The following is a 144,179-nucleotide window of genomic DNA, read 5'->3' as shown; positions in this document are numbered from 1 at the left end:
ACGATGATGATCGTTCAAGCCACTCCCATGTGATCACATGGCTAGCAAGCCACTCCTACCCAGTCACATGACCATTAAGCCACACCCACAAAATAAGCCACACACCCCAGTGTGGCAGTAAAAATTTTGGCTGCCCATTACTGGCTCCAACCATATAAATACGAACCACTTGCCAAGTGTCTGATTTTTTATTATGTGACCACAGGGATCCGGCCACCGTCTTGGGTCAGTTGCCCAGTGTTTGACTTTAAGGGGATAGTACAACAGTCGTAGGTATGAAACACTGTCGTTGTTCCCTTATTCTCAATGCTGTTGTAACTTTGGTGAATAAATGAACCGTTGTAAGTCAGGCACAACCTGGAATAAGGATTTGTTGGTAATGACCTTTAAAGCCCTTCATGGCATTGGACCAGAATACCTCCGGAACCGCCATCTACCGCAAGAATCCCAGCGGCCGATAAGGTCCCACAGAGTTGGCCTTCTCCGGGTCCCATCGACCAAACAATGTCATTTGACGGGCCCTATGGGAAGAGCCTTCTCTGTGGGGGCCCCGGCCCTCTGGAATCAACTCCCCCGAGATTAGAATAGCCCCCACACTCCTTGTCTTTCTCAAGTTACTCAAGACCCACCTATATCGCCAGGCATGGGGGAACTAAGACATCTCCCCCAGGCTTTCTTACATTTTATGTTTGGTATGTATGTGCTGTATGGTTTTTAATTGTTGGGGGGGGGGGTTTATGTAATTTTATTATTAGATTTGTTTCATTATTATACTTTTTTTATTACTGTTGTGAGCCGCCCTGAGTCTTTGGAGAGGGGCGGCATACAAATCTAATAAATTATTATTAGTAGTAGTCGTATTGTTCCTGTCGGGGAATTTGCTTTGTTTTTTTTTACTTCCAGAATGAACCGCCATCTCTGGACCATCCTCCATTGACTTGAATGAAGTGGACGAGCTGTGAGTTGATGCTCTAAAGCAGTGAGGGCGAACCTATGGCACGGGTGCCACAGATAGCACATGGAGCCATATCTGTTGGCACACGAGCCGTTGCCCTAGTTCAGGTCCAACGTGCATGTTTAAGTTTAAGTTTAAGTTTAAGTTTTATTGGATTTATATGCCGCCCCTCTCTGAAAACTCGGGGCGGCTAACAACAATCATGAAAATATACAATAAAATCCAATACTAAAAGCAAATTAAAACCCCTTAATATATAAAAACCAAACATACATACAAACATACCATGTATACAGTTGTAACGGCCTAGGGGGAGAAAAAAGTCTTAATTCCCCCATGCCTGGCGGCAGAGGTGGGTTTTAAGTAGCTTACGAAAGGCAAGGAGGGTGGGGGCAATTCTAATCTCTGGGGGGAGTTGGTTCCAGAGGGCCGGGGCCGCCACAGAGAAGGCTCTTCTCCTGGGTCCCGCCAAGCGGCATTGTTTAGTTGATGGGACCCGGAGAAGGCCAACTCTGTGGGACCTAACTGGTTCCGGAGGTAATCTGGTCCGGTGCCATGAAGGGCTTTATAGGTCATAACCAACACTTTGAATTGTGACCGGAAACTGATCGGCAACCAATGCAGACTGCGGAGTGTTGGTGTGACATGGGCATATTTAGGGAAGCCCATGATTACTCTCGCAGCTGCATTCTGCACGATCTGAAGTTTCTGAACACTTTTCAAAGGTAGCCCCATGTAGAGAGCGTTACAGTAGTCGAGCCTTGAGGTGATGAGGGCATGAGTGACTGTGAGCAGTGACTCCCGGTCCAGATAGGGTCGCATGTGTGTGCTGGCCTGCTGATTTTGGCTGTGATGGGCGTATTTTACCCTCCTCTGGTCCAAGGAAGCCTTTGGCGCCTGGGGAGGGTGAAACACAAGTCTACAGGGCCCACCAGAAGGTGGGAAACAGGCTGTTTCTGACCTCCAAAGGGCATTGAATTATGGGTGTGGACACTTGCGCATCATTTTCGGCACCCGAGAGGAAAAAATGTTCGCCATCCCTGCTCTAAAGTCACCCAGATATACGCGTTAAGCCTCGGTTAATAGGCTGAGAGCAACCCAGAAATCCTCACCGAAGGCGAGATTAAGGACACCTCCGTAGGGTTCCAGGAACCGCAGCTGGTTTTGTCACTATAACAACACACTAATGTGCCTTTTTTTCTCTCCCCCAGATTGTGAGCGTGTGGGAAATAGATATAGGTCAATGAGCACAATTTCATACGCTCGGTTGGGAAGCAACTTGAGCTGAAAGCCGTAGAATCAGCGAAAGCCTGACGTCTTCGGTGCTACCAGTGTGCCCATTGGGGCTGTGCGCCCGGTGGGGTGAGATTTCACTTCTGCACATGCAGAAGGTTCTGGGTTCAAATCCCAGTAAGGGTATGGCTAGCTGAAGATGCTTGTGTGACTGAGATTTAACTGGTTTTTGCTGATATTTTTGTTTCTGCGCATGCATAAAAATACAGTGGTACCTCTACCTAAGAAGGCTTCTACTTACAAGCTTTTCTAGATAAAAACTAGGTGTTCCAAGATATTTTTGCCTTTTCTCAAGAACCATTTTCCACTTACAAACCCGAGGCTCCAAAACTATAACCGGAAAAGGCAGGGAGAAGCCTCCGTGGGGCCTCTCTTGGAATCTCCTGGGAGGAAACAGGACCAGAAAAGATGGGGAGAAGACTCTGTGGGGCCTCTCTAGGAATCTCCTGGGAGGAAACAGAGCTGGAAAAGATGGGGAGAAGCCTCCGTGGGGCCTCTCTAGGAATCTCCTGGGAAGAAACAGGGCTGGAAAAGGCAGGGAGAAGCCTCCGTGGGGCCTCTCTAGGAATCTCCTGGGAAGAAACAGGGCTGGAAAAGGCAGGGAGAAGCCTCCGTGGGGCCTCTCTCGCAATCTCCTGGGAGGAAACAGGACCGGAAAAATGGGGAGAAGACTCTGTGGGGCCTCTCTAGGAATCTCCTGGGAGGAAACAGAGCCGGAAAAGATGGGGAGAAGCCTCCGTGGGGCCTCTCTAGGAATCTCCTGGGAAGAAACAGGGCTGGAAAAGGCAGGGAGAAGCCTCCGTGGGGCCTCTCTAGGAATCTCCTGGGAGGAAACAGGGCCGGAAAAGTTGGTGAGAAGCCTCCGTGGGGCCTCTCTCGCAATCTCCTGGGAGGAAATAGGACCGGAAAAGATGGGGAGAAGCCTCCGTGGGGCCTCTCTCAGAATCTCCTGGGAGGAAACAGGGCCAGAAAAAGGTGGGGAGAAGCCTCCGTGGGGCCTCTCTCAGAATCTCCTGGGAGGAAACAGGGCCAGAAAAAGGTGGGGAGAAGCCTCTGTGGGGCCTGTCTAGGAATCTCCTCAAAGGAAACAGGGCCGGAAAAGGCAGGGAGAAGCCTCTGTGGGGGCCTCTCTAGTAATCTCTTGGGAGGAAACAGGGCCTCCACCCTACATGTGGTTTCCCCAATCACACACATTATTTGCTTTTACATTGATTCCTATGGGAAAAATTGCTTCTTCTTACGAACTTTTCTACTTAAGAACCTGGTCAGGGAGCGAATTAAGTTCGTAAGTAGAGGCACCACTGGACCTCCCCTTTCTTAGCAGACTCTCCAGGATTCTGATGGTCGCACACTTCCTCATCCCTGGACGCATAATGAGTTATTCATCTGAATGAAGCCAAAATGGGTTAGGAAGAACATTGGAGCCATGCTCTGGACTGACACGCATGGAAGTCTTCTTCCTGTTTCCCCAGGACGCCCTCTCCCACCACCCCCAGTACACAATGTACTAGGCAGTAGGGAAGAAATTGAGCCGTCGAATCTCTTGGCTCATTTTGAAAGGTCATTGCATCTAGAAAAAGAAAAAGGATGCAATCTAAGATCATGTAACTGTGGAGATAGAAACATAGAAGAAGATTGACGGCAGAAAAAGACCTCCTGGTCCATCTAGTCTGCCCTTATACTCTTTCCTGTATTTTATCTTAGGATGGATCTATGTTTATCCCAGGCATGTTTAAATTCAGTGACTGTGGCTTGACCAACCACGTCTGCTGGAGGTTTGTTCCAAGCATTTACTACTCTTTCAGTCAAATAACATTTTCTCACGTTACTTCTAATCTTTTCCCCAACTTTCCCCCAGGAAGGTTTTTGGTGCCTGGGGAGGGTGAAACACGAGTCTACTGGGCCCACCCTAAATTGGGAAACAGGTTGTTTTTGGCCTCCAAAGAAGCTCCAGGGGGCGGGGGAAGCTGTTTTCACCCTCCCTGGGCCTGGGATTATGAGTGTGGGCACTCACATATGCGCGATAGCTGGTGTGAATGTGCTTTCGGCACCCGAGGAAAAAAAGGTTAGCCATCACCGGTGTAGGGTCTTCCTCCTGGAGCAGGGAGGTTGAACTACAAGATCTCAAAGACCCCTTCCAATTTTGTTATTCTGTGAATCAGGCAATCATCATGAAGTCGCTGTCCAGCTTCTTTAAAGTTTTCAGAACCCACAACTTCTGTAGTAGATTACGATAGAAGTTTTTCAGGAATTTTGTGTTGACATTTAACATGAGAAAGTATTATTTTACTGAAAGAGTAGTAGATCCTTGGAACAAACTTCCAGCAGACGTGGTTGGTAAATCCATGGTAACCGAATTTAAACATGCCTGGGATAAACATATATCCATTGTAAGATAAAATACAGGAAATAGTAAAAGGGCAGACTAGATGGACCAGGAGGTCTTTTTCTGCCGTCAGTCTTCTATGTTTCTATGTTTCTTAAATGACATCTAAGTACCTAAATGCATACATAAGGGAGCCCCTCCCTTATGAACCAGGTAGCAACGCCTATAAAATCATGCAGGGGATAGAAAAGGTGGATAGAGAAAAATTCTTTTCTCCATCACACAATACTAGGACGAGGGGGCCCTCCCCAAAGCTCATAGGTAAGAAAGTGAGGACAAATAAAGGGAGATATCTCTTCACCCAGAGGGTCCTTGGGTGAATAAAAGTATTATTTTACTGAAAGAGTAGTAGATCCTTGGAACAAACTTCCAGCAGACGTGGTTGGTAAATCCATAGTAACCGAATTTAAACATGCCTGGGATAAACATATATCCATTGTAAGATAAAATACAGGAAATAGTAAAAGGGCAGACTAGATGGACCAGGAGGTCTTTTTCTGCCGTCAGTCTTCTATGTTTCTATGTTTCTTAAATGACATCTAAGTACCTAAATGCATACATAAGGGAGCCCCTCCCTTATGAACCAGGTAGCAACGCCTATAAAATCCTGCATGGGATAGAAAAGGTGGATAGAGAAAAATCCTTTGTTCTATCACACAATACTAGGACGAGGGGGCCCTCCCTAAAGCTCATAGGTAAGAAAGTGAGGACAAATCAAGGGAAATATTTCTTCACCCAGAGAGTCCTTGGTTTATGGAATTCACTTCCAGAAGAGCTCGTGACAGCTGTCAGCCTGGATAACTTCAAGGCAGGATTAGACAGATTCATGGATGCCAAGTGTATCGGTTGGTTGAGGCAGGCAGGAGTCCCTTGAGTACCATTTGTTGGGGGTCAAGGGAAAGGGAGGGTCTTGCCTTCTCTTTCTGCTCAAGATCCCCATGGACTCAATGGGCTTTGCCCTGATTCAGCAGGGCTCTTCTGAGGTTCTTATGTTATTATACTGGTCATTTCTGGCCCTACTTTCTGTTCGCCCATAGAATATTTATTGGTCATTTTCCCTCTCGGTTCCCAAAGATGGTTGAGATTTCCCATAAGTTGTCTTTCCTTTAGACTTGACGTTCTTCAGACTGGAGTCATCACTTGACCACCCAACCAAAAATTGGGTTGAAATATCCAAGGTGGAACACAGTTCCATGGTTTGACATCCAATACTCTTAAGTGCCAATGAAAGGATAGAGGAGATCACACAATTCCCGTCCGTTCCCAGTCGAAGCGAATAGCATTAACATTTCACAAGAAGGCAACCCAGGTCTGCTATATAATTGTTTTACAAGTCTCACCAGCAATCATCTTACACATTCGGGATACAAAGGCAAGGAAATAGAAAATAAAAAAAGAACAATGATGGTACAAAACAATACAATCAGAAAAGGAGATGTTTCCGTTTTCTCCCTTATTTACTAGTCTTTACAGCAATGTTTTCAAAAGAAAAAAAAGAAAATAAAAGAAAAAAGAAAGAAGAGAGGGAGGGAGGAAAGGAAGGAAGGAAGGAAGGAAAGAAAGGAAGGAAAGAAGGAAGGAAGAAACAAAGGAAGAAAGGAAGAAAGAGAAAGGAAGGAAGGAAGGAAAGAAAGAAATAAGGAAGGAAGGAAGGAAGGAAAGAAGTTTGAAAGGAAGGAAGGAAGGAAGGAGGGAGGGAGGGAGGAAGGAAAGAAAGAAAGAAAGAAAGAAAGAAAGAAAGAAAGAAAAAAACAAGCAAAGAAAGATCTTATGATCCAAAACCCAGCTGTTCCTTTAAGGCAAATTATATTCCTTCGTATTCCATGAAAAACTGAAATAAAAGATTTTCTCTTCCTTCGATGCTTGTTTAATGCCAAATATTTCAGCTTCTCTCTGACCTTTAGTGACGTCAGCAACATGCGTGAATTTGCAGGGGCTGCAAACAAACACATTCAACTACTCATCCCAAATCCCCTCCGACCTTCCACCCACACGCTGATGTTTAGAAATCCCATTGTGTGCAACACTTCTTACTCCTAGGAAAACATACACACAATTGCAATTGGAGACTGCATCGCTCCGCACAGCTCTTTGTCACAAAGTTCCATTGGGCATACGGAAATTATTTTTAAGCACAATGGTAAACACAAAAAAAACACAAAAAAACCCACCCACAATCTGGCACATACCTAACTGAAGAACCAAACCTTCTGGAAACAGAGCTATGAGTAAATAAGTCTGCTTATGTGGGATAAAGGAACTTTTAAGCCCCACAAATGCATGACTTGTTCCAATCAAGGCCCACATCTGGTTTTGAATAGTAGATCCACGCTTGCCCTCTACTATTAGCTGGTGCCTGGCCAAAGAGGCTGGCCCGATTTAAGTAGGATTTCATTTCAGTGAATCAAATACCACCCGTCTCATAATTCACCCTGTATTTCATGTTCTTTCTTCTACTCTGTTAACCATCTCGACCCTGTAGTAACTTTAGAGAGCTGCAATTAGGCGTGGGGAAGGTCTCGGGTTGCAGCCCTTTCGCTATTATTATTATTTGGAGGCAGGGGGGAAACAGCGATTTTGTGCTTTTTAAAAAATAAACCACCTAGAAGTGAACCCTCCAGTGGTGTGGAGAAGATTGCAAAACTCACCCAACCCAGCAAAGATGACTTTTGGAAAAAAAAGCATGCGATTCACAGGCTGCGGAAACTCATTCTACACGTTGTAAGCCCTTTCGTTAGTCAGTTTAGGGAAGACAGCTGTCAAGAATGAATTGGTGGCTCAACCTTGGAGACTTGCTAGACCTGCCGAGGTTCACAAAAGATCTAAAGCTCTCGAGAACCCTTCAATGGGCCCTACAGCCAATCCCGTGGCTTAATTTCCTATAGAGCCACATAGGTACCTATATAATATCCGTTAAAATGAGAAAGACGGCGATTTTAAAAGAAGAACTTAGGGAAAGAGAGAGAAGAAGAAAAAAACACACACACGAGAAGAAGCTGGCTTGGTGGATGGAATGAAAAAAAAAATTGAGGTCCATTTCTGGAGTTAGGAAGCCTTAAATGAAGCATCTTCATCCTGGCACTTGCCTCCAATTATCTCCCAGTTTTGTTTTCACAGGTAACTTGTGCTTTCCTGCCTCCTTAGGTGGCAACATCTATTCAGGTGGTTGCAGGAGGCATGGTACGTCCCTCTTCCGGGTTTTATTCTGCCTGAGCGTCATAATTCGCCCCGCCAGCTTTCTTCAATTCCCCCTTGATGTAATCTTCATCCAGTTCCTTGTGGTCGCTGATCACGAACTCTTTGGCGAAATTCTGCAGGAGACCAAAGGGAGAAAAAAAAGTCACATTTGTTCAGAGAAGGGTGGGACCAGAATAGATAAATGTCCTCATCGCCAGGAAGTGGGGCTGGATAAGACTTTTATTAATTGTTGTGGTTAGCTCTGGCCCAGCTCCTGCCCCAAGGACTGTGGATGTGGGGGAGACATCCACATGCTGTAGGGCTGTTTTGCCCCCGGTGGAATCTGCTGATGAAGGCTCCTCTGACCAAGAAGACATGAGTGACAGGGAGGAGGAGAGTGGGGCAGACAGCTCAGAAGGAGATCAATTATCTAGCTCCTCCTTGGATTCAGAACAAGAGTTAATGATACAGCCACGCATGCGGAGAGCGATGCATAGGCAACAACAACTGAGAGATTATTATCAAAGAAAACGAGGCCACCTGTGGTTGGGTGGGGCTGTGGTCATTAGTGAGGCTGCTATAAATAGCAGCCTGTGGGTTTGGCCATTGTGGAGGATTATCTGATCCTTGTGTTTAGTGACTGCTTTACTGACTTTGACTTTTTGTGTGCTGATTTTTCCCCGCTTTCAACCTAAACCAGAGCAAAGTGTGTTTCACTTTGTGAAAGAGGAAGGACTGTGAATTGCCTCACAGCTGCAAGCTAAGTATCACAGAACTGATAAGGGACTTTGTACAAATTACCAGTTTGGTTGGAGACGAGTGCTCTTGGCTATACCAAAAGAGGGCTTGGTTTAAGTGAATTGTCATTATAAAGAACATTGTTTTGAATTTTCAAACGTGTGTGTGTGTCTGAAATTTGTACCTGTGAATTTTTGGGAGGATTCTACCAGAGAGCCCGACAGAACAATTAATTTATTATTTATTAATGCAATTCATATACTGCCCAACTCCCAGAGGATTTTGGGCGGCTTACAAGAAGAATATCATCTAAAAAACAATGTAAAAGATAATTGAAAATGCCTTAAGAAAAACATGCACAATTTTTGTGGGTGGATCTGGGAGGTGTATTATTAACTCAATAGCCCCCAGGCCTGCTGGCAGAGCCAGGTCTTTAAGGCTTTCTGGGAGGCTAATAGGGTGGGGGCAGTACAGATCTCAGGAGGTAGTTGGTTCCAGGGAACCGGTGCTGCCACAGAGAAGGCCCTGTCCCACTGCACTGCCTAGCCGATGGAACCTATTTGATAATGCATATATTAACATCAGCAAGGTTGGTGTTTGCACAAACCTGGATAAAGGAAAATATACCAAATGAAGAAATAGCGATCAGGAAAATGCTAGATTGTGCTGAATTAAGTAAATTAAACATATGAATTACAGAATAAGCAAAATAAAAACTGTTACACAATTTGGGGAAAACTATATAGTTGGATGGAAAAGAAAGAAAGAATCTAATTAACATTTAAGAAAAAGAAAGAATCGTTGAGAACAGAAATGTAACATATTAAGCTGATCGACTTTGTGCTTGTTTAATGTGTGTAAGTACATTTGTATGTTTACTTTTTGTTTTGTTTTTCATAATTAAAATAAAATTAAGGTGTTTTTTTTTTAAAAAAACCCAGTGATCGGTCATTGTTGGAAGACCACCCTCTAATTCAACACAGGTAGAAGGTCCTGAGTTTGGGAAAGTCTCACTCACTTTTTCCAGCCAGGAAAAGGAGGGGGTGTGGTTGGTGCAATAACTCGCACATTTTGAGCACTTCTTAAGCTGATGAGGCTCTTGGAAGTACACGAGACAACGTCCTTTCTGTCGGTTTCCTGCTGAAACCGTTTTCTGGACCTTCTTAAAATTCCACTCCCCAAGACAAACGAGGCCTTTCCAGTCTTCCCCCACTCAATTTTGCCATCCCACTTTGACCTTGGCGATGGCCTGGAGATGAATGACCACTTCTGTGTTCCTTCTAGAGCGCATGAGCCCCACAAACAAATAGTAACATAGAAACATAGAAGATTGACGGCAGAAAAAGACCTCCTGGTCCATCTAGTCTGCCCTTATACTATTTCCTGTATTTTATCTTAGGATGGATCTATGTTTATCCCAGGCATGTTTAAAGTCAGTGATTGTGGATTGACCAACCACGTCTGCTGGAAATTTGTTCCAAACATCAGTAAAATAATATTTTCTCATGTTGCCTTTGATCTTTCCCCCAACTGACCTCAGATTGTGCCCCCTTGTTCTTGTGTTCACTTTCCTATTAAAAACACTTCCCTCCTGAACCTTATTGAACCCTTTCACATATTTAAAGGTTTCGATCATGTCCCCCCCAAATACATCCATTTGTTTGGGGCCAGGAAGCAGGAGGATGGGCCTTGACAACCTGAATAGCAATAGCACTATAGCAATAGCATTTAGAATTATATACCGATTCACGGTGCTTTCCAGCCTTCTCTAAGCGGTTCACAGAGTCAGCCTATCACCCCCAACAATCTGGGTCCTCATTTGACCCACCTTGGAAGGATGGAAGGCTGAGTCGACCTTGAGCCGGCGGTGAGATGTGAACTATAGCTAGCAGTCAGCAGAAGCAGGTTGTAGTACTGCACTCTAACCACTGCGCCACCGAGGTTCATAAATGGCTCCACACAACGCAAAAGGCGGAGTCTTCATAACAGACCAAGAAGAACCACAACAAACATCTCAGAAAACATTTGATTCAATCTCTTGGGCGGAACAAAGAAACTGAAGATTATTTGTAGTTTAGTAGCTATGCGTCCTTCAGAACTTCTTTCAACCTTATGGTCACAGAAACATCACAACATCCAAATTAGCCATTTTAATGTCCTGGAGGGTTTTTTTCTTTAGATGTTGTTCTGTCGGGCTCTCTGGTAGACTCCTCCCAAAAATTCACAGGTACAAATTTCAGACACACACATGTTTGAAAATTCAAAACAATGTTCTTTATAATGAAAAATCTCTTAAACGAAGCCCTCTTTTGGGATAGCCAAGAGCACTCGTCTCCAAACAAACTGGTAATTTGTACAAGTCACTTATCAGTTCTGTGATACTTAGCTAGCAGCTGTGAGGCAATTCACAGTCCTTCTTCTTTCACAAAGTGAAACATACTTTGCTCTGGTTTAGTTTCCAAGCAGGGAAAAGTCAGCACACAAAAGGTCAAAGTCAGTAAAGCAGTCACGAAACACAACGATCAGATAATCCTCCACAATGGCCAAACCCACAGGCTGCTATTTATAGCAGCCTCACTAATGACCACAGCCCCACCCAACCACAGGTGGCCTCATTTTCTTTGATGATAATCTCTCAGTTGTTGTTGCCTATGCATCGCTCTCCGCATGCGTGGCTGTATCATTAACTCTTGTTCTGAATCCAAGGAGGAGCTAGAGAATTGATCTCCTTCTGAGCTGTCTGCCACACTCTCCTCCTCCCTGTCACTCATGTCTTCTTGGTCAGAGGAGCCTTCATCAGCAGATTCCACCAGGGGCAAAACAGGCCTGCAGCATGTGGATGTCTCCACCACATCCACAGTCCTTGGGGCAGGAGCTGGGCCAGAGCTAACCACAACAGATGTTGGCTTCCTCATTTCAACGGAAGGACAAGAACTCAAAGCAGTTCAGAACCACCGGTGCAGAACCAATGTATTCAGTCAAATTTATTTGATTGCAAAGCTACGACGCCTTGTAACAGGTTACGCACAACAGCTGGGCTAATGGAAGTTGAAGTCTAACACTTCTAGAAGATGATGACCTCTTCACCTCGGATGGAAGTCCAAGGAAGTCGGGAAACTTGGCATCTACCCAGTCTTCCCAACTAGTGGACCCATGATATGTAATTGAGGGTGCTTGAACCAAGTGCCTTGATCCGCATGAAAAGGGGGATCTTAGAAATCGAATCTCAAGGTGTAACCAAGGATGTCTCCTATTAGCACTTTCTCTATTTGTAGCTCAGTGTTGAAATTTATTTATTTATTCATTCATTCATTCATTCATTAATTCATTCATTCTATTTTTATGCCGCCCTTCTCCTTAGACTCAGAGCGGCTTACAACATGTTAGCAATAGAACTTTTTTTAACAGAGCCAGCCTATTGCCCCCACAATCCGGGTCCTCATTTCACCCACCTCGGAAGGATGGAAGGCTGAGTCCACCTAGAGCCGGTGATGAGATTTGAACCCCTGACCTGCAGATCTACAAGTCAGCTTCAGTGGCCTGCAGTACAGCACTCTACCTGCTGTGCCACCAAGGCTTCAACTCCCAGAAATGAGAAGTCCTTGGTGTTCTCTGAGCTTGCAAACGTTTCATCACCCAACTAGGTAACATCATCAATGCTAGAAAGGAGTGGTGTTTGCTATAAACTGAGAGCCAAGCCCACTTCCTTCTAACACTGATGGTGTTACCAAGTTGGGTCATGAAACATTTGCAAGAAAAACACCAAACTCAGGAAGCAGCAAGGACTCCACACAGTCCTCCTCCTTCTCTTTCCTCTTCTTACTCCCCCCACTCCTCCTCCTTGTAAATTCCACTGCCTTCTAGCACTGATGACCACCTAGTTGGATGATGGAATATCTGTAAGAAAACCACCAAACTCAGTGAGCACCAAGGACTCCACTGTCGTTTTCCTCCTCCTCCCTTTCCTCTTCCTTCTTTCCCTCTATCTTCTCCTCCTTGCAAATTCCTCTCTCTTCTAGCACTGGTGATGTTACCCAGCTGGGTAATGGGATGTCTCCAAGAAAGCCACCAAACTCAGAGAGTACCCACCATGACCCTTCATTTCTCCTCTCTTCTTCTGTACAGCCTCACACAAAAAAAATTACCTTCTTGACGGGAGAAGAAATATGGACACCTCAACTTACCTGTACAACTTCTTTCACCAGGGTCTTATCGGTCCCTGTTTTAGCTCTCTGGAGGCCGCTGACGTTCTCCCCGATCCAGGTGATCAGCGCAAACTTGACCCGCTTGCTCATGGTGTCTCCAGTGGTGAACCGGATGAAGCCAAACAACCGGATGTCATCTTGAGAGATAAAATATAAATAAAGGCATGAAACTGGATGAGCGAAGCAAAACTTCGACGTCTCCAAATTGGTCACCCGCTTGGCCAATAAATAACCTCGTTTCGCATTGTTATTCTTAGGAGCTGAGTTGACGCAGTGGTTAGAGTGCAGCACTGCAGGCTGCTTCAACGGACTGCTAGCTGCAGTTCGGCAGTTCAAATCTCACCACCGGCTCAAGGTTGACTCAGCCTTCCATCCTTCCGAGGTGGGTCAAATGAGGACCCAGATTGTTGGGGGCAATATACTGATTCTGTAAACTGCTTAGAGAGGGCTGTAAAAGCATGATGAAGCGGTATATAAGTCTAAATGCTATTGCTATTCCTTCCTTCCTCCCTCCCTCCCCTCTCCCTCCCTCCCTCCTTCCTTCCTTCTTTGGTGGATAAAATGAGGACCCAGATTGTTGGGGGCAATATACTGATTCTGTAAACCACTTAGAGAGGGCTGTAAAAGCACTGTGAAGCGGTATATAAGTCTAAATGCTCTTGCTATTCCTTCCTTCCTTCCTTCCTCCCTCCCTCCCTCCCTCTCTCCCTCCCTCCCCTCTCCCTCCCTCCTTCCTTCCTTCCTTCCTTCTTTGGTGGATAAAATGAGGACCCCGATTGTTGGGGGCAATATGCTGATTCTGTAAACCGCTTAGAGAGGGCTGTAAAAGCACTATGAAGCGGTATATAAGTCTAAATACTATTGCTATTCCTCCCTCCCTCCCCCTCCCTCCTTCCTTCCTTCCTTCCTTCCTCCTTCCCTCCCTCCCTCCCTCTCTCCCTCCATCCCCTCTCCTTCCTTCCTTCCTTCCTTCCTTCTTTGGTAGATAAAAAGAGGACCCAGATTGTTGGGGGCAATATGCTGATTCTGTAAACCGCTTAGAGAGGGCTGCAAAGCACTATACGAAGCAGTATATAAGTCTAAAGTGCTCCTCCTACTTTAATCCCATTGTGTACAAAAACACATTTTCACAGGTAAGATTCATGACGTATCTATGAGTTTTCTGGTGGCTGAGGGTTATTATCCCATCTGCCACTCTGTTACTTATTAGATCAGTGTTTCCCAATCTTGGCAACTTGAAGATAGTTGGACTTCAACTCCCAGAATTCCCCAGCCAGCGAATGCTGGCTGGGGAATTCTGGGAGTTGAAGTCCAAATATCTTCAAGTTGCTAAGGTTGGGAAACACTGTATTAGATGACAATATTTGTAGCTCAGAGTTGAATTGGGGGGTTCTTGACGCTCTCTGAGCTTGTTGGTTTTGGCTGTTGATGCTACTTATTTTTTAAAGGCCTGTAAACACCTGGAGCTTTGCACACCGTTAAGTCAGCATGCAGGTAAAACAGAGGAGCAGAGTTTTCATTATATGGTTGTGGACAACATTTTTACTTCTTTTTGCCCCTTCCTCTGGAGACCTCTGGCTCAAAGTCTAAAGCAGGATTTCTCAACCTTGCTAACCTTGTTAAGATGTATGGACTCCAACTCCCGAATCCCCCAGCCAGCATTCTGGAAGTTCAAGTCCAACCATCTTAACATGGCCAAGGTTGAGAAACTCTGCGGCATCCTCAAACCCAAAAGAACTTATGCCGACAGCTGAAAAAGGAAGTACAGTGATACCTCGTCTTACAAACCCCTCGTCATACAAACTTTTCGAGATACAAACCCAGGGTTTAAGATTTTTTTTGCCTCTTCTTCCAAATTATTTTCACTTTACAAACCCAAGCCGCCGCCTTCGGACTTCTGTTCCCAGTGAAGCGCCCGTTTTTGCGCTGCTGGGATTCCCCTGAGGCTCCCCTCCATGGGAAACACCACCTCTGGACTTCCGTGTTTTTGCGATGCTGCAGGGGAATCCCAGCAGCGCAAAAATGGGCGCTTCACTGGCAACGGAAGTCCGGAGGTGGGGTTTCCCAGCGAGGGGAGCCTCAGCGAAATCGCAGCATCACAAAACCACAGAAGACCGGAGGTGGGGTTTCGAGGACTTCCGTGTTTTTGCGATGGTGCAATTTCTCAGGGGAATCCCAGCAGTGTAAAACCGGACGCTTCGTCTGGCAAAAGGGGTGAGTTTTGGGCTTGCACGCATTAATCGCTTTTCCATTGATTCCTATGGGAAACATTGTTTCGTCTTACAAACTTTTCACCTTACAAACCTCATCCCGGAACCAATTAAGTTCGTAAGACGAGGTATCACTGTACACAGAAGAAGAGAGGCATCAGGCACAATTGGCGTGCATGTACATATGTTTGTGTTCGGGGAAACAGCTAGGATCGCCAGAGAGAGGCTAATAATAATAATAATAATAATAAGGAACTTTCCTTTGCGCAAAATTAAATCAGAATTCCATACAAACCGGAAATTGGAAGCAGCAGGGGAAGAAAAAGCTAATGAAGTGGCATCTGTCCAGCAGGCCAAAGAAATTGATTTATTTTTTTTAAATTTTTCATTGCAAAGGCAAAAAAAAAAAAAGCAAAGGGGAAGAAAAATGATTTGCAGACAGGCAGGAACGGCTTGTCAACGAGAACCTCAACCACAATCATTACCATAAGGAGGGCTCCTCTTCCCCCCTCCGCCCCCCACCACCCATACTTTGCCTCGTTTCCCAGGCTGGCCCTTTAAAAAGTAAAACATGAAAGAGGAAAACACGTGGTGGCAGGAACAGAAGATGAAAAGCAAGACATGAACCCCTTTCCTGCTGTTTCCTGCTGCAAGCTTTCTTCTGTGAGCTGAAAGCAAAAGAAAGCAGGGCGGGAGAAAAGAAAGGGAGGCAGTAGAGGCTTTGAAATATACAGTGATGCCTTGTCTTACAAACTTAATTGGTTCCGGGATGAGGTTTTTAAGGTGAAAAGTTTGTAAGATGAAACAATGTTTTCCATAGGAATCAATGGAAAAGCGATTAATGCGTGCAAGCCCAAAATTCAACCCTTTTGCCAGCCGAAGCGCCCGTTTTTGCACTGCTGGGATCCCCTGAGGCTCCCCTCCATGGGAAACCCCACCTCTGGACTTCTGTGTTTTTGTGATGCTGCATGGGAATCCCAGCAGGGGAATCCCAGCATCACAAAAACGAGCACTTCGCTGGCAACGGAAGTCCAGAGGTGGGGTTTCCCATGGAGCGGAGCCTCAGTGGAATCCCAGCAGTGCAAAAATGGATGCTTCGCTGGCAACGGAAGTCCAGAAGTGGGGCATCCCAGTGGCGGCGGTGGGTTTGTAAGGTGAAAATAGTTTGTAAGAAGAGGCAAAAAAATCTTAAACCCCGGGTTTGTATCTTGAAAAGTTTGTATGATGAGGCGTTTGTAAGACGAGGTGTCACTGTGTATGTATGTATGTATGTATGTATGTATGTATGCATGCATGCATGCATGCATACATACATACATACATATATATATATATATTGTTTAGAAAAACAACAACCACCCATTCATAACATAAACATGAGCCAGCAACATGCAGAGGCAGCTAAAAAAGCCAACACAATCTTAAGCTGCATCAACAGAGGGATACACTCCAAGACTTTAAGTGCCAAAGCCCACTGCAACAATATAGCCAAGAAGGCTTCAAGAGTTGTAAACCTAATCCTACGTGGCTTCTGCTCTGGCAATCTCACACTACTTACCAGAGCTTACAAAACTTTCGCCAGACCCATCCGTGAATACAGCTCATCCGTTTGGAACCCATATCGCATCTGAGACATTAACACCGTTGAAAATGTCCAAAGATACTTCACCAGAAGAGCCCTTCACTCCTCCACTCGAAACAGAATTCCCTACGAGACTAGACTTTCAATCCTGGGCCTAGAAAGCTTAGAACTAAGACGCCTTAAACAAGATCTAAGTATTGCCCACAAGATCATATGCTGCAACGCCCTGCCTGTCGGTGTCTATTTCAGCTTCAACCACAACAACACAAGAGCACACAACAGATTTAAACTTAATATTAACCGCTCCAAACTTGACTGTAAAAAATACGACTTCAGTAACTGAGTTGTCGAAGCATGGAACTCATTACCGGACTCCATAGTATCATCCCGAAACCCCAACACTTTACCCCTAGATTATCCACGGTTGACCTATCCAGATTCCTAAGAGGTCAGTAAGGGGCGAGTACAAGTGCACTAGAGTGCCTTCCGTCCCCTGTCCTATTGCTCTCCTATATCTCCTATACCCTTTTTCTATTCCTATAATTTCTCTTCTATTCTTTCTTAGATATATTTTACTATGAGTATATCCTCTATAACCTTCATCATGTATTTTACTATGTGCATATATATATAGCCACTAAAACCTTCATTAAGTATTGGACAAAATAAATAAATAAATAAACTAGGGAGGTACTAATAGCACTCTATAATGCCCTGGTTAGATCACACCTAAAGTACTACATTCAATTTTGGTCACCACAGTATAAAAAAGACATTGAAACTCTAGAGAAAGTGCAGAAGAGGGCAACCAGAATGATTAAGGGACTGGAAACCAAGACATACCAGGAAAGGTTGTAGGAACTGGGCATGGATAGCCTAGATCTGGGGGGACATGATAACAGTCTTCAGATACTTGAGGGGCTACTGCAATGAGGAGGGGGTCACACTATTTTCCAGGGCAGCAGAGGGCCAGACTAGGAGCAATGGATGGAAGCTGACCCAGGAGAGATTCAACCTGGAAATAAGGAAGAACTTTCTGACGGTGAGAGCGATCAACCAGTGGAACGTCCTGCCTGCGGAGGTGGTGAACACCCTAACAATTGACACTTTCAAAAGGAGATTGGACTGCCATCCTGCCTGGATAACCCTCTGTCTGAAGCAGTGTAGGTAGGCAAAGTTGGCTCTTCTAGGACTTGTGGACTTCAACTCCCAGAATTCCTGAGTGAATCATGCGAGCTCAGGAATTCTGGGAGTTGAAGTCCACAGGTCGTAGAAGAGCCAACTTTGCCAACCCCTGCCCTACACTGCGTCAGTTTGTGCCGGGTGAAGACTTGGTTTCTCTTGATCTGCCTTCCGTGCGCAAGAATGTTTGAACATTGGTAGGCAGCCTGCCATTGGCCCTTTAGCTGTGTGTCTGTTCAGACATGCCGGGTCTTGAGAGACAGAGAGAGAATTTTGCCAGCTTAAAGTGACATTTCTGAAACACACCTTCTTCTAGTCCAATAACACAATACAGTGGTACCTCTACTTAAGAACGCCTCTACTTAAGAAACTTTTCTAGATAAGAACTGGGTGTTCAAGATTTTTTTTGCCTCTTCCTAAGAACCATTTTCTACTTAAGAACCCGAGCCCGGGAAAATGTTCCCAGGAAATTGAGAGCTGCACGAAGGCCCGCCAGTTTCCTGCCATTCACCCTTTAATCCTGGCAATCTTGGGCTTTTCTGGGCTGCCAGAGGAGCCTTTCAGTGGCGCTTAAGGAGGCTTTGGCAGTCCACAGCAACGAAGCATTTTCCTTTCTCTGGGCGCTTGGAGAGGGAATAAAAATCCCAGCGGTTAGGTCCCACAGAGTTGGCCTTCTGCGGGTCCCGTCGATGAAACAATGTTGTCTGGCGGGACCCATGGGAAGAAGCCTTTTCTGTGGTGGCCCCGACCCTCTTGAATCAACTCCCCCTGAGATTAGGATTGCCCCCCACCCTCCTCGCCTTTCCCAAACTCCTTAAAATCCACCTCTGCCGTCAGGCATGGGAAATTGATTCCCCCGGGAGGTTCCTGTTTCATGTATAGTTTTTGTCTGGGATGTATGACTGTTTTTATATTAAGGGTTTTAAAATCGCTTTTTAACTATTGGATTTGTACTGTGGTTTTTGTAATAAATAGATAGATAGATAGATAGATAGAGAGAGAGAGAGGAGAGAGAGAGCGAGAGAGAGAGAGGAGAGAGAGAGAGAGAGAGAGAGAGAGACAGACAGACAGGACAGACAAACAAACAAACAAACAAACAAATAAATAAATAAATCTCTGCCAGCACCCAGAGAAAAGAAATGCTCCCTTTGCTCTGGGCAGCCACTGTCCTCCTCCCTCTTCTTCCTCCTCCTCCTCCAGCTCAAATTCTGAGCTTTTCTTTCTTTCCTAATGAGTTTGCACGTATTATTTGCTTTTACATTGATTCCTATTGGCAAAATTGCTTCTACTTACAAACTTTTCTACTTAAGAACCTGGTCACGGAACGAATTAAGTTCGTAAGTAGAGGGACCCACTGTACTAGATTTTGCCTTTTCTTTCACGTCGCTTGCAAGAGATGGCCGGTGTTGGGGAAATGGATTAATTAAAACACGTTTCAAAGGTCGCCATTGACGGATCGTGACAGAGAAAGAATTCCTGGACAGCTTGCTAGAATTTGGGCTCCGGTTGAAAGGACTAAGAGCACCCCTGAATCATTTCTTTGAAGGGAGGACTCACCCAACAAAAGGCCTGCGAGACGGATGACATCATTACAGTTCAGGGCTTTTCAAAGGGGTTTTTTTGGAGGAAGGGGGTGTTGGGTGAGGTGTTGGAAAAAGCACATTTTGAGCCGCTGGGCCTTTCCTCCTTCCCCCTTGGCAACACCAGGAATGTGGGGTGTCAGGAAGAGGGAGGGAGAGAGCTCACCTGTGCACTGTCGTATAAATTCTTCGTAATCCACCCCGTTGTGTCCAGGGATGATCGTGGAGCCTTCGTACTTGAATGTCACCCTTTGGGAAAGGGAGAAGGAAGAGGAGAAGGAGAAGAAAGGAGGAGGAAGAGAAGGAGGAAGAACATGGAGGAGGAGGAAGAAGAAGAGGAAAAGGAAGAGGAGGAGGAGAAGAGGAGGAAGAGGAAGAGAAGGAGACAAGGAGGAGGAGGAAGAGGAAGGAGGAGAGGAGGAGGAGAAAGAAGAAGAGGGAAAGGAAGAGGAAGAGAAGGTGACAAGGAGACAAGGAGGAGGAGGAGGAAGAGGAGGAGAAGGAGGAAGAGGAAGAACGAGAGGAGGTGAAGGATGAGGAAGAGGAGGAGAAGGATACAAGGAGGAGGAGGAGAAAGAAGAAGAGGGAAAGGAAGAGGAAGAGAAGGAGACAAGGAGGAGGAAGAGGAGGAGGAGGAAGAAGAGGAGGAAGAGGAAGAACGAGAGGAGGTGGAGGAGGAGGAAGAAGAAGAGGGAAAGGAAGAGGAGGAGGAGAAGAGGAGGAAGAGGAAGAACAGGAGGAGGAGGAGGAGGAAGAAGAACGAGAGGAGGAGGAGGAGGAGGAGGAGAAAGAGGAAGAGGAGGAGATAATAATTATCATTCAGATGGCTCTAAGGTTTCAGAAGCCCATCCCCTTCCCAGCCAGACTCTCCGGGGGTTTTACAGTGTGAGAGGGCCCCCTCCCCACCTGCCCCAGAAGCTTAGAAGGAGGAGCCTGGAGGCTCCCAAACGGAGATGATGTCATAACCAAATAATCTAATGATAAGGTGAAGGTCTTTCCTCCTTGCAAGTCGAATGGTTTGGCCTTCAAGCAAGAGAGGAGAGCCAGCTGCCAAGCTTAGCTAACATAGAAGAAAACTTAACCCCGCCCCCTTGCTGCCACCTCCACACCCCGCCGCTGAGAACCTCACAATGGGTTCCAAGGCCCATCATCCCCCTTTTGTGTTCGCTTGGGAAGAGAGGTGTGGCTTCCAATGGGTTCCAAGGCCCATCATCCCCCCCTTTGTGCTAGCTTGTCTAGACAGGTTTTATGAGTTCCCATGCCCATCATCCTCCCCCCTTTGTGCTAACTTGAGAAGACAAGCCTCATGGGTTCCAATGCCCATCATCCCCTCTTTATGCTAGCTTGTCTAGACAAGTTTTATGGGTTCCCATGCCCATCATCCTCCCCCCTTTGTGCTAACTTGGGAAGACAAGCATCCTGGGTTCCAACGCCCATCATCCCCTCTTTATGCTAGCTTGTCTGAGGCCAGTTTTATGGGTTCCCATGCCCATCATCCTCCCCCCTTTGGGAAGACAAGCATCCTGCGTTCCAATGCCCATCATCCCCTCTTCACACTAGCTTGTGGAGCCAGGTTTTATGGGTCCCTACACCCCTGATCCTCCCTCCTTTCTGCTAACTTGGGAAGACCAGCCTCACGGGTTCCAGTGCCCATCCTCCTCCCCTTTTCATCCTTTTGGGGAGGATGGGTGGTCTGCCTTCCAAGGTGAGCAGGAAGCCAACCTGGGAAGGCAGACCCCCCCCCCCACCCTCCCCAAAATGCCAAGCCAATTCCCTTGAAAGACCCCCGAATGAGTAGCTCTTCTTCCATCCTTTTCGCTCCCTGCCCGGGGAAGCCGCGACCCTTTCTCGGCTGGGGTCGGGGGGCGGGTGTCTCCTTAACTTACCAGTTGACCCCCGTGCTGTCATCCCTCACCAGGTTGTAGGCCCTCCGGCAGGCTTCTTTGTCGATCTTGGTGGCCATCGCCGCTCTTTTTTTCTTTTTAACGAGGCGCTGCGAGAATCCCAGGCGAGGCGGCCGACAATTCGAGAGCGCAGCGAAAGGGACGTCGGGCTCTTAGGAGAGCAGGCTCGGGAAGCATCCGACGAGCGGAGGCTGAAGCTGGCGGGGCTGCGGAGGAGGAAGAGGAGGAGAAGGCGGCCGCCGAGCCCTTCTGCTGCTTGCTGCAGTCGGTCCCGCAGCCTCGCCGGGGAAGGGATCGGTCCTGAGCGGATCCGCCTTAACCCTTCCTCTGCCGGCTGCCTTGCCCTGCAAGCGGCTTTATTGGTCCTTGAGCCGAGGAGGAGGAGGAGGAAGAGCAGGGCTTGCTGGGCCGTCTCCTCCCCTCCCTGCGTCCTCCGACGTCCCCTCTTTTCCCAGCCCAGACAGGGGTCTTTCCTACCCGCCCACTCGCCAGTCTTCCTCTCCTCTGCAAACAAGGAACGAGGATTAGGCGGTCAAGCAAGGATGCAATTCCCTTCTTGCCCTAAGATTTGTGTAGCTCGGGTGTGGGTGTATGCGCGCGTTCGAGTGCCTTCCGTCCCCTGTCCTATAGTCTCTCCTATATCTCCTCTACTCTATCCTCTTAAACCTTTCTTGTGTATTATTGTGTATTGGAGAAAATAAATAAAAATAAAATAAATGTGGAGGAATGTTTCTGTTAAAAGGGGGGCGGGAGGAAAGGATGCCTGCCTGCCCTTTGGATGCGGCGCAAGCGTTACTATAGCAACCGCCCCTTTGCCAGCGGAGCCGAAAAGAAGAGAGGGGGGGGGGTTTAAGGTGGGAAGAGGAGGGGGGAGCTTAGCAAACGCCGGCGGGGATCTGCCGCGCTTGAAACTCTGGGCGGCCACGAGGTGGCAGCAGAGAGACCCGGAAATGTGTAGAGAACAGAGGGGGGTGGGGGTTTGCAGCGGAAACTCCGCTTCGTTAACAAACTCGATTGACTTTGAACCGAAGCCTGAAATCTTGTTTTTTTAAATAAAAAAATAATTAATTATTAAGCGGTAAGATTTAACTCCTTTAACAATTACTGTTAAATCATTTGCCTGGACCCGGATTTTTCCCCCCTGCTGTGGAGAGGAGGTCATAGGTCACCAGGATATATTCTAAATCCTTCTATAAAAGCATTAAAACATGAAAAAAAATATTAACACGCCTAATTCGACCACATACGAAGCGAGATTTGTACCTCTGCTGTTTCTGTGCTCATGGCATCAGTCTAGCTTTCATGGCTGTCACCGTACTTATCATCTCTATTATATGGAAATGTCCATTCCTGCAAACAGGGTTTTTCCTAGTGTCTATGGGATTTATTTATTTTGTCCAATACACAATAATACACAATGAAGGTAACAGAGGACACCTTCGAGGAAATAGAATTAGAGAAAGAATAGAAGAGAGAATATAGGATAAAATAAATCAATGAGAGAAAAGAAGAAAGATATAGGGATAGAAGAGAAGATATATGGGATACAGGAGAGACTATAGGACAGGGGTCAGAAGGCACTCTAGTGCATTTATGCATGCCCCTTACTGACCTCTTAGGAATCGGGAGAGGTCAACCGTGGACAGTCTAAGGATAAAATGTTGGGGGTTTGGGGATGACACTACGGAGTCCGGTAATGAGTTCCACGCTTCAACAACTCTATTACTAAAGTCGTATTTTTTACAGTCAAGTTTGGAGCGGTTAATATTGAGCTTGAATCTGTTATGTGCTCTTGTGTTGTTTTGGTTGAAGCTGAAGTAGTCGTTGACAGGCAGGACATTGCAGTCTATGATCTTGCAGGCAATACTTAGTTCATGTTTAAGGCGGCATAGTTCTAAGATTCTCAGTTCTCCAGGACAGGGATGTCCCAAAGGGTGTTTTTTCCCCCCAAGAAGTAACTGGACTTTGTTTTTCTTGGAAGGTGTTTGAAGTTGAAGAAGCTTCTTTGATGAGAAGCGAAACATCTTCCAAGAAAAACCAGAAAAATCCAGTTGCCTCTTGAAAAAGCACCTTTGGGACAACCATGATTCGGAGGATTGAAAAATCTCTATAGACTCTTTTTATCAGTAGATAATAATATGTATAACACAGAGAGAAGAAGTTTCTTGAATGAGAAGCTGAATGAGAAACCAGAAAGTCTAGTTGCCTCTTGAAAAAGCACCTGGGGGTTTTGACAAAAGAGTTTGATGAAAGATTAAATGAAGGAGTGTGATACACCTTAGTATGCGGTGGGAATCCATAGTCTTTGAAAAGTTTTCCTTATACGGTATATTTCCAAGCGATTGCTTAGACAACACTGAAAATTGTTTATTTCTACCCGGACTATCATTAAGTGTTGAACATTATGATTCTTGATAAATTTATCTTTTTTTTTAATGTACACTGAGAGCATCTGCACCAAGACAAATTCCTTTTTTATTTTTTATTATGTACACTGGGAGCTTATGCACCAAAGACAAATTCATTGTTTGCCCAATTACACTTGGCCAATAAAATTCAATTCAATTTGACTCTACTCTATTCTATTCTACTCTATGTAACTTTGTTGCTTGTATTCTTACAATTTATATTGACTGGTTCCTAATATGATTTGATTGCTTATTTGTACCGGGACTATCATTAAGTATTGTACCTTATGATTCTTGATGAACTTATATTTTCTTTTATGTACACTGAGTCTACGCACCAAGACAAATACATCATGTGTCCAATCACACTTGGCCAATAAAATTCTGTTCTGTTCTGTTCTGTTCTATTCCTATTCCAGTCCAGTCCAGTCCAGTCTACTCTAAATGGGAACAGAGAATAAATAAATCCGATTCCAAAATCACCAAATCTTGGAAATCCTGTGAGATTGGAAGTCTTATGAGAAGTTAGTCTTTCAGTGAAAGAAGAAACACAATTCATACAGATTTTTTCTTTCTTTTTTCTTCCCAAACACTCTTGTCTAAAAAAACTAGGGCAGACTTCAGTTATCGCTTGAATTAGACATCCCCCCTAGGGCAGTTATCCTTTGAATGTGGAAATTGAATTTTATTTCTTTCAGATCTATTTCAGGTGCACTGATCTCCCTCTGCTGGCCTGGGAAAAATATGTTTTTTTGTGTGTGTGTGTTAAAAGTAACAAAAGCAAATGGAGGCTGCAAGACAGAAACCCTCAAACTGCCCCGAGGCTGCTGTTTAATAAATTTAAGAGTCAAGGTTGATTACTTGGGTTATGGCAAAGATCAGGAAACAGATTCCGACTCTGTCTGGAATTTGGAAACTACGGCATCCTTAAACTCTGCAGAAATTTTTTAGGGCTGAAGGATTCAGAAAGTGGTAGGCCTAAAGTCCAGGAAAACCTTTTTTAAAAAGTAAAAACAAGTGATACAACCATGCATTTTTCCCCAGCAACAAAATAGAAGTCACAGGATCCCCCCATCCTTTAAAAAAAATACCCTAATCTTGTAGTCCACAACCTTGGTATAACCTTGGCTGTCCTAATCAAGGAATGCTGGGTCTAATCTACAACGTCCTTCCTGTTGATGACTACTTCAGCTTCAACCACAACAACACACGAGCACACAACAGATACAAACTTAAAGTAAACTGCTCCAAATTCGACTGCGGGAAATACAACTTTAGTAACTGAGTAGTTAATGCATGGAACTCACTGCCTGACTCTGTAGTGTCATCACCAAACCCCCAAAACTTTACCCTTATAGACTGTCCACTGTTGACCTCACCCGATTCCTAAGAGATCAGTAAGGGGCATGCATAAGTCTCCAGCGTGCCTTTTATCCCCTGTCCTAAGGTTTCTCTCTTATTGGTATCAATATCATGTATATAAACAGCTTTATATAGGAGCCACCTTCTGCCGCATGAATCCCAGTGACCGATTAGGTCCCACAGAGTTGGCCTTCTCCGGGTCCCGTCGGCGAAACAATGTTGGCTGGTGGGACCCAGGGGAAGAGCCTTCTCTGTGGTGGCCCTGACCTTCTGGAATCAACTCCCCCCAGAGATCAGGACTGCCCCCCACACGCCTTGCCTTTCGCAAACTCTTAAAAACCCACCTCTGCTGTCAGGCATGGGGAAATCGATTCCCCCTGGCCGTTCTGTTTTATGTATGGTTTGTTTGGGGTGTATGACCGTTTATAATCATAGGATTTGGACTGTGCTTTGCTGTTGTGAGCCGCTCCGAGTCTTCGGAGAGGGGTGGCAGACAAATCTAATTAATAATAATAATAATAATAATAATAATAATAATAATCACAACAACAACAACAATAATAATTTATTTATTTATTTGATTTGTGTGCCGCCCCTCTTTGAAGACTCGGAGAGGCTCACAACAACAACAGTAACAACAACAACTACAACTACAACAACAACAATAATAATAAATCTATATATACTACCAATACATATTTGACTAACTAACTAACTAACTAAATAAATAAAATAAAATAAAATAATTTATGTCAAATCACTCCATCCATTTAACTATCCTGAGTTTTGAACTGGGCCGGTCAGAACTTTAAAAAAAACCCTAAAACTGTTATTTTGTTTAACTTATAATCGAGGCCGAGCCATAAAAAAACACATCGATGTTGCAAGTCTTCTGTTTTTTACGGAACGTGCAATTTAGTTGCAACCGAGGGATAACATCCGAAGAGGGTGGGAAAACTTCCCCAGACCCCGAAGTATTTTTCCAGTCTCCCCCCCGCCCCCCGCCGCCTTCCTCTTTGCCAGGGCAGCAAGCAGAGGCGGTGCTTGGAAGAGGAGGGGGGCTCTTCCCCTTTCCCAGCCGCCTGCAAGGAATGCTAATAGCGGGGAGGGGGCGCGCAGGAAGCCCCTGCCACTCAAAACCCTTGCAAAAAACCCCCCACAAACCAGATCTTGTCTTTTGCAGCGCAGTGGAGCCCGGACAAGTCCCACCTCTCTCCCTCCCTCGCTATAGCCCAGCCAGGCCCCTTTTGGGCTCCCATTGGTCGTCTCCGCTGCCACTCCGGCCCGCCAGTTCCTGGTCCAGAGCCTCGGCTGCCGGAGGACCGGAGGGGAACCGAGGTAGCCCGCGGGGAGAGTGGTAAGAGCAGCGGCGGTAGCAGCAAGCAGCATCTCTTGGCCCGTGGCGAAGCCCAAGGATGCTGGGCGCTGAGGCATGATGGGAAACTCCCGCGGTCCCCGTTTTTGCCGGCTCTTCTTCGCTGCAGGGTTTTCCCGGCTTTGCCCCAGCTGGGGCTTTTTCGAGGGGAGGGGGCGGCACCCAGGCAGCAGGGGCTGAGGTCCAGAGACACCCCCCCCACACACACACCTTTGGACCAAACGATAACAACTAACAACAGAGTTGGAGGTCTTCTAGTCCAGTGTTTCCCAACCTTGGCAACTTGAAGACATCTGGACTTCAACTCCCAGAAGTCCCCAGCCAGCATTTGCTAGCTCAGGAATTCTGGGAGTTGAAGTCCAGATATCTTCCAAGTTGCCAAGGTTGGGAAACACTGTTCTAGTCCAACCCCCTGCTTAGGCAGGAGACCAAACACCAGGGGTGGGCAAAGTTAGCTCTTCTATGACTTGTGGACTTCAACTCCCAGAATTCCTGAGCCAATCATGCTAGCTCAGGAATTCTGGGAGTTGAAGTCCACAAGTCGTAGAAGAGCCAACTTTGCCTACACTACTTCAGACAGATGGTTATCCAACATCTGCTTAAAAACTTCCAGGGTTGGAGCATTCACAACTTCTGGAGGCAAGATATGGCTTGCTTGCTGCGGTCTGCAAACCCATGGTTTATGGATTTGCATGGTGAGGGGTGTTTCATGTTGCAGGTGGAGGCACCAGGGCTAGAAAGTGGGCGATTGGGAGTTCTAGCCCTTGCCTTAGGCACCAAGCCTTCTGGACCAGAGGGGTCTCCAACCTTGGCAACCTTTAAGACTTGTGGACTTCAATGCCCAGAGTTCCTCAGCCAGATCTGGGAGTTGAAGTCCACGTGTCTTAAAAGACCCCTGTTCTAGGTGATCTCGGGCCAGTCACTCTGTCGTAGCCCAAGGAAGGCGGCAATGGCATACCAGGCAGAAACCTAGCCAAGAAAACCACAGAGGGTGGGCCTAGAGCAGGGGTAGGCAAAGATGGCTCCTCTATGACTTGTGGACTTCAACTCCCAGAATTCCTGAGCCAGTCATGCTCGCTCAGGAATTCTGGGAGTTGAAGTCCGCATGTCATAGAAGAGCCAACTTTGCCAACCCCTGGTCTAGAGTCAGCACTGTCTCAAAGACACACGCAACAAACATGTACACACACCATAGTACAATAGCTTGTTTAGCAAAGCATGCTTAAATCATGTGCTGCTAGCAAGTCACCGTTCCTCATCATTTCTTGACTTTTCCTCCAGCGATCCAAGAAACTTTCAAATGAAAAAAAAATGCTTTTTTTGCATTCCCCCTCCCTTCCCTTTGCCTACCAGCAACCAAATTTCTTGCGCTTTGGGTTTGGATTTAACATAAAGGAAAGAATAAAACCCCTGGTTGTGTAGATATTCTCCCCCTGCTCAAAACAAGGCTTTCAGGGTGATTCTGCGTGGATTGTTTTATTTATTTATTTATTTTGTCCAATACACAATGAGGGTTTTAGTGGGTATATATCTATATACACATAGTAAAATACATGATGAAGGTTATAGAGGATGTACTCATAGTAAAATATATCTAAGAAAGAATAGAAAAGAAGATAAAGTAATAGAACATATAAATGAAAGAATAGAAGAAGAGATATAGGCATAGAAGAAAGGTATAGGAGATATAGGAGAGCAATAGGACAGGGGATGGAAGGCACTCTAGTGCACTTGTACTCGCCCCTTACTGACCTCTTAGGAATCTGGAGAGGTCAACCATGGATAATCTAAGGGTAAAGTGTTGGGGATGACACTATGGAGTCCGATAATGAGTTCCACGCTTCGACAACTCGGTTACTGAAGTCATATTTTTTACAGTCAAGTTTGGAGCGGTTAATATTAAGTTTAAATCTGTTGTGTGCTCTTGTGTTGTTGTGGTTGAAGCTGAAGTAGTCGCCGACAGGCAGGACGTTGCAGCATATGATCTTGTGGGCAATACTTAGATCTTGCTTAAGGCGTCTTAAGGATCTCCTCAGAAGCAAAACCACAAGAAACTCCACTGGCTGATGCCCGCAGGCCAATGTCTAAAACTTGCTTGTTTCTTTTAGCCGAGCATTTGGGGGTCTCTGCAAGAACTGAGGCTGTTTTCCATTCTCTGGTTTTGTTTTTTCCAACCCTCCCCAGAATCGCAAGATGGACAGCCCCAGGCAACTCAGATTTTCTCGCCCACCCAAGATCAGCCAATCTTCAAAGGTCTGGTTACTTTTATTTCCTTTCCACCTTTTCTTTGGGGGGGGGGGGTTGGTTTGTCCCAATCTCAGCGTGTTTCGAGAGCATCCAGGCTGGGGAAGGTCGTGGCATTTAAGGGTTTTTATTCCCTTAAATCAGCCTTTCTCTCCCCTTCCTGGTCCTTGCTTTGGCCTGGGTGGTAATGTATTCCTCGAGTTCTTATGGCTAGTATATTTTATTTATTCTATTTTTTAATGCCGCCCTTCTCCCTAGATTCAGAGCAATTTACAACATGTTAGCGATAGCACTTTTTAACAGAGCCAACATATTGCCCCCACAATCCAGGTCCTCATTTTACCCACCTTGGAAGGATGTAAGGCTGAGTCAATCTTTGTATTTATTTATGTTTATTTATTTGTCAAACAAGTTTTTTTGTTTGTTTGTTTGTTTGTTTATTTATTTATTTATTTAGTTAGTTAGTTAGTTAGTTAGTTAGTTAGTTAGTTAGCTAGCTAGCTAGCTAGTTAGTTAGTTAGTTAGTTAGTATGCCGCCCCTCTCCGCAGACTCAGGGCGGCTCACAGCAACAGAAAACAATATATAGTACAAATTCAATAATTAGAAAGCTAAAAACCCATAGTTTAAAAAACATGCACACAACATGCCATACATAAACAGTGTAGGCCTGGGGATGTTATCTCAGTTCCCCCATGCCTGATGGCAGAGGTGGGTTTTAAGGAGTTTACGAAAGGCCAGGAGGGTGGGGGCAGTTCTAATCTCAGGGAGGAGCTGGTTCCAGAGGGTCGGGGCCACCACAGAGAAGGCTCTTCCCCTGCGCCCCGCCAAACGACATTGCTTAGTCGACGGGACCTGGAGAAGGCCAACTCTGTGGGACCTAATTGGTCGCTGGGATTTGTGCGGCAGAAGGCAGAGATATTCTTATATTATTATAGTATTAACATAATTAGAATGTAGTAATAGAAAGGAGAACAAGACGTTAGGACAGGAACGGTAGGCACAAAGGTGCACTTATGCACGCCCCTTATAGACCTCTTAGAAAAGGGGAGAGGTCGATTGTAGATAATGTAAGGTTGAAGATTTGGGGGTTGAGCCAGTGATGAGATTTGAACCGCTGACCAGTCAGCTTTCGTGGCCTGCAGAACTGCACTCTATCGACTGTGCCACCTCAGCTCATATATCATTGTGTAAGTTTTTTTAAATGTAAAAATAATATTTTAAGAAGTGAAAAAGTGTGGGTGTGTGTATGTAAAGAGTTGGAAGTCCCCCCCCCGTACACCTGTATTATCCCCCCCTTTTTCCTTCCTTAGGTTCCCTTTATTATTATTTTCCTTTTATTTTATATTCTGATAAACCAATATACCATTTTTAATGCGAACAGCATTCCTCTATTTTTAACGCTCCTGAACAAGGTTGACCACAAAAGGTCACCAAAATTTGCAATATTTGTGGCCCCAAAACCTCGGAGAGGGGCGGCATACAAATCTAATAAATTATTATTCATTATTATTATTATTATTATTATTACTATTACTATTACTATTATTATTATTATTATTATTATTATTGAGAAAGCTGGATTTGCTTGGTGACCCGTGAGTCACCTAATGCAGTGTTTCCCAACCTTGGCAACTTGAAGATATTTGGACTTCAACTCCCAGAATTCCCCAGCCAGCATTTGCTGGATGGGGAATTCTGGGAGTTGAAGTCCAGATATCTTCAGGTTGCCAAGGTTGGGAAACACTGACCTAATGAATGCAATGATTCACTTAATGACCATGACAAAAAAGAACCTGAAATCAGGTAAGATTCACTTAACCACTGGAAGTGGCCATAAGTCAAGGACTAACCCATACGCTGCAAAAAACCCGAACGGTCAGCCTCTTTTGGAATCAAACATTTACAAGGAGATCATTGTTTCTGTGATAAAACATTGGTTGGCCCTTTCTAGATTTTATTTTTATTTTATTTTATTTATTGGATTTGTATGCCGCCCCTCTCCGCAGACTCAGGGCGGCTAACAACAATGATAAAAACAACATGTAACAATCCAATTAATAAAACAACTAAAAACCCTTATTATAAAACCAAACATACACACAAACATACCATGCATAACTTGTAATGGCCTAGGGGGAAGGAATATCTCAACTCCCCCATGCCTGGCGGCATAAGTGAGTCTTGAGTAGTTTACGAAAGACAGGGAGGGTGGGGGCGGTTCTAATCTCCGGGGGGAGTTGGTTCCAGAGGGCCGGGGCCGCTACAGAGAAGGCTGTTCCCCTGGGGCCCGCCAAACGACATTGTTTAGTTGATGGGACCCGGAGAAGGCCAACTCGGTGGGACCTTATCGGTTGCTGGGATTCGTGCGGTAGCAGGCGGTTCCGGAGGTACTTGAAGTGCAGCAAGATCTAGAAATGATACCCTGTTCTTTATTCAAGCCAGATCCTTGAGCATCTTGCTTTCTTTTTTCCAAGTGGTTGTCTCACACTTCTGTCTTTGAATATCTGGATATTAGAATATCAGAGTTGAAAGGGACTTTGAAGGTCTTCCACTTCAACCCTCTGCTCAAGCAGGAGACCTCTGCCATTCCAGACAAGTGGTTGCCCAATCTCTTCTTTAAAACCTCCAGTGTTGGAGCACCCACAACTTGTGGTGGCAAGTCGTTCCACTGGTTAATCGTTCTCAGTGTCAGGAAATCCCTCCATTCTAGGTTATGATTATTATTTATTAGATTTGTATGCCGCCCCTCTCCGTAGACTTGGGGCGGCTCACAACACAATAAAACAGTTAATGACAAATCTAATAATTTACAATTTAAAATATTTTTAAAAACCCATTATTAATCAGACATACCTACAAACATACCATACATAAATTATATAGGCCCGGGGGAGATATCTCAGTTCCCCCATGCCTGACGACAAAGGTGGATTTTGAGGAGTTTACGAAAGGCAAGGAGGGTAGGGGCAGTTCTAATCTCTGGGGGGAGCTGGTTCCAGAGAGTCGGGGCCGCCACAGAGAAGGCTCTTCCCCTGGGGCCCGCCAACCGACATTGTTTAGTTGACAGGACCCGGAGAAGGTTGGATCTCTCCTTGATTAGTTTCCAGCCGTTGCTCCTTGTCCTGCCTTCAGGGGCTTTTGGAAATTAGGTTGACCCTTTTTGACCCACGACACAAACTTATGAGCTGCAGTGTGACCCACGCTTAATTTGCAGGACGTATTTCCTGATCCAATTTACCCCCCTCCTTTCAGGTGTACAAATGTGTCGACCACCCCAGCCTCGTCCTTCAGAGCCTGAACGAGCAGAGACGTCGCAACCTCTTCTGCGACGTGGTTTTAGTGGTGCAGGAGCAGAAAGTCCCCGCTCACCGGAACGTCCTCGCCGTCTGCAGTGACTATTTCCACACCATGTTCACCATCGGCATGCGAGAAGCTTACCAGAAAGAAGTGGAGCTCTTCGGCGCAACCTGCCTTGGCCTCAAGGCCATCCTGGACTTCCTCTACGGCTGCGACTTGTTCCTCAATAGCGGAAATATCGATTCTATCTTGGAAACGGCTCACCTGCTGCAAATCTGGAAGGTGGTGGATTTCTGTTGTGAATACTTGGAAAACGAGGTGGATGAAGAGAATTACTTGTACCTCCAGGAACTGGCTTCCATCTTCAGCCTCAAGCGCCTGGACGCCTTCATCGACGCATTCGTCATGAAGAACTTCGGCACCCTCTCGCTCACGCCAGACTTCCTACAAAACCTTCCTGTCGAGAAACTCTGCTATTACCTGGGCAGTACGGGCGTGCAAGAGGAGTGTGAACAAGACTTGCTGCAGGCGGCTCTGCGGTGGTTGATGCAGCACCCCGAGCAGGAAACAGAGGCCTACCGAGTCTTGGAGAACATCCATTTTCCTCTGATCTCCAAGAGCGACCTCTTGCACCGGGTCAAGCCGGCCGTCTGCTCCCTCCTTCCCAAAGAAACCCGCTGCGAAGACTTCATCGAAGAGGCGGTCAACTACCACAATCAGGTGGCCGCACAGCCTGTCCTGCAGAACAGCAGGACGGCTCTCCGGACTCAGGAAGAGAAGCTTCTCTTTGTCGGTGGAGAGGTGTCCGAGCATTGCTTGGAGCTGAGTGATGATACCTGCTTCCTGGACCCCAAAATGGGACAGTGGGTGAAGGAGACGCCGCTGCCTGCCAGGCGGAGCCACCACTGCGTTGCGGTTCTTGGAGGGTTTATCTTCCTCGCCGGTGGCAGCTTTTCCCGTGACAACGGTGGGGATGCGGCTTCGAATCTTCTCTATAGGTATGACCCTCGCTGTAAACAGTGGATAAAGGTGAGACTCAAGCTCTGGTAGATTTTGTTTTTTCTTTTCGTGTGTTTGTTTGGAGATACAGAAAGTCCTCGACTTACCACGATTGAACCCAGAATTTCCATGTCTAAGAAAATAAGTTTTGGCCCAGTAATGACCTTCTTACTATTGTTGTTAAGTAAATCGCTCCAGTTAATTCTGCTTTGTCAGAGGGTCGCCAAAGGGGGTCCGTGAACCCAGGAACGTTGTGACCATCATGAGTCGGTTGCCAAGTGTTTGAATTCTGATCATGTGACCGTGGGGACGCTGCAACGGTCTTGTGAAAAACAGTCATGTCACTTTTTCCAATGCTGTTGGAAATTTTAATGGTCACTAAACGAATGGTGGTAAGTCAAAGACTATCTGTAAAGGGCATAAGATTTCTGCCATCGCAAATAAAAAATACCAGTGTCCTCTTTTTAACCGGGCTACAATTCTTGGAAGTCTGGGAAAACCTAAGTCGAGGAGAGACTTTAAGGCTTCCAAAGTAGTGATAAATGCCAATACGGTTTCTGTGGATCTGGGGAAATGGTCTTTCCTTTAAAAAACAAAAATAAAGCAAAAATATCTGGTTGCAGCAACCTATCAGGGCCCAAGCAAATAATGTACGTATGTACGTACATACATACATACATGCATATGTGACCCAAGCAAAATGTCTCATAGCTTGCACTTGCTTTTTCCCAGTCTTACACCCGTTTTTAAGTTGTGACAAATATACCCTTTTTAATTGTTGGTTTCTCTGACGGATGACCCTTGGCATATTTTGGTTTTTTTTCCCCCTTTTCTCTCCCGTTCTCAGCTCGCCTCGATGAGGCAACAGCGAGTGGACTTTTATCTCGGGGCCATCAGAGGGACGCTGGTGGCCGTGGGTGGCAGGAATGAAAATGGAGCACTGTCTTCGGTTGAGACCTACAGCCCCGAGAAGGACACCTGGTCCTACGTTGCCGGCTTGCCCAGGTGAAACGGAGCAGATGATGACAAATCTTTCTTTTTTCTTCCTTCCTTCCTTTCCTGCTGTATTTTTTTTCTCATCTTTTTTCTATTTTTTTTCCTTTCCTTTTTCCTGTATTTTTTCTCTTTTCTTTTTTCCTTCGATTCCCCTCGGCTGCTCCGTTTTATGTATGGTTTGTTTGGGTTGTATGAGCGTTTTTAAATCAAGGGTTTTTAACTGTTTTGCTTTTTTAATCATTGGATTTGTATTTTGTATTCCTGTTGTGAGCCGCTCCGAGTCTTCTGAGAGGGGCGGCATATAAATCTAATAAATAATATAATAATAACAATAATAACAATAATAGTTCTGTCGGGCTCTCCGGTAGACTTCTCCCAAAAATTCACAAGTACAAATTTCAGACACACACACGTTTGAAAATTCAAAACAATGTTCTTTATAATGAAAATTCACTTAAACCAAGCCCTCTTTTGGGATAGCAAAGAGCACTTGTCTCCAAACAAACTGGTAATTTGTACAAGTCCCTTATCAGTCCTGTGATACTTAGCTTGCAGCTGTGAGGCAATTCACAGTCCTTCTTCTTTCACAAAGTGAAACACACTTTGCCCTGGTTTAGTTTCAAAGCGGGGAAAATCAGCACACAAAGGTCAAAGTCAGTAAAGCAGTCAGGAAACCCAATGATCAGATAATCCTCCACAATGGCCAAACCCACAGGCTGCTATTTATATTAGCCTCACTAATGACCACAGCCCCACCCAACCACAGGTGGCCTCATTTTCTTTGATAATAATCTCAGTTGTTGTTGCCTATGCATCGCTCTCCGCATGCGTGGCTGTATCATTAACTCTTGTTCTGAATCCAAGGAGGAGCTAGATAATTGATCTCCTTCTGAGCTGTCTGCCACACTCTCCTCCTCCCTGTCACTCATGTCTTCTTGGTCAGAGGAGCCTTCATCAGCAGATTCCACCAGGGGCAAAACAGGCCTGCAGCATGTGGATGTCTCCCCCACATCCACAGTCCTTGGGGCAGGAGCTGGGCCAGAGCTAACCACAACAACAAATAATAATAATAATAATAATAATAATAATAATAATAATAATAAAAAATCTCAAACAGGTTCTTGAAAGCATCTTCTCCTCCTGCTAGGAAGGGCCGTTTAATCAGTTTTGTTTCATTTTTCCTTCTGCCGCAGGTTCACGTACGGCCACGCGGGCGCCGTTCACGAGGAGCTCGTCTACATTTCGGGAGGCCACGATTACCAGATCGGTCCCTATCGCAAAAACCTGCTGTGCTATGATTATCGGACAGACACCTGGGAGGAGAGGAGGCCCATGATCACTGCCCGTGGTTGGCACAGCATGTCCACTTTGCAGGACGACATTTATTCGATCGGAGGCAGTGACGACCACCTGGAGACCATGACGCGCTTTGACATCCTGGAGGTGGAATCCTACAGCCCCAAATGCAATCAGTGGACCAGAGTGGCGCCTTTGCTCCAGGCCAACAGCGAGTCCGGCGTGGCCACCTGGGACGGCAAAATCTACATCCTGGGTGGCTACAGTTGGGAGAACACGGTCTTCTCCAGGGCCCTTCAGGTCTACGACAAAACGACAAAGCAGTGGCAAAAAGGGAGCGACCTTCCCAAAGCCATCGCCGGCGTATCGGCTTGCGTCTGCGTTTTGAGGCCCAGGTCGCACGACAAAAAGAAAAAGGCCAAGCCCCAACACCACGAGGATCGAGGGAGATGAGGGATGGCGCTTGGATCGACGCCTGTCCTTATCCCGATACAGGCAGCCCTCAAACGTACACAACCACAATTGGAACCGGAACATCCATCGCTAAACGAGGCAGTTGTTAAGTGGAGTCGCACCTGATCTCATATCCTTCCTTTCTGTGGTGGCGGAGCACCACGGTCATTAAATGAATCACATGGTGGTTAAGTAAATCCAGCTTCCTCTATTGACTTTCGTCAGAAGGTTGTAAATGGTGATCATGTGACCCTCGGATGCTGCAACCTTCCTAAATACATATCCCACCCACCTCCAAGTGCCTGAATTTTGATCGTGAGGATGCTGTTAACAGTCGCAAGTATGAGAACTGGTGATGATATTTCTTTCAGCACCATCTGAATGTTGGAATGGTTATTAAATGTACTGTCACAAGCCAAAGATCACCTGCAGAGAGATCTGCTTTTGGAAACTTCAGAACAATTCCTTCTTCACTTGGGCTAGAGAATTTCGTTCATTGTCCATCTTTGCTTCTCGGAGTGATGAGCAAACGTTACTCATTTCTGGAGCAACCTCAGCATTAGGGCACAACGTCTCAAATGAAGAGCGTCTACAAATGGGGAGATGAATGTCAGGGAAAAGCAGATAGATTGCTTTTTCTTAGAAGATAGAACCATGTCAATAAAAGCCTGTACGTCAAAGCTCACTTCCTGCATTAAAATCCTACTTTGAGAAAATTGTTCCAATGGGAGAAGTGAGAATGAGATCGCAATAACCCTTAAACTTATATACCGCTTCTTAGTGCTTTTACAGCCCTCTCTAAGCAGTTTACAGAGTCAGCATATTGCCAACAATCTGGGTCCTCATTTTACCCACCTTGGAAGGGTGGAAGGCTGAGTTAGCCATGAGCCTGGTAGGATTTGAACTGCCAAATTGCAGGCAGAAGTAGCCTGCAGTACTGCCTTCTAACCGCTGTGCCACCATGGCTTCCTTCCTTCCTTTACAACAATAACGCTTATATTATTATTATTATTATTTATTAGATTTGTATGCCGCCCCTCTCCGAAGACTCAGGATGGCTCATAACAATAATAGAAACAATATAACAGTGAAACAAATCTAATATTAAAAAATAAAACATATCTGAAACCCCAGCAATTAAAACCATACAATACATACATACCAAACATAAAATATAGAAGCCTGGGGGAGGATGTCTCAATTCCCCCATGCCTGGCGATATACCGCTTCAGTGCTTTTACAGCCCTCTCTAAGCGATTTACAGAGTCAGCATATTGCTCCCCGACAATCTGGGTCCTCATTTTACCCACCTAGGAAGGATGGAAGCCTGAGTCAACCTCGAGCCTGGTGAGATTCGAACTGCCAAACTGCAGTCAGCTGCAGTTACATTCAAATCTAATAAATAATAATAAAAGTAATAACTGTCCTTTCCTGCTGAATTGAAATTTCCGAAACTGTTTTGGAGTACTTAGAAACATAGAAACATAGAAGTCTGACGGCAGAAAAAGACCTCATGGTCCATCTAGTCTGCCCTTATACTATTTCCTGTATTTTATCTTAGGATGGATATATGTTTATCCCAGGCATGTTTAAATTCAGTTACTGTGGATTTATCTACCACGTCTGCTGGAAGTTTGTTCCAAGGATCTACTACTCTTTCAGTAAAATAATATTTTCTCATGTTGCTTTTGATCTTTCCCCCAACTAACTTCAGATTGTGTCCCCTTGTTCTTGTGTTCACTTTCCTATTAAAAACACTTCCCTCCTGAACCTTATTTGACCCTTTAACATATTTAAATGTTTCGATCATGTCCCCCCTTTTCCTTCTGTCCTCCAGACTATACAGATTGAGTTCATTTAGTCTTTCCTGATACGTTTTATGCTTAAGACCTTCCACCATTCTTGTAGCCCGTCTTTGGACCCGTTCAATTTTGTCAATATCTTTTTGTAGGTGAGGTCTCCAGAACTGAACACAGTATTCCAAATGTGGTCTCACCAGCGCTCTATACTTCATTTAAATATCCTGCTTTCAGCACCTAAGAGATTCTGGAAGCATCTGCTTTATTTCCCCCCCCTACCTGTAATGACATGCATGTTGTGCTTTGGCTTGAAGATCATATCAACACTTGGATGCAGTTTAAATGATTGGGTGTAAGATTGTCTCTCTGTTCCACATTTCTCATGAATTTGGGGAAGCTTTTATTAGTAGAAGACTCTGTTTTGCTAATACAGTGTTCCCTCAATTTTCGTGGGGGATGCGTTCCAAGACTGCCCGCGAAAATCGAGGGAGCACTGTACTTAGCTGAGCACTTGAAGGGTTAAATGCTGAATGAAGGACAGTGAAACTTGAGTCTCAGTCTTGCCTTAGACACAAAGCCAGTTGGGCGACTTTGGCCAGTCCTTCTCTCAGCCTAAGGGAGATAAAGGCCACTTATGAAAATATTGCCTAAAAATCTGCAGGAACCTGTTAATGTAATCTCTAGAAATAAAAACAACAACAATGGGGAAACAGCAATCTTTGGGAACTAATTTGTACAGAAATATTATTCTTTCCTGTAAACGGAGCTGATCATTTTTACAAAGTTTGCTCAATAAATATTAGCTTGGAACGATGCAATCTCCTTCCCTCCAGATCTTTTGATGTGTTTAATCCAGAATTTGGATTTCAAACAATAAACTGTTTCCAAAGGAGAGTTGGCTTTGTTTCAGACCGATCCGCCAGAGATGCTGCTTTCCATCAATGAAAAGGAGGGAGTGAAGAATTTTGTAAAGTGTAATTTTGTGAAAGAGTAATATTGTGCAGGCTTCATAGGAAGTGTCCAGATGGATCACATCCAAGGTACCTGTTTTCTTCAGCTGTCTAAAATGGGATTGCAGAAAAACTGAGCAGAGATAAAATATTGCAGCAAAGTAATGCCATGTTGTAGGAACTTTAAATAATTCCAAATCATTAAATCATTCCTTGCTAGCACTTATGGTGTTACCTAGTTGGTTCATCAAACGTCTGCAAGAAAACAACCAATGGTTGCACCAACGATCAACCCTAAAAGTTAGTTTTAGCAAAAAATAAAAATCTAAAAAGGTAGCCAGCCTCTCGATTCAGGCGGTATATTCTGACAACACCCTTTCGCCTGGTTGTTAAAATTCCTCCATCCAACACGTGCTCTGGGGAAAAGCCTGCGCCTGCGCAATACCCATCAATCTCCCTTCGCGCACGCGCGAGGAGCCACACCCCTCTCGCCACTCCGGGGCGAGCACAAAAACACATTCAAATAAGCGCTCATGCGCAGATAGCTGTCTCCTATCGCGATGGCCTAAAATGCGCGTGCGCCCGTCGTCCCTCCCTCACGCGTGGATGGGGTGCCCGTTCCCCCCACAACCACTTTGAGGAGAATGTGTGCCAATACGCTCCCTCGCGTTCATTCATACGTTCATTTCTGTAACGAATAAGGTCAGGCCAACCCCGGGCCATCGTGATATAAGAACACCCGCCACCACAATGCCCAAACCGAGGCCCCTCACCGATCAATGACTGATGCTAGGCAACGCCTCCCGGGGGGTGGGGGTTTAGGGTGGTGATGAACCGCGCTTGCGCAAGACGCCTCACTCTCCCTCCCCCTCGCACCGGCCCGCCCCGACGCTTCGCCGCGCGCCTGCGCAGCCTCCCTTCCCGGCCTCATCTGTTGGAAGGCTCATGCGCAGAGCGGCGAAGGGGGAGGAGTGGTTTACCCCCGAGCCGGCGAGTCCGCCTGTGGGGGAAGAGACGAGCGCGTGCCGCGAGCGCGCGGGCCGCTAGTGCGCAGGCGCCGCACCCGCCCCTCCCCTCCCCTTGCCCGCCCGCCGTGTGTGGTGGCGGCCGTGCAGCGAGCGAACGAGCGAGAAGATGGCGGCGGCGGCGCCTGCCGCGTGAGACGCTGAGGGAGACGGCTGAGCCCCGCCGCCGCAGCCGCCTTCTCCCTCAGCGAGGGGGCCGGGCCGCCATGGCGGTCCACGGCGCTCAGGTAAAACGGCCGCCGGGGCGGGAACACGCGCTGCTGGGCCGCGCCTGCAGTTCTAGCGGAGCCTTTCGACGCTCTCGCGCGGGGAAGGGAGGGAGCCGGCCGAGGCTGGTGGGCTTTCCCCGCGGAGCCCTTCCATGGGGCGGCCGTTGGCTGCAAGGCCCGCTCGGCGGCCGCATGGCGGTCACGGGGGAGGCGGAGGCGGCGGCTTGCCTCTCTGTCAAGGCGGAGGCCCAAGCCGGCCTCGTGGAGAGGCTTCCCTACAGGCTCCAAGTCGGGCGGCCTGGCTTCCTCTCCCCGCCGTCTTCGCCCGGGGCAGGGCCAGGGGCGTCTTCCCCCTTCCAGGACTTGGGAGCGGGTTGGGGTTTGAGGACGCGGCCTTCTTGCTGGATTTTTTTTTTTGGGTGGGGGGGGGGGGAGGGATTTCCCTTTCCAGGGCATGGGTGGGCTGCCCTTTGTCTTTAGTGGGGAGTGGGAAATAGGGCTTATTTCCCAGCTGGAGGGGAAAAGGAGGCCTGGCTTTCCTTGTGGCTTGGGTGCCTTGCTTCGGCTGGGCTTGTGTGTTGAGTTGAAAGTCCAGTTAAGGGGGAGCATTGGATTGGAGTTGGGGGCAGATAGAATGTGTGTGTATACACACATTAATTCAGTAAACACCTATACTCTCACACATGCATATAGCATAGCATTTAGATTTATATACCACTTTTTACATGGCTTTGCCAGATATGCCCATGTCACATCAACACTCCGCAGTCTGCATTGGTTGCCGATCAGTTTCCAGTCACAATTCAAAGTGTTGGTGATGACCTATAAAGCCCTTCATGGCATCGGACCAAAATACCCCCGGGACCGCCTTCTGCCCCACGAATCCCAGCAGCCGATTAGGTCCCACAGAGTTGGCCTTCTCCGGGTCCTGTCGACAAAACAATGCTGTCTGGCGGGATCCAGGGGAAGAGCCTTCTCTGTGGTGGCCCCGACCCCGGAGATTAGGACTGCCCCCACCCTCCTTGCCTTTTGCAAACTTTTAAAACCCACCTTTGCTGCCAGGCAAGGGGACATTGATTCCACTCTGCTGCTCTCTTTTATGTATGGTTTGTTTGGGCTGTATGACTGTTTTTAAATCAAGGGGTTTTAACTCTTTTGCTTTTTAATAATTGGATTTGGATTTTTTTCAAGTCTTCGGAGAGGGGCGGCATACAAATCTAATAAATTATTATTATTAAATTATTCTTAATTATTATTTTACAGTAATTTACAGCCCTCTAAGTGGTTTACAGAGAGTCAGCATACGTAGATGTATGAATATGTACATGTCTGGGTGTACACACATTATCCAATACTCACCTATACATATGTGTATTTTATGTACATATACACACAACCACAGTAATTCAGCATTTGCTTATATGCACACATACAGGCATGTTATGTATACACACGACCACACTCAACTCTAATCCAGTACTTGCCTATATGTATGCATACATGCATGTGTGTTGTGTATGTATATCTGCCGCATGAGTCCCAGCGACAGGACCGATTAGGTGACACAGAGTTGGCCTTCTCCAGGTCCTGTCAACTAATGTCACCTGGCGGGGCCTAGGGGAAGAGCCTTCTCTGTGGGGGCCCCAACTCTCTGGAACTAGCTCCGCCCATAGTTTGGCACCCCCCCCCCACCCTCCTTGCCTTCTGCAAGAGTTTGAAGACCCATTTGTGGCGAGAGGCCTGGGTATACTAGACATCAGCCCCAGCCAATGAATGGATTGTATCTGTGAGAATGAGAGTGACTGGTTTTTAATATTTGGGGGTTTTAGATAGTTTTAAGAAATTGGATTTAGGATCTTTTGTATTGTTCTTTTATATGCTGTAAGCCGCCCCACGTCCCCCAAGAGGGGCGGCATATCAATCACTCAATCGAATACTGTAAATAAATACACACAATTACACTAACCCAATACTTGCCTATCTGCACAGGTATAACATGTGTGCTATGTTATGCATACATAGAATTCTTAAGTGTCCAATACTTTCCTTTGTATGTATGCCTACATATGTTTTATATGTATACACAATCATACTCAAGTCTTAATTCAGTACTCACCTATATGCATGCATGCATATATATACATATAGGAAAAAGATGATGAATAGTTTTGGTTTTGGGAGGAGATCTGGTAATGAATTTAAGTGTTTTTATAGCAAAGGATTAAGGGCAAAGAGGAGAATAATAACTGGGGTTTGAATAGAGGTAAGACAGAGTTTTGGCATCTTCCCTTTTTATTGAGCAGAACTTTCTAGCATTTGCTGATGGCAGGACTGGGGGTGGGGAAAGGTTTCCTTCTTTTGTTGGCTCTTAGATGCCTGGTTTCTATGCTCACAGTTGTAGGTTTTCAAACATGCTTTTAGGAATGCAGCTGGAAAAGTTACTGGAATGCTGTATTTCAAAGTGGTGGTATGCTGTTTAGGTGGCTTTTTTACCTGCAGGATGAGATGTAAAACATACTCCCAAAAACAACTGGGTTACATTCCTGTTTATAATAGTCAGGAAATACGGGGAGGGGGGTACTCTAGGAGGTTTGTATCACACCTCCAGTTATGAAGTCTGTCTACTCAGTCTAGCAAATAGAGCTTCTGTCTTTATTTGTATATATACACAATTAAAAGCAATACTTTATAGAATATTAAATGGCAATTTCAGTTTGGACTAAAACTTTCAGGAGCCTTCCTTGTTATTTTTTTTGGTTTTTAATATAAAGCGCTACATCAGTGCATTTAAAAACCAAAAATGAGTGCAGATGTTTTGAAGTGGTATTCTCATGGTTTCTGCTTCATTTATTGTTTAGCATTTCAACATAAGTTGCATACTTTCTCTTTGGGTTTTGTTCCTTCAGTAGCTAACCTGTTTTTGCATAGGAAGCTAAAGTTGAATGACTTCTTGAACAGCAATGAGTCTGGTTCTGGGAGACACGCAATTACACATAGCTCTTGCAAATCTATGTAGATATTGCATTTTCTTGGTGTCATTTGCTGAATTAATCAGTTGATGCCTATATTTGTATACACAAATCTCACATAACCTGTAGTTAAATTTCCTTTTTAGTGTTGTAATTGAAATAGCAATAACTGCCAGCCACATAAGCCCCAACTTCATATATTGCCTCTATGTGGCCAGGAATCTGAATTGTGCTTTATATCTCTACCATGTGTTGTTCTGCATTGTAAATGAGGCAATGATAACTTTTGACATCCCATTTGTAGGAACATTCTTAAGTCAAAAGGAAGACAGTACTATACCATTGGATCCCTATTCAGTTAAATAAGTTTCAGTAATGATTATAAGTTTCATCATGAAGCAGGATACATTTAACTTCTCCAGTGGAAGATATCTGAATTGTAGGCTTTTAAAATCAAAGGAATCTTAAAAGTGGTTTTGCAATACCAACCCAATTTTGTGCAATGGTTGAAATGTTAGATTTCAATAGGAGAAGGCAAAGTTCACTACAGTATATAGCTTTGGACAACACAGTCTAATCCATTTCATAGGGATACAGTTGTAGGCATTGTTAGTGGTTTTTAAATTCTAGTCCTAGTATATTGAAATAGTAGGAATAACCAATGAAAAATAGTGATTCTGTTTTGCTTTTTGAAAGGTTAGAGGCATTGCTGTGCTACTAAAAAATGAAAAAAAAAGTTTAGTTTATACGCATATATGAATAGTTGCAATAGTCTCTAGGATAAGGATGCAAGGATAGTACCTGCTTTAGTATAAGAAAATATAAGACCAAGATAGTTTCAATTGTTAATTGTGCATTAATAATTTTTTTACAGGTAATATAATGTCTTGCAAGAAAACAACCAACTCAGAAAGCACCAAGAAGCCCTCCCCTCCCCAAATTTGTAGGAAGGCTATTTAGTATCTGAAGCCTTAGGACTAGTGTTCTATTCCTTAAAATTATCTTGTAAATTGCTTCAAAAAAAGATACATTAATTATATTGGACTTTAAAAAAAAATAGAGGTGGAAATTATATTGATTTTTAAAAAGCCCCAAAGCATCATAGCACCTAAAAGAATCTGTTTCTAATCTGCTTCCCCTGCATTTCATTTAAGGTACAGCATAATGGATAACCTTTCATCAGTAGCATAGGGAGGCTATACCTATTTTCCAGGAAAGTGTAATCTTTTCAATTCTCCAAAACTTTTTAAACTTTTGGTTGGTCTTGTTAGTAATAGTGCGGGTGGTGTTTTGAAATTGAAAATTAGCAGTTCATCGGTGATTATTTACTGTATTTTATTATTAAAATTAGTTTTTAATAGGCACTACATTATTTGTAATAAAGCTTATGATGCTTTTCCTGTCCTGGTTCTTTTGGACTACAAGCATATTTTCAAATGTTGTTGGAATATGATCCTATATTCATGTCATTTGTTGTTTCTTCTGAAATGAGTAATATCTGATGGATTACCTGTTTGCTAATTTGAAAGCTTTGCTTTTGATGCAGATATCTGCCTTAAAATTGTTCTATACTCATGGCATGAGTATTTGTGCATATGCACCAAAGATTGTATGTATGCATTTTATTCAAATGAGAAAAATTAAGTATGCTAAAATTAGCTTGAATTCTTACACCATTTTAACTAAATTATATCTGTAGGGTTCTCTCATCTTGCTATTATAAATCTTTAATAGTCCGGATTTTAAAATTTCTGCACATTAAGATGTGCCTGAACTTGCAGCTTTTGGCAGTTACCTTGTACTACATGTTAACCTTCATATTCCACCTTGATAATAATGAAATAGCATATCAAGTTTTTTAAGGAAAAAGAATTATAAAACAAGATTGGGAGCCAGTTTGATATAGTGTTTAAGGTACCAGAAAACAATACTGGAAGCTGTGAGATCCAGTCCTGCTACAGGCGTAAATCCAACTGGGACAGACACTCTCAAACTTAGGAAGTACCATATTTTTTGAACTATAAGACGCACCAAGGTTTCAAAGAGGTAAAAAAAACCACAACTTATTGCCCTTCTTCAGCTCCCAGGAGCACTTTTGCATGGACGGGGTTTCAGGAGGCAAAAAAACCACTAACATTTCTAACCCCCTTTTAGGTGGGTGGGTGGGTGGGTGGGTGGAAGTGTGTCTTATATGCTACAAAATACGGTAGACAATGAGAAATGACTTCTGAAAGCCTATAGTATCTCTAAAAGTCAAGACTTAGTTGAAAACACACAAACAACCAGTAATGATAAGCCAATTATTTTAATGGACGCAAAGTACTAAACTGCTTTTTAATGAAAATCTCTGCTATCTGCAGTCCTAAAGATTATTTTTTTGCAAGCTGTATAAACAGAATGTCTAGAATATAATTTGCTTGGAATTTAGATTACTTTCTTGAAATTGGAATTGTGGTGACTTAAATGTTTTTGCAATATATGTATGTATGTATGTATGTATGTCGATAGCAATCTACAGAGCAACGTTTTGATTTAGAATGCAACTGTAGAAAAGGTTGTTTCTCATGCAATGTTTAGCCAAATTCTTTCAGCCCCAGGCTTTGTTCTATGACAGTCTCGTACATACAAAAAATTGACTGAGCGCTCACAAAATGCTGCAGCTTTGCAAGATTTGAAATGTGATTTGGGATAGAATTAGTGTATATGTATATATATGTATGCATGGTCTTAGGTGACCCCTGTAAAACTGTCATTTGACCCCCAAAGGGGTCCTGACCCCCATGTTGAGAACTACTGTTGGCAGTGTTGTCAACCTCAATGCTAAGCTGTGCTGCACAGTAGGCTTATCATGATGCAGAAACCAATATACAGTGGTACCTTTACTTAAGAACTTTTCTAGATAAGAACCGGGTGTCCAAGATTTTTTTGCCTCTTCTTAAGAACCATTTTCTACTTAAGAAACCGAGCCTGGAAAAATTTCCCAGGAAATTTGAGAGCGGCACAAAGGCCCGGCCAGTTTCCTGCCATTCCCTCTTTAATCCCGGCCATCTCAGGCATTTCTAGGCTGCCAGAGGAGCCTTTCAGTGGCGCTTAAGGAGGCTTTGGCAGCCCAGAGCGAACGGAGCGTTTTCCTTTCTCTGGGCACTTGGAGAGGGAATAAACCACTTCGTTGTGGTGACTCCCTCACACCGCCTCCCATACACATGGCACGAGGTTGCCTCCCAGAGCGTCTGGGTGCGGAAAGGCAAAAGGGGGCACTTCACCCTGGCCAGATCAACTTGGCTTCAGCCAAACCAAGGAGTCACCACACTGGAGGAAAGGTGCCGGCTACAAAGCGAGCGAGAGGAGAGGGAAGCCCTTCAGCATGGGAAGGAAGAGGAAGCAGGTAGCAGCAGCAGCCACCACCTTTCGGTCAAAGGAGTGGGAGGTTCCCCCCTCTCACCTACCTGGGTTTCTCTCTCTGGCACAGTGTATGGGAGGCTGCCTCTTGCCGGGTTTAAGGGAGCCTCAGAGTCCCTCTTTTTTTTAAAAAAAAAGCCTTAAAGTTTGGAATTTTTTTGACTCCCCATACCTCACTTTCATCCTTCGGCAGCGACTGTCCTCCTCCTCCTCTTCCTCCTTCTTCTCCCATCCGAATTCCGAGCTTTTATTTCTTTCCTAATGGGTTTGCACGCATTATTTGCTTTTACATTGATTCCTATGGGAAAAATTGCTTCTACTTAAGAACATTTCTACTTAAGAACTTGGTCACGGAACGAATAAGTTCTTAAGTAGAGGTACCACTGTATAGGTAGTCCTTGACTAACAACAGTTCATTTAGTGACAGTTCAAAGTTGTAACAGCACTGAAAAATTGGCTTATGACCACCCTTCACACTTATGACCATTGTAGCATCCTCACATTTATGACGGTCACAATGTCTCAGAGTCCTGTGATCCCCTTTTACGATCTTCTGACAAGTAAAGTCAATGGGAAAACCAGATTCACTTAACAACAACTGCACTGATTTCAGAACTGCAGTGATTCACTTAACAAATGGGGCAAGAAAGGTCATAGAATGGGGCAAAACTCATTTAACAAATTTCTCACTTAGCAACATAAATTGTAGGCTCAATTGTCATAATCTGAGGACTACCTGTAGTTTATCAATGTATGATGCACGTCTCAAATTACCATGGCTTGTTTAACAAACCATGACATTCTGTCTTAGCATATAAAAATATATTTTAATGGTAGCTATAAATAACTTCTCAAAAGAATTTTCTAAATCAGCCTTCCTTTAAAAATAAAAAGTCATATTGGCTTGTTATGATTCCTCCAGATAAGTTTGACGATTTTCCCTGGTTCAGCCTTAGTTTAGAACTAACACTATAAAATAGGCATTTATGCAACATGCTTTCTGCAAAATCATCTGTTGCGAGCTTCTGTAGCTAATCCATACAATTAAGTTTCAGTTTACTGTAATATTACTTTTTGCTTATTGTTGTCAGGGTTTTGTTAGATTGTTGTGTTTAGAACTTTCTGGCTCTGAGCCACTGGATTATAATCATTTGTCACTTTAATGCTGTTTCAGCAAAGTAGATGGTCAGTTTGAAAGACCTGGATTGCTAGACATGCAGTTTTTCTCCCCTCTCCAGTTGAAATAGTTGATATATGGCTGTATATAATGCTTTATATATGACCATTTAGCTTAGCATTCAGCATTTAAATAGCAGCGGTATTTCACCCCATGAGAAGTTTTCTCAGTTTTCAAACACTTCTGTAATTAGAACCAGAATGTTTTCATTTCCCTTTGCATAATTTGTATTCCTCAAAAGAAAAACTTTCTGTAATTTTGTGGCAGTTGTGGAACTGGTTAGCTGTGCAGGAGCCTAAAACAAAAATGCTTTCAACATTGTTTAAATCATAAATGCAACAGTTAATGCATCCTTTGACAAGTACCATTGTTCTTGGTTTCAGCAGCATGTGGCGATGGGAATTTGTTCTAAATATTTAATGTACAACTAGCAGTAAAAGTGCTTTCCTCTGACAGTGTCATCCCCCCCCCCCCCATTCTCCATTATAGATGGGTGGACTAATGTAATTAAAGTCATTGTATTCCTTTCTCTGAAGCAGTTTATTTAGGACTTGAAAAGAGATGTTCTCATTCTGCCTCCTACTTAATGAATTGTGAAGTGTGTTTGTTTGTCCAAGGTGAAGGCAGAGAGGTTGTTAAATGCACATCAGGTACTCCTATTTCATTGGTGAGTTGATAAGAGGCTTTAATCGTTTGCTATCTGATTAAGTTCAAGGTGGCCTGGACTGATCAAGGGGGAAAAAATGATTGGAGAAACTGAATAAGATGTCTGACAGAATCCAAACCCGGTGTCTCCCATCATAAAGTGGGACCATTGCGTTAAAACAAAGGTTTCAATGAATGCGAGAGTTTCACAATATTTGAATCTTGGCTTTTGCCTTATTGTAGTCTGATACATCATACCCAATTTTAAATGGGCTATTTTGGCTGGAGATTATTTTAGTTAAGAAGTATTTTGGTTTTTTGTATTTTATTATTCGCCAGAAAAACACTAAAACCTGCAGTTCTGTCCTCAGGCAATTGTCAGATAAAATAGGCCACAAATATTTAGACTTCTTGTTTAACAGCTGACACCAACCTTCCCATCATTCTTGCCACTTCTCCAGCAGGATTTGCAGGTTTTGGAAGACACATTAGCGCAATCTTATAGATATTATCTGCCTGGAGTACAGTTTCATTCAAGAACTAAATTCCTCCCACTCCTTGTCTTTGTCTTTCCATCCTCTGATCATCCTGTTTGGATTGTCTTGCTGGAACAAAAGGCTTTTTAAAGAAAAATTTAAAAAGTTCTTTTTCTATGGATGGGCTCAACTAGGGAGTCAAGCAGCTTCCTAGATAGGAGAATAGCAATGGATTTCCTTTGGATTACAAAACCTTTTGTAATTGAAAGATATGAATTACAAGTAGTTGCAAAAGTGAGTGAGTTATAGTTCCCCAAAGCCAGAACAAAACTTTAGTATATTTTCATGTAGAAATAACAAATGATTGCTGCATATCCAGGTGACTTACTAGGGGAAATAGCAAAGGAAATAAATTAGTTTTTTTTAAAAAAAGTAAGCTAACATTGGTGTAAGTAGCTGAACATATACACAGTCTGGAATAAAGGAATGGTAAATTGGACTGAATTGTTCAGAAAAGTTGTCTATTGTAGTAGCGTATTGAAAGGAAAACTCATGCTGTAAACTTCAGATAACATCTAAGCACCAGAGAAAAAGGATTCTTTTTCAGTCCTGGAATTACTATGCAGTGAATAGTAGAGCTGGCTTGTGGGCTGGTGCAGTCAATTTGTCATGTCAGGATTTTACTACATTCTGCTGCGCATGTAAAATAGACGAATGGAGAAGAAGGCATGGGATGTTAACACAATAGTCTGTAGCTGTGTAAGGCAACGTTTTAGGATATCTGACATCATTGCAGGTAGTCCTTGCTTAACAACCACTTAGCGATTGTTCAAAGTTATGTCAGTATTGGATAGAAATGACTTATGATTAGTTCTTGCATGACTGTTGCAGTCAAATAATCACAATTCGAATGTTTGGCAATAATACTAATAATAATACTAATAATAATAATAGAGGGGCTCCGACCCTCTGGAACCAGCTCCCCCCTGAGATTAGGATTGCCCCCACCCTCCTTGCCTTTCATAAACTCCTTAAAACCCACCTCTGCCGTCAGGCATGGGGGAACTGAAACATCTCCCCCTTGCCCATGTTGTTTTGGTGTTTGATTGATTGTGTGCTTGTATTTTTTATATATATTGGGATTGTTTTATGAATTTCTTAACCTAAACTTGTAATTGGATTGGTGGGTATTGGATTTGTCACTATGTACTGTTTTTGCCATTGTTGTGAGCCGCCCCGAGTCTGCGGAGAGGGGCGGCATATAAATCCAATAAATCTAATATTATAATAATAATAATAATAATAATAATTATTATTATTATTATTATTATTATTATTATTATTATTATTATTATTTAGATTTGTATGTCTCCCCTCTCCAAGGACTCGGAACGGCTCATAACAAGCAATACATATACAAATTCAATATTAAAAAACAATTTTAAAAAATCCTTATTAAAAACAATCATACAGTCCAGACAAACTATACATAAATCGGAACAGGTATGTCAATTTCCCCAGGCCTGGCGACATAGAAGGGTTTGCACAGTTTACAACAGTTGCAGTATCCTGCAGTTCTGTGATCACTATTTCCCTGTCAGTTTCTGACGAGCAGAGCCAGTAGGGAAGCTAATAGGAGGTTGAAAATCATGGTTAGCTGATGGTCATTTGCTTAATAACCACGGCAGGGAAGGTAGTAAGATCAGTCCAGTCACATGATACCTCACTTAATGGTCATGCTGCTTAAGGACAAATTTCTCTGATCCCTATTGTGGTGGAGAGCTATTTCTCCATGCTTTCCTTATTGTGGGTTTTGTGTGCTGTCTTTGTGACTGAATAACAAGGAGTCCATTCTCAAGCAGCTCAGCAAAAGATAAAACGATGTGAACTGTTGGAAAGATGGTTTTCATGCTTTGTCTCGTTGTGGAGGAGTAATTGTGCAAGGACAAATGTTACACCATAAATATAAGCTGCGATGGGGCAGGATAATCATTTTATATTTTGAGTCACCACTTCAGCCAAGTGGTAAATTAAACATTTAAGCCTTTTAAGAGGAATGTGTATATATAGGACTAAGTTGTTAAAACAGCATTTTAAATGATGGTTGTGTTGCATCACTTCATCTAACACAGACATCTCAGGTTACAGTTCAGCAAGTTGTGCTAGTTGCTGTAATTTGAAATGTTGCCAGAGTATAGTATCAGTTGAAATTAGTTTGATTAGCGTTGTTGAAGATTCACTGAAATATGAGAATGACGTACAGCATGCTTAAGTTGTCAGATTGCTTTGAGTTGTTGCATAGCTGATACCTACCAGCTGCTTAGATAGTCCTTAATGGATTAACAAATGCTTTAAGTAGATTTTCAAACCAACTTTACTTTGGCAGAGGTAATCCTCGATTTATGGCCCCAATTAGGACCAGAATTTCAGTCGCTAAATTAGGCAGTGTTTAAACTTGACACATCATGTGGCTGCTTTACATAGTGACAACAGTCCCTGTGGCTGTCATTAAGCAAATTTTACCAGTCGTTAGCTGAGGACCCACCCCAAGCCAAACTATTCCAGGCTGGGTCCCTCCCAGCCCCAGCCTCGATTACATAAGGGGTTGTCTCTCCCTCCTCCCACTGCCTATGGCCCCCGCCGTTTGGCTCCCTTGTACACTGCCTTGCAGGGCACCAAGTAGCCCCAGAAACTTGTGGCTCTGGGGTTGTTTGGTGTGCCCCAGGAAGTAACCCCAGCCCAGATCCCCACTGCCCTGTGCTCCACTGCCCCAACTAACTGTAGTAGAGTGAGTTTTTAGACTGTAGATACAGCCTGGTTTTCCAGAATCTAATATATTAAGATTGTAACTTGACTACCTGTTTCAACTTTGGACAAAGAACTGGGTGCTTATCAGCTTCTCAGGATCTTCTTAAATTTCTGGTAAAGGGACTTGCTGAAGATAGTAACTTTATTTTTAACAAAATGCAAGGTTTTATGATACCCGTGCTGAAGAGCGACAGTCTGTCAAGAGTCTATTGAAATTCATAAATTACTTACTTTGTGTTTTATTTTTCAGTATATCTTTGGGGAATTCAGCCCTGATGAATTTAAACAGTTTTTTGTGACTCCCCGTTGCTCCGTTGAGGTAAGAACAAATTAAAAGAAAAAGTTTTTTAAAAAGGTTTATTCCTTATAAAGGAGCAATAAATCCTAAGCACTGCCATTGTAGCCTGCTTCAATTTAAGTTTTATGTTTGTTTTGTCTATTAAAACTAATTTTCATCTGATAAAATGTGTAAATTTCTTTTAACAGTCTCAGGAACAAAGGCCATTGTATGTACAGTGATCCCCCGCTCGTTGCGAGGGTTCCGTTCCAGGAGCCCCCGCAACGAGCGGGTTTTCGCGAAGTAGCGATGCGGAAGTAAAAACACCATCTGCGCATGTGCAGATGGTGTTTTTACTCCCACAGCGCTAGCGAGGAGCCGAAGATTGGGGGCGGCGCGGCTGTTTGCCGCCGGCATGGGGGGCTTCCTAGCAGCCCCCCAAACCCGGGTTGGGGGTCCGGGGGGCGCTGTCTCTCGGCGCTTTCGAGCTGAGTCCGGGAGCGAACTCGCTCCCCGACTCAGCTCGAAAGCGCCGAGAGACAGTGTGGACAGGCCCGTTCCTTGGCGCTGTCTCTCGGCGCTTTTGTGCTGAGTCCGGGAGCGAACTCGCTCCCCGACTCAGCTCGAAAGCGCCGAGAGACAGCGTGGACAGGCCCGTTCCTTGGCGCTGTCTCTCGGCGCTTTCGTGCTGAGTCCGGGAGCGAACTCGCTCCCCGACTCAGCTCGAAAGCGCCGAGAGACAGCGTGGACAGGCCCGTTCCTTGGCGCTGTCTCTCGGCGCTTTCGTGCTGAGTCCGGGAGCGAACTCGCTCCCCGACTCAGCTCGAAAGCGCCGAGAGACAGCGTGGACAGGCCCGTTCCTTGGCGCTGTCTCTCGGCGCTTTCGTGCTGAGTCCGGGAGCGAACTCGCTCCCCGACTCAGCTCGAAAGCGCCGAGAGACAGCGTGGACAGGCCCGTTCCTTGGCGCTGTCTCTCGGCGCTCTCGTGCTGAGTCCGGGAGCGAACTCGCTCCCCGACTCAGCTCGAAAGCGCCGAGAGACAGCGTGGACAGGCCCGTGCGGCGAGAATGAACGGCGTGGGCGGGCGAAGGGCGGGCGGCAGCGAGGAGTTTGCGTGGGCGGTGGGGAAACTCCTCGCTGACGCCAGCAAGAGGGGGAAGACCCAGGAAAGCCACCCAGCAGCTGATCTCCTGGTTGCCATCTACGCATGCGTGCCCATAGAAAAAACGCACGCATGCGTAGATGGTATTTTGACTTCCGGGTTGAAAAATCGCGAAGTACCCTGTTCGCAATGGTTGGGGACGCAATAAACGGGGGATCACTGTATTTCAGATAATTCAGAAAAAAACCCCTATGTTTTCCTATTGTATAAAAGGAATACATAACAGTCAAGAGGAAAGAGATGAGGATAGAATGTAACATGGTTGTCTGCTATCATAACCTGTTTTAGATTTGAAATGCTTTGTATCATTTAACAAACCAATAACTTGCTAGTGTTGAAATAATTCCTCCCCAATTCTTCATTTATTTCTACGCAGCTGCCTCCCTACAATGACACCATTTCATGTGGTCTTAAGTCCACAGGAGAGCTCCATGATGGTAAGAAGCCATTCCTCCTTCACCATTGTTTTCCCAAACCTTTTGAAGTCCAGTGTATTGCAGGTTCGTTACTTGAGTTCAGCTTTGGGGATTTGGATTACTATGCAGCTTAAGCTTACTAACCCAATTACCAGAAATATTCCTATTTCATAGCATGTTTAAATAATAGTTTATCCTACCTTCTCGCTGATCCTTTGAATATTTTTATTTTAAATCAACTAGGTATCTTGAGCCCCTTTTGGTGCCTGTGAAAATTGTTCCTTATATGGAACCACAAAATCTTAAAAATTACTGGATTCTTGGCTGTGAAATTATTCTTTGAAATTGGGGACAATGGAAGTGGCTTTTATGTAATTGTTGTTTGCTGTCGAGAGGGAGGGAAGCAATGTTATTTGAAATTAGATTAGATTTATTGGATTTATATGCCGCCCCTCTCCGCAAACTCGGGGCGGCTCACAACAAGGTAAAAACAATACATAATAACAAATCCAATACCCACCAATCCTATTACAATTTAAGCTAAAAAAATTCATTAAAAAACAACCCCAGAATATTAAAAAACAAGCACACAATCAATCTAACACCAAAACAACATGGGCAAGGGGGAGATGTTTCAGTTCCCCCATGCCTGACAGCAGAGGTGGGTTTTAAGGAGTTTGTGAAAGGCAAGGAGGGTGGGGGCAATCCTAATCTCAGGGGGGAGCTGGTTCCAGAGGGCCGGGGCCGCCACAGAGAAGGCTCTTCCCCTGGGTCCCGCCAGACGGCATTGTTTAGTTGACGGGACCCGGAGAAGGCCAACTCTGTGGGACCGAACTGGTCGCTGGGATTCGTGCGGCAGAAGGCGGTCCCGGAGATATTCTGGTCCGGTGCCATGAAGGGCTTTATAGGTCATAACCAACACTTTGAATTGTGACCGGAAACTGATCGGCAACCAATGCAGACTGCAGAGTGTTGGAGTGATATGGGCATACTTAGAGAAGCCCATGATTGCTCTCGCAGCTGCATTCTGCACGATCTGAAGTTTCCGAACACTTTTCAAAGGTAGCCCCGTGTAGAGAGCGTTACAGTAGTCGAGCCTCGAGGTGATGAGGGCATGAGTGACTGTGAGCAATGACTCCCGGTCCAAATAGGGCCGCAACTCGCGCACCAGGCGAACCTGGGCAAACCCCCCCCCCAAAATATTTGAAATAAAAAAATATTTTAACCTGTTTTATCATAGGAAGCGTTTTAATCATAACGTTAGGTTGCGTTATTTGATATATTAGAAATAATATATTTTGCTCATAGAGAATTTCTCACTGGGCAGAATTCACGGCACAACAGCGTAGAGCAGTCCTGTGCAGTTACTCCACATGCACTTTCCTGCCCCCTGCCCCCCCCCCTGTAATTAACACTAGATTATACTTACTTTTTTCTGAGATTTTCTAAAGATCTAATTTGAACTAATGATTTGCATTCGCCCAGCTTTTTTGCATACACGAAATCTAAGCTTTTCTTCTGCCTCATTCATTTTTCCACGCTTTCCTTAATAGCTGTGTGTTGTAACACTTTTTCCTCTCTCCTAGGAGAGGAATATCAGAGAATCGAATTCGGTGTTAACGAAGTGATTGAGGCAGGTTCATCTGTGCTGAACAACAGCGACTACAGTATTTCAAGTACCCTGAATCCTCAGGCACCGGAATTTATTCTCGGTTGTGCACCGACCCCCAAGACACCCAGCGATGTCCTTGGCGAAACCAACCACAACTCCATTGACTGCCAGTTCAGTGACGCTTCCCTTGCTTTGGATAATGGTTCTAACGCCGAAAACGACAGTTTCTCCGGGGGCCTTGGACAGCGGGAACGCAAAAAGAAAAAGAAAAGGCCCCCCGGATACTACAGTTACTTAGAAGATGTGAGCGACGGTGTGCCTGCTGAGGCTTTGATCAACGGACATGCCGGTTCGCCCAGACTTAACAGCATCAGCATAGACGATGTAGATTTTGCAGGTGATGTGCCAAGGACTTGTAACAGCCCTGACAATTCTGTGGACTTCAATAGTGAAGCTGTATCAGAGGATTTGGTTTCTAGCGCTCTAGATACTACCAGGACTGCAGGGCAGCCAGAAGTGTGCAGTGTTACTAATTTGGAACAGTCTTGTGTCTCCTCCGATCACGAGAGAGACAGCCCGTTAAGGACAGCTGTCGTGCAGCCTTGTGCTGAAACTACTGAGAACCTTGGCGTTACCAATGGGCAAACACTTGAATGCTCTAGCGAGGGCACAACTGCCAACGGGATGGACTTGCAGACTGCGGAAAACACTGACTCAGACCAATCTAAGCTGGAGGAGGCTTCCCCCCCCTCGACCGAGGCGGTCACCCCTGTTCCAGGAGCAATGGTGGTCAGCCAGCCTGCAAAATCATGGGCAAGTCTGTTTCACAACTCCAAGCCCTCTGTTTCCACGCCTATGGCTTATGTGGAGACTAAGTATGTCCCTCCTGCCGTATCTCCCGTGGTCCCTGAGAAACAGGTTGACGTCAAAGAGGGCCCTGTTCCAGTTTCTGAAGATCCCGTAGCCATAAAGATTGCAGGTATCACTCGCTCAGGGTTGAGCCAAAGATAAGTGAGGCTAAAATAGGAGGAGAGTTGTGTGGTGAGAGGACGTGGTATTGGATTGAACAAGAAAATATTTAAAAAGAAAAGACGGGCTACAAGAATGGTGGAAGGTCTTAAGCATAAAACGTATCAGGAAAGACTTCATGAACTCTATCTGTAGAGTCTGGAGGACAGAAGGGAAAGGGGGGACATGATCGAAACATTTAAATATGTTAAAGGGTTAAATAAGGTTCAGGAGGGAAGTGTTTTTAATAGGAAAGTGAACACAAGAACAAGGGGACACAATCTGAGGTTAGTTGGGGGAAAGATCAAAAGCAACGTGAGAAAATATTATTTTACTGAAAGAGGAGTAGATCCTTGTTAAATCCACAGTCACTGAATTGAAACCTGCCTGGGATAAACATAGATCCATTGTAAGATAAAATACAGGAAATAGTATAAGGGCAGACTAGATGGACCACGAGGTCTTTTTCTGCCGTCCGTCTTCTATGTTTCTATGTTTCTAAAAAAGAAAAGGATGCTCCTCCCCTAACTAGACTTTATGTTTTTGTCCTGGAAGACATTTTGCTTCTCATCCGCGAAGCTTCTTCAATTCTGACCGAATGGTGGGGAGTGTAAGAACCGAACTGAAGAACAATCCCCATAATCCCTAGCAGGGTGCAGTCTAGGCTACGGAATGGAGCTAGCAGAATGCTTACTGGCTGGAGGCCCTTCCTGTTGTCAGCGCGGAGTTTTTGTTCAGCAGATATATTCTTTATTGTGTCCCGAGAGAGAAATATCAGCCTTTACCTAGAATCGAACTCATAGCCTCCTGATTGCAAGGTGAGAGCTCCACCTCTAGACCACTGCACCACTCCTAAGAAGCTTCATGAATGAGAAACAAAGTTCCCTTTTGTAAAAACAAAAGCAACTTCGGGTCCTGATATCAGACCTGTAAAATCCCCATCCTTTCCTGCCACTCTCCTGATTGAAATGTAGCCCTTCTCTGTTCTGAAGGGAATGAACTCTGCTGGGAAAATTGGCTGAATGGAATTTGCCTTGTGCCTCTCTAATCCCCTTAAGAAAACCAATTGGACCATTTGGTAACGGACAACCATGATACTCTTGAGTTGGAAGACCAGTCTAAGTTCCATTTGCATAAAACATGCTATAAAATCGTTACTTGAGTTCAGCTTTGGGGATTTGGATTACTATGCAGCTTAAGCTTACTAACCCAATTACCAGAAATATTCCTATTTCATAGCATGTTTAAATAATAGTTTATCCTATCTTCTCACTGATCCTTTGAATATTTTTATTTTAAATCAACTAGGTATCTTGAGCCCCTTTTGGTGTCTGTGAAAATTGTTCCTTATGTGGAACTTCCCAAATCTTAAAATTACTGGATTCTTGGCTGGGATTTGCATAAAACATGCTATAAAATCTTGCCTGACCCAATTGGCACATTTTGAATGAGTGGTAGTAGATCCTACTGGTCTTAACTTCCTCTTCCCTTCAGTCAAAACGAGTAAACCAATCAGAAGGCATTGGCTTGGCTTTCCCAAATCTGACATTTATTTACTTATTAAAATTATATACCGCTCATCTCACCTAGAGGTGGCATCTTCCAGATGGGATAGAATTGCAGCTCAGAATTCCCAGCCAAGCAGTCTATGGACAGGATCCAACGTTGTTGGGGCCATAGTTCCCTCTAAGCTGAGCAGTGAGCAATCGCTCACTTAAAAATCATCATCAACTCAGAGTTTTCCAAACCTGCCCAGAAGCCGAGAGGGAAAGAGTGAGAGGGAAGGAGAGAGAGAGGAAGAGAGGAAGAGAGAGAAACAGATAGAAAAAAGAGAGGAAGGAAAAGAGACAGAAAAAGAATGGGAGTAAGGAAGAAAGAAAGAAAATCAAAATCTAGTTTGAAACTAGCTCAACTATTTAAGTGGCATTTTGATATTGATAGAGTTGCCCTATTATGAGCTCACTGTTATAGACACACAGTACAGTATTTTATTTTGAAATTCTCTGAGGCAAAACAGGGTGGGTTGTTTGCTTGTTTGCTTGTTTGTTTGTTTATTTATTTATTTATTTAATATTTCTGTGCCGCCCAGTCCCAAAGGGACTGCCGCTCAGACACTATACTTTTCCGCCCACCCCCCAAAAAAATTAGAGGGAACACTGGTTGGGGCATCAAGAAGACCCAGGCCCCGTGGGAGGGGGAAAGGGAAAAGGAGGAGGCCCACCCGCTCCCAAGGCTAGCCAGGCCACATCCTGGTGGGCCTCGAGCTTCCCAAGGACTCAGCCACACTCGGAAGCTCCCCAGCGCCTTTGCTTAAGACATGCTTGGTCATATGAGGACTCCAATGGGGCGGTTGGGATTGTGGTTGTTGAGCAAGGCAGTCCTGTGGGAGTCTTGCTTAACAACCATGATTTACAACCAACATTCCAGGCAGAATTGTGGCTGTTAGCCAAGGGGCTACCTGTAGCCTTTGGTTGTAAGTCAAGGGCTACCTGTAGCTAATTCTTCATAAAATAAGATTGATAACTAAAGTACAATAAAATAATCATATCATCCCGGACAATCTTCTTGAATAAGTTAACCGTGCCTGGTGCAGAAAATGATAGAATCTTAACCACAAACTATGGATTTGCCAGTGTTAAATGCATTGCCTAAAATGTATTTGTCCTGAGCTTGGTATAATAATAATTAATAATTTATTGGATTTGTATGCCACCCCTCTCCGTAGACACGGGGCAGCTAACAACAATGATAAAAACAACATGGGACAATCCAATAATATAACAACTAAAAACCCTTATTTATAAAACCAAACATACACACAAACATACCATGCATAACTTGTAATGGCCTAGGGGGAAGGAATATCAATTCCCCCATGCCTGGCAGTATAAATGAGTCTTGAGTAGTATTCCCATTCCATACTGGGAAAAATAAATTTTTCTTCCATGCTTCAGATCCATAAAATTAATAGTACTTAATCACATTTTGTTCTTTGGCTGATTTTCTTCATTTTGAGTAGATCATCCAAGAGTAAATGCATACAACACTGGTGATGGCACAGTTGTCTGCAACTTTATTTTGTTTTAAATTTAACTGCCCCTTTAAAATTTGACCAACTTTCATTGTATATTCTTTATATAGCAATACCTACCAGCGGTATTGTACTAATTGGATAAACCGCCAAAAATATAGAATCCAGCATTTTAAAAATAGTATTGTTTTGTTAGGTTTGTGTCCTGCTATTCAGTCTCCAAGGATTATGTTTATAATGAAAATTACTTGTACGTTTTATTAAATATGATTTTGTTAGATATGTATTATTGGTTAGAGAGGTTTTGGGGTCAGTCAGGATCTGATTCTTCAAACTTTAAGGAAGCCTGCTTAGCCTTGCTTAATTTCTAGTGCTCTTCAATCAAGCATTTGAGAACAAGGCTGAATATTGGATCAGATCAATACAATTGCAATATAATCTGGTCTTGAACTCTCCTTGAATTTGCATAATGGTCATTATTCTGTTAGCTGGGAAGTAATATTTTTATACTCCTGAACATGTATGTAATTAGAAATGATAATATCTAATCTTTTTCTCCCAAGGACCTTTAGACCAGTTCTAATGGAAATACTTACGGTAAATGTTAAATGATAAACAGTTATGCTGGTGTTCTGATGAGCAACTGCTGATGAAATTTTACATTATCTGTGTGATACTGTTTCCCTTACTTGTAACTCCATACCAGTGAATTTTGTGACGAAGCAGTGCCACGGTAGGCAAGAAACACTGTGATAAATTGCTTTCTTTGACCACAAGGGGATGCTGAAATTCTGTTTTTCATTTCTTTCACTTGATTTGTGATAGCTTCGAGCTGCGTTTAGTAGGCAGGCTTTCGTTGACACCTTTGAATTTGTTTTTCATCTGACAGAATTATTGGAAAATGTAAAGCTAATACATAAACCAGTATCCTTGCAACCACGAGGGCTGATCAATAAAGGAAACTGGTGTTATATCAATGCTGTATCCTTACCTTGAAAATACATCAATCACGTTTGTTAATATCTTGTGTTTCTGAAGTACTAAGGATGAATGGATTTTATTACAAGTAGGCATTAGCCAGGAGCTATTATAATAGCTATTCAGAGGCTTCCTTGCTCTGTAAAAAGTAATGTCTATTTTATTCCAAAGGCTGCCCGGTGTTTGCGTAAAATGCATCCATAGCTATGTGTTTTTATGATTCCTTAATGCAAATTCTCTAGACACTGCAGGCTTTGGTAGCTTGTCCTCCTATGTATCATCTGATGAAGTCCATTCCGATGTTTTCTAAAACACAGAGGCCATGTACTTCTACGCCAATGATCGACAGCTTGTACGTATATCCCATCAGTTGGTGCTGGAGGTTATAAATTGATCATCTCCTCTTTTTTAAAAAATTAGAACATTTTAAAGTTAGAAATAGATAATGGTTACCACAATCATTATGATGTCCCCATGCAACTGTAAAAGGCTTGTCTTCGTTCTTTTTTCCTTTTTGTGATTTGGCAATATCCTAATTTTGGTGTGAGAAGAAAGAAGCAGTATGTTCCATAATAATTTTGCCCAGCTACGATGGGGAAATATAAAATACTGCCCCTATTCTGGCAAAGAAAACACAGGCTTTTAATTTTTTTTGCCTGGGGAAGAGGTATGTAAATTCATATAGAATGGCATTCGGAGTTGAGATTTTAATGAAGCAGACAGATTCTGAGTGTTATAAGAATATTTTATCCTTTTTCACACATCATTTGGATTATTGCACAGGTATCTATGTAGATAAGGTCAGACATTGTTTCTGAGATCAGTTTTCTTTTCTGTTTAGTGTCCGCCTGATGAACGAGTTTACAAACATGCCAGTCCCTCCGAAGGCAAAACAGGGTAGGTAATAAAATGCGAGCTTCTATCTAATTTATTACAAAAGTGGAGGAACCTTTGGAGAATGTAACCTTTGATCTGATCTAAACCCCAAAAACATGTCTTAGATTAGAGCAGCACAAATCCAGTGTTGCTTATGAAGAAAGTATGATGATTATCTGCTGCTTTTGTATTTTTAATATTTTTGTATGCACTGCAAAACTGGGTGAAGGACAACCTGTTGAACATTCTGTGTTCTATTACGTTTTTACATAAGTTATTCTGCTGGATTGATAATCATCTACTTTTCTGCTAAAAAAGGCAGCTGTCAATGAAAAGATGGATGAAACAGTGATTGCAGCAAACAAAAACAATATTTTAAATATTGGTATTTGTAGTTCCATACAGATCTCCTGTCGTATCTTCTACCCAACTCTTTGGGGTAGGAATTACCCACATTAAAGTCTCATATAATGCCACTATAATATGGTGGCAGTAATGAACTTCCTTGTTTTTCATAGATCCATAATTGTTCTCTTTTGATGTTATGACTTTAATTAACACACCACAGTAATTGTTTAGTAAATCTTTTAAGAACAATGGATTGACTGGAGATGTAGCAATGTGTCATCTTATACTCAAACAGCTGACAGTTAAAAACTCCCCTAATTTTTGGTTGCAGCTTTAAGTGATAAAATTGCACGAGATATCAGACCTGGAGCTGCCTTTGAACCCACGTACATTTATAGATTGTTGACTGTTATCAAGTCCAGTCTGTCAGAAAAGGTGAGGATTCCCCACGTAAGTAATGCTGCAGAAGCAGAATTTAAATTGTGTTTTAATGTGTCTTGTTTTATTATCCACCTGTGTCTAGAATATCCAGGTAGTATGAGACTGAAATAAACAGTTGCAGGAATAATGTTTTAGTTGTTGATAGGATTCAGAGCACATCAACCATCATCAGTATTGTGTCAAAGACAAGGTACTACTTTGTCTGCCAATTTTAGGAAATAGTGATTTAATTTCAGCATTTCAGACTTCATGAATCTAGAAGGAAGAGGGTTGATTAACATAAGTTGCAAGACTGATTGTTTTATTAATGTTTTACATTAATCAATGACTGACAATGTTTCATCTTTTAACAATTCTGTAATCCCTTGCGGGGTGGAGTCTGCGCAACTGAATGGAGCTAGCAGTGTTTAATGGCCAGATGCCCTTCCTGTCTTCGCACAACAAAGCTTTGTATAGCAGATATAGTCTCCGTGTGCCCAGAGAGAGAAATCTCTGTCTCTACCTAGGATCAAACTCACAGCCTCCTGATTGTGAGGCGAGAGCTCCACCTCTAGGCCACCACACCACTCTGCTCTGCACATGTTTCTTGCCCACAGTTTCTAGATATTTGGGAAAAAAATAGTTCACTTCTTTTATTTTAAACTTGTTTGTATTTATTGTTACAGTTTATCATTTTTTCTATGACTGTAAATAAAATGTAAAACTGTCAATGTCAGGGGGAAAAAAACTGTTTTAGAATTAAACTGCAAGAGAGAGAGAGTCCCTAGACCAGTGATGGCGAACCTATGGCATATTTGCCATAAGTGGCACACAAAGCCATATCCAAGGGCACATGAGGGGTTGCCCTATGCCAGTCATGCATGTGGGTGCTGGCCAGCTGATTTTCGGCCTTCTTTTCTGTTGTTGCCGCTCTCCCCAGGCTTCAGCAAAACTTCCTGGAGCCCAGGGACTGCAAAAAACGGCCCAACTGGACGTTCACTTGTGTGCATCCCCCCCAGCCTCCTTTTTGCTGTCAGGTCTTCAGGAACTTCTTCGGTTTTGGACAGTTGCAGCCCGGCCTCACACCTCGATCCATTTCTGGAGATCTCACCTACAAAAAGATACTGATAGAAACATAGAAGACTGACGACAGAAAAAGACCTCATGGTCCATCTAGTCTGCCCTTATACTATTTCCTGTATTTTATCTTAGGATGGATCTATGTTTATTCCAGGCATGTTTAAATTCAGTGACTGTGGATTGACCAACCACGTCTGCTGGAAGTTTGTTCCAAGGATCTACTACTCTTTCAGTCAAATAATATTTTCTCACGTTGCTTTTGATCTTTCCCCCAACTAACTTCAGATTGTGCCCCCTTGTTCTTGTGTTCACTTTCCTATTAAAAACACTTCCCTCCTGAACCTTATTTAACCCTTTAACATATTTAATGATAAAATTGAAGGGGTCCAAAGACGGGCTACAAAAATGGTGGAAGGTCTTAAGCATAAAACGTATCAGGAAAGACTTCATTAACTCAATCAGTATAGCCTAGTGGACAGAAGGAAAAGGGGGGACATGATCGAAACATATAAATATGTGAAAGGGTTAAATAAGGTTCAGGAGGGAAGTGTTTTTAATATGAAAGTGAACACAAGAACAAGGGGGACACAATCTGAGGTTGGAAAGATTAGAAGTAATGTGAGAAAATATTATTTGACTGAAAGAGTAGTAGATCCTTGGAACAAACTTCCAGCAGACATGGTTGGCCAATCCACAGTGATTGAATTTAAACGTGCCTGGGATAAACATAGATCCATCCTAAGATAAAATACAGGAAATAGTATAAGGGCAGACTAGATGGACCAGGAGGTCTTTTTCTGCCGTCAATCTCCTATGTCTCTATGTTTCTTCTGCAGCCGGCAAGGCTTTTCAGAAAGGCCTCTGCAACTGCTAACAGAGCTCTGGATTGATCCTGCGCTCTCTCATCAGCTAGAGAAGCCTTCAGGAAAGACTTTGAGGAAATAGGAAAGGTCCTGCAATTGATAATTGAACTCCAGATGGATCCAGAGCTCTGTTATAGGCCAAAGAGACCTTGCAGGCTGCAGAAGAAAAGGACCGAGGTGTGGGAAGGCCTGGTTGCAACTAGCTGAAGGTAAGTAGTAGGGCAGCTCCACAGCTTCAGTGAAGCCTGTGCGCATACACTGTGGGGGGGAGCAGTGTGGGTACTGTGTGCACGTGTGTGAGGGAAGGCATTGCACTATGGGTGTGGGTACACACATACGCACCCTTTTGGCAGCCCGAGCCAAAAAAAGTTCGCCATCACTGCCCTAGACTGATAAAAGATTCTATCCTGGAGTTCCTTTGAAACGCACACGTGGAAGGGAAAAAGTGGGTTCTGTATTGCAATGTTTATTACAGCCAGGAGATCTGAAGAGGGTTCTCTATAAGTTACCTATCCAAATCTTTATTTAGCAATTGGTACACGCAAACGATAGCTCCAAATGCTACAATTGGAGCTGGGTAGTTCTTGGCTTACAACCATAATTGAACCCAACAGTTCTGTTGCCAAGTGAGACATTTGTTAAATGAATTTTGTTGCATGCTTTTACTAAGCGAATCACTGAAGTTAACAACCTGGTTGTTAAGTGAATCTGGCTTCCTCGTTGACTTTGCTTGTCAGAAGGTCGCAAAAGGGGATTACGTGACCCTCGGACACTGCAGCCGTCATAAGTCGGAACCAGTTGCCAAGCAGCTGAATTTTGGTCATGTGACCATGGGGATGCTAAAGTGAATCAGTCACTTTTTTCAGTGCTGTTGTAACTTTTGAACAATCTTTTTAAAAATCTTGTGAGTTAAGGGATAACCTATAATTTTTCTTTGATGGAGGCCTTATATTAAAAGTTCTCAATGATGGAATAGATCCTACTTTTGCTCAGTTTATTACTGTTAATATAGATATCTCAAAAGAATTTTAACTGAGTGTCCAAGGAGGAAGTAGCATTATGGCTTCCATGTTTCCTTCTCCTTGGCTTAAACCCCCATGTGCATCAGTGGAGGGACAGGTTAGGGTTGTCTTAGCAATGTATTCTGGAATTGAAGTAGAAAAAACCCCAATCCATTTTAAAATAGAATTTGGGGGTACTGGAAAGTGGGTGTATGGCCTTGCCTTCATTGGTTAGATCCTGAGCAAATCTAGGCAGCTCTTGGTATTGAACAATAAGTGATTGTGAGTAACCTAACCCAGAAATCATTCCTGCAGGGTAGACAAGAAGATGCCGAAGAATACCTAGGATTTATTCTCAATGGCCTACATGAGGAAATGCTGATTCTGAAAAAATTGCTATCTCCGCATAGTGAAAGTACGTTTTCAAATAGCCGCTCGACATGTATTGAGTCTTCCTTACATATAATTCTTTTATATCTGCTGCATAAACGCTGTGTTATCATGATGAGTCGCCACTATTTTTCTCCCACTGTGTGAATCATGGTTAATGATTTTCCCCTTTAACTCTAGTATGAAGTAATTGCCCAAAACAGGAATTCAGATAAAATGTTGGATCTGCACTGCCAATCAGTCAAGGCGGGTTCCTTTCTTCCTCAATCTCTTTGTAAAATCATTTTCAGTAATCCCTCAAAGTTTCACCCTCTTAGTTTGAAATTATAAGGGTCGGTAGTGAAAGAAACTTGTCTTTTAAAATAGATTTAAATGATAAATTTGGCCAGAAGTGTAACCCTACTCAAGGGCAGAGATCTGCAGCCTTCAGTCACCCTTAGCCCTTTTGGAACATCTATCCACTTCTCAAAATATAGCTCAGTCTCTGCTAAGAATAATCTTTTCTTTTCTCTGTGGCTTTGGGGTGAAGGTTGGAGATGTGTGGTTGTGTATTTGTCTCTGTCGCTACCCATAGCTTCAATGTCACTTGTATGACACCCTATCATTTTGTCCCATCATTTGAAATGCAGCCCTGGAATAAAACCATTTGTTTAGAGAAAGCCACGCTTGGTTTTGCCCAGAAAGTTTCTCTGGTGTCCCCCTGCAGCCCATTTCAAAACAGAATGATCCGCCCCCTTCATTATGCAGTGAGCCTGGGCAGGGGTGACCTTGTCCCTCTTTGTTCTCTGTGATAAACAGTGTCCAATGGCCCTGAGACCCAACTTGTGAACGAAGAGGATGAACAGGAAGAGCAAGGTGAAGGCAGCGAGGATGAGTGGGAACAGGTCGGCCCACGTAACAAGTCTTCTGTCACTCGACAGGCAGATTTCGTCCAGACACCAATCACAGACATATTTGGTGGGCATATAAGGTACGTAGTGTTCCAATCGTGTCTTAAGCATAAAACGTATCAGGAAAGACTACATGAACTCAATCTGTAGAGTCTGGAGGACAGAAGGAAAAGGGGAGACACGATCGAAACATTTAAATATGTTAAAGGGTTAAATAAGGTCCAGGAGGGAAGTGTTTTTAATAGGAAAGTGAACACAAGAACAAGGGGACACAATCTGAAGTTAGTTGGGGGAAAGATCAGAAGCAACGTGAGAAAATATTATTTCACTGAAAGTGTAGTAGATCCTTGGAACAAACTTCCAGAAGACGTGGTTGGTAAATCCACAGTAACTGAATTTAAACATGCCTGGGATAAACAGATCCATTGCAAGATAAAATACAGGAAATAGTATAAGGGCAGACTAGATGGACCATGAGGTCTTTTTCTGCCGTCAGTCTTCTATGTTTCTATTATTATCCTCACTGGATAGAGTTCTGTATTGCTTCCGATATATTGGGGTGTGATGTATGTTGACATTTCTGAATTCAATACTAAGAGCAGCAGTTTGGGACAGTTAAATGATTGAAAAGGGACGGGGGAAATCTCAAGCAATCAGCAGGAGTGTAGGAAAGGCCTTCAACAAGAAACCCAGAGCTGTATAGGAGGGGGGAGCATTTTAGATGGGGGAGCATTCCAGAATGGGGGTGCCACTGCAGAGGAGGCCCATCAATTAGAAGTATATAAAAATGAAAAATCAACTTGAAAGATGAATGAATGAAACAGAGCATAGTTCCTTCCCGTTGCCATTTACGATAAATGACATTTGGAAAATGAGATTTGTGTACTTTCAAAGGGCCCTTTGTACATTTAAACTGACAGTAGTTCTTACGGGTAGGCATTTAAGATGAAACAGGGATTCCTATTTTCTTTCTTTTTTTAAAAAAAAGAATGTCTTGTCAAATGAGAGAGCCACAAGGTTTTAATCCCACATGTGTTGTCTGCTTCTGCCGCACCCATCCTACTCACTCTACAAAGTAGGTCACCACAGAAATAGGATCTCTCATAAGGATATTGGGAAGCGTTATTTCATGAGGCTAGCAGCGGAGATATAGAAATTTAGAAATTGCTGCACAGAAACAAATGAATTAGCATCTTTTTCTTCCTGCATAATTTTTGGCCTCTCTCTATATTTTTTTCCTCCTGAAATTTGTGGGAAAAACTATTTTTCCAATTGGAAATTGTACTCTTAAATGCCGGTTCAGATATGTGCAATTTTGTAATACTGAAAAGCATTTTAGGCTAGAATACATTTCGAATAACAAATCTATAACAGAATTAAAGTCATATTGAGCTTATATAAGAACACACTCACAAAAGAGAGATGGAACATAAGGCTATCTTTACTGATTGCTTAAAATCAAAATTAAGTTTCCAGATTGACACCTCAAAGGAGGAAACTCCAGAATGTGTCAAGGCCTTTTGCCATCAGCCATACTTTAGACCAGTGTTTCCCAACCTTGGCCACTTGAAGATATTTTGGACTTCAACTCCCAGAATTCCCCAGCCAGCAAATGCTGGCTGGGGAATTCTGGGAGTTGAAGTCCAGATATCTTCAAGTGGCCAAGGTTGGGAAACACTGCTTTAGACAATAGTACAGTATGGAGCAGAGCTAGCTTGGTGGGATCTTAGGGGCCGGTAGAAACTTGTGGGATTCAAAGTTGATTTCATAGACCTTTGAGGCTCAAACTCTTTTCATGCAGAGAAGGGGACGACCTTTTAAGTTGAAAGTAGAAGCAATATTAGAGTAAACATAAATTTGCCAATATTTTTTTTTAAGACATGGAACTAGGTTGGTAGGGTTGACTTTCTTTTTTTTAAGGTTTAGCTCCAGGTTGGTCCACTATCTAAACCAAAAAACAGGAATTCCAGTTTTATGGAATGGGGGCTGGGCTTTGTTTGTAATATATCTTTAAAAAAAAAAATTACACATTGAAGTGATTTTCACCTGTGTTACTCATCACAGGCACTGTAGGTTTTTACTACCCCTTCTATGTGCTTTGTGAAAACATGTCTTGAAATACTAATTTAAAATGAGCCCTCGTAAGGGTGAACACAGTCCTAATTTGAAACAGCAACAGCTTCCCTGCTATTCAAGTCTGATGAACCCTATTCCGCCTGAATGAATAACTGGACAGTTCATACAGTGTCACAAAGAGGACACTAATTTGACTGAATAGAGGGAGCAAGTTGCCTCTTAAAAACAGTAGCTGTGCTATTATGAGGGTTTAACATGGACCAAGAAAGAGTTGCTTTTCACCAGGAAATAAAGATGCCACTGTGCGAAAAGGTGGCCCTATAGGAGTATTAAAGGGACGGTTTTAATGAATTGGATTGCCTTGGTTTTATGCAGAAATGCCACGTTTGGTATGTAATGCATGAACCTAAGCACGTTCAGCATGAGGATACTGAAATCTTTGAATCAGAAATAGTTAGGTTTGAAGATTAGAGATCTGTGAATGTCGCTAATTTCTTTTGCACTTCTAGAGAAAGGAAGAGGCAGCACAGCAGCGGTCTTCAATAATCAGCAAGTGACGAACTTCCCATTTTTAAAAATCCCATTTCTTGTAACAGTCTCATTAAATCTGACTTCATCTTTCCATAAAACCAGTTGTCCTTGTATAACTCGAAGACGCTGTATTTTTTAGAAAAAGATGAGTAAATTTAGCGTAGATGACCAGGCTGAACCTGAGGGAGGGCTCAAACACGTCATCAGTCCTGAATTCCTGCGCACCCACAAGAGCTCTAAGTTCAGCCCACCTTGAATTCCTTGCTAATTTCCCTTGACTGTTAGTAGTTCAGATTCTTGTGGGGAGCATAAGCTTGCCATAAATCTTTATGCCCATTTGAATTGCCTGGATCCCCTGATTTCCCCAGTGCTTTTGACGTGGTTGCCAGTCTTTCCAGGGTTCAGCAATGAGGTAGCTTTTCACAAACTCTTCTTCACTCTCCCTCATTTCTTTAGGTCTGTGGTTTACCAGCAGAGTTCGAAAGAATCTGCAACTCTGCAGCCATTTTTCACTCTGCAATTGGATATCCAGTCCGATAGGATACGTACCGTTCAGGATGCCCTAGAGAGCTTGGTGGCAAGAGAGTCTGTCCAGGGCTACACCACCAAAACCAAGCAAGAGGTAGGTGCTTTCTGGAGAGTGAAATATGTGCTTAAGATGCTTGGTGTATTGTACACAGAGAGTCCTCGACTTACGACCACAATCGAACCCGAAATTTCTTTCAGCTAAGTGAGTTTTAAATGACCTTTCCTGCCAGAGTCATTAAGCGAATCACTGCAGTTGTTAGCAACACGGTTGTTAAGTGAATCTGGTTTCCCCCCCCAGGCTTTGTTTGTCAAACGATCACATGACCACGAGGCTGCTGCAGTAGTTGTACGAATGAAAAATGATCATAAGTTCCATGTGTGTCTGAAACCTCTTGCAACCACCAGCCAATTGAGTGTCCTGCCTCTTTCTTGTACAGTGATACCTCATCTTACAAACTTAATTGGTTCTGGGATGAGGTTCTTAAGGTGAAAAGTTTGTAAGACGAAACAATGTTTTCCATAGGAATCAATGGAAAAGCGATTAATGCGTGCAAGCCCAAAATTCACCCCTTTTGCCAGCCAAAGCACCCATTTTTGCACTGCTGGGATTCCCCTGTGGCTCCCCTCCATGGGAAACCCCACCTTCGGACTTCTGTGTTTTTGCGATGCTTCAGGGGAATCCCAGCAGGGGAATCCCAGCATCACAAAAATGGGCGCTTTGCTGGCAATGGAAGTCCAGAGGTGGGGTTTCCCAGCAAAGGGAGCATCAGTGAAATTGCAGCATCGCAAAAACACCAAAGTCCTCGAAACCCCACCCCTGGACCTCTTTGTTTTTGCGATGCTGCGATTTCACTGAGGCTCCCCTCTCTGGGAAACCCCACCTCCAAACTTCCGTTGCCAGCGAAGTGCCCGTTTAAACGGGTGCTTTGCTGGCAACGGAGGTCCGGAGGCGGGGCATCCCAGCGGCGCTGGTGGGTTTGTAAGGTGAAAATAGTTTGTAAGAAGAGGCAAAAAAATCTTAAACCCCGGGTTTCTATCTCGAAAAGTTTGTATGACGAGGCGTTTGTAAGACGAGGTATCACTGTATTGGTTAGTAGTCAAATCAATGCACAGTTAATAGAACAGTTGTAGGCCTGGTGATATTTTTCCAGGTTAGCATCTTAATCATTAAAAGGACAAAAAGGCTTAATGCAAGAAGCCCCCAAAATCTCTGCAAACATTGATGCATCATCACAGGCTAGGAAAGAGTTGGCACTTCCACCCTGTTTAAGCATTCAAGAGTTGGGAGGGAGGCCGCCTGCCTGGAAAAACCAAGAGTGAGAATGTGTTGCCTTGCAAAACGATGTGTGGGCCTGCACAGCCTGTCTGGATTTGATGTCTGACACTGATGGGAGGAGGGGTGGGGTGGGAGAAGATCTCCCTGGCTGCCTGAGAGGCTTCCTTGTACGGGGGAAAAATCCTCCCTCTCCTTTGGATTCACCACCTACGTTTTGCTTGGCCTGGCCCTCGCTTTTGGTGTTTGCAACGTACGTGGTTTTAGTCTCCTCGTTTATTTGTAAATTCAAACGTTCCAATTATGGTTTCTAGAAAAGAGGATGTTCGCTTTAAGGTGCCGAGTCTAGTCTGATTTATGTGTTAGTGTCCTGTCTGAGAAGAGCAGGCAAATCTCACAGTCATTAAAAAAAAAAACCTATTAAAATGGCCATGAATGTTATGCCCTTTAAGTTTTGCACTTTGTAGCATTTTTTTAATGTTTGTTTGTTTGATTGATTTCTATAGCTACCTGTTTCCGTAAACAACTCTGGGCAGTTCAAAACATACACTACTATTTAAATTAACTTTTTAAAACAATAACAGTGTACATGTACTGATTAAGCTTGTATTTTCTTGGCTGTAAGATGGAAGCAATCTCTTTAAGCTTGACTCAGTGATTAATTTTTAGCCAGAGCCAGGAAGAAAGAGTGACTATATGAAAATTAGGCTAATTGCAAGTTTTAAGTACTGTTTCTGGGTAATCTAGAAAACAAACTCGCTTTGTCCTGATTTGGCAATTTCCCAGCTGACCTCAGAGTCTGAACTGAACTGAGTTCCAGCATATCTATACCCTTCTTTTGTTCCCTTTTTGGCAAGTCTTGGATGAAATTTTAAGGGAGTTATCCATAATTTTCTTTGGCTGTTTTTTACACCAATGTCCTACAGCACCAAGATGACTCTAGTTAAGGAACCTGAAACATTTGAAAAGGGGACATACTTTTTTGCTTCGTTATTAAATGAAGAAGCTTCAAATTTATTTGCGCTTTTTGGAGGAAAGTGACATTTTGCTTCTCTCCCTTTCTCCTTTTGGAAGGTTCCTTTATTTATTATTGTTATATGAAAATGACAAACCGATCTTGCTCCCCTGTTTATTTCGCCATATCTGCATTCCATTCCAATCTTCAAGGATCGTATACAGCAACATGAGGATCAATAAGGCTACAAATGAAAAAAATGTATAATCCATCAGTGTAACAACTGTAACATTTCGAAGTTTGGATTGATTTTTACAATTGTATTACTGGAAATGGGAGATTTTACCTTTAAAGCCCTACATGGATTAGGGCCAGACTATCTTTGAGACTGCCTTCTACCACATAGCTCTCAGCGACAGGGAAGGGCCCAGAGTTGGTCTTCTCTGGGTCCCATCAGCTAAACAGTATCAGCTAGTGGGTCCGCTGGGAGGTGGGGGCTTCTTTGTGGCTGCCCCAGCTCTCTGGAACCAGTTATCTCCTGAGGTCTGGACTACTCCCACCCTATTGGCCTTCCGAAAAGTGCTAAAGGCCTAGCTTTTCCAACAGGCTTGAAGGCATTGATCCTATGGTGGTAAACAGTAGAGATCCAACCACGAACAGTAAGCAGGGGTTTAATTGTTGTATTGTAAATTGTTTTAAAATTGTTTTAGAGGTTTTAGTACTATTATTGCTGTTTTATATTTTCGCTGGGAGCCGCTTAGAGTCCTTAGGGAGTTGGGCGGCATAGAAATTGAAGAAATAAATAAAATATAAATAAATTCAATTAAAATTCTGCTTTTTCTCTGCCAGGTAGAGATTAGTCGAAGAGTAACTTTGGAAGAGCTGCCTCCTGTCCTGGTTTTGCACCTCAAGCGATTTGTCTATGAAAAAACAGGCGGGTGCCAGAAGCTCATTAAAAACATTGAATACCCCGTTGACCTGGAAATAAGTAAAGGTGAATTTCGTGACCAGAGCAGATGTTTCACTTACTGCTGTGGTCTAGCTTTTTAACAGTCATCCTTCTCTATCTCTAAATGCTTCTCGTAAAATATTTTCTTTGCAGACGTTCCACCGTTATCATGCCTCAGACATTCTTCCTTGGCAGGACAAAAGTCTTGCAACATTTTAATTGTACCAATTTGACAAGCGTAATTTTTAGTATTTCCCCTCCCAATAGTTTGACTTATAAATCGGCTTTAAACTTTACTCACCTTCTAGATTATTAGCATTTGTGTGGGTGTGAGAAAGGGTTCCTAGCTGAAGGTGAGCGAACATGCTCTCCATGTGCTTCCCAAGTCACTTTTCTACGCATGGGCAAATTATATGTGCCCGAAACAAAAGCATACCATTTCTGACCCGAGACATCCATCCTGCGTGCCAAATTGTTTTGCGTTGAAATAAATCCTTTTTATGTTTTGCTTGTCCAAATTTTAGCTGGAATCAGCCCTTCTGGAGTTTAATTTTATGAGGTAGGGGTTCCAACTTTGGCATCTTTACAACTTGTGGATTTCAACTCTCATGCTGTCTGGGGAATTCTGGGAGCTGAAGTCCACAAGGCGTAAAGTTGCCAAGGTTAGTGACCCTTGTCATAAGGCAAATGTCCCTCCTGTCAAGTCCAAAACAGCTAAAATGAAACTCCCTGGAAGAATCCTTGCATTTCTTGGGCCATTGCAGCTGAATAGAGGCACGTTATAACGCCAGCAGACTCTGTCAGCTGTCTCCTTGAGACTTGATTGGGTTCACTCCCATTCCTTGCTTGATTGCATGTGAAAAAGAACAGCCAGAAGTTTTATTGAGTCTTCCAGAGGTGCTAATTCACCACACGGTCTGTCTCCTGTTTCAGAGCTGCTGTCGCCAGGAGTAAAAAGTAAGATTTTTAAAGGCCAAAGAACCTACCGGCTCTTTGCAGGTATGTAGTCTTACCTCTTAAGATCAAGAATTTTTTGGGGAAAAAACATTTTGGCTTCTTTCCCTCCTTAAATTTAAAGTAGTTGATAATAGTACAAGCAAACGCTCAGAATTGTGAAGTTACAAGACCGGAAACAGATCCTATTCTGTAAATTGAATAAATGAATTAAATTGTTCTAAGCTTCTCTTTTGTGAGAGCAAAAATGTAATGTTACCATTTGGAGCTTTGAACTTCTGTTGAGGGAGGCATAGCTATGCATTGCGAGAGATAGTTGCTTTGGAGGAGGATATTTTTTAAATTTGTAATCATTTTAGTTGCACAAATTGGGAGATTGCATAGCTGCTAAGAAAAATAGCTATCGTATCTCTCAAACACTCCAAGGGGTAGAGAGATAAGACCCACCCGCCTCTAAGTCTGTAAAGTTACGTAATGTTAAAGAAATCACCATGGTTTTCAGCAATCCTGTAGCAAACACAACGGCTTCTGGGAGATACAAACATATTGAGGCAAGGGCGGAAATGGACTAACTTTTTAATTTAATTTCTTGGCAGTTGTCTACCATCATGGAAACAGCGCAACTGGTGGACACTATACTACAGATGTCTTTCAGATTGGTCTTAATGGCTGGCTGCGCATAGATGACCAAGCTGTCAAAGTAATTACTCAACACCAGGTGGTAAAACCGTCAGCCGAGCGCACAGCCTACCTCCTGTACTATCGCCGAGTTGACCTGCTTTGAAACCTCCAATCTTCTGCTGTGTTTGCCCGATTATCCGCTTTCTAGAACGCCAACTCTCTCCTCCTCCCTCCCTCCCTCCCCCTTTCTTTTTTCAGTGCTCTTCAGAGGCCCCCTTTCTCTCCTCCCCTCTCTTCTCCTCTCCCCCCCTTTTGCAACTGTTGAATAGAGGAAAGGGGAAAAGTTCCTTTCTGAAGGTGTGCAAACACAACCTATAGTTGGTGTTGCTTATTGACTTGGCAGAATGAAGTCTTTGGGCTTAAACGACTCACAATTTGTGAATCACATGGAGGTGGTGGGGTTTTCTTTGTTTCTTTTCCTTCCTTTTCGTTTTTTTTTCTTTTTTGGCGCTAACGCTAAGTCCTAAGAGATTAAAATGGGATTTGCAATGGATTCCCACTTTCTAAATGCATAATAGGAACAGCCTTGCACCAGCAACAAAACTTGTAGATTTCTGTGAAAATGTTTTATCTTTACTTAAAAAAACAACTTTAAAAAAAAAAAGAGAGACCTGCCCTTCTACAAACCTCTCCCATTAGTTTTTTTGATAAATGATAAAAATGAGCCAGTGTCTATCAAGGAAAAAAAAAGTTTCTCCTTAAAAAAAAAAGAAATACTCTTAAAAAATTTACAATATACAGAGTTGCTGGTTTCTGATATGGGAAAAAAAATACTCATTTTAATAATTGTGCGATGGAAAACTGCTTAAGTACACATTGCAGATCAAAATACTTGGAGTTAAAAAATGTTAGTCTATATAGATGGGTGATTGTAACTTTATTGCTATTAAGAGATTTCAAAACTGCATTTATGCTTCTGTGTACATGGGATTTTAAAACAAAAAAAATGGGCAAAATAATGAAGGTTGATATTTTCTTTTAGTCTGCTTTGTTTAATTTTGCTGTCTGCTCTCCTATAATGTTGAGTTCCTAAGTGTACACAGTGTAGTGATATCTAGGAGTATAAAGTTGTCGCCCATCAATAAAAAAAAAGTCACAAAGTTGGTTTAAAGCATTTAAGACTGTTCTTTGGGGAAGGGGATTCAGCTAAAAACAGTAGAAGGGGAGGAGGAAGCTGAGTTGAAGACTTGATAGTTTGTAAGCTAAATAGACACAAAAGAAATGCAGTTCTCCTTCATTTGAGGCAAATCTATTGAGATAAGCAATTGGGGCATACCGGCTGCCCCGAAGGGTATGATAAAAATAAGAAGATGGAATTGAAGAGCCACCTATTGTTTGTGTTTGTTGAGGTGGCTTTCATAATTGAAAGGGATGTTCACGAGCAAGCTAGATAGGACCTGCCTTGTAGATGTCACAAATGCCTATATGTGGAAATAAGCCAGACACACCTTGGACTTCATCCATTTGGGTGAAGATGTCAAGGTACTGTACTGGGTTCTTAATAATAAATGCAATGGATCGTATTCTACTTTGAGATTGCATGATCAGTGCAAGTGGTTATAGTAGGTATGCTGGGGGAAAATATTGTACATAATCAAAGATATAAACTGGTTCAGTGATACCTCCTCTTACAAACCCCTCGTCATACAAACTTTTTGAGATACAAATCCAGGGTTTAAGATTTGTTTGCCTCTTCTTCCAAACTATTTTCACTTTACAAACCCAAGCCGCCGCCACTGGGATGCCCCGCCTCTGGACTTTGGTTGCCAGCGAAGCGCCCATTTTTGCGCTGCTGGGATTCCCCTGACGCTCCCCTCCATGGGAAACCCCACCTCCGGACTTCCGTGTTTTTGCGATGCTGCAGGGGAATCCCAGCAGCGCAAAAACGGGCGCTTTGCTCAACAGAAGTCTGGAGGTGGGGTTTCCCAGCGAGGGGAGCCTCAGCGAAATCGCAGCATCACAAAAACATGGAAGTCCGGAGGTGGGGTTTCGAGGACTTCCGTGTTTTTGCGATGCAGCAATTTCGCTGAGGCTCCCCTCGCTGGGAAACCCTACCTCCCCTGCAGCATCACAAAAACACGGAAGTCCAGAGGTTGGGCTTCCCATGGAGGGAAGCCTCCGGGGAATCCCAGTAGCGCGGAAACGGGCGCTTCGGCTGGCAAAAGGGGTGAGTTTTGGGCTTGCACGCATTAATCGCTTTTCCATTGATTCCTATGGGACACATTGTTTCATCTTACAAACCTTTCATCTGACAAACCTCATCCCGGAACCAATTAAGTTCGTAAGACGAGGTATCACTGTATTTCCTTTTACAAAGTTGACACGTTCTAAAGGTTTCCTCTCCTTCCCATCTTCACTCCCCGCAAATAGTCTGAATCGGTTTACTTAAATTCGAGACTGTCCAGGTCAAGGCTTGGGGACAGCAAACTGAACCCCAGAGGATAAATGAGAAGGAGCAACAATCCCAGATTATTTACAAATGCAGTACGGCTGGAACCAAAGGCACCGTGTAGTAAGAATAGGAAGAAGCAGGGAAGGGTTGAATGAACTTCCAAGGAAAACATCTTTTAGAGCAGAGTTATTTATTTATTTATTTATTTATTTATTTATTTATTTATTTATTTATTTATTTATTTATAATTAGATTTGTATGCCGCTCCTCTATGTAGACTCGGGGCGGCTCACAACACAATAAAAACAGTTCCTGACAAATCTAATAATTTACAATTTAAAATTTAAAATAGTTAAAAAAAACCATTTTTAAGCAGACATACCTACAAACATACCATACATAAATTATATAGGCCCGGGGGAGATATCTCAGTTCCCCCATGCCTGATGACAAAGGTGGGTTTTAAGGAGTTTGCGAAAGGCAAGGAGGGTAGGGGCAGTTCTAATCCCTGGGGGGAGCTGGTTCCGGAGAGTCGGGGCCGCCATAGAGAAGGTTCTTCCCCTGGGGCCCGCCAACCGACATTGTTTAGTTGACGGGACCCGGAGAAGGCCGACTGTGGGACCTAATCGGTCGCTGGGATTCGTGCAGCAGAAGGTGGTCTCGGAGATATTCTGGTCCGATGCCATGAAGGGCTTTATAGGTCATAACCAACACTTACCCAAATCTCGCTATTCTGGCTGGGGAATTCTAGAAATTGAAGTCTACAGGTCTTTCAAGTGGCCAAGGTTGGACACCCCTGTTCTAAGAACACGAGGCTTTTGCCAAAGAGACTGTCTATCTAGTCCACACCGGTGCATTTTTAACAGTATCAAATAGAACTCCTAGCCTGGGTTTATCGTTTGGGGGAGAACCTCCAGGAGATGATTTGTCAAAAGCCAAGTTTAGATTTAGATTTAATTGGATTTATTTGCCTTTCCATTCCACGTCCTGCTTTTACTGAGGATTATTTGAGTGAGTAACTGGAAGACTTAGCAGGCCCATTGGATTTTGAAAGAGGCATGAGGGTTTCAGGTTTTTTCTTGCACAATTAAATTGGTTCTTTTTGGAAACCCAGCTGCCAGATCATCTGTGAGTATGCAGCGTGTCCTCTGGACTGCATAGGAGCTCCCTGCTGGGAGAAACTGCAAAGTGGGAGGGAGGATTTTGGAGGATCCAGCCATGATGCGTTGTGAGTCAATATTTCCCTTCAAAGCTGTGAAGGGATGGGAAGGCGTTGTGAGGAATATAGAGAGATTGGGCAGGCTGTTCTTGCGGAAGGCAGCACCAATGCTCAAGTCCAATATCATGTTCTAGTCTCCTATGTTCACCCCAGAACTTCACCTCCAGAGGTTTTGTCTCTGCTATTGCTCCTGATTGTTAGGTCCATATGTAATAAAGCTTCCCATGTCCACAATGTAACCATGGATGAGAACGCTGCCTGGCCTGTACTATTGAATCGTGATTGGGTATCAGCGAGAGGGTCTCCCTCTCTGAAAAGTGTCTTTTGACTTTCAAGTTCAGTTTCACCAAATGTAAAACCCCTTTGGCGGGCCATAAAGGGCAGAAGATATGCCTATTCCGGAGACAGAGGTTGGCACATAACTATTTGTCCTGACTTCAGCTAATTGAAAGGTTGGAGTTTCAATGGGCCTCACGTCAGGGAAGCTTCCCATTCTCCATGGCCTGTGTTGAAAGATATTGTACAGTCGCTGGACAGATACTGCAGCTGGAGAGCTGGCCGCACGATGCCTTGGCAGTGGGGCCTGTTGCTTTAAGACTTTAATGGCTTGTGAGTAGTTTAGAATAAATTTTAGTGCCCTTTTAAAACGTTTGGTCATAACAGTTGCAATAAACAAAAATCACAGAGCCATAAAAAAGTAATATAAACCAGACTTCTCCCCCCTGAAAAAGCTTGGACAAATAAGAATTTTTGCCTGGTGCTGAAAATGCAGACGAAAAGCATATGTGAGAAAGGAGAAGCTTCCTTGATTAAAAGGCCCATTGCAGTTGGTGGCTATCCAAGGAGATCTTCCATAACTGGTCTTAACTACTTGTCAAGTTCATTAGGAGGAGGAGAAGTCATTCCATCTTGAACCTATGTCCAGAAAGAAGCTTTGGGACAATGACACTATTAAGTATTGTATATTGTATTAATGAGAGGAGTTGTGTGCACCAGTCAACTTCCGTTGGCATGGAGAATGCTTGGCTTAGTTTACCAAGCATCTCACCACCTCACCTGGCCCTTCCCATGGGTTACATTGGGAACATCAGAAGATACATCCATACACCAATAAATCTTGTAGAGAAAGCCTCCTTTTACTATTAAACGTGTTTTGAGTGGGCTGTAGAGCTGGAGTAACTAAAATTTGTCTGTTTAGGTTGGGGGACATCTTGCAAAGGTGCCACATTATTCTGGCAATTGGCTTTCTACAATCTTTCGGCAAAATATAGCATCCCTACAGAATTTTCCGTGTACTGAGTATGTGTTCAAGAATATCCAAATTCCCAGTTTTAACCCAGGATCTGGTGAGATAGGCGCCCTTTTGTCGGAACCCATGCTTAAAAACATCAGGATGAAGGATCTGCAAAAGAACAGGTGCCAGATTTTTGAAGATCTGATCTTGCCAGATGAAGGCATATTTGTGTGAAAACAGAACAATTTGGAGTCCTGCCACTGGCGGTTCAGTGTCTTAAAACTGGGTTCCCAAATGATGTGGCAATGCTGGAGGCCTTCCTTGTGCCTAAGTGTCGTGCCACATTTCGTAGACCAACTCTACCAAAGTTTGGAATCCTGTGTGATAACCATAAATCCAAGGTAAAGCATGGCTTGGTATGTTCTAAAACCAGCCAATTATGGCATATTTCAGAAACCATTCCATGATTGATGTGATGAATGTGCCCTCTTCCCTTGGGAGTTGGCTAGAAAGACTTGGACAGGGAAAATAAAAGATAAATGCTGTTTCTTACCACTTGGAAAGACTTCCAGGGGGAAAAAAACCCCACCCCAACCCTATCTGGAATGATACGTTCCAAAGAAAGAAGGAAAAATGAAGCAAAGCATAACCCAGAAAACCACTGGTTACATGTCTCCAGTTTCAAGTCACCCTAAGCACCGCGGCAGATAATCCCACAACATGGTTTTAAATTGATTTTATTGTTTTAAAACAAACCTCAGGGTATTCGTTCATGTCCGTGTGGACATCAGGGGAAGATGAGAATTATATTAAGCTGCAGCCATGGTTTCATTTTGTAGGAAGGAATCACAAGTTTGTTTTTAGACTCTTCAAATGAATCTTAGCAAGGAGGGGTTTTTTCTTCCACCCGAGGCAGTTCTTTTTATGGTGTGTCCACCATAGCTCCTTCACTTTAGCTCAGATCCCATCAAAGCAAATTTCCCCCCCATTGGTTGTGCTCTTGCTAAAATTGTTTCTTAAAATATAGAGATAGCGGCAAAACCCAGGTTAATCATTGTCCTGATTTTTTTTGTTTCTTTTTCTTTTTAAATTCTCCAGAGAAACATGCACGCTAGGAAACAAAGTGTTTCGTTTTGCAATATCTGCTAATAGAAAAGTATGTTCTCAATTACCCCTTTGTAAGTTTATTTGCTATCTTTGTTTTTAATAAGCATCCCTGAAGCAGGCTGCAAAAAAAAATAAAATCTTTATTCAGAGATTCTTTTATGATGTGTTAGACTGGAAGGAAGTTGCAAAAGAAGGCAGACTTACGCATTTACAAATGAAACATCCTGGACAATATTTTTTTTCCTCTGCATTGATGCTTGCTAAACTTAGTCCTTTTTGAATGTACCACGGCCTATAACAGGAGACACTGCTAGTAAGGGAGACAGATATATTTATATATATATTTAAAGGGCATAAGGGACTGTTCTAATTTATTCCTGATTTGTTTGAAACTATCAGAACTGGAGGGATTGGTGGGGGAGCGGGATGGAGAGGAATATGTTTTTAAAAGAATCATGCAATGGTGCCAGTAATAATGCCAACTAAAAGATTGAGAATTGGCCAATGCTGTTGAGCAATTCACTACACTGTTATCACCTAACCACAACGTTGGTTTTTGCACACAGGGCTTTGTGGTTCTGCATTCTTTGTCATGGAACAAACTGTTGTCCAAAAAGTACATCGGTAATTGTCTGTCTGTGGATAACTTGATATTACAAATATTCTCGAACGAAGCCTCATTTGAAAATCTCTAGCTTAATTCATCCTTACGTACAAGCATTTGACTATAGAAACACAGGGTTCAAAATTCCATCATTCAACTTCAATTTAAGTTTTATTCTCATCTTCATTTTAAAAATGCAGGTAAAGTGTTCTTTCAGGGGCAACCATCTTCAAACTTGGCATCTTTGTAAAGCAATCTACAAACTTAAGAGTTTTAAAGTTTATGAAGCACCATTGTAGTTAAACTCCATGGCTTGGGGTTATATCTCTGGCTACTTAGAAACATGAGAGATTTATGGAACCTTCAAAACAAACATGTCCAAATGTCATAAAAAAACCATTTGGCATAGAAAATTGACTCGAAGGCTCTGCTTGTAGGTATCTCCTAAAACCTGACTCCTTAGTGAGAAGATTCTGGATTAAATAAAATATTGGTCAGTCCCTACAAACACGTGCCCCTGTAATCCACCCACAAACTAGCAATTAGCCCTACTTTGGACAGCACAAGCAGTTTGAAGGTCAGGAAGCTTTCCAAGCTAATTCTGAAATGCTAAGAACTGAACCCAGAACCTTCAGATGCCAAGAACCAGAGAAAGAGGTCCAACGGTTGACCTATTCAATTTTGTATAACTGGCACTGACTATCAGCAATTGATGTAACTCTCAAGCAGTATGTTTTCTGGTCTATCTGTAGAGGCCAAAAGTACATAAAAATGACCTTATCCAAGCAAAGCTGCTCACTTTGAAGAAGCTGGATCGTTTCCTCAAAATACTCAAATCAAGGTCGCCATCCAATTGAAGGAATCTTAATCACTCACATGTCCTTAGGGCTAGTAAGCTAGTATTTATGTATTTTATTTTGTTTATTAGATTTGTATGCCGCCCCTCTCCGAAGACTCGGCGGCTAACAACAATGAAAAAGACAATGTGAACAAATCTAATACTAAAAATAATCTAAAAACCCCAATTTAAAGAACCACTCATACATACAAGCATACCATGTATAAATTCTATAAGCCTAGGGGGAAAGGAAAATTTCAGTTCCCCCATGCCTGATGACAGAGGTGGGTTTTAAGGAGCTTACAAAAGGCAAGGAGGGTGGGGGCAACTCTGATATCTGGGGGGAGTTGGTTCCAGAGGGTCGGGGCCACCACAGAGAAGGCTCTTCTCCTGGGTCCCGCCAAACGACATTGTTTAGTTGACGGGACCCGGAGAAGGCCAACTGTGGGACCTAACCGGTCGCTGGGATTCGTGCGGCAGAAGGCTGTCCCGGAGATATTCTGGTCCGATGCCATGAAGGGCTGTATAGGTCATAACCAACACTTTGAATTGTGACCGGAAATTGATCGACAACCAATGCAGACTGCGGAGTGTTGGTGTAACATGGGCATATTTAGGGAAGCCCATGATTGCTCTCCCAGCTGCATTCTGCACGATCTGAAGTTTCCAAACACTTTTCAAAGGTCGCCCCATGTAGAGAGCGTTACAGTAGTCGAGCCTCAAGGTGATGAGGGTGCCATCTACAACATTGGGTCTTCAAACTTGGCAACTTTTAAGACTTGTGGACTTCAACTCCCAGAATTCTCCAGCCAGCATAGCTGTTCAACCAAACTTAAAATTTTTCCATTTATTTCATGTGGTTTTTGACGTGAGAACTAAAAAATGGAATGCTGGACACAGAATGGGGAAGAACGTAAGTTTTTAAGGACGGCTGCATCTGCTGACTTGGATGACATCTGCAAGAGTTTGAGGAGTTTGGTTTAGAGTAGTTCAAAAGAGCTGGCTTTACTCCTACCACTTCTGAGCCTTGGACCAGAACTTTTAAAAAGGCAAAGTTGATCCAGAGTCATCTTCCCAATTCAGGAAGATAAATACGGGAACTGTTTCATCATTGCCTCTTCTGGGTGACTGAAGAACTTCTCATAATATCCTTCCTTGCATCTTCAGCTCCCATGTAATGGACTTCAGTTGAATTGAACTCTTTCCATTTTCCTCCACAATTATATTTCTCAGGATGCATCCGGAGACAGAAGGAAAAGGATTTCACCTTGGGTGGAAGAAAGTTTTTCTCTCCTATCCTTAAATCTGGATTTATGGGGGTGGGGAGGGCAGAGGGGAACTTAATGTGTAGTGGACGGTGAGAAGAACCTCGAGGGACAGGAGGAAGAGCCACAGCCCAGGCAACAGTTGGATAAAATAAATCTGAGTCCAAAGCATCTCAGATGCCACCCTTGTTGCTATACCTCCATCACAAAAACAATTTTAATATTCATGACTTTGGTGCTCAAGTCTGGTCTACCTCAAAGGGCTGGCTTGTCCAGGCTTGTCAATTACAAGACATTTGCTGTCTTAGCTTTGATTATTTTATTTTTTTGGGGGGGATAAAAATAAAAGTTGATGGTGGCAGACATAACTAACTTAAGAAATAAAAAATGGATTTGTCCCATTTGCTTGGACTCTCTGTCTCTCTGTCTCTGTCTCTCTGTCTCATGCTGTCTGTCTATCCTCTCTGTCTCTGTCTCTGTCTCACTCTCTCTGTGTCTATCTCTCTATCTCTCTCTCTCCTCTCTCTGTCTCTGTCTCTCTGTCTCTGTCTCACTCTCTGTCTGTTTGTCTCTCTGTGTCTTATCTCCTCTCTGTGTGTCTTTCTCTGTGTCTATCTCTCCTCTCTTTCTCTCTTTGTCTCTGTCTCTCTCTTTCTTTCTCTCTCTCTCTTTCTCTGTCTCTTTGTGTGTCTATCTCTCCTCTCTCTTTTTTTTTGCTCTCTCTCTGTCTCTCTCTCTCTGTCTCTCTGTCTCTCTCTCTCTCTCTCTCTCTCTCTCTCTCACACACACTTTCTTTTTCTCTTTTGTCTTCTTTTCCCTGGCAGACTTTGGGGAGGCGGAGGGAGCGGAAGGGTTAAAGAAACTCCCGAGGCCCGCTCGGCATCCTCGACCCCTTTGGCTGCCTGGAGGGAGCTGGTGGGGCAAAAAAGGGGGTGGGAAGAAGCCGAGAGAGGCTCATATAAAGGCGGAAGCGCCGGCGGTCTCCTGCAGTCTTCGGCCAGGGAGGCTTCTCGCCCGCCGCCCACCTCCGCTCCCCGGCTGACCCGCGAGACGGACGCGCGTTGCTTTCGCTCCGAGCCGGATTCCTAGGACCAAAGCCCGTTTCCCCTTCCTTTGCAGAGGTGAGCGCACACCGTTCGGTTCCTCTGGCCGGTTGTAGTTGAGGGGAGCTGCCTATTACGAGCAAGATTTGCGTTTTCCTATGCGTAAACATGCAAAAGATAGACCTTGCTGTTTGAAGCTTTCTTTCTTTCTTTCTCTCTCTTTCTTTCTTTCCTTTCTTTTTCACTCTCTCCTTCCTTCCTTCCTTCCTTCTTTCCTTTCCTTTCTTTTTCCTTTCTTTTTTCCTTTCTTTTTTCCTTTCTTTTTTCCTTTCTTTTTTCCTTTCTTCCTTCCATCCATCCATCCATCCATCCATCCATCCATCCATCCATCCATCCATCTATCTATCTATCTATCTATCTATCTATCTATCTATCTATCATTTTCCTTCCCTCCCTCCCTCTCTTCCTTCCTTTCTCTCTCTCTCTCTTTCTCTCCTTCCTTCTTTCTCTCTCTCTCTCTCTTTCTTTCTTTATATCTCCCTTTCTCTCCATCTCTTTCCCTCTCTCCCTCTCCTCTCATTTTCCTTATTTACTTGCTTCTTTTCTTTCCTTCCTTCCTTCCCTCCCTCATATCCTGCCTCCCTTCCTCCCTTCCCCTTTTATTTCTCGTAAGAGGGAAAGCAGACAAGGGAAGGTTTGGGGAGAGAAGCCACCTTACCAAATTCCACATTTTGGAATCCTACCAGAGATTCAGGAATGTCCATCCTTTAAAGGAGGATGCACAACTTCCCTATCCATGGGGGTAACCCTAGAGCTGAACTGCAGCTTGCTTAGTGGGGTCAAGTACAAAGCCATCCACACAACTTTCAGTCTCTTTCAGCTTTGCTTAAAGTTTTTTCATTTGGCTTGGCGGGTTTAAAGCCGATGTGTTTGCTTACTTTTCTATTAGCAAGGGCACACCCAGAAAATAGGTGAATTCAGTCAAAGGTAGAAGCATCTTTTGTGGACCTATCTTGAGCCAGTTGAAAGAGTGTGGTGGTTTTATTCACAAGCATCAAGGTAGAACAGAACAAGGACCAGATCTTTACCTGCTTTGAATGGACCCATTTTTACTCAGTGGGCTGTAGAGCATAATATAGAATTGCCGGTCTTTATGATGATTTTAATTTCTCCAATCTCCTCCTTTAATTAGGGAAAACACTGCTTGCTTTATCTCTTCATTGCATTGGCCCAATCCTAGACTAATGTACTTATTATAGAAAGCCTATTCCATTCAACGGGATTCAAATATGCTCAGTGATTGCAATTTACATCAAATAGTGATTGAAGGACTCTATGACAAGTCCTTGTTTTCTCTCTGAGCTTGATTGCTCTCTTGCTGGTGTTCCATTACCCAAACTAGGTAATAATAATAATAATTAGTAATAATAATAATTTATTAGATTTGTATGCTGCTCCTCTCCGAAGACTCAACAATGAGCCACAAATATTTTCCTTTATAAGTATTTTATGGTTGGATAGGACCTGGAGCAAAGGAAAAGTTGAAGAAGATTGCCCAAGAATTTAAATATTTGAATGGAAAACCGAAGCTAAACCCCCAAGTCGATTGCTCTGATAGTTTGGATGAGTAAGAACCCAATTCCCTTTGTAAAACCTTCTTCTCTCCCTGATGATCTAAGCAGTTCAACCAGTCGGTCATTAAAGAAATGCACATTTTGGATCTATGTTGTTTGCTTTGTGTACCAATTTCAAAACTTGAGAGCAATTTATCCAGCAATTTAGTCCAACATTAGAAAAAGGAGTCAATATTGAAGGCAAATCGTCATTGGTGTTCCATATTTATAAATCGGTACAGACTGACAATCCCTTTACATAAAAGTTTAGAATTTCCAAAATTAATATTTCTCTATCTCTGTCACACACACAAATGCAAAATTTTAAGGACAACGTAGACCCGAAATGCACATCGCTGTAATAATAACCCAAAATGCACATCGCTGTAATAACGATGGATGCTTAGATGAAAACAATGGGTCCCGTCAACTAAACAATGTCGGTTGGCGGGCCCCAGGGGAAGAGCCTTCTCTGTGGCGGCCCCCGGCCCTCTGGAACCAACTCCCCCCAGAGATTAGAACTGCCCCTACTCTCCTTGCCTTTCGTAAGCTCCTTAAAACCCACCTTTGTCGTCAGGCATGGGGGAACTGAGACATCTCCCCCGGGCATATACAATTTATGAATGGTATGTTTGTATGTATGTTTGCTTAGTAAATGGGGTTTTAAAATATTTTAAACTACAATTTAGATTTGTTATGAATTGTTTTATTCTGTTGTGAGCCGCCCCGAGTCTGCGGAGAGGGGCGGCATACAAATCTAAATAATAAATAAATAAATAAAAAAAAGGATAGTCTTACAAATGAAACCAGGTTCTTGCCCATCCAACCTCACTGCCATCTATAGTAACTGTGGGGAAATCTCCTTTTGGCTTTGCCAACTCAGTGGGAATCCTTTGGAAGGTCAACTTCAGGACGCCCTGGAGCACTTTCTCTTCCTCTGCTTGTGAGTCACAAGTAAGGAGCTCCTTGTATGTTCCTTAGCATGTTCTGTCTCTTCTGCCTGTCCAAACCAAGATTGATGGTCACATCTGCTAATAAATCTCTCTAAAATATTTTTTTATCCCTCCCATCCAACCCTCAAATGTTGTTTGAGGCTTGCTACCTATTTACTGGGAGAAACAGAGAAGGCCAAACGTTTCCAAGCAAGCTGTCCTTGGATTTCCAAACGGAAAACAGGTCCAACACTGATAGACCACCGCAAGGATTTCACCTTTGTCCTGACCTTCTTGATTAGCTTTCCACTTGAGTTCCATGTCTGTCTCGGGGGAGGGGGGGCATTTCCCCCCCATGGATTCATGGATTGCTGATCAGTCCCAGATGTTAAGGGAGCATCTGTAAGCGTTAGCTGGGTGGATTTGTAAGGAGGCAAACGCGCTTTTCTGCTTTAAAACAAATACAAAGTTTGTGCAGCTGGACGAGATGGCAGCATGTTCCTTCAGAAGGAACTTAATGTCCATCTTTCCGAATTCCAATTCAAACAAGCTTTCATTGGAGTTTATTATTTTATTTTAAAGAGATCTTTAAATCTGCAAACAAGCTGTGGAAAGTCAAGAGGTCTTTCTGGCCGTGTTTTCCAGTACTGTTGAACATGAGATGGTCACTTTGTCTTTGGTTATAGTCACTGTCCATTTGACCTCTTTTTTTCTGGTTCTAATCCACACAGAGGGAATTATTCTGAAAATTCTTCCTTGCAGAAGAAAATGGGGAATTAAATCTGGAAGGGGGCACAATTACCAGCAAGACCCTCACTATAATAAAACAGGGATTTTGGCAGAAGTCCCAACAATTCCATTCATCAATATTGTCATTGTCTGGGACTCAGATTTGGGTGCACCAAACCATTTAAATCAGTGGTTCTCAACCTGGGGGTCAGGCCGAATGGCCGTTTCACAGGGGTCACCTAAGACCCTGGGAAAAGACAAATTTTCCCTGGTGTTAGGAACTTAAGCTTCTATTCTGGCGCCTTGGGACATATTTTCACAATCCGACCAATCAGGCGTTTACAGTGTGGGTGTCCCTCTGACCTTCCTGCCAATCACCTTTAAGCTCTGTTGGGAGAATTGGTGCTAGACTTATGGTTGGAGGTCACCACAACATGAGGAACTGTATTAAAGGGTCGTGGCATTAGAAAGGTTGAGAACCCATTGATCTAAATTGTCCCACACGGGAGTAGAATTTCATCTAAGGGAATAAAACTGACAGCTCTTTGCATCTGAAGGACTGCCAACAGACTGGGGTAGATTGACTTGAGGTTGATGGGTCAATATGTAGTCTGATTTGGTACAATCAAATCTCCTGAATTTTTGGACAGTCATGAACTGTCTTGGCAAGGAAGAAAGAAGCACAGCCAAGCTGGGGACGTCATTCTCCTGATGACTGAATATTGATCTAACTAGGTCTGTAAGGCTAGAGACAACCCTGTCTATGATGCAGGGCACGGTGCAGCAAATAGGGGCTCCGTTTTGGATAGGTTGGGCATATGACCTCAGATTGGGCTACATATTTGGCAAAGCAGAAACCCAGCTGGGGCTCGGCGACCTAGAAACTCTGGTTCCTCTACAACAGACATTCCTGCAAATCTGAGAGCCAAGAGCACTCAGTGCTTGCTCTCTTTTATCATGAGATACAAGGCGGTGCTCCAAATCCCAGCTTGAAGCTAGTTAGTGGTGTTATCTTCAGCCGCCGAGAGAGAGAGCAAGTGATTTCTTCCATGCCAGGTTGAAATAAGTTGGCAGGCTGATATGTCTACATGCTTCTCAAGGCCCCACTCCTGAAGCTGAGTGGCAGGAGATTTAGCTTCAATAAATCAAAGTCTTTCTTGACAGTCAGAACTGTTCAGCCATAGAATTTTCTAACTGCAAGTCATTACTGTGGCTAGCTTAGACCTTTTCAGTTCTTTAAACCCTAGGGTAGTTATTTCTTTGGAAGTGCCACGGTTTATAAGACTATTCCATCCCAGCGACCGATTAGGTCCCACAGAGTTGGCCTTCTCCGGGTCCCGTCAACTAAACAATGTTGGTTGGCAGGCCCCAGGGGAAGAGCCTTCTCTGTGGTGACCCCGACTCTCTGGAACCAGCTCCCCCCAGAGATTAGAACTGCCCCTACCCTCCTTGCCTTTTGTAAACTCCTTAAAACCCACCTTTGTCGCCAGGCATGGGGGACCTGAGATATCTCCCCCGGGCCTATATAATTTATGTATGGTATGCTTGTATGTATGTCTGCTTAAAAATGGGGTTTTTTAACTATTCTAAATTTTAAATTGTAAATTATTAGTTTTGTCAGGAACTGTTTTTACTGTGTTGTGAGCCGCCTCGAGTCTACGGAGAGAGGCGGCATACAAATCAAATCAAATCAAATCAAATCAAATCAAATCAAATCAAATAAATAAACAAACAAACAAACAAACAAACAAACAAACAAACAAACAAACAAACAAACAAATAAATAAATAAATAAATCATTTCCAATCCAGCAACTGGAGATTAGGATGAATATAAGTGTTGGCCAATCTGTTAAGAGGTAGGGCAGTGTATCCCAATCTTGGCAACTTGAAGATGTCTGGACATCAACTCTGGTGGCTGCAGAGTTCCAGGAGTTGAAGTCCACATTTCTTCAAGTTTTTGAGGTTCTTCAACTTATAACTTTGGTGGTTGGAGAATTCTGGGAGTTAAAGTCCACATATCTCCAAGTTGCCAAGGTTGAGAAACACTGACCTGGGAGATTGAGCATAGCATAAGAAAGGAGTGGAGCTACAGGTCAACAGGGAAGGAATTTGACTGGATCGAGGGCAAAACTGAATCCCATACTTTGGTTTTAACAATGAAAAAGTCCACAAAGTGACCTCAGTTTGCTCCTCTGATCCTTTGGACTCTTGGCTATGCCAAGGAATGTGGGCCTGGCTGATGAAGCATCCTTTGCTTGGCAAGTAATCTCATCCTTTCATTTAAATCATCTTGTGGCCAAAACATCTGGTTCTGACCACTGTCAGTGACAGGTCCTGGATGAGAACGAAGCTTGCAGTCGACCTGGCTGACCTCAGTATTTACAACTCCTCTTCCACTGATTTTTATTAGTTGAACCCAAATGGCTCCCTTGCTCAACACGGCATTTGGTGCATTGTGTAAATTACGCACTCTCGGGGAAACGGCTACTCACTGAGTGCTCATTTGTGGAGAGCAGGTTGTCTTCTGGAGCTTTCCTGCTTTTATAGGTAATGGTGTCCCTTTCCATTTCAAGGTTGCTTGACATTGGTCCACCTGGTCCATATTCGACACAAAAAACATGTAACCCTTCCCTGGTACAAAGCTGAAGGGATTGGATACTGTAACCTAGAGGTTAATTCTCTGCCTTACAAGGCAAAGGTTGCAAGTTCAAGTCCCAGTGAGGGTATGGCTAGCTGATGAGGCCAGCACAAGGCCGAAATAGATCTATCTTAGTCTCCCTTAATTTTCAAATTCAGCAAAAACATGTGACATATACATACATATAGTATGTTGGTTATGACCTATAAAGCCCTTCATGGCATCGGACTAGAATATCTCCGGGACCGCCTTCTGCCGCACGAATCCCAGCGACCGGTTAGGTCCCACAGAGTTGGCCTTCTCCGGGTCCCGTCAACTAAACAATGTCATTTGGCGGGACCCAGGAGAAGAGCCTTCTCTGTGGCAGCCCCGACCCTCTGGACCAGCTCCCCTCAGATATCAGAGTTGCCCCCACCCTCCTTGCCTTTCACAAGCTCCTTAAAACCCACCTCTGTCGTCAGGCATGGGGGAATTGAATTTTTTTCCCTTCCCCCTAGGCTTATAGAATTTATACATGGTATGCTTGTATGTATGATTGGTCTCTTAAATTGGGGTTTTTTAGATTGCTTTTTAATATTATATTTTTTACATTGTTTTCTTTATTGTTGTTAGCCGCCCCGAGTCTTCGGAGAGGGGCGGCATACAAATCTAATAAATAAATACATACATACATACATACATACATACATACATACATACATACATATATATACACATACATACCGTATATACACATATACCATATATAATGTATGTATGTATATGTGTGTGTGTGTGTTTGTATATGGATGTATAGTGTATGTATATGATTTTAAACACTTCATAAATAAATGTGTGTGTGGGTACGTGTGTGGGTATATGTGTGTGTTTGTGTGTGTATAAGAGTATATAGAGAGAGTGTGTACACACACACACACACACACACATATATATTGTGTGTGTGTATTTATAGTGTGTGTGTGTATAGACATATGTTGTGTATGTGTATGTAAACGCTGTAAAAGCAGGACTCTTGTGAGCAGGTTAGGCCACAAGGCAGCCTTGTGGCTGGCTGGCAAAAGAGCATCTATTTATAAGCCCCCCTAACTCTGAAAGTCAGAATTGTTCCCCAAAGTGGGTCAGACTGTCTACCAACTGAGCGGCTTGAGGTTAGCCACAGCAAATTTGCCTCTTGCTGGGCGGGAGCTCAGTGGGTGGGAAGGGTTGAAGAGATTAAGAGGAGGAGAGTTTACAAGAACAAAAGAGAAAGAAAGAAAGAAAGAAAGAAAGGAAGGAAGGAAGGAAGGAAGGAAGGGAAGGAAGGGAAGGAAGGAAGGAAGAGAAAGAAAGAAAGAAAGAGAAGGAAGGAAGGAAAGGAAAGGAAGGAAGGAAGGAAAGGAAGGAAGGAAGAGAGAGAAAGAAAGAAAGAAAGAAAGATAAGGAAGGAAGAGAAAGAAAGAAAGAAAGAGAGAAGGAAGGAAGGAAGGAAGGAAAGGAAAGGAAAGGAAGGAAGAGAAAGGAAGAAAGAAAGAAAGAGAAGGAAGGAAAGGAAGGAAGGAAGAGAAAGAAAGAAAGAGAAGGGAGGAAGGAACGGAAAGGAAGGAAGAAAAAGAAAGAAAGAAAGAAAGAAAGAAGAGAAAGGGAGGGAGGGAGAAAAAGAACTAATTTCCTTTTAAAAATGAGGTTAAGACAGTAGCTGCCCCCAGGATTCATCATTTGAAAACCCAGGCTGGACAGATCAAATGTCAGCTGCCTAGATTTATCTGTAGTTTTTGGATTTTGGAGACAATCAGTGGGAATCATGCTGAAAGTCGCCATAGAGCCTGGAGAAGCCAGGAGGCCCTTGAAGGGAATGTGTTTTAAAGAGGTTTACTCAATGGGGCTTGGAGGGGGGGGACACGGGAGGAGGAATATTCCACTTTCTTTTTTTTTCCCTTTAAAAGAAAAACGTCCTGCTGTTTTAAATACGCCGCTTAGTACGAAATGTTTCTTGCTAATGTTTGCTTTGAATGTACAAAAATGCCAGCCTTGATCATAGACAGTCAGCCAGCTGGGAATGGCTCAGATTTAAAACAAACCTATCTTAGAAACATAGAAACATAGAAGTCTGACGGCAGAAAAAGACCTCCTGGTCCATCTAGTCTGCCCTTATACTATTTCCTGTATTTTATCTTACAATGGATATATGTTTATCCCAGGCATGTTTAAATTCAGTTACTGTGGATTTACCAACTACGTCTGCTGGAAGTTTGTTCCAAGCATCTACTACTCTTTCAGTATAATAATATTTTCTCGTGTTGCCTTTGATCTTTCCCCCAACTAACTTCAGATTGTGTCCTCTTGTTCTTGTGTTCACTTTCCTATTAAAAACACTTCCCTCCTGAACCTTATTTAACCCTTTAACATATTTATATGTTTTGATCATGTCCCTCCCTTTTCCTTCTGACCTCCAGACTATACCGATTGAGTTCATGAAGTCTTTCCTGATACATTTTATGCTTAAGACCTTCCACCATTCTTGTAGCCCGTCTTTGGACCCGTTCAATTTTGTCAATATCTTTTTGTAGGTGAGGTCTCCAGAACTGAACACAGTACTCCAAATGTGGTCTCACCAGCGCTCTATATAAGGGGATCACAATCTCCCTCTTCCTGCTTGTTATACCTCTAGCTATGCAGCCAAGCATCCTACTTGCTTTCCCTACTGCCCGACCACACTGCTCCCCCATTTTGAGACTGTCAGAAATCACTACCCCTAAATCCTTCTCTTCTGAAGTTTTTGCTAACACAGAACTGCCAATGCAATACTCAGATTGAGGATTCCTTTTCCCCAAGTGCATTATTTTACATTTGGAAACATTAAACTGCAGTTTCCATTGCTTTGACCATTTATCTAGTAAAGATAAATCATTTACCAAGATTTATGAGTTTTATCCAAAATCTAAGTGAAGCTTTCTTATAAGCATGGTTTGGGAAGTGCCATCTTTCCTATAGGAGAGGTGTCTAACCTTGGTCATGGTTGTCTGGAGAATTTTGGGAATTGAAGTCCACAAGTCTTAAAGTGGCCAAGGTTGGACACCCTTCCTATAAAGTATAACTGGTTGGGGAATTCTGGGACTCGAGGTCCACACATTTTAAAGTTGCCAAGGTTGGGATTCATGGCTCCAGTCTAAAGAAAGTTCCTTCCACAAGATCATTCATTGGTTGGCCTTCTCTGTTAAGCTTGGTTTCTATCATCATTGGTAGATGTTTCTCCTGGCTTGGAACACAACACAGTGACTAACACCATGCTGCAAATCTACTCACCTCACTCAACTTGATGGAAAATGCAATTTATTTTCCCCTCTTCCCAAGAACACTCCATGAACTGCACATAAAGGCGAGATGGGACTTCATCTTTGATGTTAATTGGAAAGTCGCCACTGAGAGGAGAATATAAATGTCTGCGCTTCCAGACCACACTCTCCTGGCATCCTCCTTCATCTTTCTTGACTGATCATATCTTGAATTACTGTAGAAAATATTCCTTTACCCCCATGTTCCAAGTGACTAACCATGCTTTCATTAAAAGTGGGTGGGATTATTCCCAAGACATCTTTTCCAAGTAGGACGTGAAAACGCTGCAGAGGCCTTGATGGCGGGTGGGTGGGTGGATGGATGGGGGAATGATAGGAGACAAGAAGAAGAAAAGAAACTAAAATGAGAGCCATGTCTGTGTGAATGGAGCCCTGCCCCTTTGTGTCACCTGTAGCTGCTGTAGAGTGATGAAGATCAAGATACCAAGAGAAGAGAATTGCTGATAGCTAGGGTTGAATTTTGGAGTCCTTAGTGTTTGATTCTTGAAGAGCAATGTGTCTGAAAACCCAAACCCAACCAGAAATCTAGACCATATCTCAATAGAGTAGAGAAGAGTAGAGTAGAAGAATAGAATAGAATAGAATATTGGAATGAAGAATAGAGTAGATCAGAGTAGAGTAGAATATTGGAATGAAGAATAGAATAGAATAGAATATTGGAATGAAGAATAGAGTAGATCAGAGTAGAGTAGAGTAGAGTAGAATAGAATAGAAAAATAGAATAGAATAGAATATTGGAATGAAGAATAGAATAGAATAGAATATTGGAATGAAGAATAGAATAGAATAGAACAGAATAGAATATTGGAATGAAGAATAGAATAGAATATTGGAATGAAGAATAGGATAGGATAGAATAGAATAGAATAGAATTCTTTATTGGCCAAGTGTGATTGGACACACAAGGAATTTGTCCTTGATGTATATACTCTCAGTATACATAAAATAAAAGATATGTTTGTCAAGAATCATAAGGTACAACACCTAATGATAATCCGTACAAATAAGCAATCCAATCATAATAGGAACTAGTCAATATAAATTGTAAGGATACAAGCAACAAAGTTATAGTCTTAAGTGGGAGGAGATGGGTGATGAGAGGGATTAGATGATTAATAGTAGCACAGACTTAGTAAATAGTTTGACAGTGTTGAGGGAATTATTTGTTTAGCAGAGTGATGGCGTTCGGGGGAAAACTATTCTTGTGTCTAGTTGTTGTGGTGTGCAGTGCTCTGTAGTGACGTTTTGAGAGAAGAAATAGTCTGTATCCAGGATGTGATGGATCTGTAGATATTTTCACAACCCTTTTTTTGACTCGTGCAGTATATGATTAGCTCAAAAATGTTATCCCTGAAATGTCTAATGTCTGGAACACTCTTCAAAAGAGGAAGAAAAGCTTTGGAGAAATCAGAGATAGTTTTGGATTCTGAATGACTTGGGACTGAAAATTGTAGAGCCCTCATCATGAATGGAGTTAGGATGAATGCTTTGAAGATGTTTGACTAGAACTTCTTTGCTACCTCCACTGATCTCCTCTCCTCCCATCCTTCCTTTCTTTTCCTTTCTTTTCTTTTCTTTTTTCCCTCTCTCCTCTCCCTTCCCTCTCTCCCTTCCTTTTTCCTCTCCCCTCCTTTCTTTTCTTCAGCAATGGAGCCTATAAATAAACTTGTGCAGAGAGCTTTGATGCACCCTCTTTGGATGGCACTCTCACCAGTTTTGAAAATTTCTGCTGACAATCTTGCTTATGCAGCCAGAGATCCCCAGAAACTGGCAAAACCTCTGTTCTCCTTTGCTGCCAAGAAGACACAGCTCATAGCTGACCTCTATTAACTTCTATTTGGGAAGGTCCAACATGTCATTAATTAGATTCTAGGGACACCGTGGTATTTAGCAAGCTTGTTCTCCAGTGGGTGGCTGCTTGCAAACCAGCGAGTTTACGATTGGTCAAGATCTTAAACTGAGTATCCACCTAACTTGTCATCTTCCTTTTGGGCTGGACCAACATTTTTCTTCATTACCTCAAATCGCTTATCAGAAAGTCCTTTTTACCCAATGTAGGTAAATCCCTTTTGTATCAATTTAAATGTCCCAGTTGAAATTGGATTGGTTCAAAGCTAACCAAAGAAACACAACTTTTTATCCAGTTTGGGGTATAGTTTAGGAAGCTCTGTATTAGACAATTCAGTCCTTTCTTCCTCGCTCACCTGTGCAATATATTATGAAGGTAAATGTTTCATTTTTGTTCAAGAAGGAATCACATACCTATTTCTTGTCTTACTGGCCCAGAGACATAGAGCTACAGGTTCATGTTCCTGAAATACAGTATTCTAAGACAGGGTTCTTCAAACTTGGCAACTTTAAGACTTGTGGACTTCAACTTCCAGAATTCCTCCACAAGCCATGGCTAGCTGAGGGATGCTGGGAGTTGAAGTCCACAAGTCTTAAAATTAGACCCCCAGTTCCAAACCTTTTGTTTGAATTGAGTAGAGAACGGGATACAACATGAAGGAGAACCATTCATAGGTTGAAAAGTTTGCTCATTGTAGGACTCATAATAACCACAACCCCTTTTTTGTATTCTAGGTCTATAGAAAACTGCAGTTCTCTTGGGAGAGGATTGTTTACCCACCTCTCATTTTGCCAAGCAGAAAATGGCTAAGAATCCTATCACTCCTTGGCTCATCACACCACCCCTCCTCCTCTTCTTGACTCATGGCATCCATTCGTTCTTCTTGCCCAATGCCACCCATTTGGAGAACATCCTGAATCGATACCAAGATGGGCAACCGCACTCAAGGGCCAAGAGATCCATTTCCCAAAATGACCAAGACGAAATCCTGATGCTTCATAATAAATTGAGAGGGGAAGTCTACCCTTCAGCATCCAACATGGAATACATGGTGAGTTCGAAAGGCTGAATGTGCATCAACCCATAGCCGATCCGTGATATACTGACTCTGTCCAGCACTTTGGTAAAATTGGATGGAACAAGAAAGAGAAATGCAGATGATGTTGGGGTTAGGATGTATTGGGGATGAGAGCACCAAGCTTTAATTGGATTTTTTTTCTTTCGAATCATTCTATTTGGCTTCAATATCTCTGTTTTTTTTTAAATTTTATTGTAAAGTGATAGAACACCTCAACAACTAACAATAAAATAAATTAGGTGGAAAATAGAAAGATATCACATAGAGAGCAAATAGAGATAGATAGATAGATAGATAGATAGTAGGATAGATAGATAGGTAGATAGAAAGAAAGATAGATAGTAAGATAGATAGATAGATAGATAGATAGATAGATAGAAAGAAAGATAGATAGTAGGATAGATAGATAGTAGGATGGATAGATAGATAGATAGATAGATAGAAAGATAGATAGTAGGATAGATAGATAGATAGTAGGATAGATAGATAGATGGATAGATAGATAGATAGATAGATAGTAGGATAGATAGATAGATAGTACGATAGATAGATAGATAGATAGATAGATAGTAGGATAGATAGATAGATAGATAGATAGATAGTAGGATAGATAGATAAATAGTAGGATAGATAGATAGATAGATAGATAGATAGATAGATAGTAGGATAGAATAAATAAATGGATAAGATAGTGTGGTAGAGAGAGAGTAAACAGAGAAGTAGATAGATGATAGATAAATAAATAGATTGTGTGTATGAGAGAAAGGGGGAGAGAGAGAAAGGAAGTTAGAGAGGTAGAAAGAGACGAAGGTAGACAGATGATAGATGATAGATATATAGGTGATAGATACTGTAGATGGATGGATGGATGACAGACAGGCAGGCAGAGATAATAGACAGGCATACAGACAAATGCATACATGATTGGAAACTTTCTCATGAGTAGCTCTTTTGGGATCCCCATGGAGCCTTCTGTGTCCTTCTGTCTGTGAGCAGAGGAGAATTCTCAAGCAGAGATGCTTGTGACTCATGCCATGCCATTCCATCTATCAACGTAGCCTAGAGTTTAACCTTGTCCCACTCTCCTTTGAGGACACTTACTCATCCCAAATTCCAGAGCAAGAAATCTTCCCTCTAAGCCTTTCCTAAAATCAACCCAGACTGTAGTTTCTTGAGTCACTTCAGTGAGAAAGGAGCCATCTGTCGGAAGGGTCAGTCCAAAAGCAGCTCTTTCTAGGCTTGAATGCTCAACGAAAAGATCCTAGGAACCCTAATATCTACATTTTGTTCTGGGAATTGAAGTCCGTCCATCTTAAAAGTTGCTGAAGTTGAGCAACATGGTTTCTGCAGTATATGTTTATATTTTTCATTTCTTCATCCTTGTCCTAGGGAACCAACCCTGTGAAATAAATAAAAAATAAATAAAAATAAATGAAGCTGAACCCTCTTTCTCATGCTATTCTTGTGAGAATTGGGAATGGGAAAATGGCAAACGTATGGAGAATATTTTGCTATAAAAAGAGCTTATTTCTTTACAAATAGCAAGTTAAAAATGGAGAGAGGAGGGGGAGGGAGAGAGAGAGGGAAAGGGAGAAAGAGAATATCACAGACTTTGAGCTAGGAAAATATTCCCAGTCGTTTGCTATTTATCATTCTAGGTTTGTCAGCAAGAGAAAAATACAGGAACCCTTTCTCAGAAGTTTGTCTGTGTGTTGTTCCTGGCAACTTTTCTTAAAAAAAAAAAGAAAAACAAAGATTTTCACATGTTTATGTGACCATGCAAAGGCTTTTGACAGAACATTCTTCTGACGTAGGCCCACTTCTCCAGGCGCCAATAAATATGAATTAAAGATGATTTCATGCAAAGCCAAATGTCCATTAAATGTGAAATTGCAACCAAACACTGCGTATGTGTGTGTGTGTATATAAGGAAAGAACAGAATGTTTTCTCCGCCTGCACAAGATACCAGATCCATTCTATATATAAAGGAGGGATCCCGCAGAGCTAAGATTGATTATACCCGCCTGCCTTGATATATGGCTTGCTATGAGTCAAACTATTGGATCCAATTATTCGAGTCATTTGAAGTTGCAAGCAAGGAACTTTATAGCTATCTGAGGGCTGAACCAAAGAAGAGAAATTGATATTCTGTCTTTGGGGCAGTGTTCCCTCTAATTTTTTGGGTGGGTGGGTGGAAAAGTATAGTGTCTGAGCGGCAGTCCCTTCGGGACTGGGCGGCACAGAAATAATAAACAAACAAACAAAAAACCCACCCTGTTTTGCCTCAGAGAATTTCAAAATAAAATACTGTACTGTGTGTCTATAACAGTGAGCTCATAATAGGGCAACTCTATCAATATCAAAATGCCACTTAAATAGTTGAGCTAGTTTCAAACTAGATTTTGATTTTCTTTCTCTCTTCCTTACTCCCATTCTTTTTCTTTCTCTTTTCCTTCCTCTCTTTTTTCTACCTGTTTCTCTCTCTTCCTCTCTTCCTCTCTCTCTCCTTCCCTCTCACTCTTTCCCTCTCGGCTTCTGGGCAGGTTTGGAAAACTCTGAGTTGATGATGATTTTTAAGTGAGCGATTGCTCACTGCTCAGCTTAGAGGGAACTATGCTTTGGGGTATAGAATCTTAAATGAATTTAGGCCAGTATTTTCAACCTTCAAACTTGAAGTTGCATGGACTTAAGCATTCAAACTTGAAGTTGCATGGATTTAAGCATTACAAACTTGAAGTTGCATGGATTTAAGCATTCAAACTTGAAGTTGCATGGACTTAAGCATTCCTCACGTAGGATATGTGGACTCTTAAGTCCCAGAATTCCTCGTGCAGCATACTAGGACTTAAATATCCAGAACTTCCATTCAGCAGGCTGGCTGGGGAATTCTGGGAGCTAAAGTCCACATATGCTAGATGAGGAATTCTAGGATTTGAAGTCCACCCACCTTTCAATAATAATAATTAATAATAATAATAATTTATTCGACTTGCATGCCGCCCCTCTCCAAAGACTCAAGTTGCTAAGGTTGGGAATAATGGCCTAAATTCATTCAAGATCCTACAAGCACTTTCAGTTTCCCAAGGTTAAGTAACGTTCATCTAAGCCAGTGTTTCCCAACCATGGCCACTTGAAAATATTCGCTGGCTGGGGATTTCTAGGAGTTGAAGTCCAGATATCTTCAAGTGGCCAAGGTTGGGAAACACTGATCTAAGCTAACATGAACCTGTTGAGTTATTTTAACCAACATTGAATAGTTATTTTGGGCAGTAGTCTTATGTTGATTGGGGAAAGAAAGAAGCAAGGAGATGACCATACGGATCAATGAAAAGTCAAGATGGTGACCACAGCTTCTCATTTGGAGTGTTTAGTTGCATCACCTCAAATATTAAAGAGGTGGGGCTTTAAATGCAGGGTTGTGATTTCTGTGACCACTCCACTCCATCCAGTTCCTCTTTTAAGAATCCCTTTTATGACAGTTCCTTTAATAAATGACAATCTACATCTGGGTTCAAATCAGCACTGGGCTTAGAAGCTGTCACTGTAGTAGCAAAAGTACTTTCAGAAGTTGATCCAGAGATAGTGGATTTTTATTTTTAACAGAAGGAACAAGTTTACTTGTCAGAAAAATGCCAGAAAAAAAGAATGACCTCGCTCCGAATTGCCTTTACAATACGATACTTAACAGTAGTGCAAAGCCAATTCAGAGCGATGCCATTCAATGTCTTAACATTGGGTTGACGGTTCTTAACTGTTGGGGATGCCTTGATTATTTTCAACCTCGGCAACTTCAAAATAAGGGGACTTCAACTCCCACAATTCCTTGGTGAACTATGATTATTGTCCAGGAAGACGCAACTTCTCCACTGGACTTTCTGAGACTATGAAAAGACGTGAGCAAAAATGTACGTTCTTGTGTTTTGAAAGTCTGCTTAGTGCCTCCATCTCCTGGGACAAGAGTTTACAACCTCCCCCCCATTTCTCACAACCCTTGTGTAGGCCAGCAGCACCCATTTCTCTCCTGGGCAGTGCTTGTTCCATCTTTTGTAAGACCAGGAACAATCCCACTGCTTTCAGGAAAGTTGACTTGAGCGTGGAGGCCAAATAAATGTATTTTTCTTGGCATTCATGACCCCTTCAGCTCTGCTCTACAGCCAAAGACTCTTCAGGTTAGTATCTATTTACTTGTCCCGCCTCGCTAATTCTTCGTGTTTGGCTTTGCTCGGTACCCTGACCTCATGTGTGTGGTTTTTCTTTCCCTTCTACTGGAGATCCTACAGAATATAAAAAGAACTCCTAAGGATATAGCTAGAAAAGCCAAATGCACATAGGGTCTCCTGTGGCCGGCTCATAATCCCCCCTTCATAAAAGTTGTCAGCAATTGGAGCAGCATACGAACCTAATCAACTAAGAAATAAATAAAATAAGTGCGTTCATATCTATCTAGCGGAGCTTAGAAATCCCAGCCCACCACTTCCGAATGCAGAAAGTTTTGAGTCTTTTAACTGTTTGGAAGTGTTGGGTGGATTCTCCACTCCTTTGAAGGCTGTAAGCCCAAGAACTGTTCTTTGCAGAAAATTATGCCTCTCCAACCCCCCCATATTTCCAGTCTAAATTTCAGCTAATTTAAAGAATGTGCGAGAACATTTTTCACTGTCATGCTCTGGATAAGAAAACCCACAATCAGTTCAAAGTCTGCCAAGAAACAAATCCACAACTTTGATTCAACAAGGCCTGTTTTAAATTTAACACCCTGCTAAACATGGAGTTGCACACTGCGTTACTAATTTTATGTACATACTGGAGCAATGTCGCTCAACCTCGGCACCTTTAAATTGCGGGGACTTCAACTCCCACAATTCCCCAGGGAACTCCAAGATGTGGAAACTTCCAACTCTCCAAATCTCTCAGCCTGCATAGTCTGGCTGGAGAATTCTGGGAGTTGAAGTCCACCAGATTTGAGATGTTGACTTTAGATATGTTGACCTACCGGTGTTTCTCCTGCTGTTCTCTTCTTTAGAGATGGGATGCAGAACTGGAGAGGTCAGCTGAATCTTGGGCTCACCAATGCATCTGGGACCATGGACCTGCCACTCTCCTCCCGTCCATCGGCCAGAATTTGGCTGTTCACTGGGGAAGGTAAGATTTCAGTCTCCAGCAAGCTACAAATCGTGAGATGGTATGTGTACGTTTGACCAGTGGAATTTGCTCGACATAACCCTGGTTGGACATTTCAGCCTGCTGCTGTAATCATAAAAAATTATGCTTGCTTTATGCAGTCGAATGCTTTTGCTAGTCCCTAATGGGAGGAACTGGCTGGCAACAGGAGTTCGCTGAATGTTTGGCTTGGTTTCAATCCCTGTTTTCAGTCCGTTTTCATGATTTCCACATTCATCTTGTTGTTTTTGAAACACAAACAGTGCCTCTGGATATGCACACTCACTCGTACACAAATTTATGTATTTATTTATTTTATTTATTAAATAGATTTCTATACCGCCCTTCTCGAGGCGACTCAGGGCGGCGTACAACATTAAATATAACAATATATAAGAAATCTAAATAACTATAAAAATATGAAAATTTACTCAAACATTTTAAAAGACCCTATGTACACTCACACACGTTCATCCAATCCCACCATATCTCGTATCGGCCGGAGACAGTCTCATCGCCCCAAGTCTATTATTATTATTATTATTATTATTATTATTATTATTATTATTACCATCATCATCATGATTATTTTTATTCTTCTTCTTCTTCTTCTTCTTCTTCTTATTATTCTTATTATTATTATTATCACTCACGGCTCCCATGCCCACCGGCAAAGGTAGGTGTTTAAAGCTTTACGAAAGACCAGGAAAGAGGGGGTGGTACATATCCCCAGAGAGAGTTCATTCCAGAGGGCCGGGGCCACCACCGATAATGCTCTTCCCCTAGGCCCCGCCAGTTGGCATTGTCTGGCCGACAGGACCTGGAGAAGGCCAACTTTGTGGGACCTAACTGGCCGCTGGGATAGATGAGGCAGAAGACAATCCCGAATACAATCTGGTCCTAAGCCATGTAGGTTTTTGTAGGTCATAACCAGCACTGTTTATACAGTGTTTATGCAGAAATGTAGATGTTTGTAGCTGACTCAGCACCCTGGGCAAAAAGCTGGTGGTCTTCTTTGTTACACTAGAACCTCTTTTCATTTTTCCCTAGGCACCGTTCTCCGAGTTTCCATGTCCAGTCTTGGTACGACGAAGTAAAAGATTACACCTACCCGTATCCCCACGAATGCAACCCTTGGTGTCCTGAAAGATGTACAGGGCCCATGTGTACACATTACACACAGGTAAGGCCAACAGTGGCTGAAATGGACTCTTAGAAGTGATGGCTTTCCCCTCCCCTCCCTCCCGTCAATCTTGCCACTCAGATGGGCAGGGCTATGAAAATATGTTGAAACATAAGACGAATTCAGCCCGCGTAACTTGCTTCATCCGATTTGCTTCTTGTGTTTCTTTCCAGTTGGTCTGGGCTACAACCAACAAAATTGGCTGTGCCATTAATGTCTGCAAGAGGATGGACGTGTGGGGAGAAGTGTGGGAAAACGCCGTGTACTTGGTCTGCAACTATTCTCCCAAGTAAGGCTACGGAGGGGGGCAGGAGAATGGGCTCTGTGGCTTTGTGTTGAAAGTGAAGGCAAATAATGAGTTAGATAAGATAATTGGTACACCAGCACACATTTTATGATTGATTGATTGATTGATTGATTGATTGATTGATTGATTCATTCATTCATTCATTCATTCATTCATTCATTTATTTATTTATTTATTGGATTTGTATGCCGCCCCTCTCCGCAGACTCGGAGCGGCTAATAGCAATAATAAAACAGCATATAATAATAATCCAATACTAAAAACAGTTAAAACCCCATTATTATAAAAACCAAGCATACATACAGACATACCATGCATAAAATTGTAAAGGCCTAGGGGGAAAGAGTATCTCAATTCCCCCATGCCTGGCGGCAGAGGTGGGTTTTAAGCAGCTTACAAAAGGCAAGGAGGGTGGGGGCAATTCTAATCTCTGGGGGGAGTTGGTTCCTGAGGGCCGGGGCCGCCACAGAGAAGGCTCTTCCCCTGGCTCCCGCCAAGCGGCATTGTTTAGTTGACGGGACCCGGAGAAGGCCCACTCTGTGAGACCTAACTGGTCGCTGGGATTCGTGCAGCAGAAGGCGGTCCCTGAGATAATCTGGTCCGGTGCCATGAAGGGCTTTATATTAGAACATCAGGACTGGTTGGAGAAATTCCAACACGACGAAGCACACCTCTGGGTTCTATGGACTTAAAATTTTAGCCCACTGATTTTAAACTTTGCTTAACCACTGTGATTTGAAGGTCAGTATCAAAATGGTTGCTTTTCCTGGTTGAGTAGGGGACTAAGTTCCTTTCAATCTTGAAACGACAGATGAAGTGTCGAGTGCCTTCTGCCCATTTAAAGATGAGAGTTTAGCACATGGCAAGCACTACGTGAAGCTAATGTTCCCAGACGCTGCCAAGGTTTCTCAGTCACACACAAGAGCTAATGTTTATTCACCTCTTGGAGTCACTCTCAGCTGGAAGACGTTGTTGACCGGGAAAGACCTTTGAGCATTCAGATGGGTTTCCTACCCACCCAAAGGTATTTGGGAGAAAGAAATCGGGGTGGCCTTAAATAATGGTTTCATAGAACCAGTGTGAAGCCTAATGCTTGGTTAGCCTTGAGGCATAGCTTTGGTGTTTTCATCTGCCAAAGTTCTCATCAGGATGTCCCTGACCTATACATTTGAGGCAGAATATTCGCATATTAACAGTAATCTGCTGCTCACAGTCACTCATGCCCTGATCACCTCGAGGCTCGACTACTGTAACGCTCGCTTTGAAAAGTGTTTGGAAACTTCAGATCGTGCAGAATGCAGCTGCAAGAGCAATCATGGGCTTTCCCAAATACGCCCATGTTACACCAACACTTTGCAGTCTGCATTGGTTGCCGATCAGTTTCCGGTCACAATTCAAAGTGTTGGTTATGACCTATAAAGCTCTTCATGGCACCGGACCAGAATATCTCTGGGACCGCCTTCTGCCGCACGAATCCCAGCGACCAGTTAGGTCTCACAAAGTTGGCCTTCTCTGGGTCCCGTCAACTAAACAATGTCATTTGGCGGGACCCAGGGGAAGAGCCTTCTCTGTGGCAGCCCCAGCCCTCTGGAACCAACTCCCCCCAGAGATTAGAATTGCCCCCACCCTCCTTGCCTTTCGTAAGCTCCTTAAAACCCACCTCTGCCATCAGGCATGGGGGAACTGAGAACCTCTTTCCCCCTAGGCCTTTACAATTCTATACATGGTATGTATGTACGTATGGATGTTTGGTTTTACTATAAGGGTTTTTTAGTTGTTTTAGTATTGGATTTACATGCTGTTTTTTTGTTACTCTTGTTAGCCGCCCCGAGTCTACGGAGAGGGGCGGCATACAAATCCAATAAATAATAATAATACTAATAATATTAATAATAATACTAATAATACTACTACTACTACTACTACTACTAATAATAATAATAATAACGATAATAATAATTTGAGGCAGAATATTCCCATATTAACAGTAATCTATCCAACCATAGCCAGAGTGTGAACATTCATGTTTTGCATGGATCAGAGGTTTTGAGAACATAACAGGTTAGGCACCATTAAGGACATTAGCCTAAAACAATCCCCGGAGGTATGCTGTGAACCTAACACAGGAGGAAAGAAGATAACAAGGAACGTTCTGTGTGAATTTTTCAGAGGCAACTGGATTGGCGAAGCCCCATATAAAAACGGCAGGTCGTGTTCTGAATGCCCACCAATCTATGGAGGAGGGTGTCAGGCTAACCTCTGTTATAAAGGTACGTGATCTAAGAGTGGGTGAACGTTGACCCTGACTTTGTTCAACATTGTCCTCTTCACAAATGGGACGGAGTATGCCATCTTTGATAGACAAGCTCTGCTTTTTTTTGAGTTGGGTTGCAACCTTGCATGGATGAACCTTGTGTTGTGATGATGCAATTGCTTGTTGAGTCTTTCTGAGTAAATGGTTGGATTCTATGGACATCCCCACGGATGCCTTCATTTCATATTTATTTATTTGGGGTCAGCAGGTTAGAACTATAAATGAAATTAGAGGAGAAATTCAATTCAATTCAATTCAATTTATTAGATTTGTATGCCGCCCCTCTCCGAAGACTCGGGGGCGGCTCACAACAATAATAAAAACAATATTCAAGCGAAAACAAATCTAATATTAAAAAGCACATAAAAACCCTATCATATTTAAAAAAGCAAACAACATATACATACCCAAACATAAATATAAAAAAGCCTGGGGGAAAGGTGTCTCAACTCCCCCATGCCTGGTGGTATAGATGGGTCTTGAGTAATTTACGAAATACAAGGAGTGTGGGGGCAGTTCTAATCTCCGGGGGGAGTTGATTCCAGAGGGCCGGGGCTGCCACAGAGAAGGCTCTTCTCCTGGGGCCCACCAAACGACATTGTTTGGTCGATGGGACCCGGAAAAGGCCAACTCTGTAGGACCTTATCGGTCGCTGGGATTCGTGCGGTAGCAGGTGGTTCCGGAGGTACTCTGGTCCAATATATTTTTGAGCTCTGATTCTTGGGACCAATAACAACAACAACCATCAACTTTATTTGATTAGTCAATCGACCATATCAAAACAAAACCAGAGACCACATCGGTCATCATAAAACTGCGACTGGTTAAAAAACAATAAAATTGGATAAAATAAAGAGAATTTGGACAAATAAGTTAAAATGCAGTATAATATGCTAAAATTGAGTAAAAAACATGAGAATATAACTCATGCAAAGGATTATATTAAACAAATGTAAGGTACTGATATAAAATATTCTTAAGTGAATTCATCTCCTTTGCGTGCCACCCCTATATGTCCTATAAAATGTATTCAAATCTGAACAGCCCTGGCTATAAACTTAACGGTTCTAGAAACTACAAAAATTAAAAAATTAAAAAGAAATTAAGTGGGGGAAAAACTGTATGATTCTTAACTCGTAGTATTTGTCTTCTTTGCTAATGGCCTTAAATAGCAGTAACAGGAGGTTCTTTTTTTACTCTCTAACCAAAGATAAAGCAGGTGAAAAACCTGAGACGGATCGGACAAATGAAGTGGAGTTACAAAAGGTTCCAAACAGAATAACGCCCAAATCTGTAAAACCTACAAAGGAAAAGAAACCCACGGAGTTAACATATATGAGTAAGAAAGCATTTCTATTTTCCAGCATTTGCATATGATTATTTGGCTTGACAATAGAAATTTGGCTTGACTGTTACTGATCAAAACATTTAAATATGTTAAAGGGTTAAATAAGGTTCAGGAGAGAAGTGTTTTTAATAGGAAAGTGAACCCAAGAACAAGGGGGCACAATCTGAAGTTAGTGGGGGAAAGATCAAAAGCGGCGTGGGAAAATATTATTTTACTGAAAGAGTAGTAGATGCTTGGAACAAACTTCCAGCAGACGTGGTAGATAAATCCACAGTAACTGTATTTAAACATGCCTGGGATAAACAGAGATCCATCCTAAGATAAAATACTGGAAATAGTATAAGGGCAGACTAGATGGACCAGGAGGTCTTTTTCTGCCGTCAGTCTTCTATGTTTCTACTAAATAAGAGAGAATTCAGTAAGCATTGGGTTATTTTGTAAAAAGAAAAAAGAAAATTGGGTCGGGGATTTCTGTGGTTAAATTCATGCCCTTAGATCAAATGTGTTTTAAATTTGGCCACTTTAAGACGGGTGGACTTCAACTCCCAGAATTCCCCAGCCAATTGTGAGAGTTGAAGTCCACCCACCTTAAAGCTGCTGAGAGGGATAAACATGGGCTAGATCAGTGTTTCCCAACCTTGGCCACTTGGAGATATCTGGACTTCAACTCCCAGAATTCCCCAGCCAGCATTCGCTGGCTCGGGAATTCTGGGAGTTGAAGTCCAAATATCTCCAAGTGGCCAAGGTTGGGAAACCCTGGGCTAGATAAATCAATAGGCCAACTCAGTTTAGTAGTGTAAACACACGATGGAGAAGGTGCCAGAAATTCATCTGGGATGGATTTGATCCATCTAATCTGGAAAAAGGAAGGAAGGAAGGAAGGAAGGAAGGAAGGAAGGAAGGAAGGAAGGAAGGAAGGAAGGAAGGAGGACCTCACCCTATCTTCCAAGATCTGATTTTTTCTCTGCAGTGTTACTTAAGGCTACTGTGGGCAGAACCTGCTTTATATAATGTTTCCCTCACAATCATGTCTTCTCCCATTATTCCAGCTCAGGTGATCAAGTGTGACACCAAAATGAGAGACGTGTGTCGTGGATCCACATGTAACAGGTGCCACACATTTATTTTCTTTCTTTTTACCCTTTCGCCTTTGAATGTCCAAACACAACGTAGAATGGAATGGACTCTCTCATTTTTTGGTTCTAGTAAAAGATTGGAATGAAATAGACTGGCCTGGCCTAGATTAGACTAGACTAGACTAGCCTAGACGTTTTATGAAGGTGCCACTGAGATCTGATTGGTATGCCATCAAAAAAGACACAGTTATTATGGAACTCAATCCCATGGTCTTTCAGTCTTGGTTTTGATAAAAGAGAAAAAAGTAATCAAAGATAGAATGATAACCTGGTCCTCCAACAGAATCTTCTCACTAGCCTTCAGTCAAAGAGACCGTCAACTGAAACATTCCATTTTCCCATCACCAACCCTCTCTCTGTTGCCCTACCAAAGTGATGTGTTAAGATGTTCCTGTGGGTTCAGAAAAAGTACTAGGAACAAGAAGTTAGGTCTTCTTGGGTCATAAGTCCTTGAGAAATGTCCCAGTGAAAACCAAGGGTTCTCAACCACATAGAATAGAATAGAATTATTTATTGGCCAAGTGTGATTGGACACACAAGGAATTTGTCTTTGGTGCAGATGCTCTGAGTGTACATAAAAGAAAAAGAGACATTTGTCAAGAATCATGAGATAAATACTTAATGATTGTCCTAGGGGGTCAAATAAGCAATGAAGAAACAATCAATATTAATAAAAATCTTAGGATACAAGCAACAAGTTACAGCCATACAGTCTTAAGTGGGAGGGAAAGGATGATAGGAATGATGAGAAAAAACTAGTAGAAGTAGTAGAAGCAGACTTAGTAAAAAGTTTGACAGTGTTGAGAGGATTATTTGTTTAGTAGAATGATGGCGTTCGGGAAAAAACTGTCCTTGTTTCTAGTTGTCTTGGTGTGCAGGGCTCTGTAGCGATGTTTTGAGGGTAGGAGTTGAAATAATTTGTGTCCAGGATGCGAAGGGTCAGTAAATATTTTCACCTCCCTCTGATGTCCTGTAAATCCCCAAAAAACCATGTAGAAACCAGTCCATTTGAGTCTTTTCATGTAAGCTGCAACTCTTGGAAGGAAAAGAGGACCTTCAGTCTATCTCCACCAAGGACTTGGAAAGGATTCCTTGTCTATTATAGCCACCCATCCTTACATTTATGGAGATTCTCAGTCATCCAGGTCATGGTGGTCCCAAAGGCAACTGGACTTTCGTTCTTTTCCTTGAAGACGTTTCGCTTCTCATAGAAGAACCTTCTTCAGTTCTGACTGAATGGTGGAGAATGGAAGGAAGAGGACCGCAAGGAATCCTTCCATTCTCCACCATGCAATCAGAACTGAAGAAACGTCTTGAGTGAGAAGCGAAACATCTTCAAGAAAAACAAAGAAACTCCAGTTGCCTTTGGGGAAAGAAAAAAAAGCTTTGAGATACCCATCAATATACTGGCATCAATCTTTCGCCATTCTTAAGGATAAAACATACCAGGAAAGACACAATGAACTCAATCTGTATAGTCTGGAGGACAGAAGGAAAAGGGAGGACATGATCGAAACATTTAAATATGTCAAAGAGTTAAATAAGGTCCAGGAGGGAAGTGTTTTTAATAGGAAAGTGAACACAAGAACAAGGGGGCACAATCTGAAGTTAGTTGGGGGAAAGATCAAAAGCAACGTGAGAAAATATTATTTTACTGAAAGAGTTGTAGATCCTTGGAACAAACTTCCAGCAGACGTGATTGGTAAATCCACAGTAACTGAATTTAAACATGTCTGGGATAAACATATATCCATTGTAAGATAAAATACAGGAAATAGTAAAAGGGCAGACTAGATGGACCATGAGGTCTTTTTCTGCTGTCAGTCTTCTATGTTTCTATGTTTCTATTCTCCTCTGACGAATGTTTGTCTCTCTTGAGTGGATCATCCATCCTTCTATGTAATGCTTTTAATTACAGTACAGTTTAATGAACCAGATCCAATTCAAATATTAGCTTAGAATGGGTAAGAGAAGAGCGTAAGAGAAGATTTAACCTTTTCAGTTTGGTCTTTAACATGATACTGAGGTCTCATAAAGTTTGGTAAGCACCAAGTGGAGAATATTTGGATTTGACCAACTGTGTGAGTTCAGAAGGCAAATTCCAAAATTCCTTAATGATTCCCTTTTTATTTTTATTTTTTTGGCCAGGTATCTGTGCCCAGCTGGTTGCTTGAACAGTAAGGCAAAAGTCTTTGGATTCCCCAAATATGAAAGTGTAAGTTTTAAAAAAAGAAATAACCCCCCCCCCCCACACACATATTTCAAAGTTATGGATTTCAAAGTCAAAATCTTTGCTTTGGCGATTGACGGATTAAAAAAAAACATTTAGAACTATAGCATTTACAATCCTTCCCATTCATCCTTTAAGCTATGGAAAAATAACTGGAAATTATAATGACCGTCACAAAGCTATAACATCACTACACTACTATATGAGTATCTCAAAAGTTGGGAAATATCTTTTTTTTCCCAATAAATTTTATTAATTTTCATAAAACAGACAAAACTGACAAACATACATTTAACATAGAAATGGGGTTGTATATTCCCCGCTTATTCTAGAAGTAAAATTTCAATACAGAAAAAAGAATACATTAAAAACACTTTAAATCAACTCATTACTTTAAATGAAAAGAAGAAATTTGTTTTACCTTATATAGTAAGTCTTCATATATAAACTAATTCTAACATAACTTTTAAGTCATATCCCTACTTATACGATTCTCTTATTCCTTTTACTTTTAGTTTTTCTTCTTATTTATCCATATATACACTTTGTTCCATATCTCATAAAATTCTGTTTCCTCTTGGTCTTTTAACTGTCTTGTCATCATATCCATTTCAGCGCAGTTTAATATTTTCTTAATAACATCCTCTTCTTTGGGAATATTTTCCCCTTTCCAATTTTGCGCATACACTATTCTGGCCGCTGTCAAAATATGAATGACTAGATGTAGAATTTCTTTCTTATATTTCTGATTAGTTATGCCCAGTAAATAAAATTCCGGGCCTTTTTCTATCTTCTGTCTTACTATTTCTTTTATTATTCTTTCTATCATTTTCCAATAAAGCTTAACTTTACTGCACATCCACCATTGATGATAATAGGAACCTATTTCTTTCTTACATTTCCAACATAGTGGAGAGGTCTTAGGGAACATTTTCGTTATCCTGTTCGGTGGGAGATGCCACCTGTAGAACATCTTAATTTGATTTTCTTTTAGCGAGACCGATTTTGTCATTTTCCAATTTGAAGTCCAGACATTTTCCCATGTGTCTATATCAATTTCTTTACCAATATTTTTGCACCAACTTATCATGTTATTAAAAGTTGGGAAATATCATTGGATAAATCATCCATAGCTTTATGTTCTCTACATTGAATTAGTTGTTGGGGTAAGCTTTCTCCTTGGGTAACATAATTGCAGGCTTTTTACACAATGGCTAAAAAACCCAACACACCTAAAATGTAAAAAATAAGGTAGATTCACTGTCTTTACTTTTTTTTAAAAAACCATGGCTTGCACACAATTTCATAAGTGGTTTTTTTCCCCTTCCGTATCTCTAGGCTTCCAGCATATGCAGAGCAGCTATTCATTCTGGAGTATTAGATAACAGAGGAGGACTAGTAGATATTACTAGGAAAGGAAGATCAGACTTTTTCGTAATGTCTGTAAGAAATGGAGTTCAGACATTGAGGTAATCCGATTTTCTATGCGCAAGAATAATCTAGTCATGTCAAGTCTCTGGCTGTGATTTGCTGTGTCTTTGCTTCTGCTTGCCAATGAATCAGAGTTGACATTGTGTGCGGTCAGGCGGTAGAAAAAGCAAGTAGGATGCTTGGTTGCATAGCTAGAGGTATCACAAGCAGGAAGAGGGAGATTGTGATCCCGCTGCATAGAGCGCTGGTGAGACCCCATTTGGAATAATACTGTGTTCAGTTCTGGAGACCTCACCTACAAAAAGATATGGATAAAATTGAACGGGTCCAAAGACGGGCTACAAAAATGGTGGAAGGTCTTAAGCATGAAACGTATCAGGAAAGACTTAATGAACTCAATCTGTATAGTCTGGAGGACAGAAGGAAAAGGGGGGACATGATCGAAACATTTAAATACGTTAAAGGGTTAAATAAGGTTCAGGAGGGAAGTGTTTTTAATAGGAAAGTGAACCCAAGAACAAGGGGGCACAATCTGAGGTGAGTTCGGGGAAAGATCAGAAGCAACGTGAAAAAATATTATTTGACTAAAAGAGTAGTAGATCCTTGGAACAAACTTCCAGCAGACATGGTAGATAAATCCACAATAACTGAATTTAAACATGCCTGGGATAAACATAAATCCATCCTAAGATAAAATACACAAAATAGTATAAGGGCAGACTACTGTAGATGGATCATGAGGTCTTTTTCTGCTTCTGTTTCTATGTTTAAGACTTCAGTGGCGGACACTGTTGTAATGTTATTTAGAAACTTAATTTTGGAATGACCTCCTAAACATCGAATTCATACCAGCTTCATTTTTCTTCCTTTGCCAGCAAACACAAACCTTCCAACGGTTTTGCTGTGTCAACAGTCACAGGTAAGTTTTTTTCTTCATTGGAGAAAAAAAAGGATTGGTGTCAATTCCTCCAAATCCTGTTCTAGTAGTTAGTCAATTAATGAAAGAAAGAGAAAGGGAGAGAAAAAGGAAACAGGGAGAAAAATAGGAGGGTTAAGATAACGACTGAGAGGAAGGTCTACACAGAATAACTATAAGGGTTCTGCATGAGTTGGTAGCCTTTCAGTGGGACATAATTGACATGTAAGAAATGAACAAAATTAAAGCAAGGCCCTCCTTTTCTTTATCACCACTGAAATAATTTGGTCCATGCTGAAGTCAGGACAACCAAGAGGTTGCGAACCTATGGAAACAATATATATGGAGCCATCAGGTTCTGGGCTGGACCATTTTCTTCTGCATTTGAAACCTTTGACTTTTCTGAACTTCTGAAGAACTGGACTTTCATAAGAACATAAGAAGAGCCATGCTGAATCAGGCCAAAGCCCATCGAGTCCAGCATTCTGTGTCACACAGTGGCCCACCAATTGTCCATGGGGATCGTGAGTAGAAAGAGAAGGCAAGACCCTCCCTTTTCCTTGACCCACAACAAATGGGACCCAAGGGAATCCTGCCTGCCTCAACCAACAAAGAGGCGGTACATGGACATCCGTTTCAATAACCACCTATGATACACTTGGCATCCATGAATCTGTCTAATCCTGCCTTGAAGCTATCCAGGCTGACAGCTGTCACGACCTCTGGAAGTGAATTCCGTAAACCAAGGAGAAATATTTCCCTTTATTTGTCCTCACTTTCTTACCTGTGAGTTTTAGGGAGGGCCCCCTTGTCCTAGTATGGTGTGATAGAGAAAATAATTTTTCTCTATCCACCTTTTCTATCCCAGGCATGATTTTACACACTTCGATCAAGTCACCCCTTCAACGCCGTCTTTCAAGGTTGAAGAGACCAAGGCGTTACAACCTGGTATCATAAGGGAGGGGCTCCATTTCCTTATTCTTTCTCTTGAAGACGTCCTGCTTCTCATCCTACCTACAAGCTTCTTCAGTCAAGAAGCGAAAGGTCTTCCAAGAAAACCCAAGAAAGTCCAGTTGCCTCTTGAAAAAGTACCATTGGGAAGAGCTTGCAAACTTCTCAGGGGAAAGGAACCCAAGGGAAAAGAGAGGAAGGGAAGGGGTGGGTGGGTGGAGAGAACTTTTGGTAATCCAAAAACGTTCTCTGCATCCTTAGATGGAAAGATATTTTTGCAAAGTTGCTTGAAGGGAAAGCTTCATGTGAACCTTTCCTGAAGCAAATTCCTCCCTGACATTCCTGCACGGGCCCAGGGTTTAATACGTTCAAATGATCCGCTAAAAAAAATGACATGTTTGAAAAAAAGATAGTGGTCATTAAAGCAACACCAAGGGCAGCCTAATGAACAATGGGGTCTTTTAAATATTTTTAAACAGTAATTTAGATTTGTTGTAGATTGTTTTTTCACTTGTTGTGAGCCGCCCCGAGTCTGCGGAGAGGGGCGGCATACAAATCTAAATAATAAATAAATAAATAAATAAATTTACTTTGAAGTCAAGGAATCTCTTCCTGTTGCATTTTTCTTCTCTCTCTTTGGCCAGCGAAAAGTTTGAACAAGTGTAGAAAAGTCCTCAAAGACAGCAAGAAATGTCAAGCAAGAACTCTCCCAGGGGGAAAAAATATATGAAATAATAATAATAATAATAATAATAATAATAATAATAATAATAATAACAATTTATTGGATTTGTATGCCGCCCCTCTCTGTAGACTCAGGGCGGCTAACAACAATAATAAAAACAGCATGTGACAATACAATTAATAAAACAACTAAAAACCCTTATTATAAAACCAAACATACACACAGACATACCATGCATAACTTGTAATGGCCTAGGGGGAAGGAATATCTCAACTCCCCCATGCCTGGCGGTATAAATGAGTCTTGAGTAGTTTATGAAAGACAGGGAGGGTGGGGGCAGTTCTAACCTCTGGGGGGGAGTTGGTTCCAGAGGGCCGGGGCCACCACAGAGAAGGCTCTTCCCCTGGGGCCTGCCAAACGACATTGTTTGGTCGACGGGACCCAGAGAAGGCCAACTCTGTGGGACCTTATCGGTCGCTGGGATTCGTGCGGTAGCAGGCGGTTCCGGAGGTATTCTGGTCCAATGCCATGAAGGGCTTTAAAGGTCATGACCAACACTTTGAATTGTGACCGGAAACTGATCGACAGCCAATGCAATTTTATTGAGTTGATTTTATTCCCCATATCCACCCAGTTATGGTCATGATCCAGACAAAACACAGCACCACTTCGATTTGTTTTGGAGCCAGGCTTCTGTTTGTCTGAACAAAGACCTTAGAATTTTTTATTTTTAAAAAGTGAGACATTTCAGAAGCAGCGCCATCAATGTTGAAGTTGACTCAAATTCAGCCAGGAGGAACCCTGCAGATTTTACATGACAAATGAGGCTACTTCAAACAGCTGTTGATTTAAACACACCCACCACCCCTCGCACTTTCCTGTAATTTTGGCAGACCTCCAGGGTGAAAGGGAAAGGAACAGAAATATCTTGAAATGTCCCTGCACTCAATGTTTTTATAGAATCCGCAGGGTTAATGCCTTCCCTGCAAATTCCTTAATTCTTTCCCAGCCTCTAAGCTCTGGCTTGATTTCATTGAGGGCGACATCAGGGTTGTGTTTGATCTTGGTGTGTGTCCAGCTCAACATCACACATGTTGGGGGGGGGGCACCTATGTTGACCAAGTGCTATGGCAGGACTTCCCTCAGACCCTTCCTCCCTTTCATTATAATCTCCCTCCCTTCCTTCCTTCCTTCCTTCCTTCCTTCCTTCCTTCCTTCCTTCCTTCCTTCCTTCCATCCATCCAGCCTGCCTGCCTGCCTGCCTGCCTGCCTGCCTGCCTGCCTGCCTGCCTGCCTGCTGGGATTCTGCTGCACGAATCCCAGCGGCAAATTAGGTCCCACAGAGTTGGCCTTCTCCGGGTCCTGTTGACAAAACAATGCCGTCTGGCGGGATCCAGGGGAAGAGCCTTCTCTGTGGCAGCCCCGGCCCTCTGAAATCAACTCCCCCCAAAGATTAGAACTGCCCCCACCCTCCTCGCCTTCCGTAAAATGTTGGACTGAATGTGTATGATTGTGTAGCAGATATGTTTTTATAATAATGTATTTTAAATTAGTTTTTTTTTAAAGTTTTTAACATTAGATTTGTATTTATATTTCAACCATTAGATTTCTACTATGTATTGTTGTTGTAAGCCGCTCCGAGTCTCCGGAGAGGGGCAGCATATAAATCTGATTAATAATGATGATGATGATGATGATGATGATGATAATAATAATAATAATAATAATAATAGTAGTAGTAATTTGGCACTTGTATATTCTTGCCTTTTGACCACCGTTACGAAGAAAACCCAAAGTTCACCCATCTCTTGTATGTATTCTTAATTCCACAGTTCAGACTCTGGATTGTTACACCACTGTAGAGGAACTGTGTCCATTCAAGAAGCCAACTGCTCATTGCCCAAGGTAAGTGGTCGACTCTAGTCGTGGACATTTGAAGGGATGGCTTGCTCAGAATCACATTGAAACTACTACTGGTAGTAATAATTGCTGCTGGAAAACCAACTAATCTAACAGCTGCTGCTATGGGCAATTGATAAAAGAAAGCCCTGCCTTACAATTGGGCATTTCAGTTCCATATGGGAATATAGCGTGGTTGCTTGGTAGAACTTCCCATAGTTTGACTCCAGTTTGACTCTGATTGTTGGCCAATCAGATCCCCAATAAAGGGAAATATTTATAATTCTGGGTTGGAATGAGAGGTGGTCCTTGGTGCTCTGTGAGCTTGGGTGTTTTCTCAAAGTCATTTCGTTACCCAAACTAGGTAACGTCATTAAACTAGCACTGATTATTATTATTATTATTATTATTATTATTATTATTATTATTATTATTTATTAGATTTGTACGCCGCCCCTCTCCGAAGACTCGGGGCGGCTAACAACAATAAAGAAGACAATGTAAACAAATCTAATATTAAAAATAATCTAAAAAACCCCAATTTAAGAAACCAATCATACAAACAAGCATACCATGTATACATTATATGAGCCTAGGGGGAAGGGAAAAAATTTCAATTCCCCCATACCTGACGACAGAGGTGGGTTTTAAGGAGCTTGCGAAAGGCAAGGAGGGTGGGGGCAACTCTGATATCTGGGGGGAGCTGGTTCCAGAGGGTCGGGGCCGCCACAGAGAAGGCTCTTCTCCTGGGTCCCACCAGACGACATTGTTTAGTCGACGGGACCCGGAGAAGGCCAACTCTGTGGGACCTAACTGGTCGCTGGGATTCGTGCGGCAGATGATGTTGTCTAAGTTGGGTGATGAAACTTCTGCAACCCCCCCCCCCCCAAACATAATCAGAATTCCCAATGGAGGAAGATGATGGAGACAGTGTAGAACTCTGCATGGGTTCTGAGAACTCCTAGTTAACATCATTGCTCAGAGGATCCTTGGTTGCCCTTGGAAGAGCTTTATAGCTCCCGCTGCCTTAAGAAAGTTCAAAACATAATTTTTAATTTAATTTATTCTATTTATAAGCTGCCCATCTCCAGATGGACTCTGGGCAGCGTCCAACAATAAAAACAGACTACAATAATTTAAAACTCCAGTATTAAAAGGCATTTATTCATCTGTCCTTCATCACTTATGGTCAGAGCAGGATGCTGTTGCTCAACGGCCCCAGGCCTGCCAGAAGAGCCATGTTTTTAAGGCCTTTTGGAAGGCCAGGAGGGTGGGGGCGGCGCGAATCTCTTGGGGGAGGGGGTTTGGTTCTAAGGACCGGAGCCACCACAGAGAAGGCTCTTCTCTATTCGTCCTGCCAGTCAGCTCCACCTCATCCTGTATAGATTGTATAGAGTGTGAAAAATGTGTGTTTTTTGTTTTATTTTTATAGTTTTCTTTTGTGTGATGTACACTGAATATGGCATTTAATTTCACTGTACGAAGTGCAGTGACAATAAAGTAGCAAACTAACTAGTTATAGGTCCCTTTTTCCATTTCTTACTGGATCATTTTATGCTAAAACCAGCGACCAGTTATGTCCCACAGAGTTGACCTTCTCCGGGTCCCGTCAACTAAACAATGTCGCTTGGTGGGACCCAGGGGAAGAGCCTTCTCTGTGGCGGCCCCAGCCCTCTGGAACCAACTCCCCCCAGAGATTAGAATTGCCCCCACCCTCCTTGCCTTTCGTAAGCTACTTAAAACCCACCTCTGCCGCCAGGCATGGGGGAACTGAGATCCTCTTTCCCCCTAGGCCTTTACAATTTTATGCATGGTATGTCTGTTTGGGTTTTATTATAATGGGTTTTTAACTGTTTTTAGTATTGGATTATTATTATATGTTGTTTTATTACTGTTGTTAGCCGCCCCGAGTCTGTGAAGAGGAGCGGCATCCAAATCCAATAAATAAATAAATAAATAAAAAATAAATAAATAAATAAATGAATGAATGAATGAATGAAAGAATAAATAAAAAATAAAATAAAATAAAATAATAAATAAAATAATAAAATAAAATAAAATAAAATAAAATAAAATAAAATAAAATAAAATAAAATAAAATAAAATAAAATAAAATAAAATAAAATAAAATAAAATAAAATAAAATAAAATAAAATAAAATAAAATAAAATAAAATAAAATAAATAAACAAACAAACTCAAATCATTCTTCATCTCTTTATTTCATCTTTCAGATCTTACTGTCCAGCTTACTGCAAAGACGAACCAAACCACTGGGCTACAGTATACGGCACAAACATATATGCAGATGTGAGTAATCCTTTCCTCCTTCCTACTTAACAAAAACCAGGATGTTGTTTCATTCTTTTGATGGGATAGATGGGTGTGTCTCAACCTTACTAGCATGGGTGGCCTTCAACTCCCAGAATTGCCCAGCCATCCCCAGGAATCCTGGCTGTTGAAACCCACACAACCTAAAGTTGAGAAATATTTACATCAAGGACTGAGGACCGAGATGAATCTTTTGCTGCTAAGTGCAGCTCCAGATAGATGCCATGGCTTCTTCCATATGGCCATAAACAACACACTTAGATTACATGATAGACATTATCTATGTTGAATAGTTTCTGCTTGCTTTCCTTTAAAGTATTGATTTATTGTTGGTTGATCTAATGATTGATTTTGTCCATTACACAATGAGGGTTTTAGTGGGTATACACATAGTAAAATACATGATGAAGGTTATAGAGGAGATACTCATAGTAAAATATATCTAAGAAAGAATAGAAGAGAAGATATAGGAATAAAATATATCAATAGAGGAAGAGATATAGGAATAGAAGAAAGGTATAGGAGATATAGGAGAGCAACAGGACAGGGGACGGAAGGCACTCTAGTGCACTTGTACTTGCCCCTTACTGACCTCTTAGGAATCTGGAGAGGTCAACCGTAGATAATCTAAGGGTAAAGTGTTGGGGGTTAGGGGATGACACTATGGTGTCCGGTAATGAATTCTATGCTTCGACAACTCGGTTACTGAAGTCGTATCTTTTACAGTCAAGTTTGGAGCGGTTAATATTAATCTGTTGTGTGCTCTTGTGTTGTTGTGGTTGAAGCCGAAGTAGTCACTGACAGGCAGGACATTGCAGCATATAACCTTGTGGGCAATACTTAGATCATGTTTAAGTACACACAGGGGAGGAGATAGTGATAGCATTACACAAGGTATATTCCCTGGAGAAGGGCGGCCTAGAAATTGAAATAATAAACAAACAAGCAAACAAAACAGAGAAGGAAAAGGTAGCAAGGAAACAAGGAGGCTTGGGAGAGGAAGTGGAGAGCCAAACCGCATCATCTCAAGAACTTCTTCGGGTTGGATGAGGCCATCAGTCAAAACGAGTGGAAGGTCTTCCCGGCAGCAGGCTAAAGAGTTCCTCTCGAAAAGGCTAAGCATGAAAGTCACAATCCATTCATGCCTGCAAAGTAGCCAGCACACACTGCTGGGCATCCCTGCTTCCCATTAATATCTAGAAAGGAGCCAACAAATTGTTGTGTGTTCTAATTTCAGTAGGCGTCCAAAATAGCTCTCAGCAATTCAGCCCAGGGCTTCTGGAAGGCAAGGAAGCCGAAAACAAAAAAACAAAAAGCCACAAACCACAAAATCTAAAAAGGAAATGCAATCCTTGGTATTGCAACCTGGCGTTTCTCATGGAATACAGGGACATCATATAGGTACTGAGCCGCTTTCTTAAAGTTCTTTATATCCAGGGTAAAACAATCCCTTCGATTTTATTTCTTTTCCCTCTGTTGCTCACTTAGGATCCTCCTTGCTTCTGTCAAGTGCTTCTCCTTGCCACTTGCAGAGGAAAGACAGATAGGAACTGGGGTTTTTTTTGGCCTGCCATCCTGAACTTGGTTTGTAGAAGAGGCTAAACTGTCTTCAGAGAGGGGCGGCATACAAATATAATAAATAATAATAATAAACATGGTCTCTCTGGGTTTAAACATCGGAAGATGGAATGAATCTAGAGGCCGCGATGGATAAAAGAGGTAGTGGCTAACTTATTATAAGAACCTTACCAGTTTTGGAATGTGTGAGCCCTCCTCTTCTGGAAACGACCTTCTTCTCAAAACTTTCCAAATTGCTCACCACGATAAGAGATTTCTGCTGCAGAGGAGAAGACGGGTCAGAAACTAGGAATGCAATGCAAGCATAAAGGAGGGAGGGAAGGAAAGAAGGAAGGAAAAGGAAGGGAGGGAGGGAAGGAAAGGATGAAGGAAGAAAGGAAGGAAGGAAAAGGAAAGAAGAAAAGAAGGGAGGGGGGAAGGAAAGAAGGAAGGAAAAGGAAAGAAGGAAGGAAGAAAAGAAAGAAGGGAGGGGGAAGGAAAGAAGGAAGGAAAAGGAAAGAAGGAAGGAAGGGAGGGGGGAAGGAAAGAAGGAAGGAAAAGGAAAGAAGGAAGGAAGGAAAGAAAGAAGGGAAGGGGGAAGGAAGGAAGGAAAAGGAAGGGAGGGATGGAAGGAAAGAATGAAGGAAGAAAGGAAGGAAGGAAAAGGAAGAAAGGAAGAAAAGAAGGGAGGGGGGAAGGGAGGAAGGGAGGAAAAAATGAAGGTAGAAAAAGAAAGGAAGAAAAGAAGGGAGGGTGGAAGGAAGGAAAGAAGGAAGATAAAGGAAGGAAAGAAGGAAAGAAAGAAGGGAGGGGGAAAGGAAGGGAGGGAGGGAAGGAAAGAAGGAAGGAAGAAAGGAAGGAAGGAAGAAAGGAAGGAAAGGGAGGGGGAGGAAGGGAGAGAGGGAGGAAGGTTAAAGGAAGGAAAGACAGAAAGAAGGAAGGAAAGAAAAGAAAGGAAGGGAGGGAGGGAGGGAGGGAAAAAAAGAGAATGGAATGGAATGGAATGGATGTGTTGGCCACAGGAATGATGAACTTGAACGAGCTCAGCATCCCAGAACCCAACTGTTTAGAACAGAAATTTGGAGAATGAGGTGTTGTGGAAACTCTGCCTGAGTTCCTTAAGGACAGGAAGCTGTTCTCCAGCCAGTTGCTGTGGAACGAAGGGTTAGCAGCAGGCGTCGCAACCACAGCGCCTCCAAAAAGCTGCCGCTCTTCTCTCTTGACCATATATAGAAAAGGCTCCAATCAAACTGGCACCAGAAATCCTTAAAAAGCCGCCCACGGAGAGGCAGGGATGGAGATGAAAAATGGGACCTAGAGAATTGACCTTTTATGGCTTGGGAAGGGGTGGAGGGGGGGGGGAGAACTTAAACCACGATGTCTGTTTGCAGGCCTGGAGAAATGGATGTCTCAACTCTTTGCAGGTTTGCACAAATTCCGTGATTTCGCTGTCACAGGGGGAATGTTGAGGCTTTGCACCCAGGCGAATGTGCAATTCTGGGTGACTTTCCCCCCCACCCCATCCTTTGGGTCATTGCAAATTTATTTATTTATTTATTTATTTATTTTGTCCAATACACAATGAGGGTTTTAGTGGGTATATATCAATATATACATAGTAAAATACATGAAGAAGGTTATATAGGAGATACTCATAGTAAAATATATCTAAGAAAGAAGAGAAGAGAAGATATAGGAATAGAACATATCAATGAAAGAATAGAAGAAGAGATATAGGAATAGAAGAAAGGTATAGGAGATATAGGAGAGCAATAGGACAGGGGACAGAAGGCACTCTAGTGCACTTGTACTCGCCCCTTACTGACCTCTTAGGAATCTGGATAGGTCAACCGTAGATAATCTAAGGGTAAAGTGTTGGGGGTTTGGGGATGACACTATGGAGTCTGGTAATGAGTTCCACGCTTCGACAACTCGGTTACTGAAGTCATATTTTTTGCAGTCAAGTTTGGAGCGGTTAATATTAAGTTTAAATCTAAATTTCCAAAATTCCACGTCTTAGTAGTTGCACTCCAGGACTACATACGGGTAGCCTTCAACTTGCAACAGTTCTTGTTCTGTTTTGCCTTGACTTACAACAGTTCACTCTGTGACTTTTCAAAGTTACAACTGCACGGAAAAGACCTTTTCCCCCACTTATGACCCTTGTAGTATCCTTCTGGTCACGTGATCAAAATTCGGACGCCTGGCAGATGCCTTCTATTTATGACAGCTGTAGCATATCGAGGTCATGTCATCCTTTTTTTGTGACCAAGGAAAGTCAGTGGAAAAGCCAGATTCACTTAACAACCACGTTACTTGGTACCTCGGTGGTGCAGTGGTTAGAGTGCAGTACTGCAACCTCCTTCTGCGGAGGTTCAAATCTCATCACCGGCTCAAGGTTGACTCAGCCTTCCATCCTTCCAAGGTGGGTAAAATGAGGACCTGGATTGTGGGGGCAATGGCCTAGCTCTGTTAAAAAAGTGCTATTGCTAACATGTTGTGAGCCGCCCTGAGTCTAAGGAGAAGGGCGGCATAAAAATCAAATAAATAAATAAATAAATAAAAATAAGCCTGTAGCCTAAGGCTAAGGCCACTACCTTACAAGGCAGAGGCCCCAGGTTCAAATCCCAGTAAGGGTGTGGCTACCTGATGAAGGCAAACAGACTGAAATAGATCTTTACCAGTCTCCCTTCCTTTTCATTATCAGCAAAAATATGTTACATAGAGAGATAGAGATAGATAGATAGATATAGAGATAGATAGAGATAGATAGATAGAGATAGATAGATAGATAGATAGATAGATAGATGATAGATAGATAGATAGATAGATGATAGATAGATAGATAGTTAGATAGATAGATGATAGATAGATGATAGATAAATAGATGATAGATAGATGATAGATAGATGATAGATAGATAGATAGATAGATATAAATATAAATATATATACATATACCTTACAATTCATTACTAACATACACAATTATACATTTTTATCCAATCATCCATAAATCATCATCTTATTTGGCACCTGCCCATCAGTCTCTTTTCCTTCATATCTTTACAGTCAGGTGAAGAGGGAGAAAGAGGAAGTAGAAAGGTGAAGGAAGAAGGGAAGGAGTGGAGGGAAGTAGGAAAAGAGAGAGAAGGAGCAAGAAGGTAGAAGGAGGAGATGAAGACAGAAGGTGGTGATGAAACTCAATATGGACCATACAGAGACACGCACACACAAATCGTCATAAATATGCACGCAGAAATATCAAATCTCTCCGGTCTTGGAAGTTTCTCAAGTGTATTCTGGTTTTATTTTTGTTTTTCCTTTGAATGAGGACACATCATCCCCAGACGGTTTAGAAATATCCTTGGGAGCAAACTGCGTTTGGGTCTCATGGAAGGCTGGACCACTGGTGCTGCTGCTAGATGATTTATAAATTTAAGTCTGGCTTAATCGGTTCTTCTTGCAACTATGTAAAGTGATAGCAGAGTTGTCACTGGAGCTTTATGGAGAGGTGACAGCAGCCTGGGTGTGACAGGGCGTCTTCTGTCATGTTTCAGAATTCCAGCATCTGCAAAGCGGCTGTTCACGCAGGAGTCATCGGAGACAGTTCCGGCGGCTACGTCGACGTGATGCCGGTTGATAAGAAGAAAGTCTACAATGGATCCTTGAGGAATGGAATCCGATCTGAAAGGTAAGGCGGAAACATTTCCAGCCCGGTAGAAGAAGAAGGGGGAAAAAAATCTACCTAAACATAAGAAATACTTTATCTCTGGAGAGTGCCTGGAGAGCTGAAGATCTGGAGATGCAAATTTGGAGTCCACAAAATAGAAACAGAAATACGAATCTACTGCCTATCTAAGGTTCTCATTATCTACCAAGTTTTCCGAAAATAAGACCCTGTTTTATGTAACAACAACAGAGTTGGAAGGGACCTTGGAGGTCTTCTAGTCCAACCCCCCTGCTTAGGCAGGAAGCCCGACACTAGTTCAGACAAATGGTTATCCAACATCTTCTTTAAAACTTCTAGTGTTGGAATATTCATAACTTCTGGAGGCAAGCTGTTCCACGGATTAATTGTTCTAACTGTCAGAAAGTCCTAAGTTGCTTCTCTCCTTGTTTAGTTTCCACCTGTTGTTCTACCTTCAGGTGCTTTGGAGAATAGCTTGACTCCCTCTTCTTTGTGGCAGCCCCTGAGATATTGGAAGGCTGCTATCATGTCTCCCCTAGTCCATCTTTTCATTAAACTAGCCATGCCCAGTTCCTGCAACCGTCATTCATAGGTTTTAGCCTCCACCCTAATCCTCTGTTACATCGTGGTGACCAAAACTGAATGCAGGATTCCAAGTCTGGCCTTCTTACCAAGGCATTATAAAGTGCTATGAACCCTTCACGTGGTCTTGATTCTATCCCTCTGTTAATAGAATAGAATAGAATTTTATTGGCCAAGTGTGATTGGGCACACAAGGAATTTGTCTTGGTGCAGATGCTCTCAGTGTACATAAAAGAAAAAGAGACATTTGTCAAGAATCATGTGGTACAACACTTAATGATTCCCATAGGGTTCAAATAAGCAATGAAGAAACAATCAATATTAATAAAAATCTTAGGATACAAGCAACAAGTTACAGTCATACAGTCCTAAGTGGGAGGAAAAGGATGGTAGGAATGATGCATTTTGTGCCTGAGGTCTGGCTGCAATTATCCAAAGCTCCCTATCCCCATCGTAGCTTAATTTTAACCTGTGTACCCTGGAGTGGGTGGGGTCTAAATTAGGGCTTATTTTTCGGGAGGTAGGGCTTATATTGGACGCACATGTAGAAATCAAACTAGGATTTATTTTCTGAGTAGGTTGTATTTTTGGGGAAACACAGTTTCATCTTCACTTCTCCTTAGAGCAGCTCAGACAAAGGTTCTCCAAAGCAGAGAAGAGGTCAACCAGAAAGGCCCAGTTGCCAAAATATTTCTTGTGTGCTTATGTGTTATTCACCCTTGTTTCCACGGGAGCTGATGTTTTATCCTTCTTTGCCAGCTTAAAGACTCCCAGGGAAGGAAAAGCTTTCCGAATCTTTGCTGTGAGGCAATAATTTTCCCAAGAGGGTGAGACTCTTTTCTGAAAAGAGACTGCAGCCTTGGGTATTTCTCCATGGGTGAGAGATGTTTGCCCCTCCTTGGACCGTGACGAAGCCCTTCAAAATCCTTCTTCTTTTTGGAGAGAGAGAGAGAAAGAAGGATGGCAGCAGGAACCAGAAACTTCTGCGTCTCAACAACCTCTGATCACTGTTTTCTTTTTGGATTTCTGTTGTTCTACTCCCAAATGTTTTCAATGTTCAAGAAGAAGGAAGATGGTTCGCGTTTAGGAGAGAAGATGGTTGAAAAAGTGGCTTGTTCTACCCTTCTCATGAACAGTTTTGCCCCTAAGGTATAGACCATTGGGGTTCTCGTAAAATACTACTTCCAAAAGGTGAATGTTCATCTGATCAATAGGTTTTGGATGAGAAAGCATTAAAAGGCTACATTTTTGAAAGATTGGGTCAAAGTCAATATTATATCTGGAATCCAAGTCACCTTGTGATGCCTTGAACGGTGTGGGGATTTAGGAAAGGTTTAGAGCACACTAAGCAAATAACCTAGATTTCTTTTGATGGAGACTGGGAAACTGGTATTGCATTTCCAGAAAAGTATCTGGCAAAGAAGGGAAAGGTGGTGATTTCTCTCCAAAGAAAACTTAAATGGAACAAATAGGTTTGCTGGCCAAACAATTGCAGGAAATTAGGAAAAACGGGGTTCAGTTATCACCAAATTAAATCCTTGGGACCCCTGTCTTGGCACATTCTGATCCATTGCATGTTAGCCTTGTTTTATTTACAGATCAATCCAACGTATTTTATTCAGCAGAGCTGTTCTGGCTTAGCTAAGCAACGGTTGCCAAAAGTTGATCTTATTTTGCTGGAATCGAAAAGGTTTTTGCTTGTTTGTTTGTATAGTTTGGAAGCTTGAGATATTAAGTCCGTCACAAAATGTATATTATGAAGTCCTGTTAGAACGATTCTGTTTTCTGATATTCAGTACAATTCCTTTAGATCGTACTCAAGTCTCAAAATGTCCTAGTGAAACAGTTGCAAAGTCGTCCTCTTTTCAATCCAAATATTTGAAGGCTTAGATTTGTTAAAGGACTTATCCTTCCTCTAAAATTGTGTTTCCCAACCTTGGCAACTTGAAGATATTTGGACTTCAACTCCCAGAATTCCCCAGCCAGTCCAAATATCTTCAAGTTGCCAAGGTTGGGAAACACTGCTCTAAAACCTTGATCATGGTCTTCTGGGAAGCCAATGAGATGCCTTCTGTCCAGTTGACACAAAGTTGGTCTTCAAAAACTAACCTCTGATCCCACCATACCAAAAGGACAAAAGTTGTTCAATTCAATGTGTGATTTCTATTTATTTAAAGTTCTTGATTTTAGTGGCCCGTGGTTCAGTTAAAACACATACAACACCCTCCAAATAAAACATACAATTCAACGGTTCCTGTAAGCGGGATGGATTTTGGCCTTCGAAACCCTTCTCAAGGCTTTCTTGCCAACGATGGTGCTAAAGTGGTGCTAAATAAGGCTAAAAAGATATTTTTGATTCTGCTCACAGATTCACCCAGGAAGAACTAGCTGATTTGTTTTGGGGTTTTTTAACCATTATGTCTGGAGGGGGGAAAAATCAGCTATGGTTACAAATAGGACTCTAAGGCATCCTACCAAGCAGGGTGGTTGGGTGGTGTAGAAACATAGAAACATAGAAGATTGACAGCAGAAAAAGACCTCATGGTCCATCTAGTCTGCCCTTATACTATTTTCCTGTATTTTATCTTAGGATGGATATATGTTCATCCCAGGCACGTTTAAATTCAGTTACTGTGGATTCACCAACCACGTCTGCTGGAAGTTTGTTCCAAGGATCTACCAATCTTTCAGTAAAATAATATTTTCTCATGTTGCTTTTGATCTTTCCCCCAACTAACCTCAATGGCACATTCTATGGCCCATTCTCTATTTAATCTTAATTATCAGGTGTGCGAGAGAAGTGTGTATATTGTTCTACCAAGAGCCGTGGTGGTGCAGTGGTTGGAATGCAGTATTACAGGCTAATTCTGCCAACTGGCAGCAGTTCGAATCTCACCAGGCTCCAGGTTGACTCAGCCTTCCATCCTTCCGAGGTCGGTAAAACGAGGAACCAGATTGTTGGGGACAATATGCTGAGTCTGTAAATTGCTTAAGAGGGGCTGTAAAGCACCATGAAGCGGTATATAAGTCTTAAGTGTTAAGTGCTTCATTAAGATCTTCTCTTTATGGTCCTGAGAATTTTGGCAAAGTTTTCAGGAAGTGAAATAACGTTTTGGAGGGGTCCCATCATGTTTCTTGAGATAGGGTGGGCTTCTAAATGCAACATGTTCATGGAAATAATGTAAGAGGAGGAAGAAGCGAATCCAATCTAATCCGATGATTCAGGCCACTTCCTTGGAATTTTTTCAAAATGTGTACCATGTCTGTTTCATGAAATGGTTCAATCTATCAGAGGGGGAATGATTTACACAGGCCCAACAAGCAACATCCACAAGAGACGAAGTCACAGGAGGTGAATAAAAATTTCATGCTTATCAAAAATATATAGGTGGGAACTGCCCGGTACATAGCAACTCAATAGAGGAAAAACCACGTTAAAAATTATTTGTTTTAAGGCATATATAGATCTGCATAGGGTATCTCTGCGGGCAGCACCAACCTGCAGTTTGTGTATATTTGCTTTTTTTTCTATGAAAAATGATGTATTTTTTATTGTATCATCTGTAAAAAAAAAATGTTCTGTAAAGGGTTTGCACGAGCATTTTAATGGGCGGAATGATGACTGTTTTTCATTTTTTGATAAATATATTTTTTTCTCCAGATTCTTTCTATATGGCGAAATAAAACCGTTGTCTTATTAGTTTGTGTTATGGCATTTGTGGAAATAAATTTTTTTTAGAACCGCCTGAAGTTTGGAGTCTTATTTCCTCTGTCTTTGCAAATGGAGTCCACGGAGAGGGGCGGCATACAAGTCCAATCAATCAATCAATCAATCAATCAATCAATCAATAAACTGTCTGTCTGTCTGTCTGTCTCTCTGTCTCTCTCTCTCTCTCTCTCTCTCTCTATCTATCATCTCTGTCTGTCTGTCTGTCTGTCTGTCTGTCTATCTATCTATCTATCTATCTATCTATCTATCTATCTATCTATCTATCTATCATCTCTCTGTCTGTCTGCCTGTCTGTCTATCTATCATCTGTCTGTCTGTCTGTCTGTCTGTCTCTCTCTCTCTGTCCGTCCATCCGTCCATCCATCCATCCATCCATCCATCCATCTATCTATCTATCTATCTATCTATCTATCTATCTATCTATCTATCATCTCTCTGTCTGTCTGTCTGTCTGTCTATCTATCTATCTATCTATCTATCTATCTATCTATCTATCTATCTATCTATCTATCATCTCTGTCTGTCTGTCTGTCTGTCTGTCTGTCTGTCTGTCTGTCTGTCTGTCTGTCTGTCTCTCTGTCTGTCTCTCTGTATCTCTCTCTCTCTGTGTCCATCCATCCATCCATCCATCCATCCATCCATCTATCTATCTAACTTTGCCATACAGGTAGATCTTACAACTCACAAGAATCCAATTAGTGACCATTCAAAGCTGTGATGGTGACTTATTCCCACTCCTTACACTTATGACACACAGAGAGTCTCCCTGGCCACATGATTGAAATTTGCATTTTTGCAATGAGCGTGTACTTACAAGAGTCGCAGTCACTAGTTGCGATCATCTGCTTGCTACTTGCAACTTCCCAGCCAGCTTCTGACAAGCAAAGTCAATGGGGGGAACCCGATTCGCTTAGCAACTACACGGTTCGCTTAAGAGTCAGAGCAAAAACAAAGGTTCATAAAATTAGGGTGCCACTCAACCAACTGCCTTATCTTGCGAAAGAAGGGTCTGGTTCTGATTTGAGAACTATCTGTAGACATTTACTTTCCGACGAGTGTGGAGATGGAGAAGAGAACATCTGGGATTTGAGAGGACACAGCTGTTGGTGACAGCTGACCTTGTATAACTTTTGCATTCCAGTCTTGAGTTTGAAAGCTGATGCTTGCTCTGAATTCAAATTGCAAGGGGGTTAACTTGACAGATAATAAACACAAGCAGCTTTTGGAAGTAATACTGTTTTTTTCGTTCCTATATCTATATTCTGCAGCCTGTGTGTGTGTTGTGTATATTTGTGTGTGTGTGTGTACTGGCTGCGGAATAGTCTTCCGCCAGTCTGCAGGAAGGCAGCGTTCGAAAGCAATTCATACAAATAGATAATGACAATCTGTTCAGGGAGGGATGAAGACATTTAGCTCAATTGACTTTGTCATCGCTGAGCTATTGTAAAACATCTTTATCTTAAAAAATAAAATGTTCCAAAGCCAAGTATTTTTCCCCTTGTTCATGCAATGGGAATGGAACTCTTTTTTTTTTTTCAGTCCCCAGGAGCAGAGGGCTGCATCATCTTAAAATTTCATAATTTGATCTTGGATAAAGAAAGACCAGACTGTTCAGATCTCTCATCAATCTGGGTTTGGTCTCTAGTGTAAATTCACACAAGCCAACAGAGAGGTGGGTTTTGATTCTGTTTCCAGATTCGAGGGCTTAAGAGCGTCAGATGGAATCAGATACTTTAAATCCGTTCAAACCACTTGTTTTGCATATTTCCAAAACCTCTCTGCGCCTGTGGGTGTGTATTCCGCGAAGGGATTCAATAAATCATAAAGAGGTGATTTGCACAGGATCAACAAACCATTGTTGATTGTTCACTACCCAGAGTCATTTGTAGTCTGTAGCAAAATAATATAAATATAAATAAAGTAAGTAAGAAAGAAAGTTAGCAAGAAAACTTTTTTTAAAAAAAAGGGAGAGAAAAGCACAACTTTCCTCTTTTATAATATTTTGCAGCTTGAAACCTTCCCGTGTTACTTCAATGCTTCTTCCATTTTCATCAACCCCGTCCTATAAGAAAGCCAGGAAAACGAAAATAATCAGGAGAGAAAGCTGGACTAGATACGTACAATGCATTTTGAATCATTTGTGTTTGCATCTGCCTGGAGTTTAAGAGATATTGCGTTTCCCATTTCAAAATATCTCTGGAATAAACATTTCCTCTCTACCAGAAGTAAATGGAGAATAAAACCATTCAGAATGACAGAATAACAGAATTGGAAGGGACCTTGGGTAGATAAATGGATAGACAGATAGATGGGTAGATAAATGGATAGATAGATAGATAGATAGATAGATAGATAGATAGATAGATAGATAGATGAGAGATATCTTCAACTACTGCATATATAATAAAGTAATTTTTTAAGGATTGTTTTTATGTATTAATTGGATTGATTTTACTATTGTCTCTTTATATATGCCCTGAGTCCTCGGAGAGGGGCGGCATACAAATCCAATTAAATAGATTGATAGATGATATAGATACAGTAGATAGATAGATTGATAGATAGATAGATAGATGATAGATAAATAGATAGATGATAGATAGATAGATAGATGATACATAGATAAATAGATAGATAGATAGATAGATAGATAGATGATAGATAGATAGATAGATAGATAGATAGATGATAGATAGATAGATAGATAGGTGATAGATAGATGATGATAGATAGATAGATGATAGATAGAGATAGAGAGAGAGAGAGATGATCGATAGATGATAGATAGATAAATAGATAAATAAATAGATAGATAGATAGATAGATATATGATAGATAGATAGATAGATAGATGATAGATAGATAGATGATAGATAGATAAATAGATAGATAGATAGATGATAGATAGATGATAGATAGATAGATAGATAGATGATAGATAGATAGATGATAGATAGATGATAGATAGATAGATAATAGATAGATAGATGATTGATAGATAGATAGATGATAGATAGATAGATAGATAGTAGACAAATAGACAGACAGATAAACTGTAGAGTCAATGCTAAAGATTTTAATAGGAAGACCTTCTGACCCATAGTTGGCAGGTAGGTTGAGATAGGAAAGAGAAATGGGGCGTGTGGTTAAAACAGCTGCTTGGAGCAAACTGTTGGTAGGCTGAGGCTCAGCCCATCGAGAGCCAAAGCCATCTTGGCCTCGGCTCCTTGCCTTAATTTCTACATCTCTTCCAGGTCTGAATTTTGACGCCATCGCTAGTAACGGGAATTATGTTCCTTTCTTAAAAATATTGTTAAAAATAACCCACAATAGGATTAGTTTATGTAAGGGTAAGCTGGATGGGGTGGTCAAGAGGCAAGACAGCAATGGAATTAACTGAGGTTCATCACTGGCAGAGGAACAGGACATCTGTTGTTTCTCACGGCTGGAGGGCCTCCTTGATCTGCCCCCACCCATCTGCATATAATGGAATTTAGAATTTCACGAAGTATAAAGAGGATGGTGTTGAAACACATATAAATGCAAACATATGCCCCATACAGTTATGATACTTTTTTCCTTTGGGGAAAGTGAGACTTGAACTTCCTTTAATGAAAAAAAGAAAAGAATAACTCCTGACTTGATTGATGATTTTTTTTGGCAAGCATAACCATCTTGAAGAAGCTGAAGAAACTTCTTGTATGAGAAGCAAAACTTCTTCGAAGAGAAACTAGAAAGTCCACTTGCCTCTTGGAATAAAAGCACCTTTGGGATAACCTGAAGAACTGAGAATCTCCATAGACAAGAAGAATAGAAGCTCTGAGCTTCTTCTTCTTCTTCCTTCTTCTTCTTCTTCTTCTTCTTCCTTCTTCCTTCTTCTTCTTCTTCCTTCTTCTTCTCCTCCTTCTCCTCCTTCTTCTCCTTCTTCTTCTTCCTTCTTCTTCTTCCTCCTCCTCCTCCTCCTTCTTCTTCCTTCCTCTTCTTCTTCTTCTTCTTTCTTCTTCTTTCTTCTTCTTTCTTCTTCTTCTTCTTCTTCTTCTTCTTCTTCTTCTTCTTCTTCTTCTTCTTCTTCCTCTTCCTCTTCTTCTCAATCCTATATGACTCGGAGGCTTACATCAAAAATAAAACAGTTGGAGTTGATTCCAGAGGGCCAGGGCCGTCACAGAGAAGGCTCTTCCCCTGGTTCCCACCAGACAACATTGTTTTGTCGACAGGACCCGGAGAAGGCCAACTCTGTGGGACCTGATCGGTCGCTGGGATTCATGCGGCAGAAGGCGGTCCTGGAGATATTCTGGTCCGATGCCATGTAGGGCTTTATTTAAGCTGGATGGAGACCTTGGAGAGGGGTGGTCTATAAATCCAATCAATCAATCAATCAATCAATCAATCAATCAATCAATCAATCAATCAAGTAAGTAAGTAAGTAAGTAAGTAAGTTGACAATCATAGATCCCAATAAAATCATAGATGCCAATAAAAAAAATGGCAGCCTTCCTTTTTTTAACACTTGTTGTTTTGGACTTATGCAAATTATATAAAAGTTCAGAAATAATCTACACATGACTGATTCAAGCCAGGAAGGGAAACAGCTGCATGGCAGATGTTTCCTGATAGAACTCCATATGTCTTCGGATGATGACTTTTTATTTGTGTATTTTTCAAAAGGGATTGAGCGTTTGTATCTTTCCCGACTGGGTCAAGAAATTGTGGACTTTGGTGGCGTGGTCTTCGCTCCCATATTTCGTGCGGAGTTCAAGACTTTCATGTTTGTTTGTTTATTCGTGTCAGAAATGTCACAATTAAAATAAGGCATGCTAAATTGAAAATGTGAACTACAAGATTAAAATATATACAAATCAAACCGATCTTGCCCCAGGAAGATTTTCATGGGGGATATGGAAGGAGCCTCCTCGAAGAATGTATTTCATTCATACATTCGGGCATCCCCCGGGCAACAGCTTATAGCTGGCTAATCCTTTCCATCCTGAAGACACCAAGTTTGGACTTTCATAAAGTAGCACCACATTCTCTTCTCTTCCAACTTTTCAGGAGTTCAGGAGGGAAGTGTTTTTAATAGGAAAATGAACACAAAAACAAGGGGGCACAATCTGAGGTTAGTAGGGGGAAAGATTATTATTTAACTGAAAGAGTAGTAGTCTATTCTAACCACCCATCCTTACATCTATGGAGATCCTCGGTCATCCAGGTCATGGTGGTCCCAAAGGCAACTGGACTTTTGTTCTTTTCCTTGAAGACATTTCGCTTCTCATAGAAGAACCTTCTTCAGTTCTGACTGAATGGTGGAGAATGGAAGGAAGAGGACCGCAAGGAATCCTTCCATTCTCCACCATGCAATCAGAACTGAAGAAACTTCTTGAGTGAGAGGCGAAATGTCTTCAAGAAAAACAAATAAACTCCAGTTGCCTTTGGGGAAAGAAAAAAAGTTTTGAATGCCCATCAATATACTGGCATCAATCTTTTGCCATTCTTAAGCATAAAACGTATCAGGAAAGACTTCATGAACTCAATCTGTATAGTCTGGAGGACAGAAGGGAAAGGGGGGACATGATCAAAACATTTAAATATGTTAAAGGGTTCAATAAGGTTCAGGAGGGAAGTGTTTTTAATAGGAAAATGAACACAAGAACAAGGGGACACAATGTGAAGTTATTTGGGGGAAAGATCAAAAGCAACATGAGAAAATATTATTTGACTGAAAGAGTAGTAGATCCTTGGAACAAACTTCCAGCAGACGTGGTAGATAAATCCACAGTAACTGAAATGAAACATGCCTGGGATAAACATATATCCATCCTAAGATAAAATACAGGAAATAGTATAAGGGCAGACGAGATGGACCCAGAGGGCTTTTTCTGCCGTCAATCTTCTATGTTTCTGTGTAACTTAAGGCTGGAAGGGACCTCGGAGCTCTTGTAGTCCCACCCTGTGCTCAAGGCAGAAGTCTCCTACCATTCCAGCTAAATCATTTCTTGAAAGTCTAACACCATACTAAAAAATAGCAGCCTGGCTGAAGATCATGCCACTTTCTTCATAGTTTACAACCTCCATTTTTTTCATTTCTTCATTCCAAAATGGGCTATAGCCTGCTCTACTTAAAATGACAGAACAACAACAAATAAGAAAATACTTAAACTTTCCCTTGCTATAGCCAACAAAGTGAGGAGAACCTGTGGCTTAGCGGCTAATACACCTATCTAATAGGTAAGGTGCTCAGGTTCAAATCCCATAAGGTAATGATGGCAAGCTTTTTTTGGCTTGGGTTTTTTTAAAAAAAAAAGTTGGAGTTTTTAAGTCTTTTTAGCCATATTAATTGGATTTTTAGATGTACTGTTATGTTGTTCTGATATGTTGAGAGGGGCGACATACAAATCTAAATATTATTATTATTATTGTTGTTGTTGTTGTTGTTATTATTATTATACATACATATATTATTATTAGCATACAAATCTAATAAATAATAATAATAATAATAATAATAATAATTATTATTATTATTATTATTATTATTATGACAGTGCAACACAGCAAACGAGATCACTATGCTGGATTTCGTATTTCATCACCAGTCGGGCGCTTCCTAAGCACCTAGGACTGTGTAATGTAGTGGTGAATTATGTTTGCTGATCCCAGGAAAGGGGCCTTTTGCAATTGACAGATGGAGATTTTGCCAATTCAGATGGTTTTCAAATGTCCACTGAGATAATTTGGCACTGCGCCCAGCGTGCCAAGTACCACTGGGACTACTTTCACTGGCTTATGCCAGAGTCGTTGCAGCTCGATTTTTAGATCTTTGTATTTCACTAATTTCTCTAGCTGCTTCTCCTCAATTCTGCTGTCTCCTGGGATTGCGATGTCGATGATCCATACTTTCTTTTTCTCCACAATCACAATGTCTGGTGTGTTATGCTTCAGAATTCGGTCAGTCTGAAGTCGGAAGTCCCACAGTAGTTTTGCTTGCTCATTTTCGACCACTTTTTGGGGCTTATGATCCCAGCCGTTCTTTGCCACTGGTAAATGGTAGTTCCGGCACAAGTTCCAGTGGATCATCTGTGCCACAGCATCATGTCTATGCTTGTAGTCAGTCTGTGCGATCTTTTTGCAGCAGCTGAATTATTATTATTATTATTATTATTATTATTATTATTATTATATACTCTCCCCTGGTCGATGAATGTGTGGCATGTTTGTTGATTGAATGGTTATGTATGCACGTTAATTGGTTCTTTAATGTTTTTAGTTGTAACTGAATTTTAATTATTTGCATTTCAATATATATTGTCTTTTTTATATGTTGTAAGCTGTCCCGAGTCCTCGGAGAGGGGTGGCGTATAAATCCAATAAACATAAACTTATCAACACTGCCCGCTCTGATTTGACCATTGGAGTAAATGAGATCCACGCAACATGACACTCAATGTGATTTTCTCGGAATCGTTTGGCAACATCTGGGGTCCTTTTTTTTTGCAGCTTTCGTGTCACATGTAATTCTCCTGAAAAGGTCCAGCCACATGTTTCAATTGATGCAATTAAGTTTTGGCAGGGTTTTTTGGGGGTTTTTTGGAAATAAAAACTTATTAAAAGAATTGTCGACTTCTCCAGAGTGTGCTTTCACAAAATCACCTGTTGGCGGGCAGTGAAGACCTTGAGTCACTTCAGATGAGGAAGATACTTTGCATTCCTGTTTGTTTATACGGAATCTCCTTCCAGTGTTAATTGGCCGTCCTTCTTAAATATGTGTTTTCAATTTTTCCTCTGAAATTGGAATTAGGACCTACTGCCAGCTCAGATCTGCTCTCACCCCGCTCTTGTTCTAGCCGTTCAAAATTACTTGGACAACAACTTTGTTCACTCTCTTGCAAAAAAAAAAAAAAAGTCAATTAATTATCAAGAATGTCTCTCTTACGATTTATCTTTTTCTTCCTCTCAAGCGTCAACTCCAGGAATTGCAAGTATTGTCTAATCTTTTAAGAATTATCTCAAGACTTTTCTTTAGAATTACAAGGGTCAGTTCAGGCCACCATAAAAACCTCTCTGCAGGCCTCTTCCGTGTTTGAGAATCGTTGAGAGCATGCCTTGCTTGATAGTAAAATAATGTTTACATAGTTCTTTAATGATCGCAAAAAAAAAAAAGGTTTACAGAAGGGATAACTTAGGCAAAGGGTCAGAAGAGTTGAAGTCATGTTTTGTTTAATCAGCAATTTCTATGATGATTCTACACACTAGTTGGTCGCCTTAGGTTTAATGGTGGAAAGCCATTTATTTTCCATCTCAAACATTTTCCTAAAAGATAAACACTTACTAAATTCTGTGTCCAAATCTTGAGTCTTCTCTATCATTGGGGACAACAAAATTAATTAATAAATGAGATTGATTTTCAAGTTGCATTCTGTTGTTTTAATTTTAACATGTTTTTACAGCTTTGCACTGTAATAAAATGTTGGTCTGTTCGTTTAATCATAAAAGTCAGCCTTGAATTAGTGTAGATATGGTTGAAAAATCTATCATGCACACCCTAAGCTTACGTAACATCATAGACTTATTAACTTGAGGGTGAATTATTAGCTTCATTAACTAATTAATGTATTAATAATTATCCACAGCATATACAGTATTTCACTACACAATCGAGTTCTTAACGTGATGTGCCAAATAGTATGAATTTAAAATCCATCAAGAATGGAGCTTATTAATCCTTTATAAACATTGAATTGGAATGCAAGGGTCATACTTCAAAGAAGCTAGCACGAGAAATCCCTTAGCAAAAAAGACATTATAAAAGTATCTACTAATTTATCATGAGATAAGGATTCTCCACAACTGGCTCATATTTCATACTGGACTTTAAAATTACCTTTGTAACCAAAGTCACAGCAAAGAAACAACTAATTTCCTATATTCTTAATCTTTGCCTGTTGCAATAAGGCATCACTATTTATCAAGAGTAAAGAGACATAAACTTTCATTATACTAAATCCCGCTGCTTAATATAGCTCAGGGACCAGATGGGAAAACTCTAGGAACCGAAAGTACTGCCAGCATACTGTAAATTATTGGTCTTTGATTTTCAAGCATTTTTCAAGGCTGTTGCATTTAGACTGATGAAGTTGTGAGTCCTTCAGTAATTAGTTAGAAAGCTCAGCAGTTGAAGAGCTTAGAGATAAGGGTTGGAGACATAATTTCAGGAGGATGGATGGCTAGATAGAGACACGGTAAATATTTTTGCTGAAAATAGTTCCCGGAAGAAATTCATTTTTAAGCAGGGGGTTTCTCCTGTCAGGGACAGCAAGGATGTAGATGACTGGTACTGAGTAACAGCATGATAAACTTGAGGATAGAATATTTGGGTTCGTCCATGGTGCTGTCTTGGGGGGTTTCTTGCAGATATTTTGTGACTCAACCTTGAAAAATCAACAGTGTTAGAAGGGACCAGGGTTTGTGGAGTGTAGAAGAAGGAAAAAAGGAGGAGGAGGAGGAGAAGAATGGTTCTGGGGTCTTTGGTGCTTTTAAGTTTGGTGGCTTTCAGACATTTAATTACCCTACTGAGTAACAACATCAGTATTAGAAGGCCGTGGCGTTTGTGGAGTGGAGAAGAAGGAGAACTGATCCAAGATACAACATTTTTTGATGCATTTATTTATTTTATTATTTATTAATCAGATTTGTATGCCGGCCCTCTCCGCAGACTCGGGGCGGCTCACAGCAATAATAATACAATGTAAACAAATCTAATATTTAAGTTAATTTAAAACCCCAATTTAAAAACCAATCATACATACTAGCATACCATGCATACATTTTATAAGCCTAGGGGGAAGGGAAAGTATCAATTCCCCCATGCCTGACGACAGAGGTGGGTTTTAAGGAGCTTACGAAAGGCAAGGAGGGTGGGGGCAATTGTAATCTTTGGGGGGAGTTGGTTCCAGAGGGCCGGGGCCGCCACAGAGAAGGCTCTTCCCCTGGGTCCCGCCAAGTGACATTCTTTAGTTGATGGGACCCGGAGAAGACCCACTCTGTGGGACCTAATCGGTCGCTGGGATTTGTGCGGCAGAAGGCGGTCCCGGAGATATTCTGGTCCGGTGCCATGAAGGGCTTTATAGGTCAGAACCAACACTTTGAATTGTGACCAGAAACTGATCGGCAACCAATGCAGACTGCGGAGTGTTGGTGTGACATCTAATAGTTATTATTAGGAGGTTTGACATTCATCTAGAGTTGCTTTGTAAGGGAAATGTAAATATCCTTTTTAGCCACATTGCTTCTAAATGATATAGGTAGGCATATCAGAATCTGAAGGAAGATTTTCTATTTTTTTAAAAAGATATCATGGTTATACAATAATACCTGTGAACAAGTGAATTTTAAGAGTTTCACCCAATTTGGATGTAGCTTCTGGACAGTCAATAAAATGTAGACACTTTAAAAAAAAAAAATCTCCATGTGAATAATGAGAATTAGCCAGATCTGTACCTTCTTGGTGATAAATCTTCTTGGTGATCAACCAAACTTAAAGATAATATATTCAATGCACAAATTTTGAGTTAGCACCTAGCCTTTTCATGTCAGCCTCTGTATAGAAGCTTGCAGATCACTGAATTCGCAAATGGAGGGCACAAAACCTGCTTTGAATATCTGCAAATGTATGTTTAGTTTATTGAACACTTCAATAAATCAATGAGTCTTTACACTTTTATGGAATTCCAAAAGAAAAGAGAGGTTTCAACAAATATATTCTTTAAAAAAGGGATTAATTGTTTGAAAGACAACTGAAAAGTTTACTTATATGCCCCCTTTCCATTTTAGGCTTCAAAAGGTTTCCAAGAAAAACAGTATATAGGTAGAATAAAACCTATTCATTGTGTAAACAAAACAAAACAAAAAAAAGGAAAAATCCGAAGCTGGCCTGTTACAGACTGTTTAAACCCTATTAGCAGGCTTATAAAAACATTATAATTAAACTTCTCCCACGAGGAATGTTTCTCATAAGAACAATCACTCGTACAAGCAAGCTCTTATTTTGTTAATGAATCTGAGTCCCGTAAAGCCTTTGCCTGTCTGGGAAGAATTGCTGCTGTAATCTAACACATCTGGAGGGCGTGAGGCATCAAAAACCTATCAGAATAACAGAATAAGAGAGTTGGAAGGGACCCTGGAGGTCTTCTAGTCCAACCCCTTGCTCAAGCAGGAGACCCTATAACCTGTTCTGCCGGTGTGTTTCAACCCCCCGTAATTACAGGGTAATTAGTCCAGGAAGACACACACCACACGATAAAAGGAAAACCCAAAAGTTTTTATAAACAGAAAAACAGAAACAGCTCCCTTTTTAAATGTCAAAGGGATTTTCTGGTCCACACAAGGCACAAGTTAAATGCAATCCAATTGCTCACCCAATAACTGGGAAATTGAGTCCAATTCTAAAGTCCAGAGAGTCCACACACAATCTTGAACAGCACAAAAACCACGATCTTGACGAAACAATGAATCAGATAAACTGCCATCAGGCTAAAACACCAGGCTGTGCTTTTATCTGTAGCACTAATTACAGCAGCCCCACCCAACCACAGGTGGCCTCATTTTCTCTTGTAATAATCCTTCAGTTGTTGTCTCCTATGCATCACTCTACGCATGCGTGGATGTGTCATTAATTCTTGTTCAGAATCCAGGGATGATACAGATGATTGATCTCCTCCTGGGCTGTCTGCCAAACTCCCCTCTTCCCTGTCACTCACGCTTCCTTGGTCAGAGGAGGCTTCGTCGGCAGATTCCATTGGGAGCAAAACAGGCCTGCGGCATGTGGATGTTTCCCCCACATCCACCTGCACATTCCTTGAGGCAGGAGCTGGGCCAGAGCTAATCACAATAATAACCATTTCAGACAAACGGTTGTCCAATCTCTTCTTAAAATCCTCGAGTGATGGAACAACATTTGAAGGGAAGCCAGAGATTAATTGTTTTCACTGCCAGGATATGTCTCCTTAATTCTAGGTTTCTGTTTTCCTTGGTTAGTTTCCATCCTTTGCTTCTTTGGGTGCTTTGTAGAATAGGTTGACCCACTCTTCTTTGTGGCAACCCCTCAAATATTGGAAGATTGTTATCATGTCTCCTCTGGTCCTTCTTTTCAAATGAGGTTCTGATCAACCCATGGGCTTCAAACCCATCCACGGCAACAGCTCTCGGGAAATAGGTTAGTGCAGTTTAATGTTTCCAAATATAAAATAATGCGCTTGGGTAAAAGGATTCCTCAATCTGAGTATTGTATTGGCAGTTCTGTGTTAGCAAAATCTTCAGAAGAGAAGGATTTAGGGGTCGTGATTTCTGACAGTCTCAAAATGGGTGAGCAGTGTGGTCGGGCGGTAGGGAAAGCAAGTAGAATGCTTGGCTGCATAGCTAGAGGTATCACAAGCAGGAATAGGGAGATTGTGATCCCACTGTATAGAGCGCTGGCGAGACCACATTTGGAATACTGTGTCCAGTTCTGGAGACCTCACCTACAAAAAAGATATTGGTAAAATTGAACAGGTCCAAAGACGGGCTACAAAAATGGTGGAAGGTCTTAAGCATAAAACTTATCAGGAAAGACTTCATGAACTCGATCTGTATAGTCTGGAGGACAGAAGGGAAAGGGGGGACACGATCAAAACATTTAAATATGTTAAAGGGTTAAATAAGGTCCATGAGGGAAGTGTTTTTAATAGGAAAGTGAACACAAGGACAAGGGGGCACAATCTGAGGTCAGTTGGGGAAAAGATTAGAAGTGAGAAAATATTATTTTACGGATAGAATAGTAGATGTTTGGAACAAACTTCCAGCAGACGTGGTTGGTAAATCCACAGTAACTGAATCTAAACATGCCTGGGATAAACATAGGTCCATCCTAAGATAAAATACAGGCAATAGTATAAGGGCAGACTAGACGGGTCAATTTTCTATGTTTCTATGTTAAAAAAAATCAAGGTACTTTCCATTTAATCAACTCTTCCTCTGAGCTGTCTGTCCTCCCCACCCACAAGGGAATGATACAACCGGTGTAATCTCCATGGTCGGTTGATGATATTCTACAGAAACCCGTCTACGCGCAAATGTTTTTGTACAACTGAAACAGCATTTATTGTCTGGAAAGTCAATGGGTAATTTATCACTCTTTCACTTCTCTCAAAAAGAAAAGAAATATCATCCTTTCTCACTGCTTTCCCCCCTCGTCATCAAGCCAGAAACTCACATTCTTTACTTGCCCAAATGAATCATGTAAATTTCTTTGGTTAGTGTGGTTGACAGCTGCTGTCTTTCTCACCGGTTTGATTTCAAGAAAGTTCTGGAGCTTTTGATGAAATCACTTTGGGAACCGAGAATTTTAGAAGCTTCTTTGGATTCCTGGAGCTTAAAAGACTGAGCTGTATTTGGCATTATTCAGATTGGACAGCTGCCAAAAGATAGAAGGAGCAGCAGGCATCTCTCTCATCCTGATCAGTTCCTACTTGGGGGAAAGTGGAAAAGACGAATACGATATATTTGGTGCAATTATGCCAACTCACAGATATTGTTATTCACCGCTATTGCCTTCTGGAGATGAATCGAGAACTCAATTTCTTGGACATATGTGATAAAATTTATTTGTTTATGCAGCCTAGAGTTGTGTTGGCTTTTTTGATAGCTGCTGCACATTACTGGCTCATATTTAAATGGTTGTCCACAAGGACTCCAAGATCCCTCTCACAGTTACTACATATACTTTATTTATTTATTTTGTCCAATACACAATGAGGGTTTTAGTGGGTATATATCTATATGCACATAGTAAAATACATGATGAAGGTTATAGAGGAGATACTCATAGTAAAATATATCTAAGAAATAATAGAAAAGAAGATATAGTAATAGAACATATCAATGAAAGAATAGAAGAAGAGATATAGGAATGGAAGAAAGGTATAGGAGATATAGGAGAGCAATAGGACAGGGATGGAAGGCACTCTAGTGCACTTGTACTCGCCCCTTACTGACCTCTTAGGAATCTGGATAGGTCAATCGTGGATAATCTAAGGGTAAAGTGTTGGGGGTTTGGGGATGACACTATGGAGTCCGGTAATGAGTTCCACACTTCGACAACTTGGTTACTGAAGTCATATTTTTTACAGTCAAGTTTGGAGCGGTTAATATTAAGTTTAAATCTGTTGTGTGCTCTTGTGTTGTTGTGGTTGAAGCTGAAGTAGCCACCGACAGGCAGGACGTTGCAGCATATGATCTTGTGGGCAATACTTAGATCTTGTTTAAGGCATCTTAGTTCTAAACTTTCTAGGCCCAGGATTGAAAGTCTAGTTTCGTAGGGTATTCTGTTTCGAGTGGAGGAGTGAAGGGCTCTTCTGGTGAAGTATCTTTGGACATTTTCAAGGATGTTAATGTCTGAGATGCGATATGGGTTCCAAACAGATGAGCTGTATTCGAGGATGGGTCTGGCAAAAGTTTTGTAAGCTCTGGTAAGTAGTGTGAGATTGCCAGAGCAGAAGCTATGTAGAATTAGGTTTACAACTCTTGAAGCCTTCTTGGCTACCTGTGCATTTTGTTTTTCTTGCCTAAACTTTACTTTTTTTCCTTATTAAATTTCATTTTATTATATAGCACCCAATGTTCAAGTTTGTCAACATCTGTTCAATTATTCCAAAATGTTTTCTTTCTGTGTGGTTTGTTTTAGCATCATTTGTTTGAAATTAAGAACATCTTGCTCATTGTTGTGAGCCGACCCGAGTGTTCGGAGAGGGGCGGCATACAAATCTAATAAATAATAATAATACTCCAAGGAATGAGCTCCAAGGAATGAGAAGGCATCTACTATCAAAGTAGGATTAATTTCATAATCAGACACTTTGATACTTCAGGGTTGAACTATCTATTTCGAGGTGGGATTGAAAAACAAAATCTCTTTGTGTTGGAAACTCAAAGAGCATACTACTTCAGAGTTGTGCAAAGAATGAATAATTTAAGGCAAATTTCAAAATCCAATTATCTTTGCTCAAGCAGGATAATATGTGATTCTAGAGTAATCTCTGACTGTCCTTTTATTCCATCCCATCGCTTGCTGGATGCGAAGTGAAAGCTTAATTGAGATCAGTCTAAAACCAGAGAGATCCAAGATCCAGAAAAAAACCCAGAAGATAAAATAAAATTATATATAATTATAAATTAAAATGAAAGAAGAAATCAACCTACCTCCTATTAACTGGACACTAAATGAATGTACAACTGATCCCATGTATATACCATACTATTACTAATCTAGGGCTAGATCAACTGGTAATAAACAACACTAAACTCAGCAGTTTTCTTGATCTCATCTTCTGCAACAGTTTACATTCAATTTATGGACTACAAATAAAAGAATTCTTTTCCAACAGTGACAGCTACAGTCATCCCTATCTTCAAAAAAGTAATATTGAAAATTACAGACTAATCTCATTATGTTTCATCACCTGCAAAGTCATGGAATCAATAATAAACCAATCCGTTACCCTCCACTTAGAAACTAACAAGCTAGTCTCTAACAAACAATTTGGTTTCAAGGAAAGGATTAAAAGAATGACCCCTTAGAAAGCCTTTTCCAGAACAGGAGGAAATATCTGTTTACTGTTGCTCCGATGTGAATGTGAACAACTTAAGTGAATTATAAACAGAGAAGATTGTCTCAAAAGCCCATAAAAACAAGAGGATGGAAATGGAGAAATACACACACACACACACACACACGTTGTTTCATTTCTGTTCAACTCAATGTTTTTAATTTGATGTTCGAGACAAAATTTGTTGACAAAGCAAAGTTTACATGCCACAGAAATTAAATGAATTTGTAAACTTCCCTAATAAAACCCAATTGTGCAATGTCATTCCGAAAAGATTTATTAGTGAAACCACTAAGTGACAAAAATAGAAAAAAGGGACACGTGACTAATCAACAGAATGGATATGAAGAACAGATTCCAGAGCCTGGAGTTCATCGAGGCATGAAATCTAAGTCTACACTCAATTTCTAAGTGTTGATGATCAAGGTTGAAACTTCCTTTCTTTTTACCAGTGGACTTTGTTTCTACAAAGTGACATCCCTTTCCATGCCCATCGAGAAAAGTCCAACAAACTTAGTGATTCACAAACACTCTTCCAGGAGCCATGTTACACATCTAATCTAATAATAATAAGAACACCAAACAACATTCCCGTATCCCAGATCCTTGGGAAGGACTCGATAGGTGGATCAAAATGCCAAATCCAGTCTAATTGTCTGGCTGAAGGCACGACAAACCATAATAATGGATTATTAGCTAACTTGTCTGGGAATGATCAAAGTCCCAATCAGGAGAAACAGCGACTTTCATCAGAGACCTGTCTAGACTTCAAACGAGCCAAGTCCCGATAAATCCAGAAGACTGGAAAAAGGAACAAGAATGAGCGAATGGATCCAGAGTACATAATTCCAAAGCCAAATTAAAGCAAGTATTTCTTTCTTCGGGAGACATTTAAGATCGATCTATCGCTTCATTTCAGTTCAGCAGTGATGGATTATGTCAGTCAGAGAACAGAGCTACTGGTTGGGATCAACGCGAGCTACCAAATAGATGTCTGGTTCCATAAAGTTATCCCTGCAACTGGCACTACAATATCTTTTAGCTTCTTGACGTTCATCTTGATGTCATGATGTTCCTTTGGGATAAAACGTCTAGACTGAAGTCTGAAGAAGCAGACTCTTGACTTGTGAAGGGTCCCTGAGACCTGGTTCCATAGACTCAATGGATTCAATTCAGAAATTACTTTTTGATCTTCCTCTGACGTAGCTAAGGGAGACATGGCTGATAGGAATTAAAGACCCAAATAATTGTCAATTGTTAGACGGGCTACAAAAATGGTGAAAGGTCTTAAGCATCAAACTTATCAGGAAAGGCTTCATGAACTCAATCTGTATAGTCTGGAGGACAGAGGGGAAAGGGGGGGACATGATCAAAACATTTAAATATGTTAAACGGTTAAATGAGGTTCAGGAGAGAAGTGTTTTTAATAGGAAAGTGAACCCAAGAACAAGGGGGCACAATCTGAGGTTAGTTGGGGGAAAGATCAGAAGCAACATGAGAAAATATTATTTGACTGAAAGAGGAGTAGATGCTTGGAACACACTTCCAGCAGACATAGTTGGTAAATCCACAGCAACTGAATTTAAACATGCCTGGGATAAACATATATCCATCCTAAGATAAAATACAGGAAATAATATAAGGGCAGATTAGATGGACCAGGAGGTCTTTTTCTGCTATTAATCTTCTATGTTTCTATGTTACATCTTCACTGGCAATGCTGAAGCGACTTCATATTTGCTTGATTCCCAAGGAACTTTTAAAAATCAATCAAGAAGGAGTTATTATATATATTCTTAGATTCTGCAACCTTCTGTAAAATGTGC

At 42.2% G+C, this 144,179-nt stretch overlaps 4 protein-coding genes across 7 annotated transcripts; 3 read left to right on the top strand and 1 right to left on the bottom strand.

Moving 5' to 3' along the window:
• Positions 1-5,946: 5,946 nt before the first annotated feature.
• Positions 5,947-21,665, bottom strand: COTL1 (coactosin like F-actin binding protein 1). Its single transcript, XM_070761878.1, has 4 exons — positions 21,195-21,665; positions 19,475-19,557; positions 12,734-12,891; positions 5,947-7,945 (listed from the first exon to the last, which is right to left on the bottom strand). Exons 1-4 carry the CDS (start codon positions 21,269-21,271, stop codon positions 7,835-7,837), a joined length of 429 nt encoding a protein of 142 aa, XP_070617979.1. The 5' UTR covers positions 21,272-21,665; the 3' UTR covers positions 5,947-7,834.
• Positions 21,666-26,230: 4,565 nt separating this feature from the next.
• On the top strand, positions 26,231-36,328 carry KLHL36 (kelch like family member 36). Its single transcript, XM_070761877.1, has 5 exons — positions 26,231-26,339; positions 28,542-28,610; positions 31,855-32,928; positions 33,746-33,903; positions 35,088-36,328. The coding sequence occupies exons 2-5, from the start codon at positions 28,551-28,553 to the stop codon at positions 35,641-35,643; spliced, it is 1,848 nt and encodes a 615-aa protein (XP_070617978.1). The 5' UTR covers positions 26,231-26,339; positions 28,542-28,550; the 3' UTR covers positions 35,644-36,328.
• Positions 36,329-39,343: 3,015 nt separating this feature from the next.
• Positions 39,344-74,503, top strand: USP10 (ubiquitin specific peptidase 10). Of its 4 annotated transcripts, none has more exons than XM_070761876.1 (14): positions 39,344-39,644; positions 51,351-51,419; positions 52,916-52,976; positions 54,542-55,546; positions 59,496-59,587; positions 59,827-59,936; positions 60,426-60,481; positions 61,140-61,243; positions 64,488-64,587; positions 65,361-65,532; positions 68,516-68,685; positions 71,669-71,809; positions 72,698-72,763; positions 73,315-74,503. In XM_070761876.1, exons 1-14 carry the CDS (start codon positions 39,624-39,626, stop codon positions 73,500-73,502), a joined length of 2,355 nt encoding a protein of 784 aa, XP_070617977.1. In that variant the 5' UTR covers positions 39,344-39,623; the 3' UTR covers positions 73,503-74,503. The 4 variants fall into 4 exon arrangements, with proteins under 4 accessions (XP_070617977.1, XP_070617975.1, XP_070617974.1 ...); XM_070761874.1 differs by having other exon boundaries at positions 39,351-39,644; positions 61,140-61,258; XM_070761873.1 differs by having other exon boundaries at positions 39,351-39,644; positions 52,916-53,039.
• Positions 74,504-83,060: 8,557 nt separating this feature from the next.
• CRISPLD2 (cysteine rich secretory protein LCCL domain containing 2) lies at positions 83,061-126,741 on the top strand. Its single transcript, XM_070761871.1, has 15 exons — positions 83,061-83,179; positions 94,931-95,247; positions 100,296-100,414; positions 101,483-101,615; positions 101,789-101,904; positions 104,092-104,192; positions 105,447-105,575; positions 106,634-106,694; positions 108,869-108,935; positions 110,289-110,419; positions 111,257-111,300; positions 114,766-114,838; positions 117,066-117,141; positions 122,279-122,412; positions 123,751-126,741. The coding sequence occupies exons 2-15, from the start codon at positions 94,999-95,001 to the stop codon at positions 123,803-123,805; spliced, it is 1,488 nt and encodes a 495-aa protein (XP_070617972.1). The 5' UTR covers positions 83,061-83,179; positions 94,931-94,998; the 3' UTR covers positions 123,806-126,741.
• The last annotated feature ends 17,438 nt before the right edge of the window (positions 126,742-144,179 follow it).

This window comes from Erythrolamprus reginae, chromosome 9, assembly GCF_031021105.1.
Source record: "Erythrolamprus reginae isolate rEryReg1 chromosome 9, rEryReg1.hap1, whole genome shotgun sequence".
In the NCBI taxonomy this organism is placed as follows: domain Eukaryota; kingdom Metazoa; phylum Chordata; class Lepidosauria; order Squamata; family Dipsadidae; genus Erythrolamprus; species Erythrolamprus reginae.
The sequence above is the reverse complement of the archived record's forward strand: the minus strand, read 5'-3'. Positions and strand labels throughout refer to the sequence as shown.

Coding starts and splice junctions, on each gene's coding strand:
- CRISPLD2 (XM_070761871.1), top strand. CDS start 94,999: ATGGCTAAGAATCCTATCACTCCTTGGCTCATCACACCACCCCTCCTC. Junction 95,248..100,295: donor CATCCAACATGGAATACATG/GTGAGTTCGAAA, acceptor TCTCTTCTTTAG/AGATGGGATGCAGAACTGGA. Junction 104,193..105,446: donor GGCTAACCTCTGTTATAAAG/GTACGTGATCTA, acceptor CTCTAACCAAAG/ATAAAGCAGGTGAAAAACCT.
- USP10 (XM_070761872.1), top strand. CDS start 39,624: ATGGCGGTCCACGGCGCTCAG. Junction 51,420..52,915: donor CTCCCCGTTGCTCCGTTGAG/GTAAGAACAAAT, acceptor ATTTCTACGCAG/CTGCCTCCCTACAATGACAC. Junction 60,482..61,139: donor CCCTCCGAAGGCAAAACAGG/GTAGGTAATAAA, acceptor TTTTGGTTGCAG/CTTTAAGTGATAAAATTGCA.
- KLHL36 (XM_070761877.1), top strand. CDS start 28,551: ATGGACAGCCCCAGGCAACTCAGATTTTCTCGCCCACCCAAGATCAGC. Junction 32,929..33,745: donor GCTGTAAACAGTGGATAAAG/GTGAGACTCAAG, acceptor TCCCGTTCTCAG/CTCGCCTCGATGAGGCAACA. Junction 33,904..35,087: donor TACGTTGCCGGCTTGCCCAG/GTGAAACGGAGC, acceptor CTTCTGCCGCAG/GTTCACGTACGGCCACGCGG.
- COTL1 (XM_070761878.1), bottom strand. CDS start 21,271: ATGGCCACCAAGATCGACAAAGAAGCCTGCCGGAGGGCCTACAACCTG. Junction 12,892..19,474: donor ATTTATACGACAGTGCACAG/GTGAGCTCTCTC, acceptor TTATCTCTCAAG/ATGACATCCGGTTGTTTGGC. Junction 7,946..12,733: donor TGGTGAAAGAAGTTGTACAG/GTAAGTTGAGGT, acceptor GGTCTCCTGCAG/AATTTCGCCAAAGAGTTCGT.